Source organism: Chamaea fasciata, unplaced genomic scaffold (genome assembly GCF_029207755.1).
Source record: "Chamaea fasciata isolate MVZ Bird 193981 ecotype frontalis unplaced genomic scaffold, bChaFas1.0.hap1 SCAF_1, whole genome shotgun sequence".
In the NCBI taxonomy this organism is placed as follows: domain Eukaryota; kingdom Metazoa; phylum Chordata; class Aves; order Passeriformes; family Sylviidae; genus Chamaea; species Chamaea fasciata.
This window is the reverse complement of record NW_027094086.1, coordinates 94455693-94599871: the sequence shown is the minus strand read 5'-3', so window position 1 is coordinate 94599871 and position 144179 is coordinate 94455693. Positions and strand designations below refer to the sequence as shown.

At 43.9% G+C, this 144179-nt stretch overlaps 1 protein-coding gene across 5 annotated transcripts; it reads right to left on the bottom strand.

The window, feature by feature from the left end:
* Positions 1-28592: 28592 nt before the first annotated feature.
* NFATC1 (nuclear factor of activated T cells 1) lies at positions 28593-139603 on the bottom strand. Of its 5 annotated transcripts, XM_066189575.1 has the most exons (11): positions 139381-139602; positions 129380-130478; positions 120322-120481; positions 95941-96143; positions 92520-92692; positions 90448-90588; positions 75293-75348; positions 73919-74051; positions 61016-61395; positions 60709-60904; positions 28593-31394 (listed from the first exon to the last, which is right to left on the bottom strand). In XM_066189575.1, the coding sequence occupies exons 1-11, from the start codon at positions 139511-139513 to the stop codon at positions 31345-31347; spliced, it is 2724 nt and encodes a 907-aa protein (XP_066045672.1). In that variant the 5' UTR covers positions 139514-139602; the 3' UTR covers positions 28593-31344. The 5 variants fall into 5 exon arrangements, with proteins under 5 accessions (XP_066045672.1, XP_066045658.1, XP_066045665.1 ...); XM_066189561.1 differs by having other exon boundaries at positions 60709-61395; XM_066189568.1 differs by lacking the exon at positions 139381-139602 and adding an exon at positions 135297-135445 and having other exon boundaries at positions 60709-61395.
* Positions 139604-144179: the final 4576 nt, after the last annotated feature.

The window sequence follows — 144179 nt, the reverse complement described above, 5'->3', positions numbered from 1 at the left end:
CCTAATCCTATGTCAATGCAAATTTAGAAGTGTCTAAAGCAAACCCTGCCACTTTAGCCAAACCAGGGTAAGACTGAATCAGATTTCTCACATTAGAAATAATTCCTTTCAGCTTTTCTCACAGCAATTCTCTGAGGCCATTTTTCTGGCCAGATTGTGTTATGGTTCCTCCTTTTGTCTTGAATGAAAATGATGAGTGTGTGCTGTGGTCCTTTGCTCCAGGGGCACTTTCCCTTGGTGGAACAGGGACCTGTGCTCTTCCATCTACACAGTCACGGGTGAGTCCCCCTTGCTGGTGAAGCTAGCAGTCTCTGTGAGTTCATTTTAGCTGTTGGCTGCAAAGAGCTGCCTCCTTGGGGAGCAGTGATGCTGGCCTTCTTCAGGAAGTCCTGCCACATGCCACATCCTTCACTCCATAATCTTCCTAGAATAAGGGCCTACTTTTTTTTTTTTAATTTTATTTTTTTAATACTTGCATTCCTTTCAAATGGCAAATGTAAGCAAAATTGCATTCTGATGTATGGTTAGATTCACTGAGAAAATGGCAGTCTGATCTCTCTCTCTGTGTTTCAGCCCCCTCACACACAAATATTTGTACTTATGTATATGTCTGTCATTTTCTGTCATATAGCTGTCAAACTGCACCACAATCCCACCCATGAGAAATAGGTTATTTAGTTTGATGTTTGCTTTAAAGTCTGAGCAGGGCTGTTGTGTGTTGCTAGTTACTGGTTCTGGCAGGCTTTTGTCCGAGCACAGCACTCATTGCTGTTTCCTCTGTTGCTTATTAATGGTCACAAGATGATCTAGTCAAGAGATAGTGATCCTCTGGAAAATATTTGTAAGGGAAAGACAAAGAAACATGCTAGACTTCTTGAACTACAAAATTAGTGGGCCCATAGTTCTCAAGATCTTCTCCATTTTCTCAGATTTATTTTCTTAAAACTAAACAGAAAATGCAGTTGGGAAAAATACCATGATGTGCTTTGTTACAGAAAGCATAAAATGTACCTTGATGTGTGAAAGGAATCCACTTTCATCTTTTCAACATAAACGGGAGGCAGGTGGCCAGCGGGAACTATTGATACCATCAATCTTTTTCCTCTTTTTATAGCTTAGAGAAATAAAACCTAACACATACTGCAAAGTTACAAATTTTACATCCAGTCTATATAGCTCTGTTTCTTGTCACTGGTAGCCTCATCATTTCTCTTACTCTCCCTCTACTCATTTATCACATCTTCTTGTTGCATCATATAATTGTTTTGATTTTCAGTTCCAGAGGAGACAACTACCACTGTAGGATGGTGTCTTGATATAATGAGAATGCCAGATGAACAATTATTAGATAGAGGACAGCAGAAGTCAGCACCAAGACCAGGAAAACCCAAACAGAAACATCTCGGTGTCTTTTTTTTTTTTTTTTTATATGAAAAAATAACATTTTTGTCTGGTTTGAAAAACTAGTTTTCCTGATACAGGCAAAGGCAGCTCCTACCTCAGATTTTGGGGCCTTCATAACAGTCAGCAGAGTGGTAGGAATAAGTAAGTAATATTAATGTTTCTTTGGATTAACATTGGATTCGACAATGAAATTGCCCAAGCAACCAAATGCTGACTCTATCCCAAAAATAAATGCAAACTCCAGGCTGACTGGAACCTGGAAATCTTATGAAGATACTAACATTAACTGCTCCCCTGGAACACCTCAATGCTGTCTGCACATTCAGCTGGTCTCACTTTACGTGTTCCCTGTCTGAGCAACAGCGAGCTGCAGGCAATTGAGTCAGCAAAAGGGAAGTGAGTGCTGAAGTGAATGCACACAGACAGCCCAGCACCTGCAGTTGGTTTGTTTAATGACTAAAGTCACTGTTATCTTCATAACACCATTAGAGGTGCAGTTGCTGTTGTCTGAAAGTTTTTCCCTGTGAGGCAGAGGAGAGACTCATTTAGGCTGCACGTCACTCAGCTGAATTGCCCTGTGTGATATAGGCCAGCAGCAAGTATTCATTTCCCACTTTTCATCCCATCATCAGGAAAAGGACTAAACCCACTGGCCACAGTGACAAGGAAACAACCTTCTTGTCTTTGAAAGATCCAACATCTTAGATGTGCCTTTCAAAGTCCATCAGTCCAGTCCACAACTTCATTTTCTGCAAACCCTAACTCCTCTGTTACAATAAAAGCAACAGGATCATTGTGTTTTGCAAAACAATTCCCTGGTGAGGAAATCTATTTGATCTTTGACCTTTTTCTCTGTACAATTTCAGGATGTTTATCATCGCCTCACAAGGTACAGCAGTGACACTATTTCTAAAGCAAAGATCACTGTCCATAAACATTGATGATGTTGCCAAAGGTTGGCTGAATTTTTTAAATAAAAACAAGAGAATGAAAGTTAAAATGGGCACATTGTGGGCTCAGAGATTATGAAAAGAGCTATAATTTGAAAAAAGAAAATGGAAACAGAAACTCCTCAATTCATTTAATGAAAAAAATTAGTAATTTTGGTATTTGATACTGATACGTAACTCATCAAAAGGGTGATTGGCATCCTTTTTATTATGCTGCAACTAACTACCTTTTGCACTTTTTATTTCAGAGGAGCATCTCTGGCACTCCATTACATGATGTACTGTCCAAGTAAGCAAGGTTCAACGAAGCTGGCCTGGCAGTAGGGAATTGTTTTTTTCAAAGCACCTTATCATTTGAACACATTAGATATCAAGCCCCATTTTTAACAATTAACTTTTAGAAATCAAAGCAAGTAAGAAAGCATTACTTCAAGTACATTTGAATCTTTGTCATACACTTTTTGCTACATTGTTTTCCAATGAACAAAGAAAGTTTGATGAAGGGAATTTAGACATTCCCCATACCAAAGCAGGGACTTGTAAGAAAAGTGAATGAAAAGCATTAGTCAAGGACAGAACACTATTTCATACAGCAAAAATTGGAAAAACAACGATGCTAACAAGCACATAAAAAAAGAATATCCATTGGGACTCACAACCTTGCTTTTGATCAAAATGTCCCAGTTCTTATCCAAGCGGGTTTCCTCTGGCACGTGTTCAGTGCAGAAAATTGCCACAAGGCTGCTTGCCAAGCTCTGTCTAAAGAGAAAGAGCCAAGAGCAAGAGTAAAGAAAGAAGTGGCATGTTGTAGGAAACACCTCAGCAGGTAATACTGCACAGAGCCCAGACACCACTGTTAGCTGGAAGACTGCCACCATTTACAGAGGGTGAACAAGTACATCCCCTCACGACAAAAATGGAGATGTGATTGCAGCCTGGATAGACCCACCTGTGATAGGTTTTGTCTGGCAGCTCTGCAGGGTAGCAGTAGTTAAGGCATGCTGGCAAAGGCATCAGCACCTTCCTACAACACAGCACCTCCCTCAGGGCCACAAATCCCCACAAAGCTTGATTTTTGATTGCTGGGTTGTGGGGTAGTCTTCACTGCTCTCATGCCCAGATTAGCTAGAAGCAGTTTCAGGCAGTAGTCAGGCTGCCTGCACCGTGTGCAGCAATGCCAGGGGTTTCTCCTGCCCCTTGGCAGTCAGAAAGCATATTCTTTTTAATCTAAGACTGTCTATTCTTCTCTAATCTAATCTATTCTATTCTAAGATTTTATTTTTAATTTAAGACAGAGTATCTGGAATCTAGAAAGAGCTTATTGCATTTAAATGGTAAGCTCCAAAAATCAGTCCCTGCCTTTGCATTTTGGGTAACACAGAGCACAATGCCAGTTCTGCCAAAAGGCTTTGTTGGATGTGAACATGCGTGAAAACTACACAGGCCTTATTCTGATCCTACTACTTCTACATTATTCTGAGTTTCTCAGGATAACTGGGAGCAAAGTCAGGCATCACACTCAAATCACGGTATTGTGCTGAGCAAAGCAAAGTCATTAGTTTTTCCCTTTCTACTTCCTTATTTCTAATTTTGAATAAGGAAGTTATCCTGGAGTTATCATTCCCTATTTCTCAGTGTCATAGTGTATGTTCCTCTTTGACACATAAGTAGTTTTCTAACGCTGACGATTCTCTTGTATCCCCTCAAAATGTTATTTCAAAGTAGTTCAAAAATTCCACATCCACACAAACTAGAACAGTGTAAAAGTGGCTTAATTTCAGGATGCTGCAAACTCAACATGCAGATCCTAGACACTCAAAGATTTTATGAGTTCAAGTTTATTCAAATCTGGAACTCAAGTCAATGTGAAGGAATGCAGGAAGAAAGGGCAGGCCAATCATACAGAGACACCTCCCCTCTCATATTTGCAGGAATCGCCTTATGAATAATAGACTTCTGTGTAGACTCAGATGTTTCTTCTGTTAAGATGTCAAAAAACCCAGGGTTTTGTAACATTCAACTTTTCCTAGAATTGTGGTTCTATTCCACTATAAAAGTTCATTACTTTATTTACTAACCAGTAGAAACAGGCCTTTCAGGTTATTCGTTTTTTCTCTGAATCCAGCCTACAGGACGGTTCCAACAGTCCATAGCAACCATGCATGAAGAACTCACAGAACTGGAGGCATGCCAGGGGCTCAGGACAAGGAGTTGCCATTACCTCTTCTCAGCCCCAGAAGAGACACCAAACTGGTTTTGGATGTGCTCTGCCAATGCAGGTCAAATAGCCTAATCTACTGAAACAGTCAGTACTTTCCCTCAGATTGTCCCATCTGCTTTCCCACCTCCTTTCAACTTCTTTAAGGCTGTTTTTTTCTGTACTCCTCTATATGAACATTACCTGAACACAAATTTACCAGCTTCAGCAGCCCTCCCTGCCAGAATGCCAGATCAGAGTATGGATCACAGAGTATGACCTATACAAACTATAGTCAAGATGAGGTTAACTAAGGCAGCAAAGCATGCTCAAAAGACTCCAGAAACACTGCATGCATTTTGCAAGCCAGGTGGGAGAAGGCATAAAGCAGTGGGGTGATCACCCAACAAAAGCAAGATTTCAAGAGGGGTTGGCCAGTCATTGCTGGATGCAAAGTCTCAATGACCTCAGCTTGTTTGCTGGTACTTCTGCAGCACTTCCCCTACACTTTGTTCTGTCCTTTCTGTTAGCAGCAAGACAAAATTTCCCCTAAATAACCACTGTATTATTTTATAGATTTAACCTTGTAACTCTTTCCTCTTATTTCCCTCTAAGTCACACGTTATCTCTTTCACTGTTAAATATTTCCTGTCTGTTAATTCATCAGCTTATTTTAGCTTCTTCCTTCCTCTTAATTGGCTGCCTGCCCCCTATATGTCTGCCTTACGTGTTTATACTCCTAGCCATTGTTGCCTGTTTTCTTGGCCAGTGAATTGGTTCCCATTCTTTGCCATTGTGAAACTCTCAAAAAATAACTGACTTGCTTTACATTCCCTCTGCGTGAATCATGACTCTTGTGGTCTCCAACACAGCAGCCATCCTGAACCTATGGCACTTCCCTGGAGTAGAGTTCCACAGCAGGAGTAGGCACTGTCTGGGCAGTAGCCCTTCATACTTCGCTTGTGATTAGCAGGTCACTTCAAGCTACATCTAGGTTTTATTTAAATTCTCTTATTTCCATTCTCTACTGAAAACAAACCTTCCCTCCTTTTATAAGACTCAAATGGGATCCCCAGGGACTCAAAGCTAACTTGAACTTTGGAAAGCTGTATTCCTGATACATCCTAGCAACCCATTGAAAGGAAGTAACAACTCACAGATACCCTCAGCTGCTCTCCTTTTGTCCAATATAGACACAAATGTGTGGATGTGTGGGATTTTTTTATCCCCACGAAGTTCTGTGCAATAGCATACAACATTAAGATGCTCAGAACCTCTCAGTTCATGCTGATCTAAAAGGCACAAGGATCATATCCCAAAGTAGAATTCTTCAGAAAAAGTCATTTTCTTTTTCTATACCCATTCTACTGAGATGTTCTCTCCCAGCACTTACCCCCTCCTCTTACTTAGGTGCTGTCTTGTTGTTTATATTAGAGACGGTAGAAAGAAAAAGCAGCAAGAGGGTGAGTAGGAGCTCTTATGTCTCAGATTTGTTTGATTAGCAAAAGGCTCCCAGTGAGCTCTTGAGAGCACAACTGAGAAACGAATGGGATAATCCAGGATTATTACTTTAAAATTTTTTCTGTTAAAATGAAGATTATTGCCGTGACTCAAAAGTTCATTAAAATATTGAAACTGGAAAGAAAAATATGTTGAATATGGCCAAAACACAGATCACTAAGAGGGAGGTCTATCTTGCAGCCTTGCATATGTAGTCCACGCTGTTAGAGACAAGGAATGTGCATGCCAGATGGCGTGGTGCTGCGCAGTTGCAGGGGCCACAGCATTCAATCCCATTGGAGAGTAATTCTGATGGTGAATTCAGCATTTGCTGGATGTAACTGTGCAGCACAAATAAAAACTGGCAACCCAAAGTGTCGTGCATATTTACTAAAATAAATAAAATCAGTCTGATTGCTTTCCATTAGTATTTTGTTGTGTATCAGCTTTACATTAAGTTGCAGGCTGGCTTTGTATTTATCTGAGCACAAAACAGTCTTAAAAAGAGGAGGAAGGCATCCTTCTTACTCCACAGTGCCTCAATGCAAAACCTTAAAATAAGTAATGATAGAGGACAATCATCCTTAGAATCTTAGATGAATGCACAATTTCTGCCAATTTTTAAAATTTGCATTTCTCACTTTTTCTAGGTCTACTCCCCAGGAAAAAAAGAATTGATAGTTTCCAAGACTGACCTTTCATGTACGAGATTTGTTGCTGAGGTTATACACAGGTTTAGACACACATTTATGGTTCTATATACACCTTATGAAATAAGTGTGTAAGTACTGCCATTTTTGGAGAGCTTTTGATTTCCTCTCTTTCTTTGTCTCAGCATGGCTTCATCATTTACTTGTGGTTTTTCTCCTAGTCACCAGATTGTAGTGAAGAGGCACGTGTTTTTCGGTTTCTTATACCTATACTGTTCCTCACTTAGATCACCAGAGCCATGTACTACATGATTAGTTAGTGAATCTAAAACTTCAGGTTCACTAATCACTTGAGGAAACATTGTGAGAAGCTGACACAAGGCTACATCTTTGATGAGTACCTGCCCGTCTCAAAAATGACATTCTGTGGGAATCTCAGATATTAACACGTTGCCCTAAGTGTACACATACACTGGAAAGTTTGCATTTCTACCATTTGTAAATTGAACCATCTTGGAGGAGGTGGTATCACACCTCAGCAGCAATCTCTCCTCTCATGCTGCTCAGTTTTCATAATGGGTGTGCTTACACCACTCTGTAAGTAAATAGTTATTAATAGATGAAATGCCAAGAGAGAGACACCAGAAGCTGGTCTCTGTCCTAGACAGCTCCTCAGTTTTGCAGGATTAATAAAAGACCTTATTGTACACTTCAATTTGGTACCTTTTGTACCAACCCTTGGGCTCTTGCTGCATTTGTTCATTGAATTCCACATTTTTGCTGGTAATTCCTTATGGCACCACTAGGGCAGATCTCAGCTCCAGCTCATGGCAATTCCCCACTGCACCATCTACCCCACCAGTTGGGTTTCTTGCTTGCAGCGTGCTGCTCAGCAATCTCCAAAGCGCACTGAGATGAAAGGTTAGCTCAGCACCAAGCTATTCAAACTGCTTTTAAACAAGTTCTGTTCCAAGTATTGTGGGTTTCCCCTTGCATTACTTTGATTATTGTGGCCTTCCCTGATTTCTTAGATAAAGGCTTCCTGGAGTTAATGGGGAACACTGTAACCCTCAAAGTGGGAACCCACCTCACTGACTTATATAGTTCTCAAAGGGAAGCTCATTCACTGTGCTGATAGCATGGACACTCCTGCTCAGGTCAAGCTCTTAACTCATGGTCTTTCATCACTAGCCCATAATGAAAGACAGGATGGCTGATCCAAGAGGCCTGTCTCCACCTAAGAGGTACTGCAGCCAATTGTTACCAGTTCCTGTCCAAGTCTATTTCTACGGCTCCAGTATTATCCTAGGCTTATTCCTTCCACAACACTTAAGCTTGTAGCAATCACTGATTTCTATTTTGCTGTGACTTCCTGGCATAACTAGGTAATCTGTCCTAGTTATTCACCTCAGAGATGAGGATGCCACATTCAGATGCCTTCCTGCCCACTCTTCACCATTTTGTGCTGAGAAGTTAAATGACCTGACTGACCTTCAGAATCACAGCCTTAAACGCATTTTATGCAGTTTCTCTCTGAGTAATTAAAATGCTAGGGATTTCCTAGAGCAGGAAACCAACTTGGAGTCTTTTAGGTGTCGGGCTAGCGCTCAAATGTGATGCTCACATTTGTAACTATGTCAAAATGCACATGGGTTGGCATATAGACAGTCACTATTGAACAGTTCTCACAGAAACATGCCATATAAAACCTCTCAGGCTGAAAGTAACTCTGCTTACTGATCCTCTCACTCTAAATACTCACACAGTTTCCCTAACTATGTCTGTTGTCCACTCCAGCCATGACGAGCAGAACCATTTACACTTTAATTAAAACCCAACATACTCTGAAGAAGAAAAGGTCCCCCTTTAAAAGGGCTACATAGTTAATGTCTGTGAAAGGTGGACAGCATTTTAAAGAAATGGGAGAGATGAGGGGCCACTGCCCAGTATAGGCAAAAAATGCTTCTCTCTAGTCATACGTAGAGTCACGCATTCTGACTACTACTCATAGCATTTCCTCCAGACATCTAATTTGAGTGCCATGCAAACCCACAGTCAGAAGTCCAGGTTTGTTGCAAAGGGAAAAAGCAAGATATTTCAGACAGCAGCTCAGAGCCTAGAAGCACGGACACTCAGTCTACAGCCAAACTGAAGGATTCATTCCAGCTTGGATCTCTCTTGATTTTCACAGTTTATGTATGGGATGTGATAATTTACAGCTTAGGTGGATCAGTTCAACCCAGTCCTCAAAACAGGCAGATCGGCAGGATCTGCCTTGAACCAAAGCTGCTTTTTGTACAAAATAGGCAAGTCTCCCATGACTGAGAAACTGAATTTATTCAGATTTCTAAGTGTGCCGAGACTAACTGGGTATTTGACTTTTACAAATTCATAACAAAATTCTTGCCTGTTTGCAAAGTCATGTAAGTAACAACAATCCAACACATCTAATGTTTTTCTCTTCAAAGGCTGAGCACAGGAACCACATCTTCTGATGGCACCTACAGTGCTGAAAATGTTGCTTTGTAGGATAACAAGTGAGGCTGCACCTTGACTACTGTGTTTAATTCTGGGTCCCTCACTTCAAGAAAGACATTGAGGTGCTGAATCGTATCCAAAGACGGGCAGTGGAGCTGGTGAATGGTCTAGAAAACAAGTCCTATGAGGAGTAGCTGAGGAAACTGGAGTTGTTTAGTTTGGAGAAAAGGAGGCTCAAGGGAGAGCTTATCACTCTCTGCAACTGCCTGAAAGGAGGTTGTAGGCAGGTAGGGGTCAGTCTCTTCTGCCATGTCTCAAGTGAAAGAATAAGAAGAAATGGCCTTCAGTTGTGCCAGGAGAGGTTCAAATTAGATACTAGAAAAATTTTTCACTGAAAGAGTGGTAGGGATTGGAGTAAGTTTCCCAGGGAGGTGGGGGAGTCATTGTCTCTGAATGTGCTCAAGAAGAATCTGGATGTGGCACCTGGGGATATGGTTTAGGAGTGACTACGGTGGTGGTGGATTGATGGTTGGACTAGATGTTCTTAAAGGTTTCTTCCAGCCGTGATGATTCTGTGATTCTGTAATCCTTTGATCTGGACTTCTCTTATCCCCCCTCTCACTGGGATAAAAAAAAAAAAAAAAAAAAATCCTGAAATTGATGCTGAAATAATTGCTGTCCCCAGAGACTTAAACACCCACCTCTTTATCTCCAAAGACAATGAACCTACAACACCACTAGAACAGCCACCATGAAGGATCACAAGACCCTCCTCATCTACTTAGAATGACAAATCTGTGTAGTCAGTGATTTCTGTATCCATTTATCTCAGCTTGTTGGCCATCACCTTGACAGTGAAAACAAGAAAATGTTCTTCAATCATCATATCAGTCATTTTCCATCTCATCATTGATTTCAAGCCACTGGCAGCTCTGACCACATGGAGCAACTCCTTCAGCAAAGAACAATTTACCTATGGAAGCTTAAAAATACCCAACCAGCTACAGTTGCTTGAACTCACAGTGCAAAAAATTAGTATCAGCTGTTTAGTATAGCCTAAGAGTCTCCATATTACAGGAGCTACTGCACCTAAACTGAGAGAAAGCCAAGAGGGAATGTATTTTATCTTGGCTCTTTACAACAGCAGTGGTAAAAGTCACTTTGAATTCATGACTTACTGTTGCTTTAAAAGAATCTCACTTGCTGTCTAGGTATTCTACAGGTGGAAATGGGTGTGACGCAGGAAAACAGATTGTTCATTCATTTTCTAACCTATGTTTTCCTATCTAAACCAGAATTTTCCATGGGCTGTTGCCACCTCTAACTAAAAGTACAGCTTCTGAAATACCTATGACAGCTGCACTGAATAGCTACTTTTCTGCCAAGTGGCTTAGAAAATAAGTTGCACAGGGCAAGTATAACTTGAGAGCAGACAGCAGGTCTTGCATGACTCATACCAAGCCCTGCCTGCTATTCTGGTAGGCAGGGACATGAACTGGCTTCACATCCAAGCAGCTTTGCCTCCTCAGACTCTCTGGCACTTATGACTTATTGGGGTGAAATCAATGTTTGTTTACTGTGTCTGAGTAAACTAGGGGTGTGGAAAGAGGAGTCTCAAACCACAAAAGCCAAAATGAAGAATTCAAGGAAAGCTGAAAATTGCAGCAGTCTGTTTACCATAGATGAGAAAAGAGAGGAATTTTAATTTGAAGAGAAGGTAGGGACACTCTCCTATCACTGCTTCCACCTTTGTCCTTGGTTTCTGCAGCACTGTGTATCAGCTGCCAGCTGGAGGAGAGCAGTCTGTGCCTTTGTGCACACTTACAATAGTAAGTGCTGTGTCCTGGGATTGCTCTCTGCCTCTGCTTTCTTAAGAAAAAGTATTTTCACTTTTTGACATTTTTAGTCAGAAATGAAAGCGGCCAAGTGCATTATTAAATTTGGCCTCAGTTTCAAGAAAGGGATGCTGTGGGTGTGTCTGACCATGACTACAATGAGGAGATAACTGTTTAACTGTTTCTAGGAGAAGAGTGTCAACTTTTATTTTTGGGACAGCCAAGTTGGCAGATACTCTTGGCTTCCACTGCACAATTCATGTGAAATGTAAAAAAAAAAAAAAAAAGAAAAAAAAAAAAAGAAAAAAAAAGAAGAAATTTAACTAGTGTAACTAGTGTTGCCCAAGAAAACCAGACAGACACACATGAAAAAGGAATGATGTACCATATAAAGCATTAAATACACGCACACAGAGGACTCTGCTTTATAGGATTTGAACCATATGCACATCTACACATACACACGCACTAACTCACACCAATAAATCATTTTAGCCAGACTATCTGTCTGGTGTGTGGAACAGAAACACACTTATGAAATCTATTTTCTTATTTTAGCAGCAGGCTAATAATTGATAAAGAGCCAGACCGGGGGCTCTGAGTTTTATATGGCAGATATACAAGGCTGCCGTTCTCCTCCTGTGTGCCTTGCCCCTTCTCTCGCCTGCAGCAGCTCCAGCCTGAGACCAAGCAGAGCCACTTCCTGACTGGCACAGACTGGGCTCAGCAGCTGCCCCGCAGCCCTGCCAGGGCAAGGGCAGATCTCCTGATTTAGCTAAAGCAACAAGAAAGGAGTAGTCAGTGGTGTGACTCAACAGGGGCAGGAGTCAGCCGTGTGTATGGGCCTGGCCTTGTTTGGGCAGTGGTGTCTGCTGGCTCAGTCCTTTGAGTGAGGTCTGGACACAGGGATGTGCTTCCAGCATGGCCCCAAACCTCCCTCAGCAGCATCCCGGCAGACAGCATTGGTGTGGGGTTGGCAGTTAGATCTTACTGTAAGGAGAGTGTGGGCAAAGCAGCAGAAGCAAAAATGCCCTGGTGGCCCTTCTGAAGCTGCCCCCACAACCTCTGGAGACACTTGGAGGCAGGGAAACATGGTCAATACTAGTGAAAATAATGGATTACTCTGGGCATCAGGGCTTCCTTTCCTCCTCCGTATGTTGCTTGCATTACAGTGCCAGCCTCAGACACTGTATCAATGAGATATTGTCTGCAGTTTATTTTTCTAGGTTTGTTTTTTTTTTTTTTTCCCTCTATCTTTTCTTCATGGACTGTTCCACCCTTCCCAAGCAAACTGTAAGGCAAAATTTAGTGTCCCTCAGCATTAACCAGTTTCTGGATGGAGGTGTGCCTCCTCTGACCTGTTGGCTTTGGGCAGCTGCTGGCAAAGGGGCAGGCCAGGCAGAGAAGAGCCAGATTGGATCTGGGCCAGGTAGAGAAGAGATTCCACACTGTGGGACCACCCATCCCAGGCTGTGTACTGCCCTTGGAATAACTTCTCCTGAATGATCCTGTGGTTCCTCTAAGTGGTCAGCTCAGACTGTCTGCTTCTCCCAGCTTTTTGCACTGCCTTCTGCTCCCCACTCCTGCTCTTAACACACTTACTGATTCTTCATCTTTTTAATGTTCAGTCAGATCATGGGGGGGGAAAAAAACAACCCAAAAAACCCCAACAAAAGCCATAGACTTAAAATATATTGAAATTTTGGAAAAAATATAGTGAAATACAACCCACTCTCAAATTATTTCCATATCACTTGTCATAACTAAGGACCAACTCTTTTTCAGGCAATTCTATTTTTTTTGCCTCTTAATACCCTTACATTATAGGGCTACAGCTGGGTCCTCAGACTTTGTTGAGAGGAAGGACAGCGATAAGCCCCACTTCTGTGAATCTCGCAAAACAGAGAGCGTGTTGACTTCAGTACCTGGAGCCTGCCAAGTAAACCTGCCAACTGGAGGTGTTGCTGGCTTGGAAAGTATTTACCAGGCTTCCCACTAACAGAAATACCTGATGCTTATAGTGATCTTCCTTCTGTTAGGCTGTAAGGAGTCCAAGGCTCAGGGGAGGCTGCCTTGTTTGAGCTGAGCCCTACACAAAAGCAGCTGGAGAGAGAAACTGCTCTGCAGGTTCTAATTTTCACTAATTGCATCTGCCTTGATGTTCTCCCCCACATCATTTCTGTGTAAAAGGACTGGAGCTGCTTCAAGGATATGCCTCCCTTTTTGACTCCAAGACAGCTGGAGTGCAGTGTTCAAGAATGAAGTTGTACCATGCACACCCTATTGAGTAAAGGGAAACAAATCTGTGAGTGCCACCAGAAAACTGGCTTCTCCCCTTCCCTGCAAGTTCTTCTGCAACCCATCAGCAAAATGAAAAGAAGTGAAACTTCAGCTTTGGATTCTGAAAGCTATTTCAGCTATCCAATTCTCAGTGAAGCCATCAGGATTTAAAAGTTAGATAGCATGTAAGATAACAATCACTTCAGATTATGCTTCCATTACAATGGCACCAAAGTGCTTGAGAGCAGCTCTGAAGGGCACTCTCTCTGGGGGACTTTCCTTCCAGGAGCAGTACCACACACTTCAATTCCGTGCTGAGCTACACAGGCAGTCACCATTTCTACCAGGTGTGCTCAGCAAGGTTTGTTCCAGGTTAGCTTTACTATTAAACCCCATCACCTGTGAAATGATGACTTGTGTCCAGCAAGGCTCTCCAGTACAGCAGAAAGCAGTTCAGTTTGTAACTGGAGCATGTTTGTGTTCCTTTGGGTATGGGAGGTCTATACCATGCTGGGGCTGTGGGAATTTTCCGGCTGAGTAGAGATACCACACACTGGGATTGAGGAGAAACAGAATTCCATGCACATCGGTGCTGACATTTTAATATTAAATCATTGCAAATTACGATGATTGCAGAGTGTAGACCTTGGCATCTGCTTCTACCTTGGCATCTGCCTCTAGCCAGAGAGGAAAGGGTAGAGAAGCAAAGCTCTGTCTTTAGCTTGTGTCCTCTGGGCTGGAGTTTTCCTACCCAGTTTTTGACCGCCATCAGCAGAGATATTACACTGAGCACCTATAGTTGGTGCAGTGCGTACCACCTTCATCTGACTGCAAACCTAGTAACCCTATTTACATCTTCAAACAGTTTGATCCAGGAATTTAAGGGGAGCTTTACCTTCTAATCCCATGCTACATTTGGTTGAGTTTGGCCCTGTATGTAGGAAAAACCCCTTGGAGAAGCACAGTAGTTACTATACAGACACAGCTGCTGTTTTTCCAAATGAAACAAATATTTCATCTCTTTCAATGCTGTTTTAAGTCAAATCAATTTGGCCCATGAGTTGCTCTGTATTTATTTTGCCAGATTTGAATTTTGTGTTTGGGGTTTGGGTTGGTAAGTTAATAATGACAACAACATGTCTGAAACGAGAAGAAATTCACTCTATTTATACCAGCACAAGAAGAATTATGAAAGACTCACAGAGCCAAATGTCAAGCAGGCTTTGGTATGCATGGAATATATTCAGGAGACTATAGAGTTTGGCAACAGAGAAACACCAAGGAACTGAGAGGAAGGCTGGTTGGAAAACAGATTCAGGCTTTTGCTGTGGCGGAGAGATTTGATGAAACAAGCCATCTTTGGAGAGGACTAGGTCTGGTGTAGGTGCCTGGACCAGTGATAACTGTGTGCCCAGCGCACATCCTAGTGTGTAGCACACTGCCTGTGACACGTGGGCTGGACTGCAACCACTCACTTCAAAAATGAAATGGTTAAGACAACTGTGGAGCTGTCATGCACAGAGAAGTATGTGACATCTTGCCAGCTGAAATATTTGAGGCCAAACATTGTTACTCATTGGGAACCCTGCCATTAAGCTCCCTCTCCCCTGATATTTATGATTAACACTCTGAAACATCTCCATTGCCTTTTTGACTCACAAGAATTCCAGTTAAAGGGAACATACTTTCTGTAGCAAATTTTCTGACTGCCACAAAAGAGAAGACTTACAGAGCAGCTGTCTCTTACCCTGTCCTCTTCCCAAGGCGTTAAACAGCCTTTGGAAAGGAGGTGTCTTCCAGTGCCCCAGCTCACAACTCTGTGCCCAGAGAGCTCCCCATACCCTGCCAAGTATTAACAGGGCACCAGCCCCTCTCAGGGTCCCAGGCTGCGGGAGATATGTGTGAGGGGACAGTGGCCTGACATTTGTCACCCACACAGACATACAGACACACAGACACACAGACACAGACACAGACACACACGCCATCCTCTTTGCAGCACTAGCTTCAGGATGCCTGGCCAGGCTGATGGTCTCTGCCTTAGAAAAGCTAGGATGGAGGCACTTCCCAAACTCAGGTTTTGGTCAAAGCTCCCAAGAAAGGGAAAGCAAGATTTGTAGAAGATGAAATAGAGACACATGAGTGCAGAAAGCATGTGAAAAGTAAAAAGTGAATGATTTTTTTTTTCCTTTTGAAAACTCTTCCCAATTAAAAGAAGGGGAAAGCAGAAAATACTTGAAAATAGGTCCCATGGTTGCAGAACCACATTTCTGAAATACAGATCTCTCAAGTAGCAAACTACACTGCAGAATGACTAATTGTGGGGTGACTAATCCCTGTCTTCCCTCCAAAACTATTACTTCACAGTGGCCAAGAAAACATACCATAAAGATGCTGTTATTGCATCACTCACATTGATTTGCATTGAGAAAGAGTGAGCCTTTTGCAGTACTTGTCTGATTACCAAGAGGATGCTTCTTCAATGCCAGAAAAAGAAAAGACCATTTAGTCCTCACAATTCATCCTGGACAACTGTAAAGGTGTTTGGTTAAATGCCTCAGGGCTGGGGAGATTGTTTTCAAGCAAAAACCCCCCCACAAACAACAGAAAAAAAAAATGAAAAAAAAACCAAAACAAAAAACCCAAATACCATTCCCCCCCCACCCCTCCCCCCCAAAAAAAAAACAAATAAAAAACTGGGGGGCAGGGTGATGGCAGAAGCAGATGGATATTCAGATTGACAGAAAATGAAAACCTGCCTTCATCTTGCTTTCATTAGTCTTCATTATATGACCACGACAGCTTTAATTGCTGCCCTGCATACATAAGTAATAAAAATGTAAAATGTTTAAATGAACTGTGGCTCCCAAAAGCCATTATAAAAGATTAATAATGAGTACTATTTGCTAACTTAAACTTCTTCAAGAAAAACATCTGAGCAGCCCTTGTGGCTAAGATGATATTAGAACAATATTTGCCGGACTACTTGTCTCAACCCATTATGCACCAAGCCTTGGTGGTTTTGATTATTCCATTTTTGGCTAATCTGAATTCTAGACATATTTGATTGCAATTTACTCATTCCTGACAAGTTATCCCACTCCTGTAATCCAAAGAAAGAGTCTTCAGGTACTTATAGTTGTATTATGTCTTCAGGAATTGCTGATGCTTGCTTTGATGGCTTTTACTGCCAAAGTTGTTGAATATATAGTTTATTAGTAGCACTCCAGAAATTACTGTGCTAATTAATACACTATCCAGCTGAAGGGAAAATTACACAACCTTTTCTATTTAAATTGGAATCAGTAAAAAGACCCATCTTTGAACTACAACTTTTCCTTGAGGGGCACAGATTTGACTCTGAATTCAAATGTGAGAGAGAAGGCGGGGTTTTTTTACACCAAAGCAAAGCCAAGTTTTGACATAGTTTTGGCTATCCACCTCTCATTTAAATTAGAAACTCGTCCTCAGGGTAAAGCAAATGCTGAAGCAGGCTGAAGGTACCAGCTCTTGTCTTCTCACTGCTAGCATTCAGACTTTCATGCTTTACCAATAAATTTACCACTGCATCTGCTTGGCACAATGGAGTACCATGCAAAGAACTGTAAGGTAGAGACAGCCCATTAGCTCCTGCATCCATGCTCTGCACACAGAGCAGAACAGGTTTAAAAAGCCATACAGCTCTTGCCCACTCTACCTACTGGAGTAAGTTACACCTCCTGTCAAGCTCAGCTTTGGGATGAGCCTGGCTAGCAGCTTTCCAGTGTGCCCCTCTCTGGATGGAGAAAAGGGTCAGGTTGTGCCTGAACGTTGCACATGCAGCCAACAGAGCAGAGGCAGGATGACAGAACTAAGGAAAAAATCTGATTTTCTGTCTCTTTTGTGCACAGGGGACCACCAAACATCTTTAACAAACAGACACCAACAGCTTTTTCATGGATAAGCACCTCTCCTGGCAGCTACACATCTATGGGAATGAAGACATCTGCACAGGGAAGTTGAACTTCTGTGTAGTGTACCCTCGTATTTGACTTCCAATCCAATGGATAATACTAACAAATTTGGGAAGACTCATAAAGCTTGATACTTTTTGACATAAGCCACTTTCTTGCTATTTAGGATTGCACTAGGATTTTCACAACGGGCAAGAATTTTCTGGCTGCAGAGCTTCTGTATGCCATCCTTTCCAACATCACTTGTGGAGGCCAAAAACAAGACTGATGGATCGGTAAATGATATATTTCTATGTTCCTTTATGCGTTAGTGCTCATCTCATTATATTGCACTCAATGTTGACTTTCAAAACACAGTCTCCTCTGCCAGGAGTGGATTTTATTGACTACTTAAGATCTTCCAAGCCTTCACCAGATCTCCCACAAAATGATGCCCTAATTTTCCCACTTCCTGTTCCACTCCCATTAGCTCTCTAGGCTCAATTCTGTGCACATGGTGCCATTTCTGTTTCATGATCACTGTTTGGAAGCTGCTTCCTGAGTAAGTCTGGCTCCTGGACTCTCATCTCTTCCTGTCCAGTCTTCTGGGGTGGCCCCATTCCAATCTGTGGACCAGAAGCTTTTCCAAGACAACTATCTTCTCTTCAGTGCTTATAAGACCCTTGCCTGACAACCACCAAACCCATTGTCTGTTCAGCATCACGGAATAGATTGATGCAATTAACACCGCAGAGTTAACTATTTTAGGGGGAGAGCAGAATTGCTGATGTTCCCAGGGAGAAGAGAAAGGTCCTGGAGAAAGAGGAATGTGGCTTAGTGTTGCTATTTCACAGCTGGCTGAGTGAGAAATTGGCTCTACTCTTCCCAGCCTCAAAAGTAGGGGCAGGAGCCCCAAGGCATAGAGACTAGCTTGCCAGGTCTTTTAAATCACTGACAGGAGGAGCTCCTTGCCCTCTCTGCCTTCTTTGCCTGTTGGGAAAACTTCTTGGGGTGGTGCTTGGTCTCCTGCAACTCTTCTCCTGCTGCTGCAGCTGTCCTGGAAGCCCCAAGACATTCCCAGCAGAGTCTGGAAGGTTGCTTTGGTGACAACCTGGGCTCAATTTAATGAGAACGTTCACGTTCACTTGCTATGCTGGCAGTCTGCCAGTATATTTTCTTGAGGCACAGAAGAGAGAGAAGGGAAACGGTGATCTTTAACAGGGTTTTTTTGTGTGTGTGTGTTTTTTAATTTTTTTTTTTTATCCAGCCAAACCTGACTGGAATTTCATGGATGAAAGAAAAGGCACTTCTCTAGCCCAGGGGCTTTGTCCCTGCCAAATTATAAGGGCCTACTGCAAACAATGGAGGTGTTAGGGCTTCTAAAAAAATAAAAATGTTGAAAGAATCCTTTATAACGGAAAATATTAGGCAACCTAAATCTCAGGCCAGCTAGTAGCGGGCAGTATAATATAAACTCTTTGGAGGAGAGCTGTGCAAATAATGGATTTTCAGAATTTCTTGTCTCCCACTCCCTGCTCCAAGTTTGAACTATTTTAGCTATTTTCTCCAGCTGAAATTATTTGCCAAATTCAGCCAGTCGCTAAATTCCCCTCAAATTTTTCTTTTCTCTGTCGACAGGTTTCTTGTAAAAACAAACCCATTCTCCCACCTCCGGCTTGGAATTACGGCGTTCACCAGTGACACAGTTAGGAAGAAATCTGCCTGTGGTCAGCTCTCTCATTTTTTGCTGCATTCTCGTTGGAGCTCACACGTTACAGGAACCAATCTGGCCTGATAGCTGCCTGGCAGCCTGCAGGGGAGGTTTTCCAGTAGTCTCCATCATCCCTGGACCAGCCAGTGCTGGGCTGGGAGCCTTTGCACAGTGTGGGGCTGGAGGTTCATTAGGCTGCGGTTTTTAGGCTGAGTCTTTGCCGGAGCAGTTCATAATAATGATGTTTCTGATGTCACCTGCAGACCAGATGTTGCCCATTGGTGCCATCATGCTGGAGGGGAGGCGACACAGGAGGTGGGAGGTTCTGAGGAGTCAATGATCCCATGTTGTTCCTTGTAAACATGCAGGTGTTAGCTGTGGTGTCCTGGCCAAATCCCGTTCTGGCACTTCACCAGCTCTGGCAGTTTACCTACTTACAATCACCTCTGTGCTCCTAATTGCGGGAGTTGTTTCTCACCTCCCTTCCTTAGCAGCAAATCTGTGCATTCGTGGCTGGCACTGCTACATCCCTACCCTGCTGCTCCAGGGGATGGTGAAGCCTGCATTCTGATATCCCCCATATCCTTTGGGATAAGCAGCAGCCCCATGCCCAGGGCTGGAAGACAGCTGTCCGGCAGAGCCAGACAGAGTTGACAGACACCCAAGGTGAAGCTGCAGCAGGTCTGCCCATCGTGGTGGGGCACTATAAATGTACTTAAACAAGCTGCCTGAGCCCTAAAATGTGGCTCCAAAGTAATGAAACATGGTTGTTTGGCAGTGGCAGACACTGCCTCTCTTTCAGAGGCTGCTTTATGGCTGTTAGTGTAACACAGCCCATCCAAAAACCTCTCCCTTGCCTTGCCTTGCCTTGCCTTGCCTTGCCTTGCCTTGCCTTGCCTTGCCTTGCCTTGCCTTGCCTTGCCTTGCCTTGCCTTGCCTTGCCTTGCCTTGCCTTGCCTCCCCTCGTGTCAGAGGGCCAAATTTGCAAACAGAATATTCCGGCTTCTGTTTAGGGCTTTAAGTGAATGGTGAAGTGTGAGTGCATATTATTATAGAGCCCATAAACTGCAGGATCAGGCAGATAATGTAGGTACACAAGTTCAAAAACAAAACACTGAAATTTTTGCCAAGAAAGAACTGATGGTAATTAAAAGTGAAGCAAAACTCCTGGTGTGAGTATAATCTCTTCCTGTTGTTGGTGGTGTTGAATCTTTGTTGGAAGCTGCCACTGTGCACGAGCTCAGTCAGCAAGGCCTCTGTTAATATCTTGTGCAGCATAAACTGAGCTGGGAAAACTCCATCTTGGGTTACAGCCCTGCAGCCGCAGGGATTTTCATCAGGGCAGGCTTAAATCCCCTAATTGCATTGGCAGAGCAAGGAGGACCTGAGACCACCGGGAACAAGGCATTGCTCTGAGCTTCAGTAATGTCTGTAAAGCCACATGGGAACTAAGGAGGGTTAACCCAAAACCTCACGTTCAGCAATTTGGCAGTAAACACTCAAAGAACCATAGATTGGTTTGCGTTGGAAGGGACTTTAAAGATCATCTTGTTCCAACCCCTCTGCCATGGGCAGGGACACCTTGCTCTGGATCAGGTTACTCAAAGCCCCATCCAGCTTGGCCTGAACATTGTACACAACCAAGGCTAAAATACTATTTTTCCATTGTCCTCACCACACAGACACTTGAAACACTGGCAACCTTTGCTTTTTTAATTCTGAGAACCAGGATGCCTTCCCTATCTGAAACTCTGTACAGAACACTCCTTCCAAACCTTCCCTTATGCAGTTTGAAATCATGATGGAAACTGTACAGAGGAAAGATTATGTTGTAGCTATAGATCTTCTAAAATAATTTCTTCATGGATAAATATTCATAGTCAGCACTGACTTCTATTTTTACACAGCAAAATTGAAAAGTTATACATACGAAACTCAACAAAACATGTCTTCCTAAAATAAGGAACAAAAACAACTTCAAGTATAAACAAAACAAAATGAGTTATTTTGGGGCATGTTTCCTTCTGGGTTGTTTTCTTTTTTTTCATTCTTTTATCATTACTCTCTCTACGAGTAAAACCCCAACACGTATTTCTGTGGGAATCTTTGAGGCTGTGTAAATATATATTGTTGCTAGGTTGTGAAGCATACCAGCTCCGTGAGACACAAGCTACACATGTTAGCAGAGTAGGAATAAAACTATCAAAGGTCACAGGATCTGACTGATCCGAGTTTCTGTCACAACAGCCTGGAGATGGCAGCAACAGGAAATGGCCCAATTCCTTCTGGCAGGAGATGCATCCCTCAAGGAGGTGCATCCATCTGTGGCAGGGACACCTACTTTGGATAGTATCTGATCTAGGAAATGCAATACTAGTCTAGGAACTTGAAATACTGTAAGACTAGAGACAGCAGCATTTATACTAACACTATTGCTCAAATTTTTCCAGACATGATCATCGCTCCTGCACTGAGATTTTCTCTTCACCCTGTGGAGACCCTTCCAGGTTGCAGCCTGGGGCACTGGAATGAGAGAAGGACAGGATTTGGCCTCACCAATTTGGTGCATCTGGGCAGCAGGGAGCCTTCTTGAGCCCAGTAAGAGCCTGTACAGGAAGGTCTCCCTGACTCAGTGCCTGCTGAGTGACTCATTGGTCACTCCTCTATTGCCTCCCTGGAAGCCTGTGTTAAAGCCTTTCACCAGATGCTTCTGGTTTCCCCCTTGCACACATCCCTCAGTGCTTTGCACCATCCAAAATGAGACCTCCTCCAAGACCTGGTGCGCAGACAGTATTTTCCTGTCTCCAAACTTGCCTGTCTAGGATTCCAATCAGCAGAAGGCAGAAACAGGAAATTATGGGATTGCCGCTGCTGTGCTTCATGTGCCATGCAGCTAAGTCACTGACCTGCTGAAGAAAGAGAAACAGATTGGAGGCTGGAGGGACCAGGCACGACCTCAGAGGCACAAGTTCAGCCAAATGTCCCCAGTCAGGACAGAGGGCTGATGGGGCCAGACAGAGCCTGGAAATCAGTTGGGATGATAGTGATGCAACTTCACCTTCCCTGAAATCAGCTGGGATGAAAATGATGCAACTTCATCTCCTTTAAAGACCCAGGATGGGGCTGAGGCACGTGAATTTTCCCTTCTGCAAGGCAGCCAAAGGGCAAAGTGTGTAGCACAGCTGATGCACTGACCCTTCTTTGGACTGCAGTAAAGCTAATTGTCTTCTATTACCTTCACCCTTTCTCTGTTTCTTGCACAACATAACTTTGATCATAAAGCTCTGGAGAAGCAGGATTTTGAGCCCAACTCTGATCTCACTTATTCTGGCATAATTCAGGAATAACTACAGTTGTACTTGTAGAAGATCAAAATCAGTCCAGTTCCTTTTAACTGGGCAAAATTACTGGTCCACAAGAAGAAGAAAATAATCAAAGATGTCAAAAAATAATCAAAATAAAAAATAATCAAAACAATAGAGCCAGCTGAAGGAGATTGTGTGTTCCTCTTTGAAGTTCAATTTTTTTTTGCTAGCTCTTTATATTATACAAAATTTTATAGAAGAAAACAAAAATTGGAAAATTTCCATCAGCTGAAACTATTCCTGGTATTTTCTCCAGTGGTGACTTGCATTATAAGACAGAATACAGCACTTCTGGGATGTGTGGTTTCACTTTTTTCAGAGCACTGACTGAACACATTGGCCAAAGTCAAGCAGATATTCAGAACACAGAGCTGAGAAAGCACTGCTCTTTTCCCACCCTCATGTGTAAGGTCAATGCTGAGGAACAGCACCCAGCAGGCAAAACTTGTGTAAACAGGCCTTACCGAGCTGCCACAATCGGTCAGCTACAAAGTAACCGGGAGCCAAAAAAGCTCTCCAGGAATCAGTGAGTGTCCTGCTGTGACTGCCATCCCTCTAGGCCTGGTTTCAATGCCAACAGCACCTGGGAACTCCAGGGGTTCAAATTCCCTCTGCTCTCCAAGGCTGACAGGGTGGCTGGATCCTCAGGAGCTCACTGGGATGCATGCACAGCACGCGATGTGCTGACAGCACAGCCAGCAAATGGGGGAAGCTGTGGATATGGTGCCTTGCCAAAGGATGTCTGCCTGCCAAGCTACAGGCAGCCGTGCTGGGAGAAGACAGGAGGAGAGAGGAACCCCAGGCACTGACTGGGTTTATCTTCTAGCTGAGAATCAGTCCAGATTAACTGCATGTGTGACCACAGAGGCTTAAACTCGTCATGGTTATGGAGCATGGCTGTGAAGTACAAAAAATGCAAGAAACAAAGGTATTTAGAGCCTTCACACAGTACAGTCTGGTGCTGCATTGCGTGACTCACTGGGTTTAGCAATTGAGAGACTTTATGTGCAGTCAGCCCTCTTAAGCACAGAAAAGGCCCAGGGAGGCTAAAATCTTGATTTCTTGAATCAAGAGATCCCCAAGGATTTTGACCTAGTGCCATGCCAGCAGCTGAGTCCACACCAGTTCTGCAAGAGCTCAGGACCATCAGGAGTGTGTTTGAGGGAGCCAGGGGCAGGAGAGGTCCCTGGCGTTGGGAGACAAACACAGGTACCCTCTGCTCTTCTGACAACTGCCCTCAAACTGGGGAGGTCCAACTGAGGCAGCTGCAAGAATCCAGATAAAGCACCAGCTTTATGTAAAGTACAAACCCCAGCACCAGTCTCCCTCGGTATCTTTCCTTACAAGCTGAGCAGTTCAGACACGTTAAACTGATAGGCATCTGCCTCAAAAGAAAAGGCCTCTCTGTGTTTTCCATCACCCAGCATGGCCGGCCGGTGGAAGTGGCACTCTGCAAAACCATGCTGTAATCTGCATTGGGACTGAAATGCATCAGCAGACATGCGCACAACATCTGTTATCCCACACTTCACAACATATGCTGTGAGGAAAGGAAATGGGGGTTTTGGGTCAAGCACTGGACCAGTAGGTAGCAGTGATGAGTGATGTGCTCTTCCTAGGCTTGACCACTCCTTTAGAGCTCAGATTGTGCACTTGAGTCACCAAAAATGCACATCCTTCAGTCACAAAATTTTTTTAAGGCAGTGTGTTATAGACAAAGTTATTTGACATTATTAGTCAAAATCAGTAACTCCTTAGACTTGTAAAGCTCATACAGATAATGTGCAATGAAACCACAAATGTAACAATAATTTTCCATTATTATTTTTAGGCACCAAGTTTATTTCTTTAACTACTGTTTGGCACACACACATATTTTAGAAAGGGTGGGGTAGACTAAACATTTTTTGCTGGATCTAAGCCTTTATGATGCACTTTACTACAGAACAACCTGCTTCACAGACACATGCTGCTAACGCAGGAGTCCTGGCCCTCTTGGTTACTGGCAGCAATGCCAAGGGGCTGGTCTGCTAAAGGCAGCATCCCCCTCCGCAAGTTGGAATCACTGCTAAATATGCCCTGGCACCCCGTGCCTACAAACATTGCCAAAGATCTCCAGTGCCTGCCAGCTTATACCTTCCACTAGACCAGGTTGCTCAGGGCCCCATCCAACCTGGCCTTGGGCATTTGCAGGGATGGGGAACCCACAGCTTCTCTGGGCAACCTGTTCCAGTGCCTCACCACCTTCACAGCAAAGAATTTCCTCCTAATAAAAGGGAAGTTCGAGCAATCACTTGCCTTGAGGTTTGCCCTGGGATGAGCCAGGTGCTTCGCCGCTGCGCTTCAGCAGGCACATAGCGCTCAAGAAGAGCAGCCTCCAAAGTGCTGTCTCATCCCTCTGGAACACCCCCTCGCACTATATGCATTAAACCCTGAAATTACTGACTTTCTAATTTGTGAGTTTTCTCATCTCACTTGCCTCTCTTGAAAATGACTTTCTAAAGCATCAGTGGCAATGTGCACTGTAGGGGAAACCGAACCAGAAACTCCTACACTGGTCAGAGTGTTCATGTAGATGCTTTGTTGTCATTTGCATGGCTGGGGTCACCAGTCATGGGAGGGGTTGCACCAGAGGACACCTGAAAAAACGCAGTGCCTTCTTCTCCCAGGGGCACTTCTCTGATGAAAGAACTTTGCTCTTGAAGACAAGGAGGGACAGGGAAAGAGTGCTGGGGTTCACACCTCCTCTGCCCAGACCACACTGCTCAATTGGAAAGTTAAAGAAAATAGATGAGTTTTCATACACCCACCTCTGCAGACTCATCCTGCAAGTCAGGCAGAATTTGTTCTCCCTTCTTCCCACACACTGCCTCTGCTACTCAGCCTTGGCCCTGGAGCCTCTTCTCCCATCTCCCCCCCTGCTACTGGGTGGAGAAGGCACCATAAACCCACTTTAATTTCTCTGACCAGCATGGTCTCCCTGGGGCACGTCCCACGGGCACACTGCCACGGGGTTTGTTTCCACAGGTGTGCTGAATTGTGGCTGTTCTCAGCCCACGCTCAGCCCCGGTGGGGCAGTGCAGCCAGGGCCCCATGGGCTGTGCTGTGGTGGGTCTCCCCTCCCTGCCTGGCTGACAGTGCTGGTTGGGAAAGGCTGTGGCTCCTGCTGGCTTCTCAAGAAGCTTGCTGCTGGAGCCATCATGATGTACTGGCAGGGCACATGGGGTTCAGCACCAGAGGAGTGTCTCTCTGTGTGTGGGGTGGAGGAAAAGCACTAGAGGAACTCATTATATATACACAAAAGGTGTGGACTTAATTTAGTGTCATCATCTGACCATGACTGATTTGTTTTGTAAAACAAAATGTAAAAGAAACCTGTGGTTTAAAAAAAAAAAAAAAGAAAAAAAGAAAAAAAAGAGATTGCTGTGAGGAGGAGAGCAGAGAGCTGGATCAGGCCAGCCCAGGCAGGAGCCCTGGAAAGGGTCCAGGGAGGCCGGAAAGATCTGTGAGGAGTTTTCTGCAAAGAAACTGTTCAAGAAATTGGGCAGAGCCAGTGTACATGTGACGCCTGTGCGGCTCTGCTTGGGTGGAGTGGGAGCTGTTGTCTAGGAAAGCAGCCCATCCCAGAGATTTGGAGGGGAGTGAGTGGGAAAGAAGGTGCAGTCTGGATCAACCTGATCCAAAATAATATGTGGTTTGTATTTTCTAAGTAGAAAATTAAAGAAAAAAGGACCCCAAAAAAGTAAGTAGAGCAAATGATTTCATGTTGGAGGAAATGTAATTTTTCCTATTAAAAACCAAAACAAACCACACCAGAAGACTCCCAGAATTTACAGTTAAAAGATTCGTGACATGCACTGAAATATTTTCTGGCAAGGCCCAGAGATCTCTCCTCCCCGCTAGTACCATCAAGCTGGTGTTATTGGAATGTCCCCCAGCTGGATGGGAACATCATCACACTGAGTTTTGGGACCCCACACCACGTGTGTTCTTGGAGGTTTTGAAGCTCTGCGACCAGTACCCGCTGGCAGTGTTTGCTTTGTTACTCTGGACCTGAAAACTCTCCATCAGCAGCACTGGAAACAGAATGGGTCCAGGAGCTGAGTGTGAAACTAATTCAGAAGAGGTGCTGGAAACTGACACTGACAGCATCTTTGGAAACTATTTCCCCAGGTTGAAAAAAAAAAGGGATTTCCTAAAATGACTGAAAATGAATTTGCCACATCTGCAAAGAGTGGCTTGTGGGTTATCTGTCCCTGAAAATAGCTAAGGAAGCACTACATTCAGCAACTTTTCAGTTTATATGACAGCTGCTAATGTGCTGATGAGTGTTGGCAAGTTCCAGGTACACTACCAGTTGTCTTAAATCCTGAAGACACAACCGTTTGAATTGTCAAAGCTCTGAAAGTTTGCACAGTACAAAAAGACAGTCTCCTTGGCCAAAAAATGCTAGTTTTGGATTCAAGGACAACCTGAAATTAAAGCCAACAGTTTGAGGATCTGTAACTGATCTCCTCAGAACAAATTATTTGGCTACCTAAAAGGAATCAAAGCATTTTTATTTTTTTGGAAAGAAGTGCAAAGAAGAAAAATATTAACTTGTTGGGCAAACTAAAACAGGCAAGAGCTTGACCTCCATGTTGGGCAAGTGTGTGCAAAGGTGGAGAAGAGAGGACTCAGTTTAGTTTGATGAACAATCCAATCACTGCTTATGACATAAAATTAGACTCTGTGTTTGAAAAAGAGCTACAGAAACTAAAATGATTTTATGCCATTGACCTGAACACTCCTCTGTAATGTACTTGATGAGGGGGATTTTGGTGGGTTTTTTTTTTTTTTTGTTTTTTTTTTTTTTTTTGTTGTTTTTTTTTTTTTTTACTGAGACAAATTCAATGGATTTACAGTGATAAATGCAATAAAATCATACACATGGTGAAGGAAAGCTTAGCTTCAAGGCAGCACAACTCTGTCCAATAAATTTAACTCCTTGAAATTTGCCATTTTCAGCTGGAAAGGAAAATCTCAAAGGCATGACTCCAGCAAGGCTATTTAGTCAAACAGCTCCAGATAGATGTGTGGAATTCACCTTCTGCTTTGGTTATAAATGAAAGTAGTCAGTTAGGAGTTTGCTGAAGGCTATTTTTGCCTGGAGAAGTCTGGTCACGATATGGTTAATGTAGCTGTGCTTGGGTCTGCTGTGCTTTGAGTGAAGGCTGTATGGAAATGGGAGGGAAAGGAAGCTTACAGGAGGCCAGGTAACACAATGACTGAAGTACACTGCTTGAGTGAATTCAGTTTGTGACATTTTGTTGTGATACAAAATGTCATGGTCTTCAGGAGAATTTGTGACTGAGTTGTCAGTATTTTCCTTTTTCCAGGAACCTCACCAACAATACAGCTCATGCTGTCCATGAGGCATAAATATCACTATTTCCACCCTCCAGACTGGGAAGCAGAGAAAGAGTTCTTTGACTGTTCTCTGAAGAGCTGGGCCTTATCTGGGTTTTGATGGGCTTGGAGCATCTGCCTCGCTTTAAATGGTCAGGGGTTGGATACCAGTCCCAGGAAAGCCAGGTGTCATGGACTGAGCAGGGAGTGACACCTCATACTTACAGGAAGAGAAACCCAAGGCAGACCAAGGTCTTTCAAAAAGACTTCAAGGCATTTTTGTGTCTCCTTCTCCTTGAGGAATTTTTGCATGGTTTTTAAGTGCTTATGCAAACTCAGACTACTGTGGTAGGTGTGCTTGAAGGTAGGTATGTGGTAGGTATACTTTTCAACTTGCTTTTGGTTCTGAAAAATTGAAGCAGCTCAGGTTTTCTCAGCATTTCGTGGCCCATCACCTGATGATCAGATGTTGGTACCTACGGAGGCACCACCTGATGAGCTGATAGAAGCCCAGAGCTGTGTTCAGCCCAGCTTTGACTAAGCTGACACCCTCCTGTTGCCCCTTCTCCTCTGGGGCAGAGAAGTGAGGAGGTTCAGGGAGCAGGACACATCACACAGATCAGATCCATCGAACACATCATAGGCAGCTGGTGGCCAGAGATCTCCTCCTGCCAGCCCATGGCCAGCCCTTCTCTCTCAGGGCTACCAAAGCCTCCAGCCTAACAAAAAAGTCTCTTATATCTACTGCATTGAAGGCTACAGATCCCAAGCCTACCCTTAGCAACCCACACATTTCAGAAATAGTTCCAGGGCGGGCAAAAGAAACTGTTGTCCAAGCAATGCACACAGATGCCAAGTACTTTGTTGCATGATTAATGAGATAGCTTGCTTCACCACTTAAAATTCATCCAAAGGGCTCTTTTTAATAGTGAGAATCATCCCTGGCAAAGGTATTTTTGAACATATCTATTTTTGAACATACCTACACTCCAAGTTCAGAGTGTTGTGGCTTTTTGGTTTTGCTTTGTTTTCAAAAAGGTTGATGAGAACCATTTTCCTAAACTGACAGTTACAACCATACAAAGATGCAACAACCATACAAGATACAACAACCAGAAACAAGATAGCAATCTCATACAGGAAATATTTCTGCTTTCGTTTTTATTTTATGAATACATATACAACAGACACATAATCCTCCATATCCAGGCTTAAAAGTAACAAGCTGGGATATTCTTTTTTTTTCCCCCCCCAAAATAGCTTAAAGAGGAAAATAAAAACCAGAATGAAGGAGCTGCAACGTAGCCAAACCATACATTTGAAAACTTTGCTAAAATTTCTGCTGAAATGTGCCTCTGTGTGTGTGTGTGCATTGTCCCACACGGTTAAAGGCTCACCCAAAATATTTAGTATATGAATAAAAAAATGCTTTGGCACCATCAGAGATTCCTCCATGCACAGTTTATTGACATTTCTGAAATAATAAGAGAATAAAATCTGAGGATTATATCATATATCATTTCCTCTTCTTGGGAGCAATGTCTTTAAATGCAGTGGGGAAATGAAGAGGAGTCTCTTGACAAGAGACTTTGCTTCCATACTAAAATGGTTATATTAGCGGGATGCAAGCAGCTTCATATAGAAGAGATGGAGAGATATATGTATATAATGTAAAAATTCTGTTTTATATGAGAAAATAAGATTTTTCAAGATAACATAAAATGAACCACTCTAAGACTAGCTTCCAGCAAAACATTTTGCTTTATTAGTTCTATTTTCTAGCTACAAGTCAAGCTGACATCTGTCGAGCTTTTTAACTTTTCATATGGCAGTCTATAAGAAACGTTTCATGCAACGTCTACAATGCTAAATACAGGGTAAATAATTGGGATTAAACAGGTGAGGAATAACAGACTATTATAGGGATCAGTAACAGCATATTATGTACATGAAGCCATATTATATTCTCATGTCTTCACAGTAATGTGCAAATGTGACAAATATGGCTTTCATTTTTTTTCCCCTAAAGAAAGTAAGACACAATTATACAGAATAATGTTTTAAAACATTTAGTTGGATTTCACCTTTTTGTGAAACCTGTTCAGTCTTTGCATTGGGGTTAAGGAGCCACCCCAGCTCGGGGGTGTAGTTTGGGTGCGTTTCCAGGAGGGGGCACAGATTCCTAAGGCACAATATTAATGTTAAACATTTTTACTTTAGTCATGCCATTTTATTTTAGTTTTGGTTTGGTGTTTGGTTTTTTTTTTTTGTTTGGTTTTTTTTTTTTTTTTTGCGTTATGTGAAGTAATAGGTGGTTTCTAGTTATATACTAAGCAATTGATTGTAAAAAATACAATGTTGAAGGCTACACTACATGCCTACCTGTAGCTCCAGGAACATTACCTAATCTGAAAACACACTACACAGCGCCGCATGTGAAACCAAGGTGGATTTTTGGTAACATCCTTTTCCATATATGTAGCAGAGAGTTATAAGGCTTCTGCGGAATAATAATATTATAACTGAACAAATATTTTACACTCTTCCATAATGGTATTTACAGTTACTATAACTCATATTCTGACATTTGGTAAATAACATGTATCTTGTATGCATCCTTCTTGCCTATCTAAAGTGCTTGCTTAACTGCATGAGGAAAGAAAATGCATACCTGCTTTAGGTGCAACGAACCCTCAAAAGAAGTAGCTGAAATATTTGCTGTGGATTTGAAATGTACTCTCAGAAACTGAAATTATTGCTAAATTCAGGGCCCTTACTAGGCAATCATCTATATTATTTGTCATATATAAATATATGCATATCTACTAGTATGTATGTACATGCATACACATTCATCTATCATGTAAAAGATAGATTTCAATTTTTTTGTCCATCAACCTTTTTTATTTTGTGCTATTCAACTCACTTGTGCTATGACAGAAGCCAGATCAAAATCAAAATCTTACCATGCTACTACTACCAACCCTATGATTCATTAGCATGTAATAAAGGCAATATGCAAAAGAAAGCTGAGATGATGACGAATCATGAGGCTTTTGAAATGCACTGAGAATAAGGCAATAGGCTGTACATTACAGCAGAGGAAAAGCTGAGGAAATTCTGGAATTCATAAACTTATTGGGGATTGCTCTCCCTACTCTGCTGCAGAGTCCTATGCTTTTTTACAGTATCACTCTCCATAATTCAAGCTCTAGAGTTTCTGCACCTCCCAACACTTTCAATGGTAGTGAATTCAAAGCTTATTAAAAATGCCCTGATGCCACAACCTGGTAAAATAAGGCACTTCCAGGGCTGTATTCCAGCAGTGCCATGCCAAAAGGATCAGCAACAGGAAGAAGTGCTCAGATTTTGCTGAGTTTCCTAGTTTTGTCCCATGAAATGTGCTGTCTTGGGGCGTACTCCCTCTTCTTTCTTTTGAGATGATTTTCTTTAAAAAAAAGCTGTTTCATCAGTTGAAGTTGAGGAGCTACTTCTTTGTAAGCAAGAGGTAAATCTTCAGTTCCTGACATTCATTAAGGTGGAAGATCAGAGTGGTACCAGGCAACGCCTTCAGTTCATTCGGCATCTCCCGACTCAAGGTGACGTGCCAGCCAAGTCAAAAGTGTGTATTTCATACCAGGCCCACACTGAAAGCTATGAGTGGACATTGGTACTGGAAAGGTCATTCCTTATAATTTCATTTACTGCAAAGAAAGAAGACAAGAAAAGGAATCGATTACCATCCCGCTGCTGCAGGCAGTTGTCCTCAGTCCACAATCCCCCCAAACTCGCACTTGTTCCTTGACAGCTTCAGTACAGCTCTGAACAGTAAGTGTGACATCATCAGGTAGCCTGGACAGGCTGATCACAGTGCAAAACCAGCAGGATTAACCAAGGTTATTAACATGCTAAATACCATGTAAAACCAGGCATCACAAAACCAGCAGCATCCTGGATCCTTGATTGCATCAAACATACTTAACATTTCAAACTGGTTACAGATAAAACATTTCATTTGCTCTAGAATCGCGTTGGAAATGCAAAGCCAGGAGGACCACAGGAGATCGTAGAATAATTTACTCATTCCATAAAAAGAGCTGCTTGGAAGATGTTTGCCATGGTAGGGACTGATGGCAGAAAGCTGACAGTCACTGAACCTGGGTATATGCAGGTGCGATGCCTAGATAGAATACAACTTCACATGCTGATTTTTTCCACTGTGGGTTGATATTAGGAAAAAAAAAAAAAAAGGAAACTGCTGCGTGCTTGCCCATTCCCTGGAGCTGGTAACATGTTTATATACCCTCCCATTGTCGTAACCAACACATGTGGACATGCAGTCTTTACTTCTATCCACAAAAATAGATGAGAGGGACAAAGAAGTTAAAAAAACTCCCCTGGCAAGTGTCAGAGGAGAGAATAAACAAAATCTGCTATCTCAGCATCAGCCAGTCAGACTGCATCTCCACTGATAAAGTGTTGTTTTCCTTATCCACGAGTCTTCTTTCTTTCTTTTCCCCCTCCCCTGAAGATCATCAAGCTATACAGTTTCCCACACTTCAATTATGTCCATGTGATTTTTGGCAGATGGACAGGAAATGACTGAACCTGGCAAAGGTCATTGACAGTGGACTACACAACAACCCTTTCATTTCCACTCCACCTCCCTACAGCAACTGCCACCACCTGATTTACACAGAGATAGACAAAATGCCATCAACAGGGCTTTCACTGCTTCTTAGTTTCTCTAACATTGCCAGGACTGGGAAACACATGCCCACGTCATGGAAGAACCATGGAAAAGACTGCATTTTCCTTTCCTTGCGGGCTGCTCTTCACAGTAATCCAGATAACTTCATGTGTTTACTGGAAAAGACCAAGCCTGTGTAAAACCAGCTTCCTGAAGCAATTAGTTGGGTACATTTGGTGTTGGTTTTTATGGCTTGGTTTTTTTTCCCTGCAGACCTATTGCTCACTTAGTAATTGCAGCACATGAATCAGTTAGGATTTGTGTCACAGGTCCTGGCCACCAAAACCAATTCTACCAATGGATACACACACCATACTTCAGAGAGGAAATATCAGTTGCATTTGTAACTACCTATTTACAGCAGCAAATTAAAAAGTGTGGAAGTGAACTGTGAAAAGACAAAGCAGTTCTTCCTCTTGAGAGTGCCGTGGAGTTCATCTTTAATATTACCAAACAGCGAACCCAAATTCAAGTAGCAAGCCCAGCACTGAGGCAAAGACTGCTCTGCACGCTCCAAACCCAGCCAGAAGTGCTGCCCCATTTACATGTGGCCAGACTCCAGAGAACTTTAGGGACTGAGTCTCTGCCTTGAGTGCAAACAGCACACTTCTGTGGGATGATTCTGCCATGATGCTTTTGTAAAGATTGCTTCTGTGATAAACTTCTGAAGGCACGCTGGAGTCTGTAGCAAAACCACACAGCGATACCTTCATGTTTTATGTGACAATGAAAATAAATCCTCCTACCAGTCAGGCAGCATCATAGTTTTGCTAACTTTCCCTCAAAGCTTCTGTTAAATCAAATAAAATTAGGATACTAGTCAGGGCTATCCTCACTCTTTGTACAGTTACTTAGTCCTCAGAAACATTAAATAATGAGTCTTCACAGTACTTCTGTAAAATGTGAACATAAACATCACTGGTATTGCATGGGGACAGACAGGTGAAAACGTGAAGGGCCTCCCCATCTCAGTCAGGAATAGCACCAAGGCATCTCAAATCTCTGACTAATGCTGCAGCACTTGCTGAGTTACTCTTGCTTGATTCTTTCAGTACAACTTTCAAAAGCAACAGCCTCAGCCTGCCAGCTCATGCTTTCCCCTACTAAAGCATGTAGCAAAGGTATTTTGGAAGCAGCTTGATGACATAAGCCGAAGGTCCATCTCCAAAACCAGCTTAGGCACTCAAGAGGCTGCCACTTCCAGTCACTCCAGGTACCCTCAGATGATCTTCTGCCACTTGAGGGCTGTAGGACACATGCCTCACTCCAGATATGACACAACTTTTCCTTTCAGCTGGGAGCCCACCTGCCTTGGCTCAGGCCATGAGACCACAGTGCTCATTGAGTCACACTCTCTCCATCTCTCAGCAGCCAAATCAATTTGTTCCCAGCTGAAATCACTCACCTTTTGTTATTGACTCACAGCAGTTTATTGCTTGTTTTAATTTTATATTACTTTCTTAAAATAGGTGGATTTCTGCTACCTTGATGAGTAAGCCTGGCATCCTCATGCAACAACATGTGGCAGCTGCTCAACAACAGTCACTAGACAATGTCACCATGGACTTGGGAGACAGCTGAACCTCAGCCCAAGTGCATCCATTGCCATTGGACATCACAACCAAACAGGGCCAAAACCACCAGAGAGGACACTCAACATCTCTCTCCTTCACAGTGGTCTGTGGACAGTGTGGCTTGCACACAGCTCTCTTTATTTCACTTCTTGTTTCCCCTTTACTCACTGCAGTGCCAAAAATGCCGAAATATTCCCAATAATGCAGTGGAAAAAACCTGCAGAAAGGACAAGGGTGCACGCAAAAGGCCCAGGTGGGTGGAATATGTGCCAGCACAGCTGATCTTGCAGCAGCAGACCGCTAGCAGAGATGAAAGGGGAAGTGTGGTTCGAGCGGGCTTTCCCTCACTGCCCGCCAAGACACCTGAGGCTGCAAGGAAAACCCTCTGGTGGGTGGGAATGGGGGAAAACCAGGAAGCAAGCGTATGCGAAGTGTGCTGGGTGATGCTTGCTGAGTTTGGCTAGAAGCATGCTCCCCACCACCCGCAACTGCATAGTCCAGCACTCCCATGAGGACTCTCCACATTTTTAATTTCTGGAAAATTTGCTTCCTTTTAATACTCCAAAAGACGTTAACATTTTTTGTTGCATGCTAGGAAATGTTTTATTTTGCATCAAATGGAATGTCTTGGAATGTTTTGTTTGATCCCAAACTGATTTTTCTTTTGTTTGGCAAGAAAGCATCAATATTTCTGTTGTAGGCTGACCCAAGATTGTCCTTCCCAAGAGCAAATCAAACCTCTGTTACTGAAGTATGGTTCTGCTGAAGCATCCTGTGTGCCCATCCACACCAGTATTACAGCTACCAGTCCTGTCAGTTCTTGGGGAAAGAGAACAAGAGCCAGCACATCTCCAGTGGTTTTTCTCTAGTACACCTCTGTTCTGCTGGAGGACTTTAGGAGGCAGAGGTCTGCATCCTTGCTTCTAATGAACTTTGATGAACTTTCTTCCATTAGGTTTTCTAACAACCTCCTGAACCTGTTTTGGCCTTCACAGTTTCCTGTAGCAATAGGTTCTGCAGTGTACGGATGTGAGGGTGGAAAAAGCAATTTTTTTCTGTTTTAAATTTGTTTCTTGTAAATTTAATGTTACAAGTAAATGAGCTGACTGTTCCCAGTTCACTATCTCCTATGCCATCTATCCCTTTGATATTCTCAGAACTTCACTTGGTCCTGTAGGACCACTGCAGAACTTCCCACAGAAGCAAGATCTGATCATCCAGATAAAGTAATTGGCATTTTTCTCTTGGCTCCCACATTTGTAACAAAATATTTATTATATAGTTAAGGAGAATCAGCTGGTTTCAGTCTTGAATGTTCAAATTTTGACTCACAAACCTGCTATTACAAGAGGATTGTGCGTGGTCCACAGAACAGCAGGATTCAGTGCAAGCAATATTTTGGCCCAGGTTTGAGTTTCATTCCTAAAGCAAATGCTTTGATTCCCCAGCTGCTTGGATACACATTCATTCATGTCTACAGTACCATTCCAGGAGTAGCTGGGTTTTGAATAAGCACAACGTTCTTCAAAGAAAGGTTGCAATGGCTTTACACTCATTGTTAAAACAACATAATCTGAGTACTAACAAAGAGCCGTTTTATAACCAGGACAGATGAGATCCAAGTGATTACCCAGCTTGTTGGAGGCCCTACATAGAGGTTAGCAGCAGATCTGGGATAGCATGCAAAATGTTTAATCTTCAATGCCTAGAGTAGCACAGCACTTCCCTTAAAGCACTAGGTTGATCCCTATCAGTTCAAACAGCTGAGTACTATGATTTACAGCACCTTGGTCATCAGATTTTTTTTCACTGTTTTTCTGCTGGCTTTGGGAGGGGGAGGCCACTGTCTCTTTCATAGCTAACACCTACAGTTCCCCACAATGCTTTCTCTCAACTGGTATTTTCCATTGTCAAGTTCAGCTTTTCCATTGACAGAAATGTCAAAAAATAATAATGCTGAGAAACGCAGGTAACACGTGACCTCTCTACCTGTCAAGGCTTTTGAAAGAGGAACCTTTCCTTTGCTAAACAGCAGATGCCACAGTAGCAGGATGTGGTGAGCTGTTACCCCACATTTTAGTTTAATAAGGAGTTTTTTCCTCTTGTACTTAATTTTGCTTTTAAATGCCCTTGCAATGGAAATTTCTGCTTTACTAATTAGCAAAATCAGTGTCTTACCGATGAACCAGTTTGGGTTCCTGCATGGAACAGGACAACCAGATATATCTGTACAAATGTGGGTTCCATATATAGATGTGAACTTCATAGGAAATGTAATATTTTTAACATTTGGTGGCTGTACATGGATTCCATCAACCGGCAAAGCTTTAAACTTCTGCAGATTTCTTCTTTCCTTGCATCCAACTACTAATACGGATAACATTGTGGCCTTCTGTTTTAATAAAATTCATGTTCTTCTGAGACAAAGTTCTGCTTTCCAGCTCAGATACTGATCCTGCTCAGAGCAAAGAGGTTACAAGGTCAGTGGTGCAGGGAGTTGGGAAAGGGCACATGCACAGGGTTTTCCCAACTGGGGAGCTTTTTGGGGATACAAATTAGAGAGTTTGGAAGACTTCATACTCCTAAAGGTGGATGTACCCCCAGATTCTGAAAAAATGGGAAGTGAGCTGAGAGCCATGGTCAAGCTCACAATTATAAGGAGCCGAGTCTACAGTTTAGTGGGTGAATAGTACCAGTTTGAAAAAATATCCCATCCCTTTTCACTTTGCAAGCAGTAACATTAAGTCTCCAGTTTCTGGCTGGGTGAAATTGCTGTCTTGTCACACAGGTGGAAGTCAAAGACCATTGTTCCCATGACTTCAGTCCATGTCAGCAGGAGCCCAGAAAGGCTTGCACAAAGAGACTGAGTAGCAGAAATCTAGGTTGTATTTACTGTTGTGCGCCTTTATGATGCACTCTTCTCTTCCACAAGTGAGCTTTGTGGCTCTTCACTCCACTCTTTTTTTAATAGACAGAGAGGTATGATAAGAGTTTAGACAAAAGGACACTCAGAGGTTTTGCACTGAGCTGACACCTTGTGATTCACATGCCCCTGTTGCCCTGTAAATAGCAATGGCATCAATTCAGCTCCTTCAAGATGGTTTCTGTTTTCTTATCAATGGAAAGTGCCACATGGAATGCCCCAAGACATCCAGGCATGCAGGGTCACACAACATTTCTATCCACAGCTGACTAACCAACCTTTGCTCACTTCTTCATGTCCACCTGTGCCTGCTGGGGACCACTGCCTCTAACATGGAGCAAAACTGAAGACAAGAGGCTGAGACGCCGTAATGCTCCCTTGATGAAAACGAACAAAAGCAGCCTGCTCTGACTGGTTCACATGGCGTGGAAAATACAAGTAATACCAGCTGCACCTTTCAAGCTATGTGTGTGGAAAACCTGCAGTAAATCACACTCCGATTCTGCCGTGTCTGGGCAATAATGGTTCATCTTTTGGATGGGTGTAACTGCCCAAGAAATACAATGCCATGACTGGAGACTTCATCTGAACAGACTGCACAGCTTCTGTGTCAAAGCATCCAGAAGGTCTGTGGAAGGTTTGAGAAACCTTCAGAAACAAGTAGCAGTTCTGAAAGCAAAACTGCCTTGGATTGGCTCATTGTTTTGGCAGAACCCACTAGCTCAGGTCAAGCCTTACATGGGTACAATTACTGCAACACCCAGGTCAGGGATCTCTCCACATAGCTCATTACACAGCGTGGATGTACCCACAAGTGCCCTGAATTTCTGCTGTCAGTATTCAGCACACAAAGAGAGCTGGGGACACATAGCTCTGGAGTGACTACGTGAGTTTGACGCTGACACCATGCTACCTGTAGTAATGCTTTGTAGTATGACATTCATTTTGCTGCCTATAATTATTGTCCTCAGAATTTTTCAACCAGCAGTGATGCCATATCTTGCTCCATCACGCTTCTGTGCTCTTGTACGCCCTTCTTTTAGATGAAATGCCACATATTAAAATCACTGAAGAGGAATTCAAAGTTGCAAATGAATGCAGAAGAAGCTGAAATACAGGAGGGAAGGTTTTTTTTTCTTATCTCCATGTGGAGATTTTATTTTAAGAGAAAAATGGCTAAATATAGATGCATATAGAGTGACTAAAAAAATTAAGCTCCTAGTGTAAACCATCCCATAACTAAAATTCTACAGTTTTTTCATCAGGGTACCTACTTCCTCACTATCTATAAGCATCACTACTTTTTGACATATGAAAGCTGCAACAAACAACATAGAATTGTTACTCAAATCACAGAAAAAACGGGTTTTTCTTACAGAAACTCTCTTCTCAAAGCTAGTAAGTATTGTCCTGTGAGTGAGGCAAAACATCAGAAAACAGTGATATAAACTCCTGAGGTGTCAGACTTTAATGCAAAACTATAGATCACATGAAAGCTTACTGAATTAAAAACCAAACAAAACAAGTCTTGTGAACCAGTGGAAAATATAACTTCACATGTTCCACAAAGAAGTCAGATCTTGCATTACCTCAGGTGTCCTGGATGTGTTTAAACCTTAAACTTATTTTTATCTGTTTAATCATAATAAGCCACTACCACAGGGCATGCTATTTTTGGAGACAGCGAATAGGACAGTGGAGCAAGTGAGTGACAGCAAGTAGCAGGTTTTAATAAAACATGATCCTCCCATAAGAACGTCAGCTTGGCACGATGGAAGGCATTGTTGTGCATGAAAGCCATTACCACAGAGTCATTTTCCTACCTGCTGTATCCTCTGCCTTATTTAGTTTAACAACTCCAAGTCTCCCAGGGCAGCTGCGCTGTGGAGGGCTAATGGGAAAGGTTTCTTGTAGTGTGATGACAGCACTGTGCGGCAGCAGTTTAACTGGGGCTCTTGAATAGGTGCCCAAACGAAATGAGTCCCATCCTATCGCACCAAAATTTCTGGGTTTCGATTTTTTTCATCCCTCCCATATGCAGCCCTGGAAACGTCCTGCGTCTCTTGCTCTGCAAACACTTAGGGCTGAATTCCCTGGCTGCTGTAAATTAGCACAGGAATCAGCAGCGCTGCAGTGATTTCCAACACACTGGAGTCTAAACTTCAGCTTGTTTTTACTCTTAGTCTGAGGATGGATGCACTCAATCTGATTTGCCCTTTTTACTAAAGAATCAGAGACACAAGAGGAATTTCAGGTAGCCCTCACTGAGGCTAACCTTGCCTGGACAGATGGGGATTTGGGCTGTGCAAAGGCTGTAGGATCTGCCCCAGTATGATGCAAGCCTCATCTGACACACACATACACACATGTGTGAGGGTAAGGCTGGGTAACGAACAAATAAACCACAGTTTAACCAAAATGATGTATTTACGTTCCTAAGAGCATCTGTAAGGGAAACAAAACCGACATATTTTACGTTTTACACAAAATTTCCCCACGACAGACAAACTACACAAATGTTACCTAAGGCAGCCAAAACCTGAGGTCAGCGCTGCTGGAAGCTTTGTGGGTACCAGTCCAGAAGGACTAAGGAAGAGCACGCACTCCTTCGCCATAGACAACAGGAATTTGCCCCCAACACAAGTAATACAGAAATGCAAATTGATCCTGGTGAAGAGGTCTCCTTTTCAATCTAGTGCCGAACAGTGAAACAGTGCTGTCAGATGCCAGCATTCAAACTCATGCCCTGACGCGCGACGAGACTAGATTCAAAATCGAAACAAATTTTAAGCAAGTCTGCATTTGCCTATTTTTCTAGCCTCCAGACGTCCCTGGCAGTGTTAAATCCTGAATGCAACCAAAATGAAACTTCCTTTTTTTGTCTTTTTACTCTCATATTCCTGATCCCATCTCTCAAGGTTTGCTGTACCTCTCTACTAGCTATCAACTGAAGCATGGATAACACTTGAGACACGAGGCTCTCAAAGTATCCTATTTTTAGAAAAGCAAGGTTAAAGCCCACCTGATGGCCCCAAGGGCTGGCTGCTTCCAAGGTTCACCAGCAGTGAATGGGAGAGGGGGAGTGGGACTGGACCATGTCACAAAGCTCTGAGCCCGATGCTGAAGGTTGCTGCTTGAAGACTTCATGCCCTGCCAAAGGAGCATCCCATGTGCAAGCAACAAGATGAACACTGGTGATTTCTGTGGGCAGCTGACACCAGCCTTTAAGACTTCACATGACCATCTGTATCAGGCCAGAGCTTTGTATATAACACAAGAAAGGGGTTTTCTCCACATGCTGGAAAAGTGACAGATTAGCTTTAGAAAAAAAATAATCCTGGGGGTACAGGAGGGAAAAAAAAGGAGCAAGAGAAGATCCATAGTCTCTATGGCTTACTGATTTCAGAGTTTTAAAAAAAGCCAAATGAAACTGAATTTCTCTACACAATTATTATACAATTATTAATCTTTTTAGAAGCTTTTCCAACATTGCACGTAATGAGCAATTCATCAAAGCATATTAGGTGCCACAGAAGTTGCATTCAATATAAAGGGGTCATTAAGTTTCTTGTAATTGCACATTACTGAAGCTTTTGTTAGTTCTAAATCAAATCAATGGGATGTGCATGTATGCTCTTTAATTGACTTTATGTAATAATAGTGTGGCCCATAGTGATCCTCTGGAATCCTCCAAAATGAGCCACCTTGCACTGCTGTTCATAAAAACCAGCTTGTGTGCAGCTGGGCATATCAAGTAAAGCAAAGAAACAATAAATGGAGGAGAGAAAGAAGCACCTTAGGTCACACAGCAATATTTGCTGAGTGCTTTTTTCTTTCCATGGGTAGAGAAGGGCCAAGAGATTTTACTCTCCTTCCACTCAACCAGCCTCAGTCTGATGGACTTGAGCAAGAGTAACATGGTCTCATGAATGGAAGCATCCTGGAGATAGGTTAAAACAGAGTCCATGTGATCTACTTCTGAGGAAGAAGTATTTGGTTGTCTTTTTTTTGTTGTTGTTGTTTTTTTGTTTGTTTGTTTTTGTTTGTTTTTTTTTGGTTTTTGTTTGTTTTTTTTTCTTTAATGGACCCAACTTGCCCTATTATCATCACCCTATTAACACCCTATTCCCTTATAGCCCTTTTCACCAGTGAAGTGCATGCCAAACAGAAAAGAACAGTGCCATTATTCACATGACCCAGCAAAGAGGGCACCTAGGCAGGGACAACAGGAGGATGCCACTGTGTAGACCATACACAATGTGCCCATGGCACAGTGGGTAGCCACTGCTGGGACACATCTGTGCCTTGCTTGTGTGAAGGCTGAGCCTTGTTTGGTAACCTCTATTCTCAGTGGATTTGCTCAGTCAGATAAAATGATAACCATGAAGTGACTCAGTGAGTGGCCACATGCTGCTGAATGGAAGAGAAAGGCTGGGTGGGGCTAATAAAATTTTTATGTGTTTGATAAGGGAAATCCACCTATGAGCCTGCTGAGGACTGGGCCGGGAAAGGTCACGCTATCTGGGGGAAATCCTTAAGTGATGGAACACAGCTGCTAATCTTCAGCAATGGGCAAGAACCTGGGCTGGCTCTGGGAATCTGAACTGGTGGCTGCAAACAGATGGCAAAAAAATGGATGCAATAAAAAGCTGTCATGCAATAAATTTGCTTTTGGCATGATGACCTGGTCACCACCATAATGGGAGCTGTAAGTAATGCCACAGGATTTCATTTCACCCACAGCAACATCTGTTGCTGGAGAACACTGCAGTTCAAAGAGGAGCTCATGTCCTCTTTGTCATGGCTCCTCAGACAAGAGCACTGGCAGTGCTTAAGGACACTCTGGCAGTGGCTTTGTACCACCTTAACTAGGGACAGACCTTTTCATAAGAAAACCCCCATCCAGTTTGGCTAGGAAGCTTTGATTCAAGGGCTGATTTAAGTGGACTCACACTGGGGACATACCAGTGCAGATTGGGCCATGATATGGAACCCCCCAGGGTGTTAGTGGATGCTGTCCTCAGTGTGGAAACGTGGCTGTGAAAACCACTGCACTCAGACTGTTCCTGGATTCCAGCACTCCTTGGATGCTAAACCCACCTACAGCAAGCATCTCAGACTATAGCAGCTGGAAGAATACTCTTATTTGTATGCGGTCCCAGTGTGACAGAGCTGCAAACATGACAAAAATGTCTTTTCCTCTTTCCTCCTCTCCCACATGCTGTGCCTAGCTGCAGAATGGCTCAAGCTCTAGCTGGACTGACAGAACAATGTCAACAGTAAAATCACCACATGCAGTTGCAAGAATTCAGTAAGAATCACAGCTGGGCTCCCAGGGAAGACAAAACCTTCCTCCTTGCAGCTCAGTGTTTGACACAAGAACCCTGCTGATGCTCATTGCTCCCCACTAGAGTGTAAATTTATTCTGCCCCAAGAACGAAGCACTGTAAACCTGCAGCCAGCACTAGAGAACTAGGAAAATGGCACTTGAGAGCAGGTGTACAACACTCATCTCTCAAACACACTAAAAGACCTGAAATTTTATTCAAAATGTTTGCATTCCACTTTCCAAACAACCACTGGCAATCTGCAACAGGCTTCTTTTCTGCCTCTTTTTGAGTACCCGGACTTCAAAACTCTTGCTTCTCAATAGCTGAGAAATGACAGGGTGCTTCCATGGCCCAGGCTGCAATCTTGCAGTACATCCAAACTCCAGCAGGAGTTGGCATGCACTTTTGAGAGATGCTCCAGGCAACAAAATGAGTGGAAGAACTTTAGCAGTAATTCAAGAGGAGCTTTAAAAATTTAATAATGCTTCAATGAAGAAAACTGGCTGCTTTCATGAGATACAGTCAGGTCAAATCAGCTAATTCAGCATGGAGGCTAACACAGCAGCTTTGGAAAATCTACCCAACTACACATTCCTTGAAGGGGCAGGCAGGTCCACACTTCCTGGGAAGCTCAGCAAGGACAAGCAGACCACAGGACCTTGCTGTGGGCATGCAGAGGTGCAAGAGACATCTGTCTCTCTCTTCAGAAGCATCCTTGAAACAAGGGCAGCCCAGCAAGGGTCAGCTCTTGCTGAAGACCCTGTGAACCAAATGCTTTTCAAGTCTGGAGCTTTGGGGATATCAAGGACATCCTACTGATGAGATAAAAGAAAAATGTGCAACAAAGGTTGTGATGAAAGGCCTGTGCAAACTGGTTGTTGTTTGCTCCACACAACAGCCCTTCTGGTGCACCACACCTTTTGTAAAACACAGTTCCATGAAACAAATTATTATCTCCAGTAGCTTCCGTCTACACACATTTCTGAAATACTTTCATTCCAAACTGTTTTGAGAGGAAACATTAAAAAGAATGGAAACCTGGCAATTAATCAGATGGAAACCTTTTATTCCGTTTTACAGAATAGGAAAAAAAGAGAATTATAAAAAGAATACCCAATATTAACTGCTAAGTAGGGAAATGAAAGATAAGCAGAGGCCAAGGACTGGGAGCACTGGTGTGCTGCATGAGTTTACCTGCACTTGGATGTGGTTCTAAAGGGTGGGTCAGATCTGTGTTTGCTGTTCTCATTCAAACCCACATAAACACCTAGTTGGAAACTGGGTTTTGACAGATGAAAATTCTATTTCCTTAATAACTCACAAAATAAAAACCTTTTAAATTTTTTTTTCAAAGCATGGACGAAAGGCTCTCCTGGTTAAGACACAGAGCAAATATTTACAGGTGCTGGGGAGACACCATTTCCTCCCTTTAGGCTTCAGCCTGGTGTCTGCCACATGATTTTATCCATTCAATGATTTTTTTTTTCCAGACATCTGCCAAGAGGAAATAACTTCGCTGTATTGGGAGTCTGGGAATCCTAGAAAACAAATCTTAAATCCATAAAATAATTGAAGTGCAGTTTTACTGAGCTGTTCAGTTCGATTCTGATTTTTACTACAATGTCAGCAAGAGTTTAATTTGTTTTAAAGTTTAGGTTCTTAAATCTGAGTGATATACGGTAGTTTACAGCTTGCTGGCAACAGCTACTGTGGAAAAAAAAAAATGGAAAGTGCAAATAAAGGCGGTTCTAACTTTGACATTGTGAAAGCAGGGAGCAGTGCCAAGAGCAGCAAACAGCATGGCTTTCCCAATCCTGGCTGGCTTTAGGGACTGCTTGCTATTGACATCAGTCGCTATGGGATACATTTCCCTGCTCTAACAAATCTCATCTGGAGCCTATAATTAAAAAAGAAATGTCTCAAAGTGTAATTTCTTTCCCTAAAACATTTACAGATGTTAACTAGATTGCTAATAGTGTGAGATGTCTGTGGGTGGACATCTTCCTCCTTATCTGCTGTGTCAAAGGGGATATTTTATTTATTAAAATCAGTCCTAAAGGCAGTCATTTTTCTGCATGCATCTTTGTGTATGGGGTGGTGGTGTCTTCTTCCCTAAACTGCTTGCTGAATGAAAGATTTGGAGGTGTTTTTCTTCAGAGTTTTTTTTCCTTTTCTTTCCAAAGTCATCTCTGAAGTCAGCCTGATTTAAAAGGTACTCAGACTGACTAAAAATGTCTTTGCTGAGCAGATTAAGAAGTATCCTGTCTGACTGTAAAATGATAATAAAAAAATAGTGGTTGTATTATTATTATTATTATTATTATTAATAATAATGATAATAATAATAATAGAAGTAGTGATGTAAGTTTCATGCTCCAGTGACTTTCCTCCAATCTTGTTGGCTGGCACCCCTTGGAAAGTGCTGCTAAAAGCATTTCCAGGAGCCATCAGATGGCCAGGGAAGCTGATCTGCTTCAGGTGCACACTGTACATGCGAGGGGGAGGACATGAAAAAGGGATGAGAAACATGTCTCTGAGGAGGCAAGAAGGGGTTTTTTTGGCTGTTGGAGAGGGTGGCAGCCCCAGCTCTGCCATGGAATGCTGCTTCCAGCCAAGCACTCCCCATCCCACATGGCCACATGGAGCATCTCCTTGGTACCCTGCAGGAGGTGATGCCTGAAACTCTCCTTCCTAACACATGCAGCCCAGACGCAATTGTCTGCTTGGGCCTTTCCCTCCACCACCTTCCCCCATCTCGCTTTTCATTTTCTTTTTTCAACCAGCTTTGATTGGAGCCAGAGCCTGAGGTAAATCAGAGGAATTTCTAGATTTTTCTGAGTGCTGTGAGCTCTCACTGTTTTCTGATACCTACTTCCTGCCATATCTAAAATAACAGCAGCTGCAGGGGCCTGATAGAGAAGAACTCCAGGGGAGAAATTCTCACAAATGGGGTGGGGAAAAAATAAAAAGAAAAAAAAAAAAAAGAAAAAAAAGAAAAAAGAAAAAAAGAGACTTATTAAGGAGACGATAACACAGAGACCCAACATCGGATTCATTGTTGGAGTTGATAGCACTGTAGGCTGTGGATGTTGTTGTCAGAAGCAAACAAATCCCGTAAAATGGCCATGGGAATGATAAGTCTCCATGTTTTCTGGGATAAGAGAGGTAGCTTTACAGCACTTGTCCTATTGTATGGAGTATCATGCCTTGATTAGCTAATGTCTCTGAGGGCCAGATAAGTGAGGATGAATGTCCTGCCCTAGAAGCTTTCATGCTTTCTTTTTGGTATGGCTATCTATGGAGAGCTGCAACAGTAATCTTTGTACACACAGAGGAGGCCCCCTCTTTAGAAAAAAAAATCACAGAAAGTGGAAAATTGTTGAAATTACATTGTTTTCCATGGAGAACACATGGTGCAGTGTTGTCATTGTCTTATTACAGACCACATGAGCAAGTACAGCCACTCAAGAGACTTCCAAAATGGTCCCACACAGGGACCTTATATATTTGTATGCAAACTACTCCAGGACAAGAATGTCTCTGTCCTACTGGCATAAAGGGGGACAGAAACAGACATGGTGTACTCATATGAAATATACTTACACACCATTCCATGTGCAAGAACACATTGAGATCTCCTTGAGATCCCTTGCAACTAACACAAACACTGCTTTAAATATCAGCACATCCAAACAACCAAAGTGAGTGTGATTGAAACACTGCCAGTCAGTGAAATACAGGCAGCATTTCAGGGTATTGTATGTGCCATTAACCTTAACAAATTAATGTAATTCTGGGAGCTATAACTTGTGTCTGCATCAAGTTTTGGTTCCTGAAATTTTCATCCAATATTAGAGATTTTCATGCATTATTTCTTTTCAACATAGGACTTTTAAAATTACTATTAAGTGAAGATAATCTTGATTGTGAATTGGAGCCTGATACAAAGAGTGCAGGAGACAACTGAAGAATTCCTACTTGCTTCAATGAGCTTTGCATCAAACTCTTACTAAACACAGACAGACAGATATCTGCAAAGGTAGTCTACAAATACTGCTCTGATGGCCTGGCAGGAAAAAATACAGTCACTGTATTGTAAACAGTCTGTTTTGTTCAGTATTCCCAAAAGATCATTTGAAATGTTTTAATGGTGATATGCAAAAGAGACAAGTAGGTGTGTTCTCTTATTTTGCCTGAATTTTGAAGCATGCAAGACTTCCCTGAGGTCAGCAGACTTACTTCTGATTTCCACCACTCAAACAGAACAAGCACATTTCTGTGTTTACTTCAGTGTGTTGGTTTTAATGCATATACATGTGGGTACAGTGTGATCCTAGAGCCCCACCCACTTTCTAGGGAATAATGGAAAACCATGCACAGGGTTTTAATAGCAGCATGTAGTTTTTCTTTTCTAAATTTTAAACCAATTCTCTAGAACTAAAAATCTTTGCTTCACTTGAGTACACAGCACAGCTGCCAATTTTTAGTTGTTAAAACAAGATCATGTTAAGGTACTTGGTTCTTCCCATCCTCAAAAGAGGCTTAAGATACGAACCATATTTGGTTCATATTCAGGTAATTAAACAAACTGGCCAAGTTTGGACAGACTAGACAATATTCTGGCAAATAATAATAAATCTTAAACTAGATAAACCATTTTTTAAACTATTTTTTAAAAAATTTCACCCTTGACAATACAAAGAGAGGGAATTTGTATTCCTGTACAAGAAGAAGTAGTTAGAAAATATGAGACATTGCCTAATCCTGTTTTAAGCACTGTTATGGCTGTGCTGCATTACATATGCTTATTTAGCAGTACATTCATAGTAAACAGGGTAAGGAATTTGGGAGTGGGATTAATGAGCTTTCCTTTCACACTAGACCAGATCAGATCACAGTAGGAGATCAATCTGCAACAATTTCCGACTTTTGTTCAAGAAAAGGGAGCATAGTGAAGGTCAGAGACAGTCTAAAGAGCAGCATGGCAATTATTTACTGACATGAGACTGGAAAGAATATCACAAGGAGCACAACTTGGACTTTAGACATGTAGGAAAGAATGGTTCATTTTATGCCACTAATCATAGCCAAGGATTAAGATATTTTGGAAAAGCCCTATTATTTCTCATTCTGCAAACCCGGATCTCATTACTGGTAAATCATGAAGTTTATGAAGTCCATTCATACAAATTAATTTCCTTTCCTGATTTCCACTGGCATGTGAAACACAGATACATAACAGAAAGAAAAGTTTGCAAAGAAAAGAAAAAGATACATAGAAATGTCTGTTAGTACTTAGAAGCAAGGTAATCTCAAGTAAGGATGTAGCTAGAAGAATCGCCCCTGCAGCTAGTACATTCATTCTTAAATAAATTGGTTTTGGGTCTGAACAGGTAGAAATCAGTGCAGCTGCACTACAATTAAATGGATCTATGCTGGCTTACTCCAGTTGCCTCTATGAAAAACACCCAAAGGTAAGTTCTCCCAATCATAATATTTGCAAGATTTCATTTTTGCAGCAGCAATGTAAAATCTAGATGTCTTTTCCATAGTATGAGAAATATTCCCACCTATGACATCTCTCAGGGAAGAATTCTAGCAATCATTTTAGTGTCACAAGATGTGGGGTTTTCCCCCTCCAGTGGTGCTTCCCCCCATGAAAGTTTTTCATATGAAATGTAAATCCGTCTTCAGACAACTTTCTAAACACAGATATTTTTCCAAAAATACGCACCGGGAGGTAGTGGCCACATCCCTCAGGGGATCATGCAGGACAGAAAGCATGATAGAGACTCATCTGGTGTCACAAGCATCTGCCACCTCCTCCCTGAAGCAGGCTCTTAAGTGACAGAGAGAAATTGCGTTGGTTGCTGCAGAAATCTAGATTTTATCATCAGAGAAACTATAAAAATAGCCCTGAAACATCAGGTATACATCTGGCTGACCTCTGACTGGCTGACCAAACATTTTTAGGGTGACAACTCAGACCATGAGATGTAGACAGCCCTGTATCTTACCCTCTTCCTCTCTAAAATAAATGACGGTAGGTTTGCTGCAAATTTCAAAAGCAGATTTTTTTCCTGAATATTCATCTAATAACCAAAGAAAAGATCCATCCATTTGTAGATTTCTTGGCAGGAAATCTGGCAACTCTATTGAAGTCTGCTCACTTTTCATACACTCCTCTGTGCTGAGTGCTTGAATCCAAAATATTCCTTATAATAATAAAGTCTACCCTACAGTTAGCTAATGGGACTGTTATGCAAGGGCAGGCCTTGGTTCCAGCAAAGTAGTTCACGGCAGCAGAAGGTGCTCTGGTTTAAAATGGTGATGTTCCCCATGACAAAATTCAGTGCAAAGGAAGGGATTAGAGAGGAGTTTTCTCTTTTACTTCAGCAGATGATTTTTTTTTCAGAAGTAGCCAAGTAATTTTGGTCTGGAAACACTTAAAAATTTTTGATGAGACACCATTCAGTCCAGGTGCTTTTCCTAGGCTAATATTAAATATAGCTTTGGAAACTTCAGCAGATGTTCTGATTTTTTCTAGTTCAAAATTTCTTTTGCTACTACTCTGCCTTTATGTAAATAGCTGACTCTAATTGATTCTTTAATACAGTGATTCATAATCTGTTGTGAATCTTCTGTTAATTTACTTGAGAGTCTGTTATTATTTTCCCTGATTTAACATATCCTGTTTTAGAACATGCATTGAAGTTGATGGAAAAAATTTTCATGGCACTTGGATCACATCCTAAATGTAACTTGAATGCCATCTTTCGAAAGTTGAAAAGTAAGGGGATTTCCTGTTTTACTCTTCAATTGTATATCTTTGAAAGTAAACTTTTACAAATCCTCAACTGCCTTGTCAAGGTCTGATCACTTCTACTCCTTCTAGCGCTGTTTTTTCAGGGTAGCTTCCAACTGGGGAAAAAATCAATGGATAATAAATGCTTATTTTTCTCATTTTAACTGAATGCCCTGTTACACTCTATGTCTTAAAACTGATACGAAAATTTCTCACTAAGTTCAGGTGATGGGACTATATTTATTCAAAGACTGCTTCCCACTGCCTTCATTTTCACCACATTTCTAAGTTTTTTTTGGTCTTCCTGTGGGAGCTTTCTTCACCCAGTAGCAGTTCTGAAGCCCTTTCCTTACCCCTTAGAAAATCTGTCTACAGAACACAGAAATAAGCCATGGGGTTATTTGAAGGTCCTGCTCTCGGGCAGCTGCCCACCAAACCTTTCCACTTGCAGGCAATGCAGCCATCTCACTGCAGATCAATACAGACAGAAAGGCTCCTCTACCTTTTCTCCTTGGATCTGTGCAAATTTAAGGAGCACAATGCCCATTTCATCATCTCCTCTCATTTTTCTCTATATTTAAATTATTTTGGGCCAAAGTGATGTATTCTTTAGACACACTTTTCCATGGCAGTCAAATCCCGGGCTCTTACTACTCATTTGTATCATTTCACTTTTAGACAAACTCCTCTCCCTCTCACACCCACACTCACCCTTTCCCCTTTTCTTCCAGAATTCATCTATGTTCTTTTTCTTTTTTTTTTTTCTTTTTCTTTTTTTTTTTTTTTTCAATGGGGATGTTATATTTAACCCTCCTTTCATTTCTCTTTTTCTCAGGCCTTCTTTCACTCTAATTACGCCATCAGGTAGTTTCACAGCCATACTCGAAATCTGAAACTTTAAAATGCTTGCTGACCATGCTACAGTGTCATGAGACAGCTTCTATTTTATTTTCTTTATTAAATTTCCCAAATAGAGTAAAGGTATATACACACATGCACTTGCCTTACTTGTCTCAAAGGGCCCCATTCCCTCATCCCTTCCACTGTGCTGAATCCTTTGCAGCCCATGCAGAGCCCCAGGTTGACTGGGGGTCCTGGAGTCTTGCAACACAGATGTGCCTCTGCCAGCAAGCACACACCAATTGAGCTGAGGGCTGCAGCTATCTCTGGAATTGTGTGTTAGCTACTAAAATAACACCAAGAAGCTGCTTTCACGTTAGCATTATCCTTCTGGCAAACCCTTCCTTGACTTCAGCACTACTGGCTCTTCTTGAAGACTCTAGTTTACCACTGAAATGGAATGAAATATCTGGGATATCAGATTGCAAAAAAGGTGAGTTTGAACCCTCTAACCCCAAAGACCATGGTCACCTTTATCTCTACGACTCTGACTATGTGCTGAATAGGGCAGAAATCAGCAGTTTGTCTGGTAACAATGGAGGTTTCCAGGTTCCTACCAAGTGGTGACAGCTCATCCAACTGTGAGTCTGTGGTTTAAATAGATGGTAGTGTGCTTTTCTGGCCTGTAAAGGTCCAGCACAGGTTTCCAGAAACAGTGGGAGAATTCCTGGAAAGTGTTCTGAAGTAGCCATTGCCCCTGGATTTGTCTGCTGATGCAAAAAGCATAGTCTTCTCACCATGGCTGATGGCACTTTCTGCCCCAAAATCAGCTTTGTTTCTTTTTCTTTTGTAACGAGGTCTTTCCTCATCCTAACATACTCTCTTGTGGGGAAGAAGAAACCAAGAAAAAAATGCCTGAGAACTCTTTCAAAGTTACCTAGGAGCTCAGAATCTGGAATAGAACAGCCATCTTCATTTCTGGTGGCCCTTCCAGAGAGATCTTGTGCAGTGTCTGGCTGAGGTACAACTTGGCAAAACTTGGACTCATTACAACACTCTCAAAACTGGAATTTGTGTGGCATCAATTCTAGCAACTTCAGGAAGCTCTAGCCTTTGACTGCTGGAGTCCACGGTGTGTCTTGCAGCGGTCTACCAGCTAATGAGTCAGGGATGCTTCTCAGAACAAAGAAAACAAAGAGTGTAATTGAAAAAAAACCCAGTTTCTCTTTTCCTATGGCAATTTCATACAAAGTCATGTTAGATTGAGAAGAACATTTGAACCTCCCAGTATTACTGACCCAAAGACATCACTACGAGAAGAAGATGCCTGGAGAAGTTGTTAATGCCTCGTTCAGATAGTCTGAGGTGAAAGACCCCAAGCCAATAGCTGAGTACAAGTGCAGTCTTGGCGCTTAGTGGAACACAGTCATCACAGAGGAAAAAAACATAAATCAACTAATAGCAAAGAGATTACCAGTCACTTCAGTCTTCCAAAAGAAAACTGGATAGCAACAGCTCAGCACTAGTGGCAATCACAGCTCAGAGGTGAGCAGCAGTAAGGAGCTGCAATGGTTCAGGAACTGACTGTGCACAGCAGAACCTCCAAGGGATGGGCTTCTCCACCTGATCTCATGTTTCTAAAAGGCTTTACTCAACAGACACCGGCAGGATTTTCAGAAAAGTCAGTCATGAGTACAAAGACTTAGATCACTCTCACCCATCACAACTACAAAGATGTAAAAGAATTAGAACACAAAGTCCTACAGATTATTTCAGACATTTTATCTGCATATGGATTTGCATATGCAGGATAGATATTAAGGGTAAAATAAATATTCTTCAGTTTGTTATTTTGAAGGCTTCTCTTGTGACCCAAAATAGTGATTTTTCTACTTCTTAAGGAATCTGCAGAAGATTTTGCTTATGAGGTGACACTAAAACACATATTTTCCCTGAAGCACTAGAAAAGGAACTGCTGCTCCCAGGATACCAAAATGGATTCATAATATCTACAGCAATACCTATTCTGCAACCCCAAAGCTATCACGAAATTTATGAAATGGAACAGATCTTTGGCTCTAGCTCCCACAGAAATCTAACATCAAAAACAATCTGGACAGTACAGACATGAAGAGTAAAATCTTGTCTTCTGCATTCTCTGCAGCAGTATGGCTGCAGAAAAGTCAAAACTAAGTAGAGAAATCATGTTTTAGTTGTGCAAAGGAAAGGCAAGTGAGGAATATTCTTGCATTTACACGTGAGCTATAACTACGTATGGATCAATGAATTAATCCACTAATTATGGATTTGGATAGCCTGTAGCATTGCTTTTTCAAGACTGGTCCAGTGCTCATACTGCAATTTATGTGTTCTGGAACAATAAGGTTTGGGAGTTTTGACACACTTGCAGCACCATCTCACTCAGCTTTCTGCTATTCATCTTGCAGTAGATTTCATGGTGTGCAAAATGGAGAAGACCTAAAAGTGAAGCCTGTAAAGGAGATAGAGGGCTGGTCCAGCTCCCTGGTTTGCTGCCAAACCCAGCCCGCTGGCCAGCCAGGAACAGGACTGCAGTTTTCCTACTGTATTTCTTACTCACCAATTGTTCCCAGGTATTTTCAATACCCAGGCTTTGCAGACTTCCTCAGTGACAGAGGAGGAGGGGAACATTTTGAGAGTCTGCTTTTTTTCATAAGCTTCCTCCCAGCCTGGTGATAAGGCTGTTGTGGAAGCTTGTGCCTCCTTTGGCTGCAATCAGCATCAGCTCCTCAGAGAGGAGGAAAGACCCAGAGCCAGGTTATCAAGCAGCCTGCTCTCTGCAGTGATGGTCAAGCCACTATCAGGCCCCTGACCCAGCCCCCAACTGTCCGGCAGACAGAGATGAAACAATGAGTGGTGCAGAAATCTGCCTGGAAAAACTCCCTCTCTGCCTGTCTATCAGGGACCAGGCTTCCATGAATGCAGCTATTATGTGTGCTTTAACTACCAGCCACGCGCTTGGTCCTGTTCCCAATGAATCCAAAGAGAACGGTGTTATTGACTTAAGTGGGAGCAGAGGAAGGCCCTCCACAGCTTGGGGATCCAGCAGCTTGACAGTGCCTAAGAGCGCAGTATGTGAAGTCAGGGAAGCTGCTCCCTCTGACACGGATGTGTTTGCTGGGCTGAGCCGCCAGCCCAGCTCTGCAGAGGTGCCGTTGTGCCGTATTCTGCTCCCTTGAGAAGAGGGGCCCACTACCACAACTTCCCCACAAATGTTTTGACAGAAGGGGTTCAGGACACAAGAGCATGGAGGCCAAGGCACGAGGCCACACCTAAGCAGCTAATATTGCTCAGCTCAGCAGAAACAATTCAAACAAACAACATATTCCTAAAATAATTTGCATCGGAACAAAGCTTTCTCACGAAGCTCGTGCTTCTGCAAGCCATGTATTTCCTTTGGCACTGCTCCAGCCTTAAAAGCAGATGTAAATGTTACCAAGGCTCAGATACAGCAACAACTTCTCTCCAGACTGCCAGGGAAAGCTTACAGAAAATAACCAACAAAGCCTTTACCATATGAAATGGCAACACCAACAGCCATTGATATAGAAATGGAAGAATGAATTGGGCATGGGAGTGAGAAGCAACTTCTTCCAAATTGCTCTCAGCTGGAAAGAGGGGGAGCAACGCGGCTTCAGACAAACACTTAATAACTCCAAGTTACTATTAACGTGAAGGTGGGTGTGCTGATGTTCATCAGTCAAAGGTTGCTTTTTCAACACTGATTTCTGCATCTTTCCTGTTGCTTGGTCAGCCTCCTGCTCCCTCCACCAGTGTCTGGCATCACTGAATGGGGCTGGGGCCACTATGGACTTCTCCAAAGGGACCAGACACTTTCTTGAATGCCTGAGACTCAAGGAGCTCCCTGGAAATGTAAGTGCTAGCGTTGAAAGAAGGCAAAGTTCCCTACTGTATTTCACAGCATACCACAGCTAAGAGGTAGGCAGGTCTGCTCTGTGGTCCACTGCACACCTGGGGCTTGCAGAAAACCAGGAAAGACACCTAATCTGGTCATCTGTGCTTCTGGAGGCTTTCTTCTGGCAGTCATCCTGGGAGACCGAATTCATCAAACTTGCTAGAAACAGCAAAACACATTCCCATGGGTGTGTGGTTTCGTGTAACAGGATCCCCCTCCAACCCAGACGTGCAAGTCCACCAAAGGTCTGACTCGAAGGCATTACTTCAGCCCTCCCTTACTCATCGCCTACAACCCAAGCCCCAAATGTTAACGACTCAGCATGTTTTATCACAGTAGCATGTACACTTTCAATCATCATTAGAGACGAGGAGGGTCTAGGCACAGGCACCACGCCAGCTTAAGTAAAATTTTCCATGAGGAAAGCTATTTGTTTTCTCCCAGAGCTGTGAGGCTTGGCCAAGAGGGAGGAAGGGAAAAGCTTGCCCAAGCCAAAAGTGTAGACAGTGTTACTGGACTTTGCAGACTACCTGCATGTTGTTCTAATGACATTTGGACTACTGGAAATCATTGGGTGAACTCAGGAGTTTTCAAAGGCATAATTGTGGCAGAAGCAGACTAAACTTAACGCCTCAAGAGCCAATCGCTTTAATCATGAAGCTGAGATGTAAGAAAAAGGATACATTTCAGTGAAAGAATAATTCTGTCTGCTATGGTTCCTGTTCAAATAAACTATATCACCAAACCACGTGCATTTCCAGAATATAGAGGAGTAAAAAAAGAACATATGGTTTAGACACAAAAAACTTTCATATATACTGTATAGGAGATATATGGACTTGTCAGACATCTAACGGTTCAACACTGTAAGCAATTCATGGGAATGACATTAGCAATAGCTCATATTACATCCAGGAGTTACAGCTTTTACTGCAAAAGTTATATTTAAAAGAGCCATGTTTAAAATGAAATGGCTGGCAGGACTGCAGCTTTCAGTAACACTTTACCTGTGGTTTTGCCACTTTTACATACTTATTTGGGGCTTAATACTCCCAATTTACCTTTTCAGAGTAAAATACAAGTCGCTATGAGTACATTCATTGGCATGGTGCTATAAAACGCACAGCTGTGCAAAGACAATCACAGGAACAAAAGCCTCCTTGTTTTAAAAAAGATGATTATGTGGTTCTGATACTTTCTGCTAGCCACATATCCAAACATTAGATACCTTTGTTTATGGCCTGTGTATTTTCATCTTACTATGCAAAGATTTATAGATCTGATCAAGTCAAGATCAGGATAGAGACCTTTATGAAAGTGTTCATGTGGAGAGGAGGAGACTGAATTAATATACAAAACTTCAGACAGGAGATCTGTCTTTCAGATACTGTTATTTCAGTTCTGGCTCTTACACAGGACTCAGGACATTCTGGAAAACATTTTTTTCAACAGCATGTGGAACCCCGGCCTCATGACCAGCAACGGGAGTGTACTCCTGATTTCAACAAGGCGGATACTGCATCTCAAAAGTTGAGATTAGAAGCCAGGCCTTCAGTACTCAAGCACCGAGTAATCAAGCACCTACATTAAAGAATCCTCCAGGATGCTGCTTTGCTTTCAATTAAAAACTGCTTTTGTAAAGTTTTGTGCATTAACATAACAAATGGGATTACGGAATGTACAATACACCTTAAAATTTGCTGAGAATGTAAGTCATACAGTTTTTCCTGCTGGTACCAATGTGTTTCCCTCTTGCTTTTTGAAAGCTTTTTTTGAAAACTTCATTTTCATCTGTAATGAAAACTACATTCTTTGATGTTGCCAACAGCAGGAAATAATTTCACAAATGAGTGTCATTCTGCTGCAGGTAAAATATCTAATAGCTTGTGGGAGTGCCAGTTACAACCTGAAAAATATTTCTTGGCATCATCCATCCTGGTGAAATGAAAGACTTGGAGCTCAGCTCTGTGTTCCACACAGTCTACACTACGTCCAGGAAAAGGAAATGGGGATGAGGAAGGTGATTTCAAGTCACCTACAGCATCTCCTGTTGTGAGCCTGGCCAGTTCCCAGCTGCCTGGACATCCGGAAAGCTGTGTGAGCTTCCACTCTCCTGCCCCTGGCTTCGGGTTTCTTCTACCACTAAGAAAGGCAGTTAAAATTCTGAAAAACTCTCTGAGCTGCCCTAGTCAACAGAAAAGAGGGAGGCTTAGTTCAAGAGCAGACTAGCATAGCTTTTGACCCAATTACTAGTCAGATAACTGCAGAGAGAAGCACACTCAAAATAGAAATATAAAGACATCAAAAATATAAATTAGGTAAATTTTCACATCTGGTTCAAAGGACCTGGAAGAATTCTCATCAGCTTGTAGCTTCCCCGAACGATCCATCTCTTTGGGCAATAATAATTCCACTTCATGTCTCAAAGGGCTGTATAGCAGACACATCAATACCTAAATAATGTGTATTTTCTTAAAAGAAATTACAGCATGGACTTGTACTAAAGAGGTCCCTCAAGCCTGCCTGCCTAACAATTTTCCATGAGCTCCAGCACCCTAGCACCCCACACTCCTCCCAAGTCAGATCTGAAAGGCAAACACCACTCAGCTTTCACTGCCTAGGGCAGGAGTGGCACACGCACATGGAGACACCGTCAGTCCCAGCAACACCTACCAGGGTGCCCCAGTGTCCTGCAGGTATCTCCAAGAGCTCCTGGTGCAGAGGACAGGAGACAATTCCTCTTCCCCTGCAAAAGACCATGGACTTTTGCAGAGGACCAAAACCAGGCTTAAATATCATATTTTCAACCACTTTTAATCAAATTTTCCTGTGAAAGCAGCAAAGGCAGTCAGCCATAATCTTTGCTAAGAGGCTGAACTCAAAGTGATTTGAAACGGGTGCTGGTATCCAAGCCAGATACCTTTCAGTATCAAGAGCAGAGCCATAATATATCAGGTATCACTTTATGGCATGAGTTTTAAGTAGGTTCTATATGTGGAATCATATATTCACATACTGAAATGGACAGCATATTTAATGAGTAGCCCAGCTGGCTACTGTAGATTTTGATTTAAAATAAGATTGCCAAGACCAGAACTTCCTTATCATAATGGAATTTTCTTCATGTGCTCCCTTTTATATTACTTCAGCTACTCACCTTAACCAAAGCAGAAAGATGTCATATAAAGGATCTCTACTCATATAAATTAATTCACTGGTTTTTTCCATCTATACTTTGCAGTGTAAATGGTCTATCTTAGTTCATCTACCAGAACTAAAGGAATGAATATTAATTTGAACCCATAAGCTGAAACCAAAAGATTTCTGCTTATACTGGTCCCAAACTGCTCTATGTTTATTAGATACACAAATCAAACTTCCCTAAAGTGGTAAACAAGCAACCAAAATTTTATCAGTTATAATCCGGGAATATAAATTTGATATTTTATTTTTCTGGTAGTCTCCTAAGTATGTTAGATGTCAATATCTCATGCTTCTTAAATACTTTTAGATAAAACTGGAGGTATTAAATAGCTACAAGATGCTGCAAAGATATACTTATTAAAATGAGCGATGCTTTGAGAATTTAATTTTTAATGTCATTAAAATATTTCATTAATCAGGGATGAGGAAAAGAGTTGTTGCTTGCAGTAGCAGGCAAGGAAAGCAGTTAAGTACACTACACCTGTCTCTGGCTTTCATATTGTTCTCAAGTGCTACAGATCTTCCATGCACTCCTCCAACAAGAAGAACTCTTAGAGGTGGATATACTAGTGATTAAAAATGGTGATACCTTCAAAAAGCTCCTATTTAAAAGAAAGTCAGTCACATGGAAAAACTAGTTGCTCCTATTTGGTATGAGCCACTCACCAAAACTCATGGTCCCTTGTTCCACTATAATGGTCAGAGGTGTGAATGAAACAGTACCAGGCACAAAGGCACTGTATGCCTGCCTTGCCTTCTCCGTGCTGATCTCAGTGAGCAGCACCCCCTGCGACACCAGGAGCAATCACTGGTGGTTTCCAGGCAGTCACCAGAGTGGCCAAACTGCTCTTTGAGACTGTGCAATGTCTCCCTTCCGTAACTGACAGGTGAGCACAAGAAGGGGATTTTTAGCCAAAACAGGATGGGTGATTAGATAGTCGCTAGGGAAGATAAGATCACACCACAATTGGGATCAACTCACACTTGTTCTGGCCTATTGGTGGGCTTCTGCCACCCAGAGTGACCCTGAAGCACCCCTCCACCCACAGCACGAGGCCCTCCTCTCAAGGGCTGAATCCAGCTACTGGATGTGGTTCCATGAACTGACCCAACAGAAAATGATGTGGATTTAGCTATTTTGGGCAGGCTAATTTTCCATTAGCCTGCTCTGCTGCTCCATAATCAATAGATATGACTGAAAGGAAGCAGAAAGAACATGTGACAGAGCAAGATGGATTGAGGCCACCCTTTCCACAGGAGCCTGCAGTTCCATCAGATTAAATGTAATGTGAAACTCATGACTGCAGTGGTGGTGAAAATGCTGCCTTCACGAAATGCATACAGAATGTAGCATATCGCTAAACAGGTTACCAGCCTGACTCACAGCTTCATGCTCCTGTGCCGTGTGTCTGAAGCATGCCAGAGCTCTGTAGGGTTTGAACAGGGCATCTTGGCCAGCACAAATCCAACAAGAAACACTTCCTGCCTTTAGCCCCTCATCCACATACTGAGACAAATATAAAGAGGGTAGTAGTCCACTTCCGATATACACAGAGTGGATGACCTTTTCTTCAGGCAGTGAGATAAGTTTAGATAGGAAAAGGCAACTCATGCGGGTTGAGCTCCATCAGTGTGACCCTTGAGACTAACCTAAAGATCATTTTACCCGTTTCTGATTGACCCCCTTGGAGGGAACTGCTGGTATTTAATTTATTGAACTACAAAGGCTTGGGTTTCTCCCTATTATATAATGTTATCAGGACTGTTATGTCTTTCTTGGTCTACAGTTCTTGTGGTCAGCCACAGAATTATTTTAAAAGGAAGGGATGCCAAATGGATGTATATCTCAATTTTGCTAGCTGAAGAGATCTTCAAAGTCAACCTCAAGTATCAGTGCCGATATACATGGTGGCTTCTGCAATTAGTTCTGATCATCTGTTAGAGGCCTGGTGTGCATGTTTGTCCAGAGGAGGGATGGAACAGAGACGAGGTTAAAGGCTAAACCATTTACACTTTGTCAGAGAGAATGAGCACTGCTGAAAATAATGAAACCTCTCTCTCAGACCACACAGTAACAAAGTTCCTCTGCTCCTCCATGAGAAACCTAAAGCAGACATGGCTGAGGAGCTTCATTCACCCTTCATCCCTGAGACACAGTCCCATCTCTCCGGTAGGGACCAGTCAAAGGCAGGTTCATGGTTCTGTCAGAGAAGAGGTTGCTGGATTTTTGAGAGGTAAAGCAGGAAGGCTGCATCTTTCTTGCACTTTTCTACAAAAGACAGCTATACACTAGGTTTAGATTTATCTAAATTCTCCTCCTTACATAGATAAATTCTATTTTTTCTCAAACCCAAAATTCTGGCATGGCTTTTTTGGCTTGTGTACATTTCTCATTTAGCTTGTTGAAATCATATTCCTTGCAGCATAGGTAAATGATAAAAATGCACACTGTATGAAGAAAACCTTGTCAAAAAGATGTGTTGTGCAAGACCAGTGATCTTAACTCCTAATTAGGAAAAGTTCCCCAGACCTTTCTATCATGTAACCAGCAACAACCTCCGTTAAGAAAAATGATTTTCCTAGAGTTGAAAAGCAAAGAGCTGTTACTCAGGCTCCAGAACATTAATTTGCAATCCTAATTCAGTGAGTAGCATGCTGTTTACAATAGAATGACAAAATGTCCTTTTTTAAAAGAAACCAGTGCAATGAATTGTCCTTAAATTCTCCCTGAAGGACAATAACATTCAGATGTTCCTTGGCACCAATTAGTTTCAATGCAGCCGTTTAAGTGGCATTTCTTCTTCAACTAGCATGGTATGTTATATAAAGTTATGTGACTATTAGAAGGGAATTCACATCCTGCATTAAGGTAAGGGTCCAGAATACTACTGGGATACTTAGCAGCAAATGCTAAATGGCAGTTCAGTAAGGTTACATAACCTAATTCCATATTATCCCTTTTTTTACATTCAACTAATAAATATTTGGGAAATAAGGTCTTACAAGTTTATCACAGCATTTCAACTTTTCAGTGCTGCATGTAGAATATATATATATATGCAGAATCTTACAAAACCAGAAAAAGAAAAAAAAAAAGAGAAAAGAAAAAGCAGTAGCAAGACCACAATAAAATTGGGGAAAAAGAAGGTAGTCTTAACATCAGATGCAAATAGACTGAAAAGGGACGCTGAAAGATATTCTTCCATTTTTAATTTGAATCCTCTCAACTGAAGTAGAGCAGTTTAACATTTAGTTTCGGTGAACAGATTTGCACATCAGACATTTCACTGCATTGTGAATGGGACAATGTTAAATATGTTTTCACTGCAGCTCTACAGGTCATTGGCATGGGTATAAGCCAGGAACATACAGTTAAGATTATTACCACATAGCTATTGGTCATGCAGCTAGAGGTCTATGCTAACTAACATTTAATGCTCAGATAATGTGGTTTCATTATTGCAAATGAAATGAAAGGGCCCTTTCCTGTAAAAAGACAATCCAAGCAAAGTCTGCACCTTTCCACCAGGCTATTAATGCAACTTTTTTTCCACCAGGATTCAAAAGAAGGGGAGGTTAAGGGAACTCACTGATAGAGCAACATGGTGAATGCAAACCTGTGCTGTGGAAGACTTACCATCATCCAGGTACATCTGGTCCAATTCCTCAGGTTCTCGCTTGATCGTTACAGGAATAGGGGCCAAATTATGATTACTTTCCTCATGCAACTCTGGCAATGACAGTGGTTGGGTTGTTGGAGACTCATTTCTGTGAACCTTCGGCAGTTGCTGCTGCTGTTGACCCATTATGGATGAGTGAGTTGGACTGCAGGACTGCAAATAGGTTGGCTCTTGGGTAACAGATGGAACTGGAGAAGAGGGACTGTTGGGATAGAGTGTTTGTTGATAACCAAGGGGACAGCTACTGCTCAGATGTTGACTCACCTGCGGCTGCAGCATGACGTGAGATGATTGCTCGGGGGGGCTTGGGTGCACAACTATAGACCTTGGCACTTCCTGTATGGTGGGGACACCTCCAGTGGGCTGCTGAAGTCCGAGGTGACTGTGGCCCGGGTTGGGGATGCACTTGTATGGAGAGGACGAAAGGTCATGCAGCTTGGGGCTTGCGCTGGGAGATGGTGACATCACAGCGTTTCTCTGCTGACAGGAGGCAAAGCCAGCCACAAGGCATGAACCAGGATCAGGGGGCATCATGATCTGCTGACTGTAGTACGGTTTAGAGAGAGGGCTTAAGCCTTGGTTCATTGGTCCACAGGTTTGAGCAGGCTCATAGTCGTCTGTGGGTTCTGTTTTTATAATTGGAACTGTTAAAAGAAAAAAGGTTTTAAATAAACATAAGTTGCATATTGGTATGATCAAGTTGGCTTGTGGCTAGGATACCCTTTGCAAAACAAACAACGTTGTGAATAAGACTCTGTGTGTCTTTTGCCTAGTTCTCCCACCCTATAAAAAAAAATGAATGAGTCATCAGCACAAGAAAGTCACAGCTGGTTCTAATATTGAAAAGGACTATTTTCTTTGGACTCTCCTCCAGCACTAATGTGCTATAAAAATCTATTTGCAAATAGCTGTGCTTCAGTGGAAGCTTTGGACCCAAGGGCTCCATGGATTTGGAGTAATCAAGGCAAGAATTTCAACTTGGATAGACTACTGCATTTCTACAGCTACCGATGGCCCATTTGATAAATGTCTGTATACGCAGTAAACTGGAGCATAACAAGGTAGAGATGGGGCTTTTAGAGTTCAATGAAAATAAAGTTGCAAAGATACATGACAAAGAGCTACGTACAAGAAGTTTTCAATTATGAGGATATTTTTGAAAGAGTAGGATCTGATTTGTTTAGTTTTTATACATAATTGCATTTGACTTTTGCTAATGCCAGGTCCCAAGAAATGTTAGTCAGTTTCTGCCTACCAAGAAAAACTGATTCCTGTTCTAGATCTCTGCTTGCTCTACCCACTGTGCCAAATGATGCCCTAATTGAGCTGTCATGTCTCTAAAAAATACCAGAATGTGGTCAGTGAGCATCAACTCAGTCATGACAAATGCAGAGCTACTTTCTCAAATCAGAGAAGAAAGGTCCTTTCTCAAATCGAAATGTCTTTTTAACATTAGCTTTCTCTCTCAAATCAAAGAGAGGGGTGTCTTTGAAGCTTCTCTTACAACAGATGCAGTGCACGGGTAAAACTGGCCCACTTTCTCTAACAGGAAAATTACAAATAATAGGGCCAAGCTAGACCGTAGATGTATTTGTTTCTAGACAGATGAAACTAATGCATATAACAATCAAGTATGGATGCATAAGTGGCACTTATCTTCCTTCAAAAAAATTTCTGGAGACACCAGAGAATATTTTTCATAATATTCTAATAACCAACACATTGTGGCATGAAGTTAATAATGCAACATCTTTTCACAACTCAGCTCAGATACATGTGTGTTGCATGAGTGTCTCTGAGTGTATTTTTATTTGCATGTGTTTTACAAAACCCTTACACATTGTCCAGCCATTTATTATGTCTGTGTATGAGTCTTTCTGAGCCCGTTAAAACACACGTGTCCATCTGTATGTACAAAACCTCTTTTAACACTCACAGGTTTTGTTGGTGGTGAATGCACTTCACTACTCTTGTTTTACAGTCCCCGAGCCCCTTGTTAACTTTGTTCCTTTTATGTTCTTTTACATGTAGATGCTTGCAACACTTGTTTCAAAATTTCTAGCACCCTAGTAAAAACAGGTCTATATATGGAACAGATGCACAGGTGCTGCTCAGGACAAATACGCCAGGTGTGATGGACTGTCATTGGATCTTATTTTCACCAGCTTGTGTGCTGCACACTGGTTAGCAGGGCTACTAATGCACTTGGTTGCAGAGAAGCAGATTCCAGCTTCAGTGACAGCTTTACAAAACCACTACCACACCTTTTACGAAAATGCAAGACCGGAGAAACGCACCTAGATAAACACTGCAACTCAGATATTGTAAGAAAATACCTTTAACAAGTTCCTGAGCTGGCAGATATTCTCATATGTTTTATATTAGGTTCACTGTGCTAGCACTAACCACAGCACAGCTGGAAATATGATGGTTGTTGAACACTGAATTTTCCCAATATATCACTGTTATAGAAACACCTGTGCTAAATAATTCCAAGCCCAACCACTGGCAATACAACTCCAATAAACCCTGGAGTTGTCTGACTTGTTATAACCTAGGGAAGTGTTATAGCCCTGGTGGCTGGCAGGCTGGGGGCTTTACAGAAGGCAGGTTCCTGATCTCAGGCTGGCTTTTCATTGTAGCTCTTCTGCAGCACACCTTTGCCACCTGATGCGCCAAGCACTTTTTTGTCACTTCAGTCCGAGTTTTTTCTTTACAAAAGCAATGCTATAGGGTCCATTTGGAGGTTTGATTAGTGGTCATGAATATTGAGAATCTCTTTTTGTGTGTTGCTGCACTGAAATACACATACTGTAGCAAATGGAGAATCACCATTAAGTCCTGCTCTGCACCAGGTGAAGGACTGATGGGTGGGAGGGACTCTATTCCACACCTGTTAGTCCAAAAACTCACTTGGAGATGGTGACAGGAACCAAAGATACTCCTGGTGCCTACAAATCCAGAGGGAAAACAGAGTCTGGTCAGGGCTAGTCAGGGTTGTTTTGCTTTGAACTAATGCTTACGGGCACCAGTTATTACATGTAATGGGAAACAAATTGTCTTTAAATGGACAAATACTACCTGCACTTATGCTTAGAGTTGCCTGAACTTGTTCAACTGAACTGTGCTTGTACCTTTTTTATTGTGTTTTTTCAACACAGTAAAAAAAGTCAGCCCTTGCTCTGTATCATATATTTTGTTTGTATGCTAATCTCACCACTAGAATAAGTATCACACTGGAAGACAGGAAAAGTATTCCTGCTGAAATAGTGAAGGGATTTATGTCTGACTTTTCTGCATTTTGTCAGCTGCATAGCCATTAACCCTGTGCAGAGTGAGTGTGAGCATCATACAGACTGGGATGGCACCCACTCAATCCCCTTTAAAAAACAGCAAATGTCTTCATGAGGTACCAGTTTGGAGAAGGAAGGCCTGTAGGACTTTTTTTTTTTTTTTTTTTTTAACATGAAGAAACAATTACTAATGATTCAGATGATCTAGAATCCGACCTGTAAAGCTGAGCATGTCAGAAGCCCTTTTCGGCCAGATCTCAACTTTAGTATTTTACATGAATAACTGTAGTTCTTGACTTTTAGAGGACACAATACCACAAATTGCTACATTACATCAGTTAATGGTTTATTTATGCTACTCTGTCCCATTATCTCCTTCTCCCCAGTCTATGTCTCTCCAACAAATGGAGTAACAAAGGACAAAAATCTTTGCCAATGTTTGTATTTGCAAACTCAACTCAAACTATCTGTGGGTCTGATCTGGTCATTCTGAAAATACTCTGATTGTGTCAAAAGTTGGTGTAAATCACCTTATATTTTTTCTTTGAAAGGGCAACTGTTTTCTTCCACTTTTCAAAGGACTTTAGAGGGCCTGAAGTAAGACCTATCGGTATTTTAAGGCACTCCCCTCCAAACCCTTGCAGGAACAGCCTGTAACTGTACTCACTGGCCACCCACTTACCATCACAGTGTCTATGGTGTTACTCAAACACTGCCATGAGGCTACAAAGAACTAACACATCCTCACCCACTGTCTCACTGACTTCTGGGGGACTGAGACATTCAGCTGGGGTGGGCAACTGTGCCTGACTTAGAACAGGATGCAAACCTTCAGTTTTCTCCTAGATAGGAAAATCATGGAATACCCTGTCTTGGAAGGGATCCTCAAGGATCAAGTCCAAATCAGGGCGCTGCACAGAAGAACCTTGGGCAGCTTACAGGGGAACCCCCAGCACAAGACAACACAGTGGTACAGGACTGTTCACTGGCCAGCTGGGTACTTGTGTTACCACTTATCTACTGACTCTTGCTTGATGAACTGCAAGTCTTTACAAACCCGAGATCAAAAAAGGGTTTTTGAGCCCTGTTATACCTCCCAGTGGTAAGCTAGCTGCCATAATACACATCCATTTCCACTGTCACTGACTTCCACAAGTGAGTATTTCACACAGGGAGATGCGATGTGATATAGACAGTACTGATAATTTTCTCAGGATTAATATTTAGCAGAGAACAGTATTAGCCTAACTAATTTCTTGCTCAAATATTTCAGAAATTGAATGACTTGGAAAAACTCTGCCACCTAAAAGAGACACTCCTATTTGGTCACACAGCAGGCCTGGGCTGGCAATTAACTGCAAAGCCCTACAGCTGTTCAGAACCTGTGAGCACTTTCAGCAGAAACAGTCACTTCTTAAATCCATCACAGCCACACCAAATCATTCTGTCTCGGAACTGCTCCATTGTGCTGAGGTAGCACCCAGCCTTGCAGACTCTCAGCTGGCTAGAAGGAAAAACTGTGACTGAATCTGCCACATGCTGAAATTGGCCTATAATAAACTGCAGCAATGAAGCCAGAATTTGTGAAATTGTAAACACAAAAGACGATACTCTTTCTATGTATGCTCAGACTGAGAAGCAACATTATTCGTTTAAGAGTGCTGAAGGATCTGGCCCTTGCCCTAGAAAAGCAAAAAAGAATGCAAATTTGGTACAGTGCAATTTTAAATGCCTGTTATTTCACAATGCGTTAGGTCAGCTGACAGTTTGAAAGAGTGCTCAATTTTGAATATTAAAATACGGCAGAGGTCACTGTTCTAAATTAGTCTGATAAGCAAATTAATTTCTAACTGGTTTTCAATGGTTTGATGATGCCTTCTTAGACTCTGAATTCATGTCATTATGTCATCTAATTTAAGATGAAGTTCTGAGAACTACGCATTTTGGCAGCAGCCCTAGCTATAAATCAAAACTTCTTACTCAGAGAGATCAGGGTTATGACATCATACCAAGGCACTGCTGGAAGACAATGGTCCTTCTGTGTGTGTCTGAATCTGGGAGAAATATTTCAGCCAGTTCTGCAAGACAACATTTAAATGAAAGGCCTTTCTAGCAGGTAAAAAGTTTATATATCAAACCTAGAAGAAAAATAATAAATCATGCACATTCAGTAAAGGGAGTCAGAAAGTCCTTAGATATTAACTATCTATATTTTTTGACAATTCTAACAAGGGTGTGTTTGCTTTAGCACTTCAGCAATCCAGAGAGGTTTTTAAACTTGTTTTTTTTTGGGGGGGGGTGGATGTTATTAAAATATGTGAACTGAAAAAATAAAATCTTAGCAATTAAACAGATGTTTATCCTGATTAACATTTAACTATCAAATTCCCATTTCCATGTAGTATTATCAGTGTAGACATTTATGTCACTAAAATATATTTATTTTACCCTTAAGTTTGATTGAACCTATCCAACTAAATAACTTCCTTTCATGGTGCAGACTATGATGCAGTTCCCTGGCACCTGCATACAGATTTTAGTTAAGAGTATGAAAGTCAAAACACTACTTTTTTCATCATGTGCACACACACGTTTCTTAAACTTCTGGACTAAATATCTGGCAATTGGTGAGAATTTGGGGTGAGACTTTCAAAGAGAACTGAGGAGCTAGGTATCTAAATCTCCATTACTGAGTTGAGCTCTGAAAGGCTGTTTGTGCCTTTGAAATTCTTCCTTGTCAGTCAGTTTTGATACTGGCAGCATACCTTCAGAAGACACTGCATAGGTCGCCCCACCTCCTGTAACTTCTCTGCTGCTGATCAACCAGAAACTAATCAGGGATGTGGACACATCTCCATGTACCATTTAGCCACTCTGGATTCGTGCAAAGACAAAATCCTGGCTGCTGCTGCAGCACTGGCCGGATCCAGCACATTTGAGGCCTCACCCCTTGTTCTGACTGTGGAGCAGCTGGTGTTGGGGAGACGCAAGGGGCTGGCTGCCCTCATCAAACAATCCCTGCTTCAGCAACACCCGAGCAGCAGTGGCTGAGCAAAACTTTCTGAAATGCCCTGCCAACATGTGTGCAGCAGTGGCAATCTCAGTCACAACGGATGAGCACCTAGTGCCAGGGATCTTGTGAGGTAGCCAACTACAGGGACCTGTGCAGATGCTGTCTGTGAACTTGGTGGTTTCCCTAGCCATCTATTAAACCAAAACATTTTTAAAGGTCAAGCTGCTATCAAGCCTTTGATTTTAGTTACTAAACCAGAGCATGGTGACTCAGACACAAAGGAAGCCTCTTGCTTCCTTAGGGAGTACACGTGTGTGTGCAGCTTCTATCTGCACAAGTATCTGAACTTGCCCTCTCTTGCTAGCACACTACTACTGGTGCTGCTCATCAGGAAGGTTAACTCTAAAACATGCCTGCCTGCCTGCCCTTTTTGGGTTTTGTGTATAGATTTTTACAGGTTCAGATGAATATGCAGTTTTATACAAGAATAGCTTTGGGGAGATGGAAACCTTGTGCATACACCTCACCACATAATCTCGAACAGTGACATTATCTGATTTGGAAGTGCTTTCCAGCTAACTCATTTGCTAAATGCTTTTCAACAGCTGTTAAACTATTAGGTTATTCTACACATATTTATGAGACAGAAGATTGTAAATGGTAGCTTGTTGCATGTCCTGCTAAACCAGGTGGGGAGAAGTAAAAGTAGGTGGAAGGCATTTTGGGTTGTGCTAGTACAGAAGATTATGCATTAGCTTTCTTTCAAAAGAAAGGGATAAAAATTCTTAAAAGGTGCAATTTTCCACCATAACACTTTGTTAAATCCTACAGTGTTGAATAAGAAAATCAAGTCCTGTGATATACCCACTTGGGTTGCTCTACTGCTGCTTCCACAGTGTGGAGCAGCACCTGGCTCTACTACTGCCTTCAACCCGATGTTTAACTGTGCACAACACCCAGTCTGCACTGGCCAAGGCTTTCTATGTCACCTCTGTCAGATGTTAAAATCCACTGGGCTGAGGTCTTTTTTGATGATGCTACACAACATTACACCACCAGTGCTTACTTGATCCCTGCTTGCATGTGAAATCACTGGGAAGCAAGGCAAGGAGTCCTCAAAATGCTCAAGCAGAGGAGTTCAATGACCAAAACTTTCGCATCTCAAGGGGAATATTTGAAAATTGAGGTACCGGCAAAAGACAATTTTATGCACTGCAAGTTAACAGTTAGGGGTAATCATTGCTGATGGTCAGACGTAGTCAGGGGCGCCTACGTAGTGTTTGTCCACCCCTGCCTTTCTCAGGGCCATCACACAGGTGATGCTTTTTCCTGACCTTCCAGGTAAAGATGGAGCACCACGGAGAGGCAGCATACTCCATGTACCTCTCCATACAGATCAGACAGACTCTGTCTGGAGGTCAGATGTGGCTGGCTAGGCTCTGTCTGACTGCTAAAATGGATATCAGCTGGATGAAGTGTGGGCAGTGCACGAAGTGTGGGCAGTTCCAGTGGGTACCCAGCCCCTGAGGGTGTTATGCTGGTCAGTGCAACGTGTGCCTCCTCTGCTCCTCCACAGACCTCCTATGGCTCCTGGATGGGAGTGGAGGGGCTGATACACCCAGTGATGATGAACTTTGTGATTGTCATAAATGAGAAAAGGACCCTAACAAAACTTCACCTGTTTTTAGTTACTCTGCCAAATGTCAAAAGTAACAATCAGCCACTGAGTAAGCAAAATGAAATAAACTGTGTCAGTGTACAGTGTAAAAACAAGTAACCCTGATTCTTATTTTCACCTAAAATAAAAGTCCCCTTTCATCCCGTCCCTTCTGTTGCCCTGTCCTGCCATGTGCTGGCTTTGCAGCAGTCCAGATGCTCCTGGGGGATGAAAACACCTGCAGCAGGTCCGAGGCCCCAGGACTGACTCATTCCCCGCTCCATCCTCTTGTTGAGTTCATATTGCACCAGCCACTGGCTACGGTCCCTGCACCATACAGGGCCTGTACTTGGCCCTGCCCCACAAGCAGCCCCCAAATCACCCCCATTTTGCACAGAGGACTAGGCTAATCATTTTGCCAGCCTCAAGCAGGAAAATTCAACAAATACTGAGAGGTGAGAGGTGAAAGGTATCAGGAGACAATCAGCACAAGCCACATGCTGTGCCACATTAGAGTGGCATCGCTTTGCATCCTCATTTCTGCTAAGGGGGCTGATGTCATCTTTTAACTTAGAGAGTGAGATGTGGGTGGAATGGCTGAGGTGAAACAGAGGAATGGCTGCTTAAAGTAGCCATGAGAAAAATGTTGTTGAACCCATCTGTATAGTGGGCAGGGGGTAATTTTCGAGCAGAGGCAGTAAGTCAGGAGAATGTTGACAGCTGTGTGCCATGGGCAGCACTCACCCTTTCCAGATGTACACCAAGGGGTGGTGAGGAGTGGGGAGTTGGACTCAGTGATCCTTATGGGTCCCTTCCAATTTGAGATATTCTATGATTCTATTCTACAGTGTTAAGGGCTTCACTTCTGTGCCACAGGGCTGTAAACCACAATATTGAGGCATGTCTAGTCACCACAGGCAAGCTCTCAGCACAACTCCACACCCACAAATTCAAAGAACTTCCATCCCCACCAAGTCACTGTGGCCAGGTTTTCAGAGGAGATCAACATCTCAGAGATTTGTACAGATGACTGGGAGGCAGGGAGGCAAAGGAATTGCAGAAAAGCTGTCTCTGTGAGTGAAGGTTGTACAGTCGGAAATCTGACCCTGTGGGTAGCAAAATGCATCTCAAAGTAAGTTACCCAGAATATCAACACCATTTTAATAAATACTGAAATGATCTTTTAATAATGTTTTGACAATTAAGAAGCCCGACAGAAACAGAAACTGGAAATACTTTATCATCAACTCTTTGCAAAAGCGTATTTTTTATTCCAGTAAAATAAACACATTAACTTTCCTTTCTCCTTTTTATTAAATATTTCCTAGACAACCTAGCCTGGCTTTGGTTTGTCAAGTATCACTACTTGTCTAAATAAAATTCAAAGAAAAACTTTCCTGTGTTCAACATTCTTGATATCAATACTTGTTGGATAACAGAAAACAGAGAGCACTCGCTCCTATCTGCAAAAGTAAGTTCTTGAACACATTTCCTCTATTTTTTTGTACCTACTTAAAAGAAATCTTAACAGACAGACGTCTAATCCTTATCATTCATTGTTTAAAGTCTTCAGAGCAGGAGAAGTCCTTCAGCTTTCTTAGATGAAAACACAGGATTTGGAACCACAGCACACATGCCTGTATTCTTCTTCAGACTCTCTGGGTTAGTTTAACCCTGAAACACAGTTTTCAAAAACTGCACATAATGGAGCTGCAGAGCCCACCTGCACAGAGCTGCAGCAGAGGGGGTACTTTAAAAGCTGAACATCAAAGGGTCTGCTCATTGTGCTCTGCTCAGACTCCTGACTGCAGTGTCTGGTCCAGAGCCTTTCTCCTCAACTTCCAGTGCAATGTGGCAATGCAAAATGCATCAGTACTTATCACATGAGCTGCAGGACTTCACCTGTGCCAGAATTGTATGGAAACTACTTAGATTTCTGCACCAGGCATGTCTGTGGAGGAGTCTCAAGAGCCTACAGCCTGCAGACTCCAGGACAAAACTGATATGCAATTGCTCAGTGATGTGTATCACTGAAGTAATACTAAAAAAAATGACATTACAGTCATTTCTGTACAACACAGACCAATACAGGATTCAGGAGTTGCTCAAATTTAGCAGAACAGTAAATCAAAATTTCAATTAAAAGTGGATTATGAGTACTTAGGTTTACAGTCTATCCCAAGCCAAAGACTTATGCAAGCCTGTTTTCAAGACTTTGGCTCCTTTTGTGAAGCATCTACTTTCTGTTTGGCTTTGTTACTTAAACTTTTAATTTACAGAGCAGTAAGACTTTTATTTTTACAGCAGTTTTTTTTTTACTTCTGAAGCCGAAACTCATCTTCACCAAGTAAGTCCCTGCTCTGCCAAACACTTGAGCTAACAGAGGGAAGGTAATAACCTGCCACATCTCAGCAGCACGGAAGAAGCCTTGTGGCGGCGAAATAACAGAGCTGGAGATGGCAGCTTATGCTGGCTGCATGTCACAGAGCTGTACTCCATGGAGATGCTACAGGACCATCCATGGGAGGTGTGATGAGTGAGGTCACGTGTCCCTGGATCCACTGGCTGTTTTCCCCTAGGGAATGAGGAGAAATAGGAGCTACAGGAAAAACCTCCTACTGCCCCGCGGTGGGGGTGGGAGCTCCACAGCGAGCCCATGGCTCCCCCCTAGTCTGCGTGTGCCTACACCCACTCCAGGAGAACAGCCAGGGGGCTCACACAATATTTAGGCTTTAGTCCACATTTAGTATTTTGCTTTGGCACAGTCCAGTTGAGCTGTAAAATACACGTCTGATGTGCATTATGAAGCTTTTGAAAGTTCCCTCAAGCAGAAATACCTGTAAAACTAAGACAGGGACTGAAATGCAGCATTTGATCAGTCCTAAAGCACAGAAGAAGAAGCAGGTTACAGGATACTGTCTCATTTGTGTAAAACCACATCTTACACTTCATGACCACTCTGACATTTACTTGTCAAAACCCTACACCTTCTCTGTTTGTGGGATTTGTTTACTCAACACACAAAGTGTTACCTGGGCCAAAATAATGCTTATCTTATCGCCATTTTTTTACACTGATCACCCAGTGGTTCTTGACTCAGATAATTTTTTCTGCACGAGCTAAACTTTGGTTTTCTACAATGCCTTGAAACAGTACAAGAATGTTGTGACTGAAATCAAATGAAGCCTAAAATGACTCCTAGAAATACAGCAGCATAAATGACTGAGTCAATCACTGTACATGGTTTCTAAATACATAGTTGAGGTGCTTGTATCTATCTTTGAAAAGCACGATGGAAAAAAATACCAGCCACAGAAGGGCAAAACCTTACAGCTGTAACACAGGCATTACAACACAAGCATAACAAAAACACACTATACTATTAATTCTGATGATTGCAGAAGCACATTCACTTTTACCACTGTTATGGGAGAGGTTGCAAAGAATGCAACATGTTTTTCAATTACCTATATGCATATATACATATGTATTATGAGAATGTGAGTGGAGAACCTAACAGGAATGGAAAGAATATTTACTAGGAATATCTGCTTTCCTTTACCCTACCCTAGTGTTACATTTTTTCTTTTAGGTTTCCTTACACTGAAATGAAAAGATTTCACTTGAATTTTAATTGCAGTGCAGCACATAAAATTCAGCAGACTAAATAAGATTCCTAATGTTTTCAACAATTACCATAATTAAAGATGTCTGCAAAATAAAGCCTAGGCTCGTTCTCTGTTGTCACTAGGTCTGCTGTCACTAGGTATATATTATTCCCATCTCTTCACATCACATGAAACATCAAATGTTCCAAAGACAGAATAGTGACAGCATAAACCAACTCTGCAGGAGTGCACACTATTCCCAGGGTTTAGAATACAATGGTAAAAAAGAGCCTATGTAAAGGCTGGAGGGAAGATGCTGCTTAATAAACAGCAGTTAAGAAGAGGCCAGAGTCTGAAATATTTATGAGGGTAACTTGGTGACAAGGCAGTACCTGATTGCCTCTACAACTGATTTTTGTTGCTGAAAAGTGTTGTGAAAGAGAATAACAACTCTTTTTCTTTCCAATTTAAGAGACGAACAGTCTTTAAATATACACAGACATCCCCACTGGGAATGAAGTTTGCATAAGTAGGACGATTCAATGAAGCATAGCTACACAGAACATATGCAATAAGCACTCCGTTGCCATGTCAGGTTTCCTGTACTCTTATTTTTAATTTAAGTCCTGATAAAAGTGCAGATATGCTAACTGGGTGAAATTCCAAATGTGTACTTTATGGGATTTCACCTACAAAACGACAGCATGTCTCTTCAAGTCATGTGACATGACTTGAATATTGCTTTGTTGGTATTTCCCACAGAAAGATTATTTTCACTTGGGAAGTCTACAAAAAAGCATAGCTTAATAATTTTTTCTAATTCTTCTTTCTTCGCAAACAACAGCAACAAAGCAACCACCCTTCTTTTCCTACTTTCCCCCAAAGAGTGTTCTCCGTATAAGGGCCATTTCAAATAACAATTAAAAATAAATATCTAAATTTACTAGCTATTAAAATCTCCATACAAGCCTGCTTGGAATTCAGCTATCATGAGAAACTATTGTCACTTCACAGCTACCAATATAAGCTCAAAGAAAAAGAAATACTGGCACAAGTTTCTGAACATTTCCCATCCATGAAGCATTTTACATGGAGCACTCCAATCTCTACCCACATTGTCTATCTCAATTTTCACCTTGTGCAAGGCAGCAAGGTACAACATGACTGCAAGGAGAATCCACACACCACATCCAGCTCAGAGCCCAGCATGCTTAAAATATTGTGGTGTGAATTCAGAAATACTATTTGAATGCAATTTACCCTCTGGGGCTAGAAAGTCAGAGCAAGGGTTGACAGCAGCTTAGCAGAGGGCTCAGTGCCTTCACAAACATCTGAGTTCGTGCTGTGGCTCTTCACCTCCCAAAAGCAGAAGTTCTTGTTTCAACAGGTCTCTGCCACCAATGCAAATGCAAATAATCTGCAGAGGCAGTCTCTTGTGTGGCCAGCAGAGATAAAGGCAGCTCTCCCGGATTTATTCCCACTCTTATAGCACCAGGTATACTTCCAAAATATTCGAATTACTAAAAAATTATTAGAACCATGTATCATCATTATCTCTCACTTTTGCTAGCAGAGATAAGGAATTAGTTCTGTTACCATTAGCAGGAAGATAGGTGAAAAGCTGATACTGGCTTCTCTTTCTTTTCCCATTGCAGACATAGAAGTTGACCTGAACAGGGCTGGTAATTCTCTGATTGCGGAAAGGTGGTATCTCAACCACCAATGAATTCTGAAAAAGCAAGAAATCAGAAGGTCAAGGCACAACTAAGGCAGTCTAGCTGTAAAATAGTATTGAAAAGTTAACCCCAAGAAGGAAGAGAAACACTCTCTGAGGGTAAACTGGTGGGCTTTGTGGGCAAGAATGGCTTCCCATCCAACCCCAGTGCCCATGCCAAGGATTCCAGAAGTAGGGAAATTATTTTAGCATGGCTCATATCTTTACAAAACCACTAGCCTTTGCTTCTGCCCTTCGGACAGCAAATATGATACTCCATATGGACAAGGCTCTATCCAGCCTGCCTCTGTCAAGAATCTGGGAACACAATCAAATTGCGGTCTCTAACTCAGCAGGAGAAAGCACAACAGCTCAGTTGGCAGGTCATCCCTGATATATCTGAACCTAACAATATTTCCTTTGAAAGGCATTAGGACAGCATTACTCAAATATTTCAATTTTCCACAGTGAAATATATTTTCATATAACAACTCAGGAAGTTTTAAGCTTGCTAGCTTCTGTGGATGGGAGATTCACTGCTGCAAGCACATCTAGTGCAACATGAAAAAGGGCTGGAGAACATGTAGATGATCTTCTACTGTCAGAAACTAAATGCCCCAGCACGGGACTAAGGAATGACTTAGCTTCTAGGGCATCAGCTTACACACATGCACAGTGAATCTGCTATGACCATCAAAACCTCCCTTGGCATTTCTGAAAGAGTAACAGGGAATGCTCTTCTCAGCATTTAGCCTGAATTCAGGCAAGATCTTTAAATTGTTTGCCTGCAGGTTTGCAAGTATTGCATATTCCTGCAGACGTGGAATAGTGAACGTACTTCCCACTTAGAGTCATGGCTGCAAGGAGCCACACTTCTCCAATGTGGAGCTGATCTCCTGCGAGGGGACTCATGTTTCTCCTGCTGAAGATAGAGGAAAGCCAAGGAAAATTATCAGAAATTGCTTTGGGAGCAGCAGAAAGAACTGACCCAGCAAGACAAAAGATGAGCAGATGGAACTGGCCCATCCCGGACAATGAAAAAAATATTTTCCAAATGGTCTCTCCTACTTTTGGGATAGCTTCCAGTGAAGGCTTTATACCCCATGCTCACGTTAAGGAAAGATTTCCAGGAGGGGAGGCCTAAGTACTTGTTCTGTTTCAGTGCCAAAGCCTTGGAAATTCCTCTATAGTAACAGTGCTGGAGGAGGCAATATATATTTTTCATCTTGATGTAAAAATATTTAAGGCAGACTTACTGGCTTGCACATTTCTTTGTCGGTTTTGGCTTCCATTTCCCACACATGGTGACCATCTAAAAGACAAAAGAAAAAAATACCTAGTTCTGTCCTTTTTTCCTTTCCAAGGCCAAGAAAGGAACAACTTTTGCAAAAACAATCTCTTTGAAGAGGCACAGCATATGTGAAAAGGTGCTCTCACAATGCATTGCCCAAGGAGTTGCCCAACTAAAAGACCATCTGGGCAACCTGTGACAGGAGTTCCTTCAGCTTTTCTGAAGGGAAGAACCACAATCCAGAGTGCATGATACCATGATGGGGGATAAGCCACTGGGAGTTTGCCTGGACAAAATACACAACCGTTCTACATCTCAATTCGCAGAACTTTCAGACAACAATACTGCTACCTAAGATGCCTTTTGAACACTACCTGGGCTGTAAGTCATATTCTATATTAATATTAAACAATACAAAAAGAAAGGTAGTATTAAGGAAGCTACTCAGCCATGCAGGACTTGATTTTAATATGCTGGATTGTTAAAATTCTGCTACTTGGGTCAAAAGGCAAGGCCATAGGCTGGGAAACATAGCTTTAGACTCCATTTTGAAGTTGGTTTTGTTCAGCTACAGTGGTCCCACTTCTGGAGCTGCTTTTAGTGGTGTGTTGGGTCCTCCAAATTTACTGAACTTCTGTTTTGAAACAAACATAGATTTAAGCCACAACTCTAATTTTTTTCTGGAAATGTGTCTTTTGGAAGAAACTGACTTTGTCTGGTCATTTTTCCTGCACATTATTGATACAGAAATCACTGGAAAACAAGGTGGGCTTTTATTTCCTTGCATCTTCAGACCTCAATTAGAAAGAAACTAGAAAAATAATGCAGAATGTAAGGTTTCCATTCTGCAGGCCTAGAAAAACACAACTGAAAGGTCATAAGCAGATTGCTGGATAAGCTGGGCAGTAGAGACACATGCAGCTCCATGAGTCCCACCACTGTCAGATGTTAACGAAATGAAGGGGAAACTGAGACTTTATGTCATCTCTTTTGTACATTTATTGCAGCATTGGGACATGCAAATGCAAATATTAGTTATTTTGAACTTCATCACATGGACGTGGGCCTGCCTTAGAAAAACAGCCCTTTGAAAGGTAAAAGAGTGAATGTACTTTTCTTTTTCTCTTTGCTTTCACAGCCAAGATGGAGGTGACGCATTTAGAACTGCCTGATTTATTACAAATGTCTGTAAATAATATTTTTGTGTACAGCTGTCCTACTGTGAAAGGAATGCTGCTGAGGGACAATCCCTGGCAATTATTTTAATGTCCAAAACCCCTTTCTTTTTAATGTATGGAAAGAAGCACACCATGAAGGCCACAGCACAAATACCACAGTGGATTTGGCAGGTCTTTCCATAGGAAAACAATTAGCAGATCTACCCTCATTTTCTTCCTACATTTTAACTTGTGACGCTGGAAGAGGAATCCCTTTAATTGGTACTGCCACGTTCAGCTGCAGGGAGAGAAGCAGTAGCCAGACTGTGCTTGAGACTCTTTAACGATGCCTTTGGAGAGTGCCAGAACTGAAGTAGGCTTCTTGGGAGGACTGGTGATCACTTCACAATTTATCCAACAGATGTTTCCCCTGGGCTGTCAGTAGAAAACCCTGACCAAAATTCGACAAGCCAGGACACATTCCCTGTCTGGGAGCAGCCTCCTTTATCTCTAGCCTCTGTAGCACTCCCTCCCTGCCCCTTATTAATTCAATCAGTTATACAAGCAATACAGTGCTGACACTATCACGCATTTTGCGAAGTGTAGGAACTTCTGCTTTGGAAGGGCTCTGCTAGGATGTTTTTTTTTAAATCTACAGACGTCCAGACTAGTAGTTAACATGTATTCAATTTGCCTTTGTAAATGGATTACCAGAAGTTCAGGTTTTTGCTATGTTTAATTTGTGCTTTGCAAGACGAATGATCTGATTCAGGTTTCTGGTTTTTATTTCCTGCCGATACTTCAGGAAAATTCAAAATGACTCCATCTCCAGCTAATCTTTCAATTATTTCACACAGCACTGCCTTTATACATTTTTGAAATTTTTATGATGACAAAAGGAGTTTGTTCAGAAATATTTTAGATGCTGTAATCTAAACTATTAGGAAAATAAAAATCCAGAGCCGTGGCTTGTCTCGGGAAGCTAGTAAGAACAATACGGGTTTTGCTCCAAGAAATTCCCTTGGGACTGTCCAGACCATCAGCAACTGAGGGGAAAGGGAAGAGAGGGAAGAAATAGGGAATAGACAACTCATTAACAATTAGTGACATTTCATTTAACAAAAAAACAGGGAGCAAAAGTTGTTATGAAGCAAGAGACTAAAAAAAAAAAAAAAAAAAAGGAAACAAAGAAAAAAAGAAAGACAATTCCTCATATTACGTCTGGTGAACCAAGAGGGAAATCTCAACGCCCACGTACTGGGACCAGCTCCAGGAGGGAAACCTTAGACCACTACGTCAACCTTTTACAGTAAACATGTTTTGCAGGTTTAAACAGTTCAGCTGAAATTAAAAAAAAAAAAAAAAAAGGAAAAAAAAAAAAAAAAAGGAATAATGGCTTCGGAATGGTTTGTGGGAGCCCTAAGCCTCAAGTTAGTCCGCCTATGCCGGAAAAAATGGTTTTGCCCCAGTACCCATCCGCCGGGGAGCCTGGCGAGCAGGCGGGATGCCGCGTGTGCTGGAGGAGTGAGGGCTGCTCGCCCACAAAAGTTTCCATTGTACGCCTGCCACATCTGCAGCAACACGCCTGGTCTGAGCCCGAGGCAACTCCCTCCTGGCTGCCAGCCAACCCAAGTACACCAGAGCAATTTATACCTTTCCAAAATGCAAATAATTCAAATTACAGACATAACACAAAGCTGAAGCAGACACATTTCAGGCATTCCCGTTAAAGTTTGCTCTCTGGAATTACCGTACCCAAATGGGCAGTTGTTATACAGGGAGGGGGGGAGATGGAGTCAGGAGAGGAAGGAGAGGAGGAGGCACAAAGGAAAAGGGAGAAAACTGCTTTTCAAAAATCTTATTTCTTTCCCTTTCATTTCACTATTTACTTTTACGAAGTAATAAGAAGTGTCTTCTCCAAACCAAATGCCTGGCTTTGCTTTAGCGTTTTTAAGATTTATAGTGCAATATTTTGAAGAGAAAGACAGTTCTTTATATAGCTAAAAAGTTGTGTTAAAATATTATACTGGTGTCTTCCGTTTTGTGAGTTTTTTTTTTTTTTTTCCAAATGGAAATAAACCCAAAACATCCATGCACAGAAGGGCAGGGCAGAAACCCTGCAGAGTCCTCGGTGGAGTGCCTTGCTCCCTCACAGCCAGCAGCAACAGCCATTAATCCAACAGAGCCAAGGCTTCAAAGGGGAGCCATGCACGGGGCTGGATGAATGACCCTCAAATCCCTCCTCCTCCAAAGAGGCAGCGGCAGTGCTGGGGGAAGGAGAAGCTGGTCCCGCCTGTTCCGCACGGGCTGGAGGTTGTGCTGACAGATGGCCATCAGCACTACTGCCGAAGACACCAGATTTGTCAGGAAGCCTGACGTTTACAGACCCATCCCTGTTATTTATAGCCATGCCTGCTCCGTGTGTGCTTCACCACCATCCGCTTGTGCCGTTTTCTTCGCTGCACTGAAACTCGGAGCACCTGGTATTGCTAATGACGAAAATGCTGTGAACCTATGTGTTATGGGGGAGTGGATTTTCAGCTCTGCAAAGCATGAACACCCTGTTTTAACACTGGGTAGCTGAACAGTGAATGGGCCTTTGTAGCCTGCTCTTATCAGCCGCTCGCTCGCTCCGGCGTTGGAGGAAACTGCGCATAAGTCCAGAAGTAAAAATACTCTAATTCATCAGGGAATTCCCTGCAGTATGACTCACTAAGCGGCTTCCCCACCACACCCAGCTACAAGATTTCCACATAAAAAGGCACTGTAAAGGTCTGTTTTAACACAGAAGTAGGGCTAAAAAGTAGTTGTGTAAATCTAGCAGCCACAGTTATTCACCCACAGAGCCTTGCAGACCATGACATACAAATTTTCCTCATGGAAGAGCAACACAAAGAGCTGCAAAGACTTTCCAAAGACATTTTTGTAGCATCTTCCCCTCATCATTGCCCATCCAGAGAGATCTCCTGGGGTTTCTAGGGCTGGATTTACCTTTGTATCTCAGGGAACTGTAAGCATAGTGTCAGGGGGTTTGCAAGCTCAAAACAATTGAACGGCCAGCACAACTTTCCAAAATGATGGATTGCAGAAAGGGAGAAGAATATACAAACACAAAAACCCCCAAGCTTGGAAACTCAGGAGGGTATAACATCTGGCAACCACTTAAATCTTGCCTCTATGAAGGGCATAATTGGAATGTTCAGATGTATTTAAGTTATTCCACTTTACTACAGGAGGTTAAAACATAGGCCTGCTATATTCTTTAGCAGACCTGTGTTCACTTGAGATGTGAGAGGAATAGACATTATCTAGGATTTCACTGCCTATACACAGGGTACATTTTATATTCTTCTAGTCTGCACTTCAATACAGTTTGACTGCACTGGCTGCACTGCAAATCTGTATTTACATTCATATATTCCAAGTAAAATGGTGAAACAAGCCCTAACCTCCCAAAGGAACCCACTAGTTGATTAATGTCTTGTGAGATTACCCTGAACAATAATTCCTGTGTTGCAGCCCAGATTACTTTAACATGTCCACAACAGGCAGGGCACAGATGCAATGCAGCATCACTTTGAGGTGCTCTGCAAAGGCTGTCTGCCCTCTTATTTGGCCCTAACAATGCATATTTAAATCCCCGAGGAATGAAGAATTTGAAAGTTTTCAACTTGCACTGCTACCCTTCATCCCTGGTGAATGCCCTCATGACACTGAGACGGCCGATCTGTGAAGATACTCAGAAGGAATGGATGAATTTCTGTGCAAAGGAGAGGATGAAGACTATGGCAAAGTCTCATAATTTGGACTTAAGAGTTCTCTGCAGAGATGCCATCACCTTCAAGGGGAAGGGGAAGTTGAAGTTGGACTGGCAATGAAAGAGGTGAGGAGGAAGCTCTGTTGCCTGGAGGACAGCACTCTCCATGGCAGTCCTGGGCATGACCCATTGGCATTGTCTCACCAGCTGGCACTTATGGGTTGGCATGGGTGTACTAGTGCCAGATTTTGCGGGAGTAGCAGCCTTTTGGATTTGGGGATGCCACGTGCAGTCAGGCCACTTTTCTCAGCTAGTCCCACAGCTGTCTTGCGGCAAACAATGTTTCCCCAGCTGGACACTAGCAAGGGAAGGGGATCCCACCGAGTGGGTGGGATTCTATGCCTGTCCTGATACATTGATGTACATCTTATAGACATTTACAAAGGTCAGGCACTAAGGAGGGACCAACACCAGCCAAGCAGTCTGACATGGGATGTACAGGGAAGATGGGGCAAGAGAGCAATGAAACATTCAGAAATACAGTGTGTGCTAGCAGAGAGCAAGTATCTGAATTGTAAGTGGCCAGGACCTTTCTTTTGAGGTCCTCAGTGGCACTTGCTCTCCTGGGATCTCAGACTCTCAGGAACCTGTGAGCAGCAAGATGCCTCCTAGTCCCAGAGGCACCTTCAGGGCAGCGCTACCTCCTGGTGCAGCTCCTGCTGGTGTCATGGCCTGCCTACTGCCCAGCACGTTGACTCCAGATTGTCTCTCCAGCCACACTCATCTCTACTCTTTGCTCTTACACTACTTTTGCTATGAGACCACACAGCTGTGCTGATTTTCACTTAAGTGATTTCCCTCTTCCATGCTAGGAAGTCCCCCAGATGTTCTTCTGCCCTTCTCACAGCCTACTGTGCTGCTACAGAGACTTCCCCACAACTTTGCTCCCCATCCTTGGCACGCTTCTGGCATGCCTCTGTCCATATGTGGCAGGGCTCAGGCATAACTGACCTATTTTTATTTCCATGTCAAAGGTGCTCTATTTGTTGGTGTCTTCTTATAAGCACTTTTGCAGCATATTTTGTCCACTCCTTCAGCTATATATTTTTGTAGGATTGAGCTGAGTGACATGTAGATTTAGGTCTGTTTGTCATCAATATGATACTCTCGAGTTACTACTTCTCTCTTCTTTACCTTGAATTAACAGTAAGAATGTCATGCAGCAAGCAGGTGTAAAAATCCAGCACAAAATGGATCCTACAGTACTTTGGAATCAGTGCCAGGCACATGCTTCCTCTCTGGTTGCTCAGCTGGGCAAGCCAAAAGCTGAGGGACTCACTTTGCCTGAATTGTGAGGCCTTTTTAGCTGCCTTTTACCACAGTATGTCTAACAGACGTAATTATTCTGAGTTCTAGTGTTTGCAAATGAACTGTAATTTTCATCCAGGTAATTAAAAGGAGGCACAGTGCTGACAACTGACAGATCGAGGTTCGTTTTGAGCCAAAACCATTGGAAAGACCTGCCAGATACTATTTTCAGCAGAATGAAAGCTGGTTGTGCAATTTGTGCTCTCTGACACCTCCCCCTATTCGTTGGTCTGAGTGTTTTATTTAATAACTTTAAGTAATTCCAGGTCTAAGACACACAACTTCCAAGTAAAACTGCAGCTTGACATCCCTGAAAAATCTCTCTAGAGAAGGCAGGTCAAACAAAGCACACCCAGCGCAGCCACCCACCAGCAGTCATGACAGCACTTCACTCTGGTTTTGATTACATTCACGTCATCTCCTTGTCTTCACAATTTTACTTTCCTCTGGGAAACTCTAGTAGGCTGAACCTGTGACTCTGCAGCTGAAACTGAGTAAAAAATTCCTGGTCTATCTTCTTCAGTCTAATCTGTCTCATATTTTCTCAGACTATTGGAGTAACGAACCTCACAGCCAGTTTAAATCAAGTTCCAAATTTTTCTTCCATGAACAATTCTTTTCCTCTACTTCCGTGCTGGATGCCAACACCACCACCTGTACTATACTTACTTCTTGTTATTTCTCATCTTAAGATGTAAATTTGATCCAAATGCTTTTAAATCTTCCTTCTTTATTTTTTTTTGAGACACAAACTCTTCAACTGTATGACCGCAACTACTCAACTTCCAGAAACTTCCCATTATGGCAACTCCTTGTGACTTTTTGGCAGATACTTTTGAACTGCATTTTTTATTTTTTTCCACCTCCTTGTCCCCTTCGTGTCCCTTTTCTCATTTCTTTTGTCCAAAAAGGTCAGGCTCAATCTACTATCCTTTGATTTTCTGCCTTGACCTCAGCTTCCCAGCAAAAAGGCATACTTTAGAAACAATTTATCTCTCTATTCCCCTCTTAAATGTCATTGTATTTTCTTCCACATTGAAGGTATAATCTTACTTCCTTAACAGACCTAAAAGGAACATGCTCCTCTTCCCTCAGCTCTCCCCACATTTCATATGATACCCATCTGAGACATGAACCAATTCTTAATGACGTCAGGAAAGCAAAAGGAGACAAGATCTTGTCATTTTTCAAAAGAGGTAGGCATTCCCTCCAAAACCTAAGTACTTTGAAGGCATCCCCTTGTACTGGTTTATGTAGCAAGGTCTGGCTAGTGGTTGGGCTGCAGGGGTGGAGAAGATTCCAGAAGTTGCCCCCATATCTGACAGAACCAGTTCCTGATGCCTCCAAAATGGACTCTAAGCCGGCCAAACCTGAGCCCATCAGCAAAGCTGGTGGAAGGAACCTCTCCGCCAATATACTTGAGAAGGGGGAAAAAACTGCAGGAGCTGTAAGACAGGAGTGAGAATAAGTGAGAGGAACACCCTTGCAGACCCCCACAACAGTGAAAGAGGGGGAGGAGCTGGTCCAGCGGCCAGAACAGAGATTCCCCTGCAGCCTGTGGTGAAGACCATGGTGAGGCAGCTAGCTGTGCTCCTGCAGCCCATGGAGACAACCACACCAGCGCAGAGATCCACATGCAGCTGATCAGAACCGACGTTCCTGGCAGGAGCTGCAGCCTGTGAAGGGGAGCCCAGGCAGAAACAGGTTTTCTCACAGAAATGATGGCTGCAGGGGACCCACGCTGAAGCAGGCTGTTCCTGAAGGACTGAACCTTGTGGAGAAGACTCATGCTGATGCAGTACATGAAGGACTGTCTGCCATGGAAGGACCCCACTCTAGAGCAAGGGAACAGTATGGGAGGGAAGGAATGGTAGGTAAAGAGGAGCTGTAATGGACTGACCAAAGCCTCCATGACCCTCTGTGCCACTCAGGGTAAGGAAATAAAAGTTGGAATGAAGGAGTGAAGTTGAGCTAGGGAACAGAGGCAGGAGTAAAGGTAGTTTTCAGTTTTACTTCTGTTTTTCACTATTCTACTCTATTTTTAATTGACAATAAATTATTTCCCCCAAGTGGAGCCCGTTTTGCCTGTGACAGTAACTGATATGCAATCTCCCTGTCTTTATCTTGACCCATGAGCTTTTTCATATTATTTTCTTCCCCCTGTCCTGTTGAGGAGGGGGAGTGAGAGAACCCCTTGTTGGGCACCTGGCAGAAAGCTAAGGTCAACCCACTATACTTCTTTCCTCCACTGTCTTTAGGCACTGATCGCTTCATTAGACTCAGATTTCTTGTAAGGGCTGTGAATTCCTGTGTGTTTGGACAGACAGTCCCACTGGAGCAGTAACAGTAAAAACCATTTGAAATCTTGTGCTAGTTGTAAAAGTTCAGACAAAGCTTTGACTGGATAGATACAGCTACTTGAAGCTACTTAGTCAGGAAGACATGAAAGAATGAACTTGAAGCACTCAGCTGCATTTTCTATAATAATAAAAATTTACAGGATTACTCAGACAAGTGACTTTTGAGACCATGTGGTTATTCCTTATTTGTTGTCCACAGTAAGTATCTGTGATTGATTGATCTCATTCTTCACTGTGAGAGCAACACCCTGGATGAGACTTGCTGCTGCTGACACCATCTCATGCGTATGGCTGCTGTCCCACTCTGTCTTCACCATTCCCTAGACTAAACAGCCAGGAAAAACTGAAACGTGCTGTCATTTACTACAAGCTGCATCATTACTCCTCCAAGCACGTGAAAGGGTTCCACCATCAAATGACTCCAGCATCTGATGACACAATTTGCCCAAGGATATCTGTTTCTGGGCAGTGGCCAGAAACCCCTTCAGCTATCAATATATCTCTAGGATCTAGGTTCAAGTCACCTTCACATGAACTCCATGCTCCCAAATTGTAAGCCTTTGAAGTTTCCAGTTTATCTAGTTTCCCGAATTTTTAACCTCACTGCGCATGAGTCAGCATGCAATTGCTCACTGCCAACTGGAACATGTGTCCTGAACTTGGATAAACAGACAGATAAAGACAAAATTAAGTAGTATCTGTCTATCTGATTAGAGCGGGAAGGAGATTTTGCCACTTGCTTATGTATTATGTGAGCTACAGTATGATTACTGGTGTGAAACATGACCCCTTTTTGGCCAGTTGCCCCCCCAAACTGCTACTGGCAATGGAAAGAGCAATGGAAAGATCTCTGAGAATGTGAGATCTTTTACCACGTGGAGCTCTGCCAACACTCAGGTCACCCATCTCACCATCGCATCACATCAAAACAGACTCCAAATCCTAAGCTCCAATGTGTATCTGAGTCAAACTAAAAAGCTCACATGCTTCCTCAGTGCATCCGTTCCACTCACATGCCACTCAAATGCTTTGTCAACACACCACTTTCCAGAACTTTCTGTAAGTTTTGCTGAAGCCAAAGGACTGTGTTTGAATTACCTGCCATATTACAAGGTAAATTCTGCTCACACATGTGGGAAACAGAACTGAATTTGTAAGACTGACAATTGTACCTTAAGGCAGCAACTGATGGATTCTAATCTTTGCTAGAGACAGGGAAATTTGAGAGGACCAAAAAACCTGTGAAATGCTAGAGCGGACAAATACATACATCCAGCTTCCTTATTTTCTGTATCACATTTCCCTTGTGCAAAAATTCAGCTGAACAAGCTTGACCACACATCTAATGGAAAGCAAACTGCTAAGTTTTCCCATCTGAAATACTTACAGAAAGCTATGATTTCCTTTGGCATATATATACAAAAAAAATTAAATTGGTGATTTCACTCTGTTATCTTTCATCTGCTCTAGTTATAACTATTACACATCAACACCTTCATGTTCTAAGAGCAAAATCTGTTCAGCAGGGAGGAGGAACAGTTTTGACAAAAAAAATCCATTTAACAAAATAAAAACAAGAGCAGAATGAAGAATTAGAAGCAATAACTAGATCTGAAAAGTTTCCTAATTGTTTGAAAGTACTCAAAAAGAAAAATCCCTGGAGGAAATGTTGCTCACATGCGGTTTATTTCTCTGTCTTTCAGGAACTCTGAGTGTCAAAGGCTTTGGGCACAATAGATGAGGATATTATGCAATTAGATTACTGAAGTGTGTAGGTGCCAGGATTGCTGTTGAAGTCTGAGTAATTAACAAGTTTTTCAAAACCATTGAAATCTGTAAGTCTGGAGTTACTTAGAGAAATTGTGAACACTACAAATGTTCATCAAAGAGAGTGATGCATCTTCAGGGAGGGGCATTTGTTACAGGGAAGATTGGACACAGCCTTTGACCAGGACAAAATGGACCTCAACGTTCACAGCCCAGAGTCAAAGTACCAAAGTCAGTGTTATTTGTGAAACGAATCTCGTAGTGAAGTTAGGTGTTACAATTCTGCCTTTTTGCTCTTTAAAACCCTTGCCCTGAGCTCTTGTCACTAAGCACAAAAGCAAAGAAATGGGTTTGGAACTCTGACCTAACTAGTGGTAACTCAACCCTATGACAATTAATAATAATACATCCAATGACCATTTCTGTCCATAGATCACAAATTGATTATAAAGATTTCATCAGTTTAACCTGATCTTTTAGGTATGTCTAGACTTGACCAAATCTGTGAAGTCTGGAAACACTTGAGCTAGTTCCAGTGTTAAAAGCTACAGGAGCAAGGAGCAATTTTTGAGCAAGGAGGGATTTTCAGGGTAGATGAACTCTTTCAGATCTCAATATGAGACTTTCTCTAACCCCCCAAATACTCTTTCTATCCCAAAATATCCTACAACATGCCAGGAACTATAATCCATAATTTTCCATAACATACCCATAATTTTCCTCTGCATTGTTCCTTGGGATACTGGGTTTGTGTCTCATCACTGAGCTTCCACTCATCAGTTATAGGATATATTTTGCGAACTGAGGGATGAAAACCAGGATTTTTTCAGCGCACTGATCAGTTTTATAGATCACTGATCATAATCTGATATACTAAGAGCCAGCAGTCTGGTCGTTTTGGTTAGTTAGGCTTTTGTGCTGCTTTGTGTTCAGTAACACATATTACCTTTAAAAAATTAGCTTAGAAAAGAGTGTTTGCAGAAAATGTTACCAAAAAAAGGTAGCTGATAGATATGCAATCCTTAAAACACACTCTCCAAGCATCTCTGCTTTTTCTGAACTTCCCTCAAGACTTTTGTTGCCTGGTATATTTATAACCTGCAAATGAAATAAAAAGTTTTAAAATTTTAAGTAACTAAATCAATCTTTTGTTATAATTCCAGATTACGATCCATGCAGATGCACATGTTAACAGGAAGCATTTTCACTCCTAACCAAACACTTCCTGCCATAGCTAACAAACACCAACTTAATTTCACCTACTTTTGTAACTAAAATGCACGCCTGCTGCCACAGCAAACCCCAGCCTACAGACATCAAGGGGCCTTGCCAGTATGGAGTTGCAGACTTCAATATTTTACAAGGTACTAATTCTTCCAGTGACACACAGGTGTTGGCCATCTCCAATGTGGCACTCAACAACCATGACACTTTTGAACTTCAGGAGGAGAAATGCATGACTACAAAGACAGATGGAAAGTAAAAGCAGATAAGAAATTAGATAAGGAGAATTATTAGTGTAATTTTTAAGCGTAAAGGTCATTGTGGGACTCCCAGTCTACGGAAATTCTGAATTTAAGAGTGAACCTCTTTAAGTACATTTAACATTTACTACTGCTAGGTTTCTTCAACAGCCATTTTATACCATTGCTCATCATGGGAAAATACGGTCTGATGTGCAAGACACAGAATATTGCCTAAAGTCTGGTAAAATAAGGCCTCACATCAACATGTCAGAACTTTTTAACGGTACTGTGGAATCTTGAGCAAATTTTAGTCCACTTCTGAACACTCATTATTTATCCAGAAGGGGTGCCTTCTGCCTGAGCTCCCCATGAGGGGTTTTCCTTCCAGAGAAGGTCCTCACAGTGCTTCTCCCGTGGTCCTTTCAGTGTGCTGTGCTTTCACCCCCTGGATACCTCATTTTCCCTGTGTGAGACATAGAGTCACAGGGCTGCAAAGTTTGTTTTGCTCTGTTTCATATGGTTCCTGGCTGAACAGCAGCTAGTAAGGGGTTAAGCTGAAAGTAGGAAGCCACTGCCGCCTGCTGAAAGATTGATTTGATCATTCTTCAGGGATTCCCTCTTGTATGAGTCACTGCTCAGACTGACTCCCCCACCAAAGGAGGCCAGGATAATGCCATTCCTCCAGAGACTACAACAGCTGAGGGCTAGCCCTGAAGAGTGAAAGCTTGGGACTCATGCTTGGAAAAACATTCAGCAGACCACAATGCACTTAGCAGACTTAGGAAAAGACGGGATGGGGGGGTGGGGGGGTGGGGTAGGCAAACCAAAAGTGTTCTTTAACTCCTTTCATTATCCAATTAAATATGCAGATTAGGAGGAATTAGACAAGCTCCAGCAGACTGCCTCCCAGCTTGGGGACTCTGCCTGAGTAAGGACTGAAGACATGAGTTGACATAGTACAGTATTTAAATTTTATACAAAAGGTACGTTCTCTTCATGAGCACAGTGATCTATTATTTTGATCTATTACTCTTTAATAGCTGTGTTTGGCTGCTACCTACTAGGAACGTGATTAACATTCCAAATTCAAAAACAAAAGTGGTAACAGCAGCAAAACTAATGAATGTCTCCAGCTAATCACAGAGGTTCATAACTAGCCCTCTAAGAGAAAGAGAAACTATGCTGGTGTTCCTTCTCTTGACCTACTTTCACTGACGTTCAAGAGCTGAAAGGGAAAGAAACACCCCGTGCTTCTTTCAGAAGATTTACAAAAGTAAAGGCTGCTAATGTTTGTTCATTTGACATTAAATACAGTGATTGTTTAAAAATCCAGCCAGAGCAGTCTGCCACTAAGGTAATGATACATCTCTCTTGTTTGCCTCTGATGCATTATGCTGTGAAGGAGCATAGCACACAAACCACGGAAGCCTTAAAAGTTGCTCAGCCCAGATTAGCCAGCAGCTTTGCTTTTTGTGTGTCATTTCTACTGACACAATTATGGCAGCTCCTGGAGAGGCTACACTCTAAGGGTCAGTCCTGGCAGGCTATACTGCCCTGCAACTGCAACAAACCTACAGTGAGACTACTGAAAAAAGGCAGGACCTTAAGTTCTGTAATTAAAAGCTATACAGTGAATATCCCACTTCTAGTGTATCTATGTAGTATAAGAATATAGGAGCAGGGAGACAGTGTTCAGATCCACACTGTGGTATCTGCTGTGGGCAAAAAGCATCACCATCACAAACCTTTGGAATGCAATACTTAAAAATTTTCCAACTCAAAAAAGGAATAGGAAAGGAAATAAAAATTAAGGAAGGCACCCTTTAATGTGGTTTCCTTCTTGTAATGAGACAGATCGAGGACTCCTGACAGGTCACACTAACCCAGTTCTGTGCAGCAAAAGGAGTTTAGACATAAATAAAGTAGACATTAACTTTCTTCCCCCCTGGGGGGAACACAGAGAACAGAATTCAGTTTTTTTCAGTTGTCATACCACTTTTTTCCTGTCTTTTTTAACTTTCGTAAGAAAACAAAAGGATATTTCTGCTGATTTCATAGCCACATGCCCACCGTGTATGCTGCAGTGCTTGGGGTTCACAGAAATGCTCCAACTGGCTCTCCCCAAGAAGCCAAGGCATTACCTCTGCCCAGGCTGTTTCAGCAACTTCGGATTCTGTTGGGGAATTTCAGGGGAGTCTTCTGCTTTTGTCCTGAGCTTGCTGAGCCCAAAGACTTGGATATCTTTGCCTCCAGAGCCTCCCCTGCTCTCCCTGCCAACCTGCCCCATGGCCCAAGTTCCTGTGGTGCTGGTAGGGGCCATGGACAGGAGAGCGGCATGGGAACCTCGTGGACATAAAGGGTTAAACAGGCGCAGCATCCAGGCTGGTGCAGGCGACTCTTGGGAGGAGTGCCCAAGATTGTTTTAAGTTCAGGGTGGGGGGTTCAGTCGGCAGCTGAGGAATTCATAGCTTGTGCCAGCACCAGGGAAACCCTTTCCAAAACAAGACTCAAAACTATCCTTAGCAGTCTCATTTCAGAGCCTGACTTTGACTCCCAGCTCCACTCCCACCGCTTATTCCTGTGGGGGGCATTCACAGCCATCACTGTCACCCTGAGATCCACCACTCCAGCAGGCACATCCTGCACCAACCCCAGCTCCCACTCCATGCCATTTTCCCTGGTTCAGCCTGGCCTGCGACTCTTCTCCAGGAGAACCAGTCCCACCACCACAGCACCGCAGGAGCAGTGCTGGGAGAGGAGAAGTTGTGCCCAGTCCTTCCCTCAGTCCTCGAGGTAAACTGTCCTTCAAATGAATGCGTGTGCTCCAAGTCCTCCTCAACCAGTGCCTTGTAAATGCCACGGGACACATATGTGCACACATACCACCAGCAGCACAAGTTATAGAAAGGTTTAAGAAGATGCACCGTACTGCAGGCTTTAGGGGGACATGGCACCAGAGATTTCAAGCCCCTCTCACAGGTCCTGCCTGCTACTCTCATGGTTTGCTACAATAAACAAATACCAAAGGTTGACTTTCAATGTCTCTATTGTCTACCTGTAACTACAGTTGCCACGGTGTGAAACCTCAGCATTAGGCACAGCTCAGATCCTTTCCACATCTTTGCCCAGTGACATGGAAAATGTGCACAAGAAGATGTCAGTACCATGTTTGTGCTTTCATCATTTGACACAGATGGGGTGGGGAGGAAGGCAGATAGATTGGAGCCTAGATTGAAAAGACATACCTGGCGCTTTCTCCACAAAGATGACTTTGGAGTCTTGGAGAAAGTTGTGACCAGTCAGTACCATTTTTTTCCCTCCAGTAACAGGAAAACTGTCGGTACTTTGCTTCTCCACCAGAGGCAGTTCTTGGGCAGATCTCTGAGCTGGAGAGTTATAAAGAAGATTAAAAAAAAAGGCAACCACAAACACACAAAAAAATGCTGCATTAGTAAGTAACTTAATGCCTTACCCTCATAAGATAAGCAGAGTTTGACACAGAAAGAAAGAAAGGTCATAAGGTTTACAGGAAACATGGTTCATTTTCAAGTGCTTTGATTGTAAACAATAGTGTTAAACAGCAGTACAGATTCAAAAGACTCACAAAGAACACGTGTTTAAAAACTTAGCTTGATATGTACTATATCAGAAATATTACTTTTATGGAAATTCATTTATTTTAAATAATTTTTTGTGTGTCTCTCATATATGTGTCGAGCATATATGCTGTGTGTTTACAAGGCACACATGACAAGGTAATCATGCATGCCCAAAATTTGTTTCAGCCCGTCAATTCTGCAAACTGTCTTGTAGCAGCAGCAGCAGCTATGGACCTTGTGATCAGGCAGCAGCTCACACTTTAGAGAAGGTATTTCCGAAAGAATCTGAGTGCCCAAGCACACATGAATCCATGTAAAATGAATCTGGTACTCTTGTGGCACAAATTTTGTCCCCCCTCAACTGGGATATGAAGAGAGTGCTGCTTCAAGGGACGATGCGACATTTTATCCAGATTATACGACTCCTTCTGGTGTCACATGCATTAAGAGATGTATGAAGTTTTTGGCACCAGCTTATTCCACATTCTGCACTGGAAATAACACTAGCACTTATTTTTTCTCCTGTTTTCCACTTCTTTCAGCAGGCATGTGCCATGCTTTTGCTCATTACACAACACTCAAAGCTGCAGTACCCTGACACAAATCCAGTCAGCTTCACATTTAGTAGCTCCTTGAGCTTGGCACCTTTGCACAGACCAGTTCAGGAGAGATTTAAACTGTGCCTTATCCTGCTGTGTAGCAACTGAAAAGCTCTCATAAACTTCAATGGCAGGATGAAACCATGACTCCTCAAATTTTTTGCTTTGCCCTCCAGCATGAATGGAGCTAGGAATGGTCAGGCCTTCCTCCCCATTCCCTCTGCCAGAGCTCACTCCTCACTACCTGCCAGATGTTAAGCTTCCCCCCTACTCTGTCAGCATCAGAAAAATCCACTTTGTGGATGGAATTTAGCAAAACCTTAAAAAATTGTTTCAGTCCACCCAGCCAGTCAAAATAGCATTGGGACTTAGACTGAAATTCAGCTTCTACCACTTATACTGGAGCGCTAAAGCTACACAAAGCAGATGTGTTTTGCTTTGCGTGTGGGAGGCTGATGAGGCTTACAGAGCAAAAATGATACAGGTATCTTTGAAGGGTGTCCCAGTGCATCTGATAGTATACAGTCTGTTCATTTAAAGCGACCCTAGTACAGAAACCTAGCTTCTGGAGCTTTTCTGAAGCTGCAGACCAGTGTGTTAGCTAGCTCCTTATCAAAGGGGTTGGGGTTTCGTTTGCTAGTTTTTGCTTTCTGAGGGGGAGACAGAATAAATAGGACATGAGAGATGTTTTCCAAAACTTCTACAGCAGTTACCTTTATGATAAGGAATCACCAAAACCAAAGGCCCTGTCACTCCCAGGTCTACTCTTAGTTTCATGGTTCATTACTTGTATGTGTTTTTCTACAGCACTCAATGCACAAAGCTACACATTTTTTTCCTAAGACACAGATATTCTGTTCTCAATGTAAACCACAAACCTTTGGAAAGCAGATTAAACTTTGCTAACTAGACAGGTAAAGCAAAACCAATGTAGAGCACATTGGCATGGACAAAGACGGCATATGGGGCAGAAGGGTTAAAAACTGTTCACAAGGTGTGTGGACATGGCAGTGCTGAATTAACAGTGGACTCAATGATCTTAGCTGTCTTTTTCAACCTTACTGATTAAAAGACTTTCTGATAATACCAAGCAAGAGGAGGATGTTTGTTGCCACTTACAGCACTCAATGGGGTTGGAGGCTACTTGCAAGGAGAGGGTCCTGCCATTGGCTTGTGGGATATGAACCCTGAAGACCAGACGCACACGTGTGTTCTTCCGACCGATGTCCGTCTCTCCCTTGCGCAGCTCAATGTCAGAGTTTCGGAGCTTTAATATCCCAGCACAGTCAATGCTATCCAAAAGGAAACACAGGGAAATTCAATTCACTTCAAGATTTCAGGAAGACATGAGTGTGCAATATATCTTTCCTCTCTCCTGCATGCTCTTCTTAAAAACTGTGTCAGGCACAACCCAATGACCAGGCTGAACGCAGCAGACTTTGTTCAGTACTTGTACTCCCAAGCAGCTGAGTTGGGACTATCTGTAGCAGCAAGTAGTGGCTGCTGTAAAGCACACAAACTTAGGATGTTACCTCAGTTCCCAGAGGAAGAAAATTCAAAAAGCTCTTCCTCCCCATCACATCCTGTAAGGATTGTAGCTAAAGATCAACCAAAGCCCAAAGAAACATTGAGGCTAGAAAAGTCAGTGGGATGTGACAGCAGTGCAGAAACTGTTACTAACCCAGAATGCTGAGCTACTTACAATTTTACTTGTTACAGCTAATTTGGACAAAAATCAGACAAGATTTTCAATCTAGGGTGAAGTCCTGAAATTCTTAATAATGAGCACAGCTCTCCCCCTGAGGTCAGTTCTACTGTCAATTTGTTTGTATTTCAGTGAGTTGGAAATACTCCCGAGCTGAGCGCTGAGCTGAAGCTCTGCATAAAAAAAAATAAACTCAGAGTCCTCTCCGCACATTAGAGAAAAACGTGCTTTTCATCAGATATGACTACTTCAATTTCTGACCTCACTCTCTTTTTTTTTTTTTTTTAAACTCTGGTTTTCTCCTGGATGAGTTTACAAGTCAGGATTTTTATCAAAGAATATATCAACAGAAGAAGCTCCCAGAACAAAAGACATAAGCATACACACTTGGAAACTCACTGCAAAAATACCACTGCCTTGTCCACGACTACAAAGCCTACATGGCAATTTCTTCTGGGTACTGGTTTCTGCCATGCATTTTATTACACCGAATATGCTTAGTTAACTTAATTTTTCATTCAAAGAGTTTAATTCCCTCTCCAGACCTTTGAAGCTCTGTTCTGAAGCAAACTGCAAACAAGCACTCTGGCAGCATGGTTTTGATCTGCATTTTTTCTCAAGTATGGATTTCAGAATTTAAAAAATGCCCTTTCTGATACAATCAAAGGAACTAATGAAAGTATTAAAGGCTCCCAACAATGCATATTAGCAGGTGAAGCCATAAGAATTACAGAGTATTTGTACCCACGTCAAAATTCTACGCAAAGATCCATAAGATATGGAAGAAACAGTGCATTTCTCCATTTTGTCTCTCCTATAGCAACATTTGTAAATTGAATAATTATTGACATACAATTCATACCCAAATGTTCAGAGAAGAAAAGGTATTTCAGTTCAAGCTTGTAAAGTCAAGGACATTAAAATCTGAAGTCAATAGAAACAGCTAAATGTGCAAAAGTTTAAATGGGCTAATGAACTCTGCTGTTTCACTGAATCAAGGCCTGAACACATAAAGTGTGAGAGAAGTCATTGGTTCCAAATTTCAATTCACTGGTAGTGCTGCATGAGGCTTTAGACTACTGACAAGTAAGGCTTATATATGCCAAAACATTGTTTGTGATTTTTGAATGAGCTGTACTACAGTCTGGCACACACACCACAAAAATATTCAGCTTGGTTCCCAAACTGTTAACTTACCTTTATTTTAGGGAGAAAGATGAATGAAATGGTAATAATGTTCCTAGATGGCTAAAAATGTGATTCAAACTGGATAAATAAAGGGCCAGATAAATACTGCGTGAGTACAAATTGGTGAATTTAACCAGAATATAGCCCCACCAACTTAAGATGGGAGCAAACAGGGCCAATAATTTTGAAGGCTTGCTGTGACTTTTAGCACAATTCACTGTGAGAGATCCTCAAGTCTTGAGTGATCACTCTGAGCCCAGCTGGCAATGCAGGTAAACATATTCTGGCTCTTCTATTTACATGCGGCACTCCAGGGCATGTTGTACATGACACTGCAAACCAGGTTCTAATAACCACTATTTGCGGAAGGACTTTAGGTGTCTGATAGCATTTTCCACTTTGTTAAGGCATGGAAAACTGTATAAAAAACAAGGAGTGAAACTGTGATTTTCCCATGTTATTTGGTTTGGCAAAGGTCAGAATTTCCTGCTTGCTTTCTGTCTTCCTATATATACACACAAAGGTGCACATGTCTATATAAAAAATATGAATACATTTATATTTATACATATATTATATTATATTAATATATTATATTATATTATATTATATTATATTATATTATATTATATTATATTATATTATATTATATTATATTATGTTATGTTATGTTATGTTATGTTATGTTATGTTATGTTATATTATATTATATTATATTATTACAAATATTTATACACACTCACACTAAGAACTTAGGTGCTTACTTGCACATAAGCAGACAGAAATTCCTCCCAAAGCAGACACCTCACATAACAGTTAGGATGATTTGAATGAGGGGGGAGACAACTCAGATAAGGGGCTAGTTTGATTTGAGGTCGGGGTATGGGGAGGACAGGATTAAATAGTGTGGAAGGTCTCATGTACGTCACTACACAGAAGGCTATTTTAACCTTTATATACCATCCTATAGCGATATTTACACATGTTTAATGGACCTACAGAGCACTTAATTATCACTCAGACATCTTAAGATATCCATGCCTGCTTTTCTGCATAGCACTAAAGTTAGCCCAGTTTAACAACTCAGTCTGTAGCTCTTCTTAGTTGTGGAAGATTTGCTTGTAAACAACTGCCATGAAAAATGCTGAGTTTTATTATGTAAGAAGTGAGTGGTTTTATTTGTCTGAGAAAAACCACGAGGGTACTTGGAAATTCTCTCTAAGAGTTTCCTTTGACATCCAAAGATAAATTTTAATCAGCTCTGTTCCTTGTGCTAGTGCGTATAGGAGCAGCAGGTGTCATATTTAGAAACTAAACGCAGGAGCTGAGGTAGGAGATATTTACAGCTCAGTAACTGAGATACTTATTTTAAATGGCAAATAAGCACGTTGGCTGAAACTCTAGAATGAAAGCAAATCAGTAGTCATAAATATTTGTGACGTTTATTTTGCTGTTAAGGCAATTAGCAGCAATTTGTCTCAGCAAAGTTGTGAAAACCTACTATTACAGAGAGAAATGTAGGGGAAAAAAAAAAAAGGATAGGGAAACAAAAATCATGTACAAAAAGAAGAAAACAAACCCCAAAGAAATTAAGTGAGGTGACCAAGACAAAACTGCTAAGAGTCAGATATGGTGCCTTGGTCTTACATTGCTCTCATGTTGTTCTCTGGAAGAAGTGGAATTTCCAGGACTTTGGTGTTGGAAAGTATTGTTTCATGGCTGGTGGTGGAAACAGTCTTGCCGGTGATCCGGTGAACCTGGTAGAAGGCATGGGGTCGCAGCAGGCGGTCGTCTGCAGTCCCAATGAACAGCTGCAGCGTGAGCGGCTCGCTTTCTAAGTAACCATGGAGCTGGCAAGAGAACAGAAAACGCCCACTGAGCACCACGCACATTAACTGCTAGGAATCAATTAAATTTTTATAAGCAGGAGAGCCTAATTCAAGGAGAGAACTTGTGACAGGTGCTATGTGTTAAGTTCCCCCCTTCCATTTTTCCTGTAATGTAATATTGGTACAATAAAAAGGTGCACTCACAAAATGTCTCATTATCCTAAAGGACCTGAGGCACTTTAGATGGGCTGAGCTTTTGAGCACTCCTACATCCACAGAAAACTTTGCATAAATTCTGCTGCAGTGTTCAGCAAAAAACCACAACGAACTCGATGTTCATTCGCAGTACTGAGGGATGCAAAACCAACAGAGTTTGCAGGTGGAAAGGACACAGCTCATCCATCCCCATGCTTCCTGTGACATCCTTCATGCAGCAGCAGTCTGCTGCTTATGACCCGTCCCCCCATTAGCTGATTTTTATGCTAGTAAATACCTCCTGGGACAGCATGGAGACCGATCACATATACATGATTAGCAGCTCACCATGTGTGTCAAATTCTTGTTATAATCACACAAAAATCTCATTGAAGCTCTTGGGCCTGGCTTGAACCTCATCCACATTACAGTGACTGCTCTGATGACAACAAGAGTTATTTCTGCCACAGGATGTGGAGGAAGCAGAGCCTGACCTCATCTGCACCATCTCCTGTAGAAGCTACTCAGGGTTCCCATTGCTGTGGAGTCCCCAGACAACGTCCCACTCATGGCTGCCACCTGATGCTGGGAAATGAGTCTCTCAGAAACAGATATCTTGCAGGGCTAAGTGGTGAAGCCTTGTCCCAAGGGAAGGGAGGATGCAGCAACTACAGCAGAGAGGAACGTGGGCAAGGTGCAATGCCCCAGATGCCCCACCCTAGAGCAAACCTGCTCACTTTCTTGTAGGTTTAGGTTCCTCTGTGAATGGTTCAGGTGGGTGTGGGCAGGAGTTATTCACCATTATCAAATATGACAGATCAAAATTTATCATCATTTGGTGAGAAGCAAAACTAGTTTTAAGGTAAATGCAAGTTCAAATCTAAATAAAGCTGAAAGCAAGTGATGAAGCCCATATATCAAATGCTGCTTATATTTGTATTTTGTCTGTTTTCATTCTCCTTAAGTCTTACCAAGTAATTTCACGTTATCTCTCTAGGGTATTTTACCATCTGATGGCAGGAATGGTATTAAAAAAAAAGATCTTGAATCACTTTTACTCCTTGAGCCCTGCAAAATTCTGGTGGGTGCTAACAGGCTCAAAGCCCTCCCTCCACTATCAAACATGCTGAACGGCAACAGCAATTCATAGTGGCAAAGTTTCAGGTACCACAGTGACCAATGCATGAGGAAGGGAGGACGATGAGCTAGACATATCTTCCATCACTAATTGGGCACACCGTAAAGTTTTCACCCCACACTTAGGTCGGAAAAGCAAAGAGCAGAACAGAAGCATTTTAATTTGATTTGGTGCAACAATTTTTATATCCTTACCTAAGGCACATGAATGCTGGAAGAATGCAGGGATAGGAGGAGGACAAGGCTCGTTTCTAACACTACATTATTTTATCAGCTCTGCATTCCTGAGACACCATACAAAGGCAGCTCAGAGCCAGGGGGTTGTGACATATTATGATATGATATGATTGATATGATATGATATGATATGATATGAGGGTTCCATGCCAGAACTGTCAAATTGAAAACACATTAGTGGCAGTTTGAAAATCTGTACTATCAGCAAAACAACAGAGAGAGAAAAGCAGAGCCATGCCTGTGCACTGCCTTCAGCAGGATGCCATGGGCTGTGAACCTCCCTTCAACTCCACATGGAATACCCACTCCTACAGCCCCTGACACACACATTAGCACTATGCTGCAAAAAGAGGGATTCCTGGCTTTCTCCCCCAGAGACAGACATGCAGCTTGAGGTGATCACAGGTGTGCTCCTGGTACAGTCAGTGGTCACAGGGAAGCCACTGTCCTACTCATCACCACCCTGTTCCCCCCACATGACAGCCTGGCTGCTCATTAATTCCAGTGGTGTGTGTGAGCAGGGCTGGTGGAGTGACCTGGATTTGTCCCAAGCTGATCTTCCCCGCCTCACCACTTCCAGAGCCTCAGCCGCAAAGCTTAGGTAAGGGAGGAGACACAAGGTATCCCAGGGTATTTTTGGTCAAGACCAGCACGTGGGTTTGCAGGGGGAAAAGTAAGACAGTGTGATATGCCAGGCAAATAAATTTCTATGCATTGCCAGCAGTCACTTCTCCAAGTTGTCATGGAAGATGCTTTTTATGGAGAGTGTAAAATTAAAACAAACACATATTGAATTACAAGGCTGCTTAAAATGTAAAAATAGACTAGCGAGTAACTCAAACCTCAATTCAGCAAAAGCAAAATCGCACACCAAGGTACCCATATGTTTTACTGAATACGGGCAAAGAGGACCAAAAATGTTGGTCTTGCACTGGGTTCTGCTATTTCAGGCTTTATCTTTAAATCTGAATCTGGCTGCTGCCATACCTTGTAACCTACTGCTGAGCCTCAGCTTGTGCTTTTCCCACAGTTTTCCTAACAGGAGGCAATCAAACACCCATAGTCCTCAGCTTTGCACACCTGCCTTCCCCTGAAGAGTGTTCACATGTTGGAAAATAAATAATAAGATCTCAAATGCATGTTTTGCATTGTTTTCTAAGGTTTGTGATCTTCAAGCTAAATTTATGTTTGCTTTTTTAAAAGGTCCTGTCCTAGAGCAGAGCTATACTTTGCTTTGAATCCATTACCCAAAGTCACTTACTCTCCGACTTAGAAAGTGCCAGAAACATCCAGAAAGACTCATGTAATTGCTATATGCTTGATTTTCCTGCCCTCAAAATAAGAAAAATTCACAGTCACGTCACTGTCAGTTTTATGTCATATTCTGTGTTAGGAAGCATCTGATCTCCAATTTGTATTTCCCTTTGAGCTTTTGATTCAATCCTTTTGATTGCATCACATTATTTACTTTTGTATTATGTCATATAATCGTGTATGCCAACAGAAGCAATAAAAGAAAGTGATGCAAGGATTAACATTTAAAGGGGCATATACTGTGAATGACTTATTTTAGATTATGCACCCAGTGCATGATTTCTGTGACTGACAGTGTTGAGCCTTGGGAGTTTTCAGCACGCTGCAGATGTCTGGTGAATGGGCAAGATCCTGCTTACTGTCAGCTGGGTGCAATAAGAATATTCCACAGTTGCCTCAAAACATGGGAGACAGGTATTATTGTCTCATGTTCAACAGTGAGGAGCAGTGGCAGTAAAAGTAGAGTTGTGGGACTTTAGGCTGTTAGGTTTGCCAGCAGTCAAAGGGAATATCAAACAAGATCAGGGTGAAATGGGATGGGAAAAAAGGGTGACTGAGCATTTTTCTTGGTGAGGAGAGATCTCGCATGTTCATATCCATGCATATTTTCCATGTATGCTCTGGGGAACTGTACTTGGTGGAAGAGGGATTCAGTTTCCTGGCATGCAACATGGGATGCATGCGTCAGGCACCCTATTTTTATCTTTTTCTCCGTGTAACACAGTCCAAAGCTCTTAATATCTCAGTGGTTGAGTATGGGTGACAAAGGTGCTCTCAGCTACAGCATTCATAATAAAGGATGTACCTTTTCTACCAAGCATGCTTTGCTTGGCAATACAGAGATCCAGTTTCCCCTGGTGTGAAACTGTTAAAGCAATGAGCTGCAAAAAAGGACCAGAAGCACAAGGTTTCTGAATGAGTTTCCCTTCCCAAATAAAGGCAGTGATACAGCAGTCACCTGGCTTGGTACAAAGGAAAGACGCAGGAAAAACTTAAATATGCAGATAAGAATTGTGTGACCAAGTGTTTGGTTTTGAAATGAAAGTAGGTCATATTCTCTTATTCTGACCAACCACTGACTACTCTGCTCTTTTCCTCTTTAAGCAACACTGTTAAAAATACTTGAACTCATCTCAAATGGCATTTTCATTTTTATTGTCTGAAGCTGCGAAGATCAAAATCAGACTTAATTGCAGGCCTATTACACACTCCTCTAATTCTATCAAAAGCGATGCAGTCACTGGTAATTAACACCAGAACAGGACTGATCACAGCTAAGCTCTTCATCACCTTACATTGTCTTATGCAAGAGTGAGGGAAAAGGCTGCACCGGCTGAGCCACCGCATCAAGCCTTCCCTGGGATTCCTACACCTCTCTGTCATCGCTTTCCCAGTGCTATCTGCCACCAGCATGTCTTGATTCTCACCAGTAGGTTGCTGCTCATCTCAGTGCAGGGTGCCAAAGCAAACCCCAGCCTTTCCCCAAGGAGATGCACTGTGTGCTGTGGCTGGATGTTTTCATGTGTCCAGATGCCATGGCACTGAATACTAGGACTCTTCCTCCAGTGGCCAGAGAAATGGGAGGGAAACAGGGCTGTCACCCCTCACAGCCATGAGCCAACAGCAAGGTACTATCTGATTCTGTCCTACAGCTATGATGACCTACAGTTTATCACAGACGTGAGCATACTGAGGCTGCCTTGATTCCAAATGTGGGCCTGGTACACATCTATTAAATCTGCCAATTGGAATTGAACAGACTTGGAAAATGATGAGCAGAAGGAGATGAGGTGTTTTGAACATAAGCACTAGAAAAAAAAGCAAAACCTCCCCAAACCTTGCTACAGTTACTAAATTTTGAGGAAATTTTGCAAACGCCACATCCAATAACTCAAATGCTATTTCAGCTTCAGTGGTTATTCTACAGTCTGTGAGGAAAACTTCTATTATTTAAGCCATGGCATTTATTTTAAGAAACACAGTTGAAATATTCTGCACATTCCCTTTCCAAGTGCTTTATGCTTTTGGCATGCCTGAGCATCTGCTGAAATGCTCAGAAAGCTACCTGTCATAACAAGGAGCCCTCTGTCTGGAGAGGCTCCTGGGGGTCACTGAAAGAATGGACCTGTTCTCACGGGACACACCAGCCAGATACACCCTCTGCACCACCCATGACATCAGTCAGGAGGAAAGGAAGCCACACTGCGTAATAGTTTTCAAGTGTACTTACTGGGAGTTTGGGGAAAGGGCTGAAAAAACCCTACAGTGGTGCATTCCTCCAGAACCGGACTCTTTTGCAAATATATTAAACGAACATTGGGGTATAATTTAGGGCTTAGCCTGTCCCAATGCATTAAAGGCTGAGCTCCCACTAACCACAGAGCAGGGCATGACCAGGGACTCAGAATTCACTCTCAAAACCAGTCAGCAGCTTGTGCTTGAGACTGTTGAGGGCCGTAGGGGCTGCCTCCTTAATGATAATGATGTGCCAAAAAATGCCACAGGGAACATCCATATCAGCAATACCTCTTGTGTGTTTTCCTGTTTTTATGTTTGGTATATAATAAAGACAACAAGTAAATACACCCATTTATGCCTCTAAAAATATTAAGAACAGTAACTGCTTATCTGACCATGTAACTGATGGCCACTGCTTGCAGCAGGTACCACAGTGCTTATGCTCATCTGTCCCATTTGCAATCCCAGAAGTGTTCAAGGAATACTCGAGCCAGTCTGGTGAAAATCATCGGGGAGACTAACAACCCAGTCTGGTGTAAGGGAGGCTTCCTTTCCTCATATTTCCATCAATGTTTTGGAAAGCAATTGCAATGCTTTCAAAAAAGGTCAAACAGAATAAAATCTATAAAACAGGGACATTTTAAAGTCAAGACAAGTGCTGCTTGTCTCTTTAAGATAGAGCTTCAGAGCTACACACTAAATAGCTTTATTGCTAACTTTTTCAGGTTGTGTTTGGTTTTTTTTTCAGGAACTGCACATGATGAATGATAAAATGAAACAAATTGTCATGTTTCAAAAGTGTACCTAATATAGAGCCTCAATAAAATACCATCAGTGAGTGCTCAGTGTCCTGGCTTTTTAAAACCAAATCAAAGATCAAGCAGTTTAAACTACAAAGAAAGTGCACAAACATTTTGGGTATTGGTTTCAGCAGTTAGTACCAAGCACACATAAAAATAGTGTAATGAATCTGATTTTTGAGAAAAAGAATTTACTTTCGGCTCCCACACAGAGGCACTGGAAGATGTAAGCCACTGCATCATGGGTTTGAACGGCAGGAGGGAAAAGCTGATCTTGCGGGCAGTGACTGTCATGTGAAGCGCAGGCACAAGGGGGTGAGGTCAGGAGAGCAGGGCATCTATTCTGGTGTGCGCTGCAGAGATCCTGCCTGACCTTGCCTGGGCAGCTGCTGAGCTGCCCTGCCACCATGCCCCCAGCTGAAAATGCCCAGGAACCTGCTGCTGAAGGCTCAAGGAGCCAGCAACCTACACCTCTGGGAAAAAGTCTCAGAAAAAGACTGTTCCGTTCATCGCTAAATTCCCTAACACCTATTCCAACAGGGTTTGGGCCCTTAACTTTTTTGCCGGGGGAGGTCTGAGAAAAAAAACACACCTCGGATGCCCTGAGGCAGGGGACTGTAGTGGCTCTCCTCTCAAGCTCCTCCCCCAAATCCCAGGTGCCATAGGGACTTGTTTATGGAACCCCCCTCGACCTCTCTGGTTCAGATGGAAGCTGAGCAGTCTGCCTGCAGATCAGGGGTGTACTGCATGCTGAAGGGCAGCAGCAGGGCACAAGAAGGCAGCTGTACCTTGAGCGACAAAGCATGACCCAGGCAGGGGCTGGCAGCCCCTACTCTGGGGATTCAGGTCCCCAAAGGACAAGGAGCAAGCAGCCCTGGCAGTGCCAATGAGGCAGACAGGCAGCATCAACAGAGCACCACCAAACCACTGAGGCACGTGTCTTGCTCCATGTGTTGCAGAATCCCTGTCTCTTTCCAGCTGTTTCTCTCCACGTTCAAGCTCACACTCTGCAGGTGTACACATCTCAGTCACTGCCATACCACCCGAATGCCCCTTGCTCTTTCCAGATCTCTAGACACAGGCTTCCATGTACGTAGGACTGAGTGAGGCACATCATCCTGACCAGGAAAATACTCCCTTTGCCAGCAACCAGGGGAGCAATAGGGGGTGCTGGTTTTTGGATGAGGTACACAGTTCAGCTCCAGACTCTGTCAGTGACTATTCAGGTGCGAAACTCGGTCTGCTTGGACACTCCTGTGAGAGCACAAGCCAAAAAAAGGAGAGCATTTAATTCAAAACAGCAGAGCAGACAGACTTCAGAATGAAAAAATGCAACACAGCAAAACAGAACAACCCCTCAAAAAACAACCAAACAGAAAATAAAACACTTCCTTAGGATCTGAGATGACCCTCTGGCTGTGTACAGCTTTTGCTGTACTTCACCTGATGCAGTTAAGCAAAAAAAGAGAATAAATTATGCTCTGTGCAATGAATCATGTTACTGCCCCATAGTCCTCCACTTACTTAAAATAAAATTGTAACAGGAATTCCTACAGATTTTTGTGCTACTTTCAGGATTTATTTTTTCTTTCTGAAAGTGATTTTCCTTGGATTCACTCAAACTCTGTTTTAAGATCCAAATGTAGTCGAAGCTGGTCCACAAATAAAAATAAAATGGCTTGCTCCTGCAAGGGGCCAACCCTAGGCCAAGGACTAGAGCTGGATGGGAGAGCAGTGAATGGAAACAGCAGGAGTGTGTTTTATGTGGCACTTTCTAGTGCTGCCACTTGGACCTTAACTCAACAGAGCAGCAAAAGAGCAGCTGTTCACATCATGATGAATAAAGATCTATATAAAACTTCCAGCTGCAAATACGCTGAGGAATTATTAATCTTAATGTAATAGAGATGATGTACACTCAGTCACTGGCTCACAAGTAATTTCAGTCTCTATCCAGGGAAAAACAGCCTTCGTGGCTGCTGGCTCTCAGCACAGCCATGAAATCTCCTTGTCTAAACAAGGAGAGGGAGCCGCAAGATGCTGCTCCCTATTTCTAGCAAGGATTTTCCTCCTCAAAAATACACATACCTGAAAACCAACTCATGCCACACTCCTCCTAAAACTGTTAGACTCGCAAGAGGGATGCCCATCAGAAAAGGAGTTACTAAGGGAATGAATTCCTAAGTCCTCGGCACCTTATTTACTGGGACACGGAGAAATCATTACTGCTCTCATGACATCTTCTACCACAAGAGGATAGAAATGCTCTTCCCCTAATCCTTGCTGCCTCCAAGGATTATAAATCCAGGTCTGGGGGTAAATCAAACACAACAGCGCCCTCCCTGAAACTACCCAACCCCTCACTCTAGAAACTCAGCAGAGTAGAAACTATTGAGTTTCTACTCAAACATTTGCCTTCAGCATCCATCACGGCTTTGAGTTTGGACAGTCATACCCATGGCCATGCATGGGTTAAAAGAAATAAATTATCACAAGAGCCCTGTAGAAGGAATTTATTACATGTTCTCAGGCAGATATCCTGGACAAGCTCATGCTTGTGCGCCTGCCTTTCACCATGCTGCTGACGCACTGCTGGCACCTAGCACGCTGCCGTTTGTGGTGAGCACAGGCTGGCCCAGGATCCTCGGGTGTGTGTCAGGTGCCGTCAGCACAATGCCCTTCACCAGTGCCCATCCCAGCCATGCTCCAGCACCACTGCCAGCATCCCCCAGTGACTCCTCCAATCTGAGACACACCCTCAATGCCACATTTTAACTCAGTGGCTCATGAGTGCTTCAGCAACTGCATTACTTTGAATTCTCACCCTTGTGAATTTGAGGACAATGGAGCACCCATCTAGCCACAAGAGTTATCTGATTAAGGGTGAATGCTTTTGAGGTGCATGTCAAGATAAACACTGGCTCATATGGGACAGGGACAACACAGTTCAGGCACAAAACTTTTGGAGTTCAGAGACACTAGTGAGACAATATTAGACTAGAAATGGCTGCCTTTCTCGTCAATTTTAACTTCTCTCCAAATGACATTTATTTAAACTGCTACTGAAGACAGAAAGCTGGGGCTATGTTTAAAGGCTTTATCTCTGTAAATATTTGGAGAGCTATAAATACTGAGCCATATTCATAATACGAATATTGCACTTACTGTTCTGTTGCCAGAAAATTACTACAGATAGACTTCCAATTCTTAATTTCTCTGATTTGCCAAGTATTGTTTAAAAAGACAAAACCCCCCAATCTTATGTGAGACATTTTGCTATTTAATTAGCCAAAAGCCACATCACAGAGCAGGAACTAAACACCCAAGTGTTTAGTGGAGGCAGACAAAGCATGTAGTGCATTAGCATGGTATACAGCTGTATGCCCCAAGTGAGACTTACTATAATCAGACAGTCTATGAATCAAGCCCTGACTGCCTTCTGTGTTTGGGGAAAGGAGGGAGCAGGAAGGGAGGCTGGCTGAAGGTCTGAAATAAACCTCCTCCCTTCTGAAAGTCACATGAATACTGATGACTTCCAACTTTCACAGTACTTCTGTCCATTTTTGGCTGGTTTTTTTTTTTTTTGTTTTTTTAATGTAGGAATGAATTAAAAGAAGGAAAATATTTCAAGGCATTTTATAAAAGCACAGAGCAAGGATGTCTTAGATGAAGGTACAGTGACCTGGGCATGGAGTGATCGAGTTCCTATCTCCAGCACTGCCAGAGAGTTTTTGCTTCATCAGAGATTATGACTTGATCAGAGCAGAAAAAAACCCCAAAATATAACAACTTTTTACATATTTCCAGACTTCTTTGTTTAATCGATCTGTGCGTCAGCGTCCTTACGAAACAAAGCCAGTAACCACAGTGCCAGGAGACCAGGTAACCCTTTCTTCACTATGAAAATATAGCACTAACAGACCCCGTGTTTCAATCCTTGCACAATTTACAGCCATGTTCCTTGGGGAATAAAGCAGATTAATGCAATCCCACTGCTGTTTGGAGTCAGAGAAGTGCTGTCTGCATTGGTGTGTTCCTTAAGACAGATTCTGCTTCTGTTGTTTCAGCCCTAAAGAATTGTTGTTGTCACATGCACAAGATCCATAAAAATGCTTATTGTGACTCCTGTCTCTGAGTAGAAAGGGGCAGCGGCTCTTCCAGGTCACTTTACACTTCTGGTGCTACTCTACTTCCCCAAACCACCTTTGATCGACCTGGTGCTATAGCTCTGATTATGCTGCAGTTTTATCTGAGAGCATGTCTTCCATGGAAAGCATCCAAATGCAGCAATAAAAATAGGTCAGGTATATCTTATAGCTCAGATTCAACATTTTGACCTTCAGAACAGTCTGATTAAACTATGAGAAATCTAGAGATTGGATTCCACACTGTAAGTTGCTTGAGGGTGATGCCATTGGTTGATGTCTCTTCTTTATTTAATGCAAAAAATTCCCAAAACCCAAACGGATGGAATAGACAAGACTGATCAATGAGCATACTATGAGGTGCTCTGCCACCAGCGCTAGAGTGACCTGAAAGGCTTGAGATCTCCAACTGCAAGTAAATAAAATAAGCATGAAAGACTTCTAAATAAACTTTCGCAACACACAGGGACTATTTTCAATCAATCATTCTAAATATTGTCATGTTGAGTAACATTATTTAGAAACTGCTGTTGCGCTAGAGTTTCTGAATTGAAAACTGACAAGCCAACACCACAACTCTGCTTCAAGCCAGTAAGAGGCCAAGTAAAATGTTGCAAATGTTAATAGCAGAACTTGCCAATAAAAGTCTTATAGAGCAGCTTATCTGCTTCTGCAAATGGATGAGACTCTGCTGCAGTCAGTGGAACAGGATGTCAGTGCATGACTAGAAACTGAGGAGGATGGTGAGGGTAACAATTTCTCCTTTGAAGGGAGGTATGACTAGGAGGTGATGGTGACCAGAATCTGTGTTTTTACACCCAAACCAAGACTCTATCAACCTGCTGACTTCAAACATGAGGGTCTAGTATGGGTCAAGTTCCAAGGCAGAGATAGAAATGCCAAGATCTTAAAAGGCACTGCTCCTCCCAGCCATACTCCACCCTTACCTGGGTATCCAACCTAAGAAGTACATCTCAGTCTTGGCAAACTAGTAAGACCTTAAAGCTTTCTGAGCACAGTTAGAAACAATTGTACACAACACATCCAGTCAGGAGAAAAAGGGAAAAGCCAGGTGATTCATGCCACCTAACTTTAAACACATACAGGCTGGACAACAACAGGGTTTAGTCACCTTGGCTGCCGTCACAGCCAGCAAAACAGAGCAGGCACTCTGAAGGTGTGATTTACCCAAGCAGCTTCAGATGTTCACCTCAGAATAAAATTAATAGCTCACTAAACTCTATACTGACGAGCCTTCCCCTGATTACAGAGAAAAACCAAGGCAATTAGCTCAGTGGCAGACGTAATGAACCCTGAAATGTGGACTTGCCCCTGTCACTTGCCCAGGCCACAGTTCAAAGCATGAGTGTCCCACAAGCCCGGGGCAGTGCTGAGGCACATGCTGCGCTTTATCCAAAGAGACACGGAACAGAGCTCTTGAGAAAAGGCCCCCACAGACGCAGAGCCCACTACAGACACAAGGCTTTGCACTTCCCCATCAGGCATTTCATTTTGGGCAGCCACCCGCTGCTTTCCACAGCAGGGGTACAAGACCATCACCTTGGACAGTGGAACTTTGCAGCCCATTCCCCTCCCAGAGGGAAAGATCAAAGTCAAGTCCACCACAGATTAAATTCAATGTTTTGGCTTTTCCACCCTGACCTTGGGGGCCTGCTTTAGCCTGGTCCTAGAGTCAGCCTCAGCACAGGCTGGGCACAAGGTGGTCATGGCCAGAAGACAGACACTTGACCGGCTCTCTCTGCAGCCTCCCTCCCTGTGTCTGTGATGGGACTATTCACTCCTCCCTCCCTCCCTTCCTCAGAATGGTGTCACAAAGCTGCAGGTCATTTCCCTGCAAAGACTGCAGCAACCCCGTCTAGCCCCAGCAGTGCTCCTGAAGTCTGCTCTGGAGCACACAGGAAGTTCTGGAGCACCATCATGTACAGTTGCAGTGGCCTTGCTGTTGTCATTGTTTCAAAATTGGATGGCATGCTTAAATCATAATAAAAATAGAATCCTGAGACCTATTCCTGCTAATGACCATTTTTTAACATTCAATTCAAAAAAGTATTACACACCTTTTTCTACTACAAAAAGGGAAAAGAGAATTTAATAATAATTGGAGAACCCAGGCGCCAAAGTTCATCACATTTTTCTTTATATTTACTCAAACTGGAGGAAGAGGAATGCTTTTACTCACCAGACCATTTTCCTACAAACATCTGCTATTACAGATAGGCTTCCAGGTTAACACTGCTCTGTGATTAGAGCAACTACCCCTGTAAAATCTATTTGAGCTAAAATTTCAGGGATTTCATTTAGGACAGTAAAACTGAAGAGCCATTGCCCAGCTCCAGTATTTGCATTGCATTCCCTTGCTCTTTGCAAATCCTCTCCAACCTGCTTCCATCTCAGCTGGGGCTCTTGCAGCCAGCAGTGGGGCTGTGCCAGTTCACGTATTTTAAGGTTTTCCTCACAACCGTGAGGGATTAGAAAATGAGGCTTTGATGTATTCAGGACATGTGCTTGAGATTACTTGTCTACCTAGATGCTAGCACATGTGCCTGCAAGTTGTGGTCTAAATTTGTTTGTCCCTGGAAGCTCAAGTTTGCAGCTGTGGGTGGAGTTTGTGTACAAGTCTACAACTGTATGCCAGTTTGTGGTCAATAACACTCTATAACCCGTATTCAGTAACAATGTTTGAGTCTATATTGAAGAATATTATATTATTGCAGAGTAAGGGCCATAGCACATAAGGCCCACATAATGAAAACAACATCATGGCAAAAGAGGTGACTGAAAATTAATTTGTAACCCATATAGAAAGTTATTTCAGGATTATTAAGGATTGATTAAAAATGCCATCTGGAATTGTTTCTTTTTGTAACTGCATATTCTGAGCAATTTAATGAGTTCCTGCACCTACAGGAGAGATTTACATATTTTTTGTAACTTTTTTTTAAAATTCTGATATGACGGGCACTATCTAAATATTCTACATTTAAACAAGACTGATCCATGCTGCATTGTGTTACAACTAGACTAAATATTCTTCACTGAAAAGGAAATGTTACAAGATTTTAATACGGAGTTCTGCAAGAGGAGGCATGATTTTTTGGGGGTTTTGCCTTATTTTCAACATGTCATATCTTCTGTGGACTTCTCCAAGATGAAAAACCAAACTGACCCATCCCAGTTATGCTTCTTCAGCACTTCACAACTTTTAGACATGCTATTCTTGTTCAAGTCAGTAAGAGTTTTACAGCTAAATCTAACCCTGCATGCCTTGCCAATTTTCTCTGGTGATTTTGTACATATGTACAAGTGAGACTGTATTAAAACCCACAGCAGGTAGAAATAATACAGCCCAGAGAAGTTTTGTTTTTGACTCTCCTCATAATCAAAGCTATGCACAAAGCACAATGAGGCACAGTAAATAAAGACATTTCACACAGACAAGCACAAAAATCTTCCAAAGCAAAGAAAATTAAATTATCTTTCAACTAAGGAACATACTGCAATGAAAGACTAATTGAGCAGTTCTAATTAAAACCACGCTGTGAATCTCCTACTTTCCACCACACACAAAAAAAATCAGCTAGTATTTGTGCATGTACAGCCACTCTCCAAAACCAGTCAAGCAGCTTTCCATCCAAACAATGCGAGACACAGCATCTCAGAGCTGCGAGACATATTGAAATTATTTCCATAGCAATCATAACAACAACTTGTAAGGCCAGGATGTGCAGGGAGGGGGATGGCAGCAGGAGCTTAGCCCCTCACTGGCCGCGGTGCTGCCTGCTGGCCCTGGCCCAGCACGCCAGGAGCACCTGCGAAAGCATCCATCCCCTTGCCCCACATCCACCCTCTTGCCCCATGGCTGCATCAGGTGCCCTGCTGCCCTGTGCATTGGTGTTCGCCTTGGCAATAGTTGGTCTCATTTAGAACAGGATGCGAGAGTGTTGCATCCCGGCGTGCGCATGCAGGAGAGCCAAGGCACCGCGAGTCCTGGCCGCAGGTGAACAAGCAGCACCATGCAAGCCCTGCTCAAGCTTCTAAATCCTGACATGTCACAACCATCTGAGGCTCAGGTCTCTCTGCTTGCAGCACTAAACCAAGCAGCTGCCTTGGGTGAGAATGCTACGAGGGGGATGAAAACTCAGGACTAACTCTCTATGCCTGAGCTGCACCAGGGCTTCATGCACAGCTTACCTCTGAACAGCTCTCCAGAGAGGAAACATGATCTCTCTCCCACCCCACTCCCTTCTAGCTATTTATCTGTTTGTGCAGTCATGATGTGCTGTGGGCTTCTGAAGGTGAGCCACTGTCCTTCCATGGGCAGAGAGCCGAGGGGACAGGAGCGTGCAGCTCATTAAGCACAGCAAGTATGGGCACCCATGTCCTGCGGGCAACATGCATGCTGATACTGCTGTTATCATGCTGCCACAGGGACAGCAAGCACCTAAATAATTTATACCTAGACTTCACTAAACAGTCTGAAGTGCAGACTTAGAAGACTTGAAGAAAGGTACAGTTTGCCCAAAGACAGAGAAAAGTAATGGGAAGATTTTGCACAGTGATAGAAAGCTTGGCTCCAGTATCATCATGCCCGAGTTGCTGTCAAGACATCCAGTAAAAGCTTCAGAGATTTCATGGCCATTAGATGTGCACAGGCACAATGGTGGCAGAACAAAAACAAGAGGCGGTCATCCTGAGGAATCCCAAAATCAAAGGGATTGAACAGAGAGGAAAAGGAGGATCCGGTTAGCAGCATTCACCTGAAAATCACCAAGAGGAAGTAGCAATATACCTGGAACCTGCAACTGATTCCCCAAAAACATCAGATTTTTAAGAGGGAAAACCTAGTAAGTCCCCTGAAAAGCAGCAAAGAGGCCTGCAAGAACAGAATGCAGCTACTGCAACTTGCTCCCCTTTATCAAGTTATTTTTGGGATGTTCACAGCCCCACACATTCATGCCTGACACTAAATCTCTTTTAACACCCGTGGCAAGGCAGCGAAAATGTCTTATGGCAGATTTTGCAGCTGAGTACCCTGAGTGACAATACATTGCACAATTAATTGCTGATTAATCAATGTATTCTTGCTTAGTAGAAAACTTAAGCACATATTCAACATCTAATCCCACTTTATGAAAGTTTAAGGACATATTTAAGTGCTTGGTTTCACTGGAACAGATCACTTTGCTCCACCTCTCATGCATTCCTTCCCCCTCTCATTACACAGAACTGGACCAGCAGTATTTCTACGTAAGAAAGATTGCAAGTGGCAAGGGAGCAGTTCTCTTTCTTGTGAGGACTGTGGGTTTTTGCCAGGATTCACATTTGGCTGTAACACCATGTTATCAGTGCCCCAAAGAGTAAAACTCATTGAGGGAGACTCCAGTCTGTAACTCCCCAAAAAGTACCCACACTGTGCCTGCAAGTACTGTTTACTGCATTTGAAACCTAGGCAGCAGACTTTTAAATCCCAGTGCGCATAATGTCTGCATGCAAACCAAAAGCAGGAGTTCCTCTGCTTTATTGGGTATTGAAACATTAAAAACAGGTGTTTAAAAACTGCATTACAAATCTGTCTGCAACCTATATTATTTTTACCATGTGTAAGTAAATTGATCACTAGCAAGTTTCAACTGTTTCAGTGAAAATATGCAACTCCTGCTAAATTATTTCTTAAACATGTGGACAGAGGAGAAAGTTTATTTGATTTCACTGCACTGACATTAGCAAAAAATTTTTTTCTGTCTATGGAGACAGCAGATGCTGTAATGGATCATCTCCTTTTCATGGCATGTATCAAAGAAGATCTCAAGTTATTCTTCACAAGGAAAGAAGTTATAAACCCCTGCTCATAATGGAAGATGCAATGTACTTTGAGAGAGCAACTGAGTAATTGGACACCATATTTTCCACTGATTCAGCCTGTTAGTTGAAATAATGACTAATTAAAATGGAAAATCTTTACTATAACCATGTGTACTGATATTCCAGATCACAAGGTGTGTTACAGATGTAATTTTTTACTCTTCTTACATATAAAAATTAGAAAGTAAAAAACCTGAAATTCCATTTGAGTTAGGTTGGTGTGAAAGGGATCTGAAATATGAACTGTCCCCCAGTATATATTCATACAGAATGCAGGCGATATAATTTTCATGAAATATGTTTTATGCAATTTGGAGTACCAAGAAAAAAAAAAAATTGTTTGCCCTGAGAGATTACTTTTAGGAATAGAGGACAGATGTCTAGTTCCCAAAGCAGACTTGTAAAAAATTAATCGCCTGCCTCATGCAGGTTAGCAGTATTTGGCAGGTAGGTTAGCTCATAATGAAGCATCTGGCTTCTGGTAAAGCTGCATTTTAATTTCAACTGTGTTTCATTTCAGATTTTGGGTGCATGTTAACGTGCAATAATTGGGCAAGTCTGGAGCAAATTTGCTGGTTGGTAACTTTGGTGTAGGTCTTCTCAACTGCAACCAAAACTAAGTCAAGTGACAACTGTGGTTCATTCCCAGACCACAGCCTCACATATCACCTGAACCTCCATGAAAAGCTATTTTGAATCCAGTTGTCAACACCTCACCCATCCAGTCTTATTTCCTCAAAAATGGCTAAACTAGGAGTCAGCAAACCCCTAAGTGTGTGCTTGAATGAAGCAGGCTAAGCTGTTTGACTTCTGGCGTGCCCAAATACAGCTTTGAATGTAATTTGGTTTTAGTTTGGGGTTTTGTTGGTGGTGGGGGGTTTTTTGTTTGTTTGTTTTTTTTTTGTTTTGTTTTGTTTTGTTTTGTTTTGTTTTGTTTTGTTTGTTTTGTTTTGTTTTTTGAGGTCTGGTAATTTGAGGCAAGCAAAGATCTACCTGTTATATTTCTCCTTAGAAAAGTGGGTAGCCATTTCTAGCACTACTGGTAGCCTCTTCTGGCTAATCAGAAGCATCTGCAGCTTTGTCTCTGCCTTCTGATTCTGTGACAGAGCAAAAGACATGGCATCTGCAACTTATAGCAGAAGTAATGCAATATTAAGCACAGGATAAAGAGGATGGAATGGGCAAGAAAAGGCATCACACTCTAGCAGTCAAGGCTGAGTCCTGATTCCTGCCTGAAAAGTAGTAATACACATTTTAGAAGTAAACTTCCAAAATTATGAATTGCCCTTATACACAACATGCAGAAAAAACCCTCTGTCCACAATGAAAGCAGTTCACCAAGTTAAAAGGATGCAGCACAAGGTCTGAGGAAAACTAAATGCGGAATCAGAGAGGACTACTACACTTATGTTCTGCCTTTCTTGACCTTGCAGAGACTTTTATCACACTGGTTGTAGACACTCAGGGTGCATGTTCTCCTGGTCACCAAAAACCAGTCTGACAAGGGAAGCAGAAAGGATGGCTCTGTGAGCCATACTGGAGATACAGATGACTCCTCTGCTTCTTCTCTAATCTAGAAGGTCTTTGCTGTGTCAGCTGCCCCCAGAGGACAGCTAGAAGATAGCCCACACAGTGACATGCCACTGACCCCCTGATTGCAAAGAAGACAGAAAGAAAACCAGGAGACGCCAATGAAAAAGACAGTTGGGAGCTAGATGTCATCACCCCCTTTCCCAAGGGAATGGAGACAGCACCAGCAGAGGAATGGGAAGGCTTTCAATCCTCTCCTCCCTCAAGGCCATATTCAACTTCTGCTTTGCCTGCAGCCACTGAGTCCAAACTGAAGGCAAGCTTAGGGCTGAAGCCTTCAGGCTGGAAAGCCAGATTGAATATCTCAGCATCCTAACAGCCGGGATATGTACTGTGGCATCCATCATGCTGAGCGTGGGCGAGGTATCATTTTTAACAGAGAGTAGAGTGCATCCCCCAAGCACTGGCTGATGGAAACTTCGTTTTTCATTTGTAAAGGGACGTTGCACCAAACAGCAGAGGCCTGTGCCCAGGATGGCTCATAAATCAGAACTGAAGTTGCATTTTCAGCATCATGAAATCTTCTCCAGCTGACAGCAGCACACTTTCCAGGATGGCTCCCTTCTGGACTTACCTCTCCTCAGGGAGGCCACAAGCTACTGATACAGCTGTGCTTGTGGAGCTACTCTGTGGGACCAACTTCATGCGAAACCCAAAAATGAGAAATTCTTTCCTTTCCAAAATACACTCTCCTAACAGAAAAAAAGACCTAACAAAGAAAATGTGATGAAAAGCTTTCAATGGCCATTCTTCAATTTGCTGAATTTATAGAAGCAATAGCAGCCTTAAAACATCTGCCAAATCATTCTACTTTTCAGTTTTGATTATCTGTCTGCTAGTTTGAGGTTTTGCTTTAACTACACAGATGCAAGAAGTGAGAAAACCATTCAGCTCAGATTTACTCTTAAGAAGTACCGGCTGTCTAAAACAAGGCTATAAAGCGTAGGCTCCCTGTCTGGTTTGTTGCGTGATTGCTTGGCTTTGTGCTATTAATTGCAACCTGGCTAACAGGTGCTTGCTGATGTCTTTATATGCCCACCATAAGGAAGGATTATATTTCCATCTGAACAAAAGGGTGATGCTGCCTTCTAAAAAGAAGCCAAGAGCAGCACAGAGAGGATGTCTGCTGTGGCATGATGAGTTGAATCACGGCTTACTAACAAGAATATGCCCTCTGCTCTGTCCTGATATACCCAGAGAGGGAAGGGGAAAGCAACTAACACTATTTTTTTCCACATCTTCTCCTCTTGCTCAGGTGTCAGATGGCCATGAGCTGGACCCACCAGGGACTGTTTTTTCTTTCTAATCCCCTTGACTCACTCAGCAATGGTGGCAGCTCTGTTGTTTAAAACAAACGTACAGCAGTGTGGGCCCCTACCAAGAAATGCACTGTAGGTCCCATCCAATGGGACTCGCCATGGGTTCACTCCTGCTGTGCAGCACCAGAGCATTGCTGCAAGGGGTTTGGCCTGCTCTGTCTGGAAGAGCCTTCCTCTTGGCTTCCTTATACCTTCATCTTCTTCCTGTCATCAGTGGTGAACACCTCTTTCCAGTCTTTTCCTTTAGCTCTTCAGTTCTCTCATTCCCATCTAGCCTTCTGGTTATTACAGGACTGTCTGACCTTGTGCTGTTGGCTGTGTGTGAAGCCAGGTGTATGAGAGATGCTGATCAGAGTGTGATGCCCCCTGAAGTTACACTGCTTTGTCAATGAGGCTTTCTATTCCTCAAGGGGTTTCCAAAAGGTATTATTCTTCATTGCTTATAGGTGTGAAGAAGAGAGGGCTCTGCTAGATACCTGTGGCGGCCAGCAGCTGTACTGGGACTTTCTGCTTGTTATCCAAAAGCAACAAAACCAACTGATCCATGGGAAGCAAACAATAGGACACTCCATGTGTTGCTGAGGTGCACAAATAACTCAGAGGCATGCTGGTGCCTAATTATGGTGATGTGGAGATGTACAAAAAATACCAAGGCAGTGATTGCCATGGAGGGGAGTCTGACACTTGTTAGTCATAAGGGGATTTAAAAATCCCAATGTGTGCCTCAAGACCTTTGAAAATCAGACCCTAAATGCCTACTAGATATCTTGTCAAGAAAGGACACAGATGACTCTTGTGAACAAATCTCCTGGCACTGACAACATTTTGACTATGTAAATCAGCAGACAAATAATTGTGTTTTGCCTGTAAAATGAGGGAGTTCAGACTATTCAGCTCTTCACAGGCTCAGACGAAATTTTGTACTGGAGCAGAAGAGCCATACACAATCTCTACCATCTCACTCAAAGAGGTACAGTGGAAGGCAAGGCAGCATTCACTGTATATTCCATATTAACATAATTTTTCAAGAGGAAAACAAATTCTGGATGGTACTGGTTACTTAGATAAAAAAAAAGTAAAACCCTTAGAACTCCTTTTCTTTGCTTTTTCTAACCAATTTATCTATTTCATGTCAGGAGTGATCTTGAAGAGAATTCATGGCATATTTTGTGTCAAAGTTTAATAATAATCATGGCTTTTGAAAGTGCTTACTAGACCACTCTGTGCACTTGAATATCTTCTTTCACCATTGAGTACAATCTTCTATGGGAGTACATCATGCCCTTTAATTAAACATTCTTGAGTATTTGGATTTTATCTCACAGATACACCACACCCTGCTTGTAAAAATTCCATCTCAGGCAGTCGAAGTGCTTGACTTATTTTAAAGATGAGTTATTAATTAGAGTATCTACAGACCATGCATTTATAATCTGGTGCCATCCCTCCCTGGGAGCCCAAACTTTTATCTGCTGGATAACTTACCTGCAACTGAAACAGAGCCATCCCTGGCTGGAAAGCAAACCCCATCTTGTGCAATTCCTCAACACTACTCTCAAAATGAAGACTTGGGAGATAGGTCCAAATGGAGAAGATTTTTAAGATGTTCTGGATGTAAACCCCTTGAATTAAATTCACCTCACTTAAAGCGTGTCTGTAGCTATGTAATGCTGTGGGTTTCCTAAATAACCCATTCACTTTGTTTTGCTTTGTTTGAAAAATCCTCACCTGAGCCCTCTTGAGAAGGATTAGGTGCCAGCAGGATGCTAACAGACAGGATTTTGCTCCTCAGCGTGATCCCAGGTATAACTGTCACCTGACACAACATGCAGCTTCCCAGTGCCTGATGCCAGCCAGGGCACTGTCCCTGTTCTGACTCAGAGGTGGGAGTACTCCAGTCTGAAATCACCAAAGGCAACAGCAACTTGCAAAATACTTCCCCAAGCCAAGGGATGAAAGCCAGTGCCAGCCGTGAGCTCACCAGCACCGCTCCCCAGCACCACTCGCTTGCCAATCCTCTGCATTTTTAGCTCGCCAGGCACACTGGCTCATCCCACTCTCCAACATTTAGCATCAGGAATAGTGATAGCTTGGAGCTGCCATGGCAGCTAAACACCCAAACAGGCAAAAGCAAAATGTGAGAGAGAGGAATATTGTGTTACCAGTCTCAGGAACCTTCACAGGCTACTTGAAGCACTCCAAACTGTATCATTCCTAAGTGCAGCGGGGAAGGTGCTGCCATTCTACAGAAGGAAATCCACAGGAAATCCTGCTGGCATAAAATAGGCCTGAGAGATGGCCCACAGAGCTTGCAGTGAGCAAGTCCCATCCATGATGCAGAGATGATAAGGAGCAAGTGGTGGACATAACTGCTGCCACAGAGAGCCCCCAGCACGCACCAGGCTTGCCCTTTGCATGGGTCAGTGTGAACTCCTCAGGCAGCCTGTCATGTTCAGCTCTGCCTGCCCCTTCCCATGCTCGTGTTTGGGAGAGAAAAGCAATCCTATACAGTGGTGGCATTGCGCACAGTGCCGGGTCCTCAGCTTTGCATGTGGCTCTCTCCAGCTACACAGAAAAGCCACCAGCCTGGAGGAGCCAAGAAAAAAATTGGTCTCCAAGCTTGGGCTTCATGTCATACCCATGAGAGACTCCTGCCCTCCTATGCTACTGCTCCCCTCATCCAGCATACTTGCCTCAGAAACCTTTGATCCTCAGACATTTCACCTCCTTAAAGAAGAAATGGATCAGCAGCAAGGAAGCTAATGTTCCCCAGGAAAAAATAGATAAACCTGCTCTAGCTCTAGAGAGAGCAACCTCCTGACAATTTTGTTTGGGAACCATGCCATGAACAGTGGATGCTTTTTGGATTTATTTCTCCTCTGCCTTAGCATGCCCAACAGATTTGTGGAGGTATTAATGTGAGAAGATCTCCTACTTTAGGAAGCAAGATGCCAGTGAGAGGGGGTTTGAAACAAAGAGAGAGAAAAACAGAGAGAGGAGAGAGACCTCATCCATATTCTCTTCTTGTTGAAGATAAAGAGGGAAGAGCTTTAACAACAGCAGAATTAAAGCAAGTTTACCCAAAGTACCAACATAAGAAAGAGCTGAGTGTCAACATGGGAAAAATGTAACAGAAAATGGTAGTACAAGAGGTCAAAGCTGTTTTATGACAGCTTTCCCTGAGTCAACAGAATAGAAAACACCAGAAATATTAAAGACCGAAAAGCTTGATCCAAAATCTTTCTCCTGAAGACACTCAGATTCTGTTTGAACTTACATCTGGGTTTAAACTTCAAAACTTGAGCTCCTTTCTGTATAACCCAGTGGGATCAACCAAACCTGACCCAAACGGCTGCAACATCTGGAAATATGTTGATGATTCAGAGATGCATTTTTCAGGTTTTGCCAGTCACCACTTTAACAGAAATTACTCCCTAGATTTCCTCCTCCTCCATTTATTTATACATACTTTTGTTTTGCAGGTACTTCTTTATTTTTAAGTACTTACTATTTCTCTTACAGAAATTATTTATAAACACTTCCTTTCTTTTCAGAAGTACTCTTATTCTATCCATCTAGTCACTGCTGGTCAAAGTCAGAACTTCTATGCATTTCTTCAAACAGATAACTGGCCATGATGGCAATGTCAGCACGGAAAAGCTTTTTCTGCACCTCCTTATATTTCTGTTCTTTTTGGAGAAAAGGATGTTCAGGTTGTAATAAAAGGACTGAAAAATACATTAATCCTTATTAAGCTGGTAGAGCCAATTGACAGGGCTGGGACTGTCTGCTTCCTCCTCTCTCCCTTCATGATCTTCAGTAATTTCCTCTCCTCTCTTCAGACACTTGTTTGTGTTTGGAAGCAGCATGCTCCCTCCTGACAGACTGGGACAGGGGATGAGAGGGGAAATGCCTGGACATATTTAGTGCAATTAAATGTTGGCCTCGCATTCAGTCTTTCCAAAATGCACATAAGAAACTTTAAGTGCCAAGCTAGCCATTGCAAACTGATGCCTCCCCATTTGCATTTCCTTGCATCAAGCCACAAACAGAGTAAGCATTAATTGTAAACAAGCATGTCTGCCACAAAATCCCTCTTTAATATCATTCACAAATGTTCTGCTAAAACCTTTCAACTTCCAGCAGACAACTTCCATAATCCCATGTCACTGACGCGTTCTGGCAGAGCTAAAGTGTGTTTACTGCTGACAACTCCTCTCACTTTCCTTTTCCAGCTGAGGCAGTGGCACACATTCACAGAGCAGAATTCTCTGCCCAGTGTCATCCCAGCCTCCCACTGTTCCTTCCACAGACGTGTTTGCTAACAGGGGCTTACAGCAAATAAACAAACATGCACAGCCCTGCACGTGTGGTCCGTACATCATCTTGAGCCATCTAGGCTTTCAACAAGCCACTTCTCCTGCTGCATGGCTTGTGGCACGAGCCCAAGCAGTGCGAGCATGGCAGCAGTGCCCCAGCATCCACGGGTCCCGTGGCATCTGGGCAGTGATAAAATCTGGGCTCTGCTGCACAGAGGATCACAACCCTGATGGGTGGCGCTGGGAGTTTAACTGCTGGGTGAGAAAGCAGCAGCTGAGGAGGGACAGGCATTGTCTCCCACTCTCTCCCACTACGTCTTCTTTTTTTGGTTGAAACAACCAAATCTTGTTCTTTCTACTCCTTTTGAGATAAGCCCTTTAAAAATGTACGAGACTACTCATATAAACAAATTAAGGGTCAGTTTAGAGTGTTATTAAATTAAATGCTTTATACAGAATTACTAAAGAGCTTGGTAGAATTCATGAAACTAGATTCAGACCTCAGATGCTTTCCAGAGCAGCTGGAAGGGTTTTAGAAACTGAACAGAACAAACTCTAAAAGCCTTTGCTCAGAACTCACTGCAACATCCAAACCAGCAACATACTTCTACATCACTGCTACAGCTCTGCACTCCAACATGAATTCATAGTTCTGATTAGATCCAACTGCAAGTTAAGGACTAAATGTACTGAGGCACATCCCCAGCTGATTTCAGTATAAACCGCAAGTCTGGAGTCTGACTGCACAAGCAGGTCCATGGTCATCACTTGCCAGCTGAACACTTGCTGAGCCCTGCATGGACAGAGCAGCCATCCACCCTGTATTCACATTGCTTTTGTGTTGTTTTCACCAAAGGCTTGATCCACCCAGTTTGAAACATTCTCTAAGGTGTGCTCATGTGCAGGGAACTCTGAGGACAGGAAAATTCTTCAAAACTACTTTTTGGTTTTAGAGAAGAAACGACGCTCACTACAGAGCACTGAGATAAAAAACCTGGGCTGCTTGTTACATGGTCTGGTACCTGCACGATGGGGTGGCCCCCTGCAGATGCCTTCACAGCCCCTCGACTGCCTTCTGTCTCATAATGAGCTCGGTGGTGGGATTTCGGCTGCACTTCGATACGTAGTTCGTAAGGTCCTGAGTGAGATGGCAGCTGCCAATCAAGAGCAGGCAGGGATGGGCTACAATGGAAAGGAAAACAGATTAAAAATTAACATCAAGTACACTATCACAAGCTACAGGCAGCCAGCACTATTACTTTAGACACCATGGTCTTGCAGTTCATCCTTCACCATCTTACAGGTAAAATTTCATTGATAAGGATAATGTCATGAAATAAGTAATTTAGAAAGTAATGGCTATTTTAGGAAGATTTATGGGTCAAGAATATCTGTTGGCCCAGATGCTATCTGATTTGTATCCAAAATTGAAAATTTTTAAGACACAGATTACAAATATCCTATATATTATCTCTTGAAGCAAAAGAAAAAAAGGCAGAAAGACACCGGGGAGTTTTAGGAAGAAGATTTCTGCTATGAAACTAGTTTGGCATTTAATGAATCTAATGGGTTTCAACAAATCTGCTTTGTTCACAGGGGATGGAAAGAAGAAAAAAAAAAGCCATTTCCCTGCTTAATTCCCAACACAAAGCATTTCTGAGAGCCTCGAAGCAAAGCTGATCTCTTTTGGGTTAATGCACTGCAAAGGAGAAAGCTCTGAAGTCAGAACTTGCTTATGAATCCTATTGATGGTGATGAGCAAGCCTGCAGAAAATGCAGCTCACTCTTCTGGCCCAACACTGACTCTGCAATTAACTAAAATACTAAGGACTCATTACCATCAAGCAGCCTGACAGCATGCAACGGTGGGGAAGTGGTATTCTTAGAAACCCTCTTCCAGTATAAAACCATGCTTGAAAATAGCTGGGAGATCTCTAAGAAATGCCAAGTTGATGATTTGAAAGAAAAGAAACAAGGACAGTAGAATCAGCAGCCTGAGACAGACTTACTAAGTTTAAAATTGAAGAAATAAGCTTTACAATTAAAATGCTAATTTCATGTCCACTCTAGATTCTTTCCTTTGGTGAATTCCCTTCACTGAGGGCCCTTCAAAAGTCTTTACAAGTAGTTAAACAGCACAACTGCAACACACTCTCCTGCCCTTTTATGTGAAACTTTATCACTTCTTCCATCAGCCTGGAGAAAATAACCAGCAAGCAGAAAATCGTGGCCCTTTGTAGGTGCCATGGGCCAGGACTCCTGGACACTGTGAGAGGACTTGTGCCACCACAGCCTGCAGATGAGGGCTCATCAGCTCTGCCCAGCCTGCGAGGAGGCTGGGCACTGGGGATTTACTGGATCCTTGCCTCACTGCTGCAGCCCAGGAGCACGGACAGTCTGAGCAGCAGGGATCACGGCTGAAATCTTTCCTTTCCCTGTGAGCTGCCCGATGGAGAAAGGATGTGCAAGAGCTTCCACAATGGATGCATATACTACAAACACATGTTCAGCTGGAGGCTGGATACTCCATGTTACCATCCCAGTGATGCACACTCGGTGCACTTGTGGCTTCTCAGGTATTACAGCTCTCAGCAGCCCTGCTGGCTCCACTACAGAGCAGGACTTCTGCCACTAGCACAGGCACTTCTTTGCTTTGCCTTTTGGGCTATTGTGAGTGCTTACCCAGTCCTGTATCCTGAGCATATTGAACTCACATCTGCTACTGCCTTTGTGTGTATGCACTGCTGAGACTTCAGGTGGTGCTAAGTTTCCCTATGTTATCTTTCTTCATTGTAAACAAGTCTGAGTGATGTATTTGCATGCCTGTGGACACACACTATACACTTTATTTGGGTCAGCTGGAACCACCAAGTCCCATCCTGGGTGATGACTCAGGATCACCTTTGCTCCCTGGGCACCTCCCGCTAGCCCAGGACAGCTCACTGGCAGGCTGTTGCAGGCTCCAAACATTAAGCTATTCTGTTCTCCAGCCTTCAGGACATGGAGCCCAACAACAGAAGAAAAGAAGTATCCATCCCAGCTCACCCTAAGTGGGAGCTCATCTAAAAGAAAGATGTTGTCTGTGTGCAGGTTCTGAGCTTCCATGATCATCTGGAGTCAGGAGAAGCCAGAGGGGGCACTCTCTCCACTGGCAAGATTGTGCCAGGGACAAATTCTGAATTGTCCTTCTGCCCCTCCACACATGGAAGCCCTTGCCTCAGCTACAGACAGGATGTTGCACCTTCTGATCTCCTGTGCAAGCCTTTCCCCCAAAATGGCCAGGGCCCACTCTGGAGGTGAGGGGAAGCTCTTCTGCTACTACACACTCATACAAGGAACCAAGAGACAGCAGTAAATTACAGACAAATGGCCATTGTATGTAGCCACTGCTCTTTGCCTAGCACTTTAGGTACACATTTTAGTCTTAAAAAAACCCCAAAAAACTGGATGAAGCATATTTGAGTAATGATAAATGACAAAGAGTAGAGCAAAACAGCTGTGTCTCTCCTGGTGATGATCAGCACACATTTTTGAACAGATGTTTCTGGTTTTAAGTAAATTCTCACTTGATGGATTTTTTTTTTTTTTCTGAGGAGACAATATCTATCAGATTTGAAATTTTTAACACTTAATTAAAAGGGACAACTCTCACTGACAGCATGTAGCCCTCAAGTGAAGAGGGTTGATTTTTCTAAAGATACAAAGAAGTTTTGTAATTAATCTCTTTCAAAAAAACCCCACAAACAAACAAACAAACAAAACCCAAATAAAATCACCCCACCCTTTCAAATCAGCACCTGAAAATGTTAGAATAATTAAGTTGTAAAATTCATGTTCTCAAATGAAGTCTGAAAAAAACCATAGGTTTGCTGTTAGCCTCACATCTACAATCAAAATTCCAAAGCACCACCTGCCCAAATATAAATCAACAATTAATGGGAGCCTTCCTGATAAAGGAAGCAAAGTGATGCATTTAGCAGTGTCACGGACTGGGGCTTTCAGAGCGATTTCCTTTGTTAGGTTATCTTCATCATGCACTTAATTTTCTGAAGCTGAACGTGGTTAAAGGAAAAGGCCACCAAACAAATGGTGTAGTGGTAAAATCGAATCCGGTTGCTGCAAATATTAATCTGAAAAGCTCCAAACTACCTCATCAAGCTAGCGTCACGTGGAGGGGAGAAGAGCCCCAGCACTGCAGTCAAGAAGAGGAATAAAAGGTCTTCATGCAGTCTTCCTATCAAATACACATCAATGTTTCTCCCTCAGATGACATTTTCCACCAGCTGAAAACCTGTCCCATTCCTTTCTGTGCCCTAATAAATCTCACTGTAGTCCTCCTAAATAGTGTAATGAGGTATGGTTGCTTCAAGGCAGGTTCACAAAACCTGGTGCTAGGCTCTAGAAAACTGGCTCAATATAACTCCATCCTACATAAATCAGATTAAAAACCAGATGAATAGTGATTTATTTTGCATACACCAGATACACAATATGATTAAATCAAAAACAGATTATCCAGTCTGGCTGACTTCTGGCTTTAGCAGAAAGATTTATCAAGTTACAAAAAAAACAGGAAAAAAAAAAAAAGATACTAAGCAGCCCACTGGAATGTAGACAGAGAGGAAACAAAGCCAAAAACTTCTGTTAAACTTTGTAAAGGTGTTTAAGCTCCATTTTTACATGACTGGTATCCATTTGGGAATTAAATTATCATTACGCTTTCTAAGCTACTGGGTGCCCAAGGCCTTGAAAAAGAGATTCACAAACATTTTTGTCCCAAACTGCAGAAGGTGTAAGAACAACTGCCAGTCTCACCCTGGGACTAGCCCTGCTCTTGGCCAAGTAGTACAGCACAGAGTCATCTACCCCAGACAGCTGCCTGAGAGTGGCATAAGCCACTGCCTAGATAGAGAAGATGCTCAATGTCTTTCAGCACCCAGAGTAAAGTGAGTGACCTAGAAGGACTACAGCTGAGACTGGGTGCCCTGTGCTGAACTTAGTTTTTTCTGACAAGGAGTTTTCCTATAGACACAAAAACACAAACTAGAGAAACCACAGGGCTGCTGAAACTTTTACCAGGCTGCTAGCTTGAATCTGCTCCAACTCTGCGCCAAATGCAAATATGGTTACAATTTATTATTTATTACTTGTCTCACATTGAAGTGGATGCCTGTGAAAGATCCCTGTGTGTGATTTTGAAAGGGTAAGAAAACAACGGTGATGGCTATGTGTCCACCAACTTGATTGTGGTCAGAAAAATACACGTACTTTATATTTCACCTAGGACTTAATGTGGGCAGATTTTACTCTCTCTTTTTTTTTTAATTCCTTGTCTGACAATTGAGCAATCTGGTTGTGAGCTGTTAAAATAGATACTGTGTCCCACCCCAGACTTGGCTGTATTTTGCTGGCATGTGGAGCAAGTAGCTCCTCCGTGAAGTGCATGAGGTGGCCTGGAATTCCTCATGCTGAAGTCTGAAAACATGAGCTGTCGTCATTCTCCCACATAACATTTCACCCTTCTGTCCTAAAAAATCACACTCAGAGATTGGTTTGCATGGGAAGTTTCACATTTGATGGCTTAGAGAAAGGACAAGAAACTATTGCTGCAGGAATGGAGATAAGTTGCTGGCATCGCATTTCGGCTTATTCTGAATTTAGAATCCTGGGGTGTTAAAATGAGCTGGTGAAGGAAGGCTTTTAATAAGATGCTCACAGCGTTGTTTGAATGAACTGAAAAACAGTTGGGAGAAAACATGGGAAGGATTAAATCAAACAAACAAAAATATACCAGTTTACTGAGACAGGCTTCCAAGTACTCTTCAGCCTTATGGTACAGCAACCAAATGTAATAAAAAGTCATTGCTACGTGATGGCAAAACAAACATGTTGAAAGCATACAAACATCCCTATTCAGCAGGAATATAGCAGAAAAGAGAAAAACGTTAACGGCATTTTGGGCTCTTCCCTGTCCACTTCCCAGCGCCAGCCCCTCAATTAACACGAAAAAGTCCCAGGAGATGGTCACTGCCACACAGCCACAAGTCTCCACTTCACTGAGTCTCGCCCAGACAGCCCTGCCTTTGGTTTGTCTGAGGAACTTCCTCTCGCCTGCCATAAACACACAAGTTCGCCATGGATGCACAGGTCAGCAAATCCGGTGCTGCTGCACCACTTACTATTTCATCTCATCTCAAGATTGCTGGTGCCTTTTTCTTGAGAAACTCAACTTTTCCCAATTAGGGTTGCCCACTGTCTCACAATCTGGAACAAAACACCTTTAAAAACCAAAAAACCAAAACCAAACAAACCAACGTCCCCCTACCCCACAAAATCAAAAGCATCTGAAAGGTCCACAAATCAAAAGAAAGAAGAAAAACATCTGCAACATTTTAAAATCATAGTTTGTAAGGAAATCATATCATTTGGGGCTTCAACTTTTGCATGATTGCAAAAGTTTAATACTGTCGGAGTCCCAAAAGCAGAATCTAAAAAATCCACAAAAAACCCCAAAAAAGCTCACTGATGCAGACAAAAGTCAAGTATGCTTTTGCAACTTGCAAAGAGGTATACGACCATACATTCTCTTCATACAAACTTCAGTCTCTATATGTAAAACCACATAACCATGCGCCTGTGAGGTCAAAAACATACATACATATTTTTGAGGTTGAAAAAGAGACTGCAGCTAAAGAAAATGTGGCTTTTGACTGTTGAAAAAAATAAACTGTGCAAGAAAACACCATAGGGAGCTTTTAAAAGTCACCTGTCTATTCCTGGAAACTCCTTTTGGTGTGGTAGACCTCATATATGCCATACGCCCAACCAACAAACCCAACCATTTCTCTCTTTCTTGAAAAACACTACATTTAGTGCAAGCTCAAATGTTAAAGGCCAACACACTCCTTGGATTAAATTGATAACCCTTGATATAAATATAATGCATTACTTTTCAAAGAGTAAGAAACTGCTTCCAGGCAATCTGGGTTGTGTTTAGTCAAATACAGCAGGTGAAGAGGAAGTCATATAAAAGGTGCAAGATACTCAGAAACATGGCACTTTGGTGAGTGGCTATACTTTTTGTTGTGATATAGGGTGATTTAGGACCTGCTTATGAGCAGGTACAGAATACAAAAACTGGGATTTTAGTTTGGAAGTAGTCAGTAACAGTGCCCCCATAGCTGAGGGCAGAAGTCCAGTCTGTACTTTCATTTTGGCTTTGACATTTTTGTGCACAAGACATTCTGCATTACACAGCACTGAGGTGAGATGGAGAAATGGCACAGAAGGAACACCACTGACACAGCAAGGATTTGAGAAACACAGAGCATCATCTGCTTGTACAGTAACTGCCCAGAGGAGTGTTTCCCTTAAAATTATTTGCAGCAGTAACTCTAAGAGAGATACTACAGACAGAAACTTGTTGCATTTGAGTGAGACAGCACAATGCACAAATACCAACATAAAAAAGAGATCTTGGAGATAAAAGCTGAAAGAGAGCTTCGCAAAGACCATCTCTTGACTCTCTGCATCATAATTTACCTCCAGGGCTTTTCGAGGCAGACTGGTATATTTAGATAACTCATTTTGGTCTAGAAAAGTTATGATTCCCATTGTTACCTCAGCATTTGTTCCAATGTTTCCCCTGAAATCTCTGCCTGGTCTTTAAGTATTTTCTACATCCAAAGATTTGATGCAAGGCCCTGGGCTGCAACCAAAGGACTGCGGACAAATCCTCACCAGCCCTGGGTTAGCCTGTGCAGCTCAAGCCTCAGCTGCAAGACTCTGTTTCTGTTAAGGCAGGCATTATTATACTCTCATTGTATACTCTTATTATTCCCCTGCTCCAGGATTTGAAAAGCCTAAAGTGGACTGAACTTTAATTATGATAAATTAAAAACATCATCCATTTTAGTAACAATAGCAAAAAGCAGTTTCCTTTTTAGACTGATGCCCACTATAAAACCTTGGGAAAGGAGACAGCACTCAGCCGATGGTGTGCCTGAGCCTGCTCCCAAAGAGATGGGAATGCAAGAGAGGGAGGGAAAGGCGTCAGTGATTTTCCAAGGCATGCTGGCTTTTGATGAAAACTCTACCGCATATTCAGGAAGAGACAGAGGAGGCAATCAAATCTGGTTATCTCAAAATCATTATGACCGGGTAGATTTTGGAGCCTGAGTTGTTTGTTGGAATCCACCCCTCCAGCCCTCACGTTTGAAATAGAACAGATGTGTAACATAACAGGAAAAAAATTCAGCTCTGTTGTGACAAATTCTTAACCAATTTTTTTGGAAAGATTTAAAATAACAGTTTCTGTTGCGTAGGCTGTGATCCTGTTGACGTCCGTGCTCAGTTGCCCAGCACTTTCATATACATAAAACGAGAGGTATTTTTGGTGGAAGGAAGCACTGTCAGTGTATCTGATTGGTAAAATAACTTAAAAATCACATTTCAACAGTAACTTCCAACTGCCCTAGAGCACGAGTTAATGAGATCACATGGAAACATATTGCAAACCAGGAAACATATTTTACACAAGACCAAAACAGTGGAAAAAATGTTAAATACACAACATAGTGGGGCTTCGTTCTGTGCACTTCACCTTTCTTGTTTGTGTTAGCACACAGGCATGCCGGGTGCCTCCTGATGGACTGCGGCACAGCGCCTACGGCCGCTTGCTGCAACGGAAAGATAAAAGCCTGTTTGGTCAAACTGTCCTATTCCTGCCCTTGAAGTCGTCGGCAAAAAGCTGCCCCCAACACAACAGCCAAGGGACAGCCTCTCTCTGATGAATGCGGGCTACTTGGCACTGCAGTGGGTGAACATAAAAGGCTTTTTCTAAGTAAATGGGAAGGCCCTGAAGGATTTTCCTGGTGTTAGAATTCTCTACCCCAGCTCTGGAAGGCAGTGAGTGCCTAACTCTGGGTGACCAGACCCAAACGGGTTGCTGCATTTCTCAGCGCTGAATTGAGCCAGGGTCTTGAGAGGACCTTGGCAATGCAGAAGAGACTGAGAACGATGAGGAAGGGGAGTATGCTGTAACATCAAAAGCCATGGACCCCTCCACCTCAGTTTTGGGAGACAGCACGCAGCAGAGAGGTGCTGGCTTAAGAAAGGTGAGACTGAGGAGAAGGCTGAGAACCAGGGAACACATCACTAATTAAAACACTTCAGCTACACACTTACTGCTTTCATTTTGAGAAAGGCAGCTTCACTGTCAAGAGCAAGAAGCCAGGTGTGCTTGGGAGGAGGAGGAAAGGGGGTGACCGCCGCAACCAGGGACTAGGAACAGCCTACTAACCCTTGGAAAGCTGAACTATTTTCCTGAACCACATGTTTCTGCATATTACAGCTTCCAGAAGACTCCAAAATAAAGTCTATAACTATGGCAGAAAGAGAATGCAATGAATGTAACTCAGATTTCAGCTGTTCTGTGCTGCTTCCTACCCAGAGCCCTGCTGTGATAAATAAATTTGATGAACAGATTGAAACACTATCAGCTGAAAAATTAGGTTTTCTTCTTTAAACAGAAGTAGTGGGGAAGGCAGAAAAAAACAGAGGATCACTGTTCAGTAGGGACAGAAAATGATTGATAGACAGCCTTCAGATGAGCTGAAATAATTTCAGATAAGCTGAAATAATTCACAACTTAACTTGTATTCACTGTGCACAAAGCATAAATGTAAAAGGCCCTGCAACAGTCACCATAACGAGACCATATCCTTGTTCAGCAATACAAAAACACTGAGACATAATAAACTTTAAGTAAAGCCACAGGCTTGACAGCACCGAATTGTCCTGCTCCCTGACATTCTGAACACCGAATTTCCAGACATACCAGCCTGAGAAGTGGAGAACTGGTTACAACCTATGCATAGCCAGCTCCTAGAACTTTTACGCTTCAAAGCTTGACTCGTGGTCACACCACACCAACAACAGAGGCGGTGTCACAAGACACAGTTAAGTGGAGTGAGTGAATGGGCAGATTTGGCAGGAAACAGAGACAGGAAGGGGAAGAAGGAAACAAAATCATGCAATAAAGATACTACTGGGATTGCCCTCTTTGTTGGGGTTCCTTACCTCATGTAGGATGTTGGAGATAGAGGCTTTGGTTTGGCCCACTGGTAGGGATGCTGTGGCACAGACAGGTACTGCTCGCAGAAGTTTCCTTTCCTGATGTGCTGAAAGCTGGAGAAGTCTTCTGGTGACAAATCAGCAGTTGGCGACATGGTCCCATGATCCTCGCCAGCTGGTTCAGTTTTCAGAGTCATGGATGGGGTGTGATCAATGGCGGTCTTCCTCGACTTGATGGGAATCCCATCATTCATATCGATGGTGCTGTCAGTGGTGAGGGCGTTGATGGCAGCGACGATGGCAGAGCTGGTGTACTGGTTTGTGTTCCCCAGCCATGTGTCATCTGTGACACTCACCCGTGGTGAGTTTTGTGGAGAAGGAGTGGGGGAGTGGTGTGGGGAATAGGAACTCTGCCGACCATTTAGGCTATACTTCCTCTTGTTGCAGGGAGATGGAGGCCTGGAGTTGCGAGCCCCTAGCCAGTTCTCTTCTGTGATGCTTGTTCTGGGAGACGTTGATGGAGAGTGCCTTGGGGAACTGAGCAAAGTACAGGCCACCATGCTGCGTTGGTAGCCCTCCTCTGTGTCGGTGGTCTTCGGAGAGACACATGGGGACTGCCACGGAGAGGTCTGAGGTGAAGTGTATGGATACGAGTAGTTAGACTCATAGGAAGATGCTTCGGAGTTGCAGCTTCTGGAAGACAAGCTACTCGCTGGACTGAGGCAGGATGGGTCTCTGTACGCCTCGATGTTCGGCAAGTTCAAAGTGGCAGTGGAAGGTGACCGCTTGGTGTTTGGGATGGCCTCCTCCACCTCATCGTGGAAAAACTGGTTGTTGTTATGATGCAATCCCATGTAAGACGTGATCTCAATTCTGGGGCTCTCCAGGGCTGGAGCCCCATTAGGTCTCATGTTTGGTGGCAGGTAGTACTCGGAGGCTCCGCTGTCAATGTGTCCTCCATATCCAGAGGGATGGTTTGTTGATGGGACAACTGAAATGACAGGATTTGATGTCTGCAGGCCATGACATGGAGTTGACAATGAGGAATGTGCCACATTTAGAGGCAAGCCAGCATTTACATTTGAAGATGCATAATTATAGTGTTCTGGAAGAAACAAACAAACAACAAAGAATGACATGAGGTGCTGCACAAATATACTCACTTAGTAACAAGCCCAGCTGAAATGGAGGGACATGGCACAACACACAAAAGAACAGCTCTCCTTAACAACCCAGCCCACAGGAGTGCCATGCTGGGGGAGAGGCTGCAGACTAAAATCCTTGGAAATGCCACTAATTGAACAGAACAAGACAAGATAATTTGGGATGGGGGATGTACACAGACAGAGCTGGTCTTGAGGACATGGCTCTTAGGTGAACCCTTCAGAGCAAAAAAATTGAGTCTTCAAACAACATTGTTTCAGGATTCTGGGAGACTGCAGCATTCAGAGATGCAACTGAAGAGATGTGTTTTTACATAAGTGAAACTATGTAAAACTTCTTCCCCAAAAAGTTGGAATACACAAAAAACTGGACAAAAAAACAAAAGCGGAGGCAGACTAAGGCAAAGAACAAGATCAACTTCATTCTGTTACAAAAATTATACACAACTGAAAATTCCATTACAGCAAGTTTCCAACTGGTTCCAGTTAACTAGGATTTTGGAAAAAGATGAATCTATTGATCTGCTCTGGTTTCTGGGACCACTTATCCTCCAGCCCAACTGGCAGAGGCCAGGTGAAGGATAAACATGGATGTCTCACTACTCAGCGACAGCTGAAATTCCGCTGAAATTGCTGGTTACTGCGCACGCCACATCAAGCGCTGCCAGCAGCATGCTCTGGGCCAGCTCTCAAACCATTTAACAGTGTTGGGTGTATAAAAGCAACAGCAGAGTTGAACAGCCACTGTGGAAAACCTGGAAGGTGACAGATCACATCACAGCTTTGTGCCAATGGGCTCCCTGACTGAACATAGGGAACAATGTGCCCTTTGCATGCCTCCATCCCTGCTGCTCTACAAGGACCAGTGTCTCAAAGCTGGTCCACATGGGATCATCTCTGCCTCACCTTGCTGAACGCCTGCTGAAGGGACTTCTTCAGCTCTGCTCGCCCGTCCCAGGGATGCGTATGTGACTCTTTTTGCTGCCCAGAGATACTGGTGGGCTGTCCATGGGGGAAATGGGCAGCCTCAACAAAGGACAACATGCCCCTGGTGTTCTGAGCTGTGGTGGGATGAGGAAATCATCATCTATTCTTTCTGATATAGGAAGGCTCTGTGTAACCAGGACATGAGCCAGACACGTAAGCCCTAATGCCAGTATCTCTTACTTTGCTGGGAAAAGAGAGCAAAAGCTTTGTATCAGGGATGACTGCTGAACTCTGAGTCTGGGTAACACTGGTGTACGGGTTCCTCTCAGCAGTTTGGAAATGCACCCAGCTGCAGCCCCAGCCCCAAGCTGTGCTTGCAATGCACCAGCCTTCCCTGAGGTTCATTATGGCAGCAGCATCACTTTCCTGAAGGACAGAGGAAAACTCTACATTTCCCGTGGCCACAGCCAGTCCACATGGGAAACCTGTCCCTTTCCATCCCAGGAGGCAAGTTCCCTTGGCAGTCACCTTATGCACCTCACCTCAGAAGATAGGAAAAGCTGTGTTAATTATTGCAGCTGCTATTCCCCAGGCGAGCAGGGAGCACTGCAAATGCAAACGAACCTCCGAGCTGGTAACCAGCACAGCCAGCTATTCTCTTTCTCTTGTTTATCAGCTCAGCCCTCTCTGGTGTCATCCACCTGTGATCCCACGCTCACCTTTCTTGCTGGCAATGACTCCAAGGCAAACGGTACTTAGGAAAAATTAATGTGCTGTGGCAGCTTCACAGCAGCTCCAGCTGATGTATGTCATAGTAGGTAACAGTCGGGAATGATGAGCAACAACACCTTTTGAACTCACTCTCTAGTCTGCCCTCAGATGCTGGCCATTTGCTCAGGAAGGGTCATTAAATTACACTGCAGTGTGCCACAAATAACACTGGATTATTCAAAACATGCTGCAGTTTCATGCTCTATTCAAACAACCAGGGAGGCAGGAAACACAGCAAAAGAGGTGCTACTTGACAAAATCCACCTGCATTGGTCTCATCAAGGTGCAGAGCTGCCTGGGGGATCAGAATCCCCTCCTTCCAAAATCAGTCCCCTATTGTTGCTGCCTTGCCACTTGGCTGCACCACCCAGTGTCACCACAACCACCACCACTTCCCTTCTGCCCTTCATGGAAAAAAAACCCCCGACATGGTACAACAGTGGTAAGACCTTATCTGTTTCAGAAATGAGCTCAGAGAAAGGGTCTCGAATCAGGCCTTCAGGGCAGCTTCAGCCCCTTCACTTCAGCCCCTGGCAGCTTCCTCCAGCTCCAGCGGAAGGTGATGTCCATGGCACCACACTGCTGCTGGGACACTGGCTGTGCTCTTCTTCCACATACTTTTCCACAGCCTCCTGCTCACACATACAGCTGGAAGGCACTGGTGACATGGCACAGCTGGGAACCGCTCACACCCGGTCCCTACCATGCAGCCGGACAGCCCAGGCAAGGGACTGAGGGCTCGGCAGGCTGCTCCAGCCCTGCACCCACCAGGTGGGCTTTGCCTCTGCTGACTGCAGGATCAGTGCTTTTAGATCTTGTATTAAAAATAAATAGGAAAACAAACAAAATAACAGGGCTAAGTACTGTGAGCCCAGCAGTTTGCTGAAATTCTAATGCATGACAAGGGTGAAATTCAAACTCTGCAGTCTGCTGGAGATTTGCAGCCCAGGCTGAATAGTCAGTACAAAGCTCAGACAAGCCTTTGGAATGCAGTTTAAAAAAAAAAAAATTAAAAGACAGGCTCAAGTGCAATGAGCAACAAGTTTCCTAATACACATCACAAGGAATAGCCACTTTTAGAACTATTATGCATTTTTTTAAAGCCAACTTTTAAAGGGCCAAGAAAAACAACATCATACAACACATAAAATAGTATGCAAAATAGAAATATGCAAGATCCAAAGCCTTCCAAACATATTTAGGTATCTTAAAATTACAGGAAGCATGTAGAAAATATGTCCACCAAATATAAAATCCTCAAAGCCAGAACTAGGAACAAGACAGAGACCTTGGTTTGTGGGCTAAAAACCACCAGCTACAATTTCTGAAAAAGCTCATTCTCCAAAACTTCCATATTTACAAAATTCATCAAACACACATCCATAGTCAGCATTTATAACATGCTGACTTTTTCCTCACCTGGATGAATGAGACAGGTAGAAATAAACTGCTGCATCACATAATGTAGCTATGTAGGATATTTTGACAGTTCTGATGTGGATGAAAGGCAGGTAATGCCTTTGCCATGGCGTCACTGTTGTGACTGTGATTCACAGAGGCACCCAGGACCAGTGTACTGATTACCAAGACACATTTAATAGGGTATTTTAATATCCTTAGTCAAACTCCAGTATCAGATAGACGAGTGCAGGTTTGCAACAGTTCTGTTCCAACAAATCCACACTTAAGTATAGCTGGGAAAAGAAACTGGACCCTTTTGAGTTGTGAGCATACCTCCACAGATTACATTTCCCTTTGTAGCAGTTAGAAAGCTCTGTTTTTTCCCTCTAGTTAATTTCACAGCAAGCAAGTTTTATTTCTTTTTGTCATTAATGGGCTGATCCTGCAAGGCACTGAGCACCATCGTTTTTTTATTTACATACTTTAAATAGGAATGTTGAACACCTGCAGCTTTTAGGGTCTTTAGAGAAGATGAGGGCTGTCCTACATTGCTCAGAATGAAGCCACATCTATATCTGTGTTTAAATTCCGTGGTAAGTTCAAAATTGCCTAATAGAGTTAGGTACTTTCCTTGAACTAGGACTTTGATGCTTAATTTGCTTAGGCCCCTCCACTTTAGACACTTAGGTGTCTAATCTCCAGAACATTTATCTGAAAAGCTTGGTGTGAAACTCTAAAAACTGTCTTCTTCTAAAAACTAGAAGCTCATAACAGCTATTAGGACACCAACATTGTCCCGGAGAGGTGGGCAATTGGAGACAGCTAGGAAGGTGCTAACACCTTTGCTGGTATCCTGGAAAGCTGTGTTAGGCAGGCAAGGAGGATTTGCAAACCTGCTAGAATTTACAGGCAAAAAGCTCTATTCTGAGGCAGCGTTTAGTCATCCACTTGTACAAGAGCTCTTTACGGTGACCCGCTATCACCGGGTTAACCACGCACCAAGGAAGTGGCAACCTTCTCCCTCTGCCAGTTTCAGGCTTGTTCGCCTCATTTCCACCTCAAGCACTGCTTAAAGTCATAAAAACAGACAGCCGGACCGAGACACCAGAGTTGGGAACAGTTGTGACCCGTGACAAATTCACGCCCGTTATTTTTATTTGCGGATGACCTTCAAGCTAAACGCTGAGCCTAACTCTGGCTCACGGGGGGATGGGGAAAGGGGGCTGAAGTGAGTTTTCAACCGGCCCATCAAGACCCAAAACCAGCGGGGGAAGCCGTGCGAGCGGTCAACGCGGGGGGGTCCGGACATCTTAAACAACTCCAAACTTCTAAAAACTCTGCACCGGCGGCCCCCCGGGTCATCTCCCCCGGCACCTCGCTCGGCTGCTGCCAGGGCACCTCCAGAGGAGCGCTGGCCGCCCGGGCAGCACTCTATCGCCGTCGCCGCGGCCCCGCTCGCCGCTTCTCGGCGCGGCTGAGGCGACAAGCGCCGCCCGGGGCCGGGCTGATCAGTCCGGCCGGGACTGCCGGCTCCCCCGCCCACTCCCCGCGAAGGGAGGTAGCCTTTCTCCCTCCCGGACGGGGCAGCGCAGGGAGGGTTCCCCGCAGCATCCTGCCGCCAGCACCCCCGGAGATGACCCGGCCGCCCCGCCGCGACCCACCTCCACCCTCATCGCTGTGCTTGAACTCGAAGAGGAAATCGAAGTCAAACTCCTGCTCGGCCTCCACGCCCGCCATGGCTCCCGCCGCGACCCCTGCCACGCTCCGGCACCTTGGCAGAGGTGGCGGCGCAGCCCCGACCCGCCCCGTCGGGCTCGCTCCGTCGTGCCCGGACACCTGCTGCCGGCGGGCCGGGCTGCGCGGAGCCCCGGCGCGGCGTGGGACGGCGGCCGCTGCTGCGCTCGGTAACGTGACCTCGGCCCCGACGGGCGGCCTGTCTCGCTGCCGCCGCCGCCGCCTCCGATCCGCCCTCCTGCCCGCTGTTGATGTTTCCGGGTCGATGCAAACAACCGCGGTGCCCGGCCCCCCCGCACCCTCCCGCCGGGGCTCTTCCCCCGCAGAGCAGCCCGTACTCCGCGGGGAGCTCTCGCCCCACCCCGGGGGACCCGGCACCGGGGGAGACCCTGTACCGCCGAGCTCTCGCCGTGGGCGGGATGGGGAGCCCGGAGGTGGGAGAGGAGGGAGACTTCACCTGCTCCCCACAGGCGGGGGGCCGGAGCGGCTCCTTCCGCGCTTCGGCGGGAGGGAAGTGGGGAGGGAGGGAGGGCTGCTTAGCTCACTCGGGGGAACACCGGCGTGTCCCCTCTTCGCAGACAACTGACAAGGTTTCTTCGTGGGTGCCCACCACGCCGCGTCTGTGAGCCAAGAGGCTCCGCTTTCATTTATTTATTATTTATTTCACTTAGTCGCAGCACCCACTAGTGCCAGCTGCTATAAAAAGCGCAGTAAAGCGGGACTCGGAGCGCTGCCGGCCGCCTCCGTGCGCCGGGGAGGAAAAGGTCCGCTCCGGGGCGCCGCCACACACAGGGAGGGCGCCTGCAAAGGGCTCCGGTGGCGGTGCGGGCACGGCTCTACCCGACCTGCACCTCTTCCCGCACGTAAGGGATACAAATTTGGGGAAAAGTCAATCAATACTTTCTTTATGTTTCGAGGTGCTTTCCTGTCATGTTACACCGGGCTGGCCTAAAGGTCCCCGACAGGCTATGGAGCGCCCGCCCCAGCAGGTCGGCTCCTCAGTTGCCGAACTTCAGGCCGGGTTTCAAAAGGAACAGTTTTTTTAAGCAGTTATGGAAACAGTATTCTCTTATAAACTCAGGGAATACCATTTTCCAGGCTTGCGGCCGAAATCTCCGTCCTAAAGTTTTCCCTGCCAGGAAAACACTTTTTTTTCCATCTGAGCTCATTATACTTTTTCCCCCTCCTCGCCGGGACGAACCTCGGTGCAGGCTGGGCTCTCGCAGGAGCCGAGCTGGGCTTTGCCCCGGAGGGGCCGTGAGTGCCGGAGTGCCGGGGCTGAGTCACCCGAGTGTGCTAAAGGCCTTGGCAACAGGGGAACCCCTCCCCCTGCGCCTGTCCCGACCGTGGTCACCTCGGGGTGCCGGCTCAGGCCGCACCGCAGGGAGGAGCGTCCCGCTTCACCCGTACACGTCCCTCAGCCTTTGCCCCGGCGGCGGGTACGGATGTGCCTCCTTGCCCAGGGCCTACAGGCGGGACAGCCGCCTCGCCCCAGGCGCCAGGCCCGCGGTTCCACCAGTGTCACCCACCCCCTCCCCCCCATCCCTGCCGCCGCTCTGCTCCAGACGCTCATCTTCTGGAGTGCCCCGGCGGGGAGGCGAGGAGAAGCTCCCAAGTATCTGCTGCCCTCTGATCATTCGCCTCTCCCGCATGTGGTACCTTCGAGTCTGGTGAATTGTCACACACTATTTACAGACGGCTTGATTTGGCAGTGACATCAGTATTAGTGCTGTCAATGAAATATTTCGATTGGCACCCTTCCCCTGGAGAAAGAGGAAAGATGTGCCATGGAAAAGTTAGAAACGAGGTGATACCACCTGTGGGGACAGAGTAACAGCGGCCCTCCTGCTAAGAGTCCAGTTTGAAACAGTGTCATTGAAATGAGGAGAGCGAAACGAGCGATGGGGGCGGGTGGGGTGGGGTGTGCGCCCTGGCAAGGCCATTTCCGTGTCACCGGCCGCCCTTGCACGACCCACAGACCGAACCACCAGCTCAGCCGCCGCCCACTCAGCCTCTCCTTGGAGTTAACTGGGGTTGTTCCAGCTCCATGAAGCAGGTTCAAGACGGGATGCATCAGACGGTCTCCCCCCAGCCTGAAGGGGAATTTAACTTGTCCACAGCATGAAACCTGGCATAACCACTGGCATTTTCAAAGGTAAAGGACTCTACACCTCACTACCGCCCAAAGAAAAATCTAGGTCCTCCCACTGTGACTCTTTGCGCATTTCTTCCTAGACTAAACAAGAAATAAAGTGTTTTCTTTGATCACTGTAATTTGGCAATCAAATAGCACCTTAATTTGCAGGCAGCAATCCTGACGCGCAGGGCTCCCCTACGTGTTTCCTGGATTGGGTCACGCTTTCTGGCTGGACTCATTTTCTTAGTCCCTTACAAAATACACCACCAGAGAAGAGAACTATCGACGAGGGTTGGTGCATTTTAACACAGGCATCAGAAATGCCACAGAAATAAAGAGGGGGGATTTTACTTGCTCCTTTAAAAGAGGCTGCAGAAAGCTTTTTATGTCAGCTGCCTCTGGACGTAATTTTTCCAAGGAGTGTATTCAGTGCCCTTGGAACCCAGGGTTTTGGAAGCGCCGTGCGCGCAGCCCACGGATGTCCGAGTGTGAGACTGGACGCCAGCCACTTCTATTAAATACGGTATAATTAACTTCCATCCCAAAAGGCTCTCCGCTTCGCAAGCGGAGCCACAGTCAGAGCCCTGCTTGTAGATTTTGCACTGGCAGAATCTTGTAAACTACAATTAACCCCTAGGGTGAAAAAACAGCTGTGTAAAAATAAAAATAATTAAAAAAAAAAAAAAAAAAAAAAGAGAGAGAAAAAGAAAAAAGAAAGAGCTGGATCTTGAGCTCCCTTCCAGCTTTCCGGGCACAAACCCGGGGAATGGAGTCCCGTTGTCCCACGGTGCGGAATGAATGCGGCGGACATGGACAACCCCCCCAGTTGCCTTCCTCACAACTTTCCCTGCCCGGTACGTGCGGGCTCGCTGCGCCCTGCCCAAGCCCCAGCAGCAGCCGATGCAAAGCGGCGGCACCACTGGATAGGGAGGAAACTTGGGAGCCGGCGAACAGCCGGGAGAGGAGGAGGGAGCACGGCACAGAGCAGCCGCCGGGTCCGCAGCGAGGAGCCGGGAGTTGCCCCGCACCTGCCGCAGCGCGGAGGTGATGCCCGGCGGGAATGCCGGCGCGGTCCTGGTAGCCGGGGCTCAAAGGCGCGGTAAGCAGCGGCAAGGTCCGAAAGGCGGTAGGCAGAGCAGTGCTGGATAGCGATGCTCCGGTGGGAGAACAGTGTCACGATTGGCAAGAGGGGAGGGTAAAGTCGGTCCCCTCTCCAGCCAGACCCTACCCCTGGAAGGGCCAAGTTCAGCCCGGAGGAGCTGCGCGCGTCCGGAGCCCCGCGCCCAACATCTGTCCCTCTTACAAACTTTGCCGCTGTGTTTCCAGGACACTTTTCTAAGCAGTGACAGAGAAAGAAGCCGTGATTCAGAGCTGGGATAGCGAGGCAAGCGCTCCCCCGGAGACGGTACGGCGGCGGCCGGGCGCCCGCCCGCCGGCGGCGCGGGGTACGCGGGGAGGGCAGAGCCCCACAGCCCGGCCGCTGCGTGCCCGCCTCTCTCGGTGTCCCGGGAGCGCCGGTACGGCGCCTGGCACTGTCCGTGACTCCTTCCTTTTCCCAGGAGCGTGGGCTGGCTGCAATGATGGGCTGTATACTGACCTCCCCCAAACCAAACCCCAGGATTGAGAGGGAATCCCCGAGCGTGTGCCCCTGACCGGATCCCCGGCACCCTCGCAGCCCCGCCGGGAGCGGGCCGGGGCCCGGGACTGGCGGGAAGCGACCGGGACCAGCGGGGCGGCCGCCGCGGCGCCGTGCGAGAAGCGAAAGAGACACCTATTGGCAAGCGGCCGCCGGCGAGCCTCCGGGCCGCCGCGGGGAAACACCGGGGGACACCGCCGCCCGCCCGCCCTCCGCCCCCCGCAGCGCCGCCCGTTACCTTCCTCCGCCGCCTTCATGGCGCTGCCGAGCGGGCGGGCGCCGTCCTGCGGAGCCGCCGCCGGCCTCTCTCTCCCGCTGGATGGGTCCCGCGACGGCGACGCGGCGGGGGCCGGCGGGGCAGCGCTTGGCATGCACCCGGTGGGGCGGCGGAGCCCGGCGCCGCGCCCTGGGCCACTGCCGGCCCCTCGTCGCCTGTCCCGCCTGTCCCGCGCCCCCCCGCCCGCCTTCACGACCCGGTGACCGGGGCCGCGCCGCCCCCGGCGTGGTAGCCGCGCCCGCGGAGGCACAGGAGCTCGCCGCCGCCGCCCCCCCGGGGATGGGGCATGGAGAGGAGGGCGGGTGTGCGTGGGGACTTCGGAGGCACTGCCCGCGCTGAGGCGGCGGGACGGGGCGGCGGGCGCTGCCGCCCGCGGAGAGCTGCAGCCGGGGTACGGGGGCAGTGAGTGTGCGGAGCGGGGAAGTCTCGCTCTGACGCAGGGCTGCGCGCCCTGCGCCGCCTTTTTAAAGCTGGAAAACACCCCCCCCCCCCCCCCCCCCTTCCCCTCCCGGCCCCTCTCCCCGCCCCGGCCCCGTGATGTCAGCCGGGCCCCGGCCCCGCCGCCGGCGGGCGGCCAGCGGGAGGCGGGCACCGGCGGGCACCGACGGGCCCCGGCTGCCCGCCCGCCCCTCCGCGGGGCACGGCGCCCGCCCAGCCCCGGCCCCGTCGCCGCCGCCCGCGGGGTCGTTTCAGCCTGCTGGAGCCGGGTGCCCTCCTGCGGGAAAACGGGCGGCGCGCCGGGGTCGCAAAGTGAAGGTGGGGAAAGAAGGGAGACCGAGAGCGAAAGAGGCAGGCAGGGAAAGAGGAAAAAAGGAAAAAAAAGAAAAACAAAGAAAAGAAAAACAAAAAAAGGCGAGGCAGCCTCGCATGCTGAAATCATTATGTAAAAAAATCGCAGGCTTCCCCCGCTGTGGAAATTTGGAAAAGAGCATCAACTGGCAGGCGAGAGAAAGGAAAATCCCATTCTGCTAAATTACTAACAGACCCGCGGACTCGGTTTCAGTCGCTCCAGATTTATTATTATTATTTATTATTATTCTGTAAATATCTCAGCAACACAGTCGTGTCTCATCACTTCGTAGCGGGGAGAAGGAGAGATTTCCATCCCACAACGGCTCCTCCTCCCACTTCCCATCTCCGGGATGCCCCGTCCCGGCCCCCGACGCGACCGTGATACCCTGGCCCAGGCGGGAGCTTCCCTGACGGGAGCTGCTGAGAGGGGCCGCGCCGCTCCCAGCCCCGCTCCCGCTCCATCCTCCCTCTGCCTCCACAGCTGGCAGGAGGGGACCAAACTTTTGGAATGGGACGTGCCGGGACAAGGGGTGGTTTTGAGCGTATCTGGTGTGTGAAGAAAAAAAAAAGAAGAATCATAAATCTAATGCCTGGCACCCATGTGTGGTTGGAAATAAACCCAGAATAAACGAAATCCCGTCTGCTTCTGGGGAACGGGAGCCCGCGGCCAGTTCTTCGGGGCGGGCTCCTCCAGTTAAGAGCGACGGAAGACGGTGCCCACAAGAGGCGCGCCCGGCGGGGAGCACAGCACCCTCCACCGACCTCGGCCGTTCCGTCGGGTGGGGAAACGCCAAAACCCCAACTAAAAGGGCGACGCTTTTCTTCCAAGGAAAACGGAATGGGAAATCAGAGGGGGGAAGCCCTCAGCCCACGGCGGCCATGCCCAGCCTCCCGCCTCCCCTCAGGCACACAGGACGCCGGGGCACCGCCAGGGGGCGCCGCGGCGCGGGCAGGGCGCGGGGCGGCGCTGACGGAGCCCTTCCCCCCAACTCTTCCGCCCCGACGGGGCGGCTCCGGGGCGGCGCTCGGTGGGGCTGCGGTGCCCGGGCCCGCGCCCACCGGGGCGGCTGCCGGGGCTGCCTGGCACAGGGGGAAGGCGGGGGGAAGATCCCGGCTGCTTCCCGGGAGGCTGGGGCGGGGGCGGGCGAGAGTCGCGCTGCTCTCGGCGGGACTCTCCTTTCCTGCCGCCCCCCCCCGCTCCCCGCCGAAATGACGGAATCCCCCGTCTGTTTCCTCCTGTTTAATGCCGTTGCCCGGACCACCGTGGCGTCGCTCCAAGGCCCCGCCAGCCGGCGCGGGCAGCCGGCGGCGGCGGCGCAGCGCAGGTCCCGCTGGCGGCCCCCGACCCCCGTCCCGGCCCCGCCGCGCCGCTCGCGGCCCTGCCGCCCCCGCAGCCCCGCGGGGCCGCCCCGGGGCCGCCCCGCCTCCGCTTCCCTCGGCCCTGCGCCTCCTTCCCTCCTCCCCGAGTTTGTTTACAGCCGCTACTAGGAGAGACTGTTACACGGAGCTTATTTTGGGAGCCGGTGATGACTAACGAAGTTAAAAGGAGCTTAGTACTGAAAACAACCTTATTTTTAGACGGCTGTTGTTTCAGTGGATCATTGTAGCAAACGCGCCCCGGCGTTTCTAAAAGCCATGTTTCCGATGCCAAGTCTCTTGTCCTGTGCTGCCACCGAGGCTCGCACACCAGCTGGCCCTCTTTACTTTGCTTCCCTATATCTCCTCCCTAAATCCTGCCTGTAAGTGCTATGGCCACCATTGGCCTTCATTATTTTGAACTTAAGGACATTTTCTTTCAACAGAAGTGAAGACAAGCTAAAAATTGAGGAAAAAAAGTTATGAAAGTATTTGGAGTACTTTTCAGTGACCTCTGGTGCTAAGTTAGCAGGGACCAGTACTGGCCTCCCCCTTGACTTTTGAGACAGGGCTGATGATTTTGTAGAGCTTCTTCACCTCCCAGGGAAGATGCAAGAGGCAGGTCTTGACATCTAGCTTCATTCTAAGCAGCTTCCTGGGTCCCAGCATCGCATGCTGATCATCAGAGCCCACATGCAGGAAAGGTCAGCAGTGGACAACAGGGAGATGTGGCTGCTACTGCTGCCTCACTCCCCATTACCCTTCTTTTCCCCATGTGGGTATCACTGCATGCCAGTTTGAGCACTAAGACCAGGTACAGGGTCCAAATAGTCCTTCACTGTCCAAATAGTCCTTCACTGTCACTTCAGTCCTTAATCCCTCATGTGTAAATCCCAGCAGAGCTGGTGGGACCTCAGCAGGCTCTGTTCCACACAGGGCTGTACAGGCATGCACCCCAGCAAGAAATCCTCCCTTGTCACCAGTGCTGAGCCAAGACCTGTCTTCCCCAGTCACTGCCATGCAGTCAGCCTTCTCTGGCTTTCCACAGGAATGCTTCCACTGGGCCTTCTCTTCTCATCGTCCATGTCTGCCACAGAGTTTTCTGGGCTCCCTGGGCAGTCCCACTCCATCTGCATGTCTCACAGCAAGGAGGGGATGAGCTGCTGCTTCCCTTCCCCTCCACAGAGGCGGCTGTGCTTGAAAACAAAGCGCTTACTGCACTTAACCAGTAATTAGGGTAATCAGCTGCCCTGCTCTACCTTTCCTCCCCGACTGAGACAGCATGCAGTGGCCTGCGTGGTCAGGCTGAGAAACTTGTCTGTGTGGCTGCACATCAAGGCGATGCTCGTGGGAGACATTGCACTTGGTGCACTGCAGCTCTCCTAAGGGAAAGCAGCTGCATTGGGATAAGAGTTTGGTAAAACGGGGGACAGAGCAAGCCACAGAGCCTCTGCCTTGGGACAGAGCCTTTTTGAGTTTCCACACATTTTCCACTGCCCTGACAGCAATCAGTTTGTACTGGAGAAATCACAAGAAGAAAAAATCTGTATGTTGTAGAAGGAGGGAGGGTAGGAGTAGAAAAGGGGCTTCCCCTCTCTCTCCTCTCCCAGACATGAGGAGCAGTGCCTCAGAATTGCGGTACTTCCCACCGCTGGGGTTTGCTGGGCTGGGCCCCCCAATGCTGGAGCTGCCTGTGGATGCCAGAGTCCTGTTGGCATTCCCTGCGCAGCTTGGCCATCTGACACATGCTTCCTCCCAGCCACAAACGCTGCTCCTTTGCTCCAGGAGGGAGCCAAATGATGCAGGCTTCAGTGGGCACTTTTTGACCACTTTTTACCTCTTCTGCTCATCTTTGCAAGCAAAGCACTGAATTTGCCCCCTGTTCTCAGCTCTTGCATGTAGTGTTATCCTTTTAAAAAATACTGCAGAGTATTTATACAGGCTGTTTTAATCACTGAAGAGTCTGATTCGTGTTCTCTGGATTAGTTTCATATTATGCAAAGTTGTGTGAGTCTGTGCATTCTCTCCTCCATTTTCCTTTTCTCTCCTTTTCATTTGGCTTCAGCAGTCTGGGAGAGATGGTTTGCATGAACCTCTGCACACAGTAGCTTCAGTATTTTTCCGGGAACCTCTAATTCAACCAAAACTCTGTTGTTCTCGCCTCATCAGAGGATTTAGGTTAGTAGCACTGCACAACAGGCTGTGCCTGACTGGCACCCTGTGCTGCTTGCGAGACCTGGGGCAATTTTTTCTTCAGGTTGTGTCTTGTAAAATGAAAACTTTCAGCTTTGTCTACAAAAAGTGTTTTGAAAGCAGGGTGGGGGGAACCACTCTCTCCAATGTTTACAAATATCAAGCATTTTATTACAGTAAGTGCACAGAATCCCATAATCCAAGATATCAGAAAAAGCTGCCCATGCTCTGCATGGATTTTTTGTCCTGTTTTGGGCTTCTTGCCCTTGTGTCCTTACAGCCTTTTGTTATAAATGCATATTATAAAGTTGGCTTTTCTCAAGATGTGGGCTATATGATTAATAATGTTGTGGTAAGGATATAAGTTTTTATTTCTGCTATTTATAAAGAAAACTAGGCATAGTGGTATAATATGCTTA

Coding starts and splice junctions, on each gene's coding strand:
- NFATC1 (XM_066189561.1), bottom strand. CDS start 139,513: ATGCCAAGCGCTGCCCCGCCGGCCCCCGCCGCGTCGCCGTCGCGGGAC. Junction 130,479..139,380: donor CATGAAGGCGGCGGAGGAAG/GTAACGGGCGGC, acceptor TGTTTCTTCCAG/AACACTATAATTATGCATCT. Junction 90,589..92,519: donor CTCCAACCCCATTGAGTGCT/GTAAGTGGCAAC, acceptor ATAACTCTCCAG/CTCAGAGATCTGCCCAAGAA.